The following is a 142,202-nucleotide window of genomic DNA, read 5'->3' as shown; positions in this document are numbered from 1 at the left end:
CAGCTCAGCTGAGGTGCTGAACGAAAAGAGGCCACTTCAAAATGCATCGTAAATTGTGGTCAGGGAGGGCGAAAAAGAGGAAGGAGGGAGGGTGAGAGGGAGGGAGGGAGAGAGAGAGAGAGAGAGAGAGAGAGAGAGAGAGAGAGAGAGAGAGAGAGAGAGAGAGAGAGAGAGCGCGAGCGAGCGAGCCCCCACTTCAAGGCCTGCTCCCTCCCTAGCAGGAGACCTGTGTATGTGAGGATGAAGGCAAACTGGCGACTGCCAAAGCTGGCCTTCTGATGGAGCGTGTGGTGCCCACTTTGAACGTGTGGCCTTTGTACCTGCCTATTCAGGGCGGCCTCAGGACGCTGGGGGGCAGGCACGCAGGGGAGGACAATGACGGGACTCGCTGCTTTGCGTTCTCTTTGAAGTGGTTCTACCCTGGCCCCCTGCGGGCTCCAAAAAGAATGCTTTTGTTGCCCGCTCCAAAGATGCCGTAAGATTCTGGGGAAAAGTAACCGGAGGGGATCTACCCGATTAAAACAAAATTAAAGATAAGAAACAAATCAAGCCGGCGGTGCGGGGGCTGGCGGCAGCTTTGAACAACCGGTAGAAGGGACACTCTGTGATCCAACCCTTTCTCTCCCTGGGGAAGTGACCGGCTTGGGGGAGGGGAGGCGAGGGGGCCGTCCTCAGTGGGAGCAGAAGCCTGGAAACCAGAAGGGGAATTCGGGGCCCGCTGGGGTCTCCTAGGAGGGACACCAAAGGGGGAGTGATGCCTAGGACTCTAAAATCAAAGTCCACTCCAGTGCTAGTGTTTAGGCAGAAAAATGCTGGAGGCGAAATCAAAATAGCTACTGTTTACAGAGTTAGGTGCCAGGGGTGGGGCCCAGTGCAGGCTCCAGAGGCTGAGTGAGGAGTTTAAAGTCTCACCACTGTGAAATGAATATGCGTGTTCAACCACCTTTACATGCCCCATTTTACTGCTGCGGAAGTTGAGGCTCAGAAAGGGGCACCACCTCCCAGACACCCACAGCTGGCAAGTGGTGAGTTCACATTCTGAAGTAATTTAGGGCCTCAGTTTTGAGAAGAAAAGGTGGCCATGAAGGCCCAGGCAGCCTTTTCGATCTAACCGAGTTCTCCTTACATGCTATACCCTGGACTGCCTGAGGGGGCGCTTTCTAGGCTGTTCTAAGAAGTGTGTGTGCCTGGGTGGTGGTCAAAGAGAAGGTTTTTAGATTGGCAGTGCGTTGGCAAGGCTACTCCTAGTCCAGACGCCTTCTCCCTCTTGTGTTTCCCTTTTTGAAAGATCTTTCTGCACATTCCAGGCTGGCCTCAAGTTGGTGATCCTCCCGCCTCGACCTCCACAGTGCTGGGATTGCAGGTGTGTGTGTGTGTGTGTGTGTGTGTGTGTGTGTGTGTGTGTGTGTTCGCAATGGATTCTCTCAGACCCTCTCATCAGTTCTGAACACCCAGTTCCACTTCCTGAGCTGCTAAGGGTCAGCACAGGCCAGCCATGGCTGGATTTCATGCAGCCCCACTTGTCCACACTGCAGTCTGAGGGCCTCTCTGAGACCAGCTCAACTCCCTTCCTTTATCCAGTATGGGGACAAGTGGCTCTCCAGAGAGCCTGAAGGGTCATCAGGTTCTGCCACACATCTTCCGTGTCTAGGCACATGCTAGAATGTTCCTGCCTTTCCCAGGATCTTCTCCATTTTCTAGTCAGTCTCTCCTGTGAGAACAAGTCAATGATGCCTCTGGGCTCTCACTTCAGCCTGTGTGCCTCGGGGCTCAGACCTAAGACAACTGCATTCAAATGAACATCCTGTGCTAAAGAGACTTGGCTCTATCTGGTGTGGCATTTGGCTCTCATGGCGGAGAACATTCGGAAAGCACTATTTTTACTCTGACTTCCATGGTCCCTCCCTGCTCTGTTCAGAGAGCCCTGCCATTGAGCTTTTGCTGGTAAGGGGCTCAGCCAGGAAGTACTGGAACCGAAATCAAGCATCTTCTCGCCTTCTACAACTCTCGCTACCCACAACCCATTTCCCAGCCCCTAATTTTCCAGGTTCCTTCCCACCATTCCACAGGTTGACCAAGGAACCAAGGGACACAGGCTAGCTATTACATCAGGGACTCTGTAAGCTGGCAGGAAGCAGTGGACAGACAGGAAATGAATAAGACCCTGCAAAGACTGTGGCTCCAGGGTCCTGTGTTTTGTCTGTCTGTCCGTCTGTCTGCCACACATGTGGGCAACTAGCCCTTTTCAGGTTCTGGTCACCTGTCATCTGCGCACCTCCCAGACAGAAGTCCTAGCATCACTCTCTATAGTTCCTTGGAGCTCCAGGGTTCTAAGAAGGTTTGGTAGGCTCTCAGGATTGAAGGTGTCATTGTTACCAGCCCTGGGCAGGTGGCCCAGCTCCTTACCCTTCATGTTGGGTAAAAAAGCTCTACCCTTAGGAATAGCCTTCATCTTGGGGTGTTACAGCTGGCATTTCACCAAGCCTGAGCTTGCTCTGGGTATACCATGGGCCAGCAGGTGTCCCTGGCTGTGAAGACAGGGTGTCACTGCAGGAAGAGGAAGAGTCCCACCTGGTTCTCTGCACCCAGAACAGGGGTTCAGGATGCAGTTGTGGCCTGCTGCTGCAGCTGGAAGCCCATAGTCAGCCTACTGAGTTGGGTGGAAACCAGCAGAAGGACGGAAGCCAAGAAGGCCAGCCCAGGCTAGGTGACGAAGCTTTGGCTCCTAATGGGAGAGGGCTCCACAAAGAACTGAGAGCCTGCAGATCCTGCTAGCTGTTAGTCTAGGCTGGGCTTTACATGCAACTCTTTAAAAATCATAAAAAAACAGTTTTGGATTTATTCAGTTAGTTTATGTATATGAATGTTTTACCAGCATGTATGTCTGTGCACCATGGGTGCCTGGTGCCTGCAGAGGTCAAAATAAGGTGTTAGATACCCTAGAATTGAAGTTACAGATGGTGGTGAGCTGTTATGTGGGTGCTGAGGCACAAACCCAAGTCTTTACAAGAGCAACAAGTGTTCTTAACTGCTGAGCCATCTGCCCAGCTCACAGTAGAATCTTAGACTCTTATTTTTCACAACCCAACAGGACAGATTTGATTTGATTTGTTTGTTTTTTTCTACAAAGGGTTTCACTGTCCTGGCTGTCCTGGAACTTCAGGACAGATTTCTGAGAGGAGAAAATGGAGGCTTACAGAGGTTTCAAGAGCTACCAGTCTGTGGGAGCTCAGAGACCTTGCAAAGTAATAAGTCGCTACCATTTAAAGTGGAATCTTTTGAGTGGGGAGTAGGAGTTTGTCCAGGGCGAAGGGAGGGCATTCAGGAAGAGAGAGGGCTGTCTTGGAGAGGAAAGGTAAGAGAGGAGCTTGTGAGGGGGTTACCATGACCGAGGAGGGGGAGTGAGAGAAATGAACTGGGGGACAGGATGCGGCTCAGAGTGGTTTATGGAGAAATGGATGTCTGGTGGGCCTTCTGGGGTTGGAGGGAGCGCGGGGACATAACAGGCAAAGGCTTATGAACAGAATGAACCAGGCTTCCCGAGCTTAGCAGAGCGCTCGGCACGCACCAGCACTGGGTACCAGCGTGAGCAGCTCTGGGCGCCTGGGCGAGCGAGAGGTCTGCAAGTGGAGTCGCCAGGGCACCGCGGTCCCGCCCACCGCCAGCGCACTAACGCGGAGCAGATGGCCGGCGGCCCGCTCGCCTCCCGCCGCAGCGCCCCGCTTTGAAGTGGCCGCTGCCGCCCTGGGCCGCCGGAGCCCCGCGGGCCCAGGCTGCGCGTGTTTACCCAGGTGCTCGGCTGGCCAGGGCCTCGGCCTGTCCGCGTAGGGCAGCTGGGATGCAGAGCCACCGTGCAAGCCACCGCTCCGCCGGCGCCACCAGGAGTCCTGCTGCAGCCACCGCGCAAACGCAGGCTTAGAAAGGCCAAGGCTTCTTCCAAGGCTCGCGGGCCACCTGGTCCCGAGACCCCTTTCCCGTCTGCCTTGTCCCCTCCTCCTGGGCGGATTTCCCTTGGAGCTGACAACCCCCCCCCCTCCGATTAAGGCGCCTGGCACTTCCCCCTGCGCCGCAGGACAAGGACGGTTCTTGTCGGCTTTTATTACATGCGGCTGTCACGGCCTGAGCAGTGCTCTGTGTGCACAGGGCCCTGCGCTATGGGTGTACCCATCGTTGTCCTCGCTTCAGAGAAGACAAGATGCTTGCCCAAGGTCATAGCTGGTAAAATGAGAGCCAGAGTTTGAAGCCAGGAGTAGTTGGGGCCAGAGTTTCCGCTGGGCAGACATGATTCTCTGCCCCACCCCTGCTGAAGAGCCCTCCATCTCCACCCCACCCCACCCCAAGCCTAGCTTTGGGCTTTCCCATGAGCAATACCAAGGAGCTCAGTGGTCTCCTTCATTTACACCCAGTTTTCCCCAGCATCTTGTTGGAAATGGACTTTCAGGCCTGTCTCCAGACTTGCAGGAGAGACCTGTTTTCCAAGAGCCCCAAGGCTTTGGAGGTCTGGAGAACCCTTAGCTAAAAGCCTATCCTTTGAAATTGCACCTCCCTCATCAGACTGGGAGCGTGTCAGGACTCAGACTTCTCTTCCCCATCAGAATAGTCTTGTGAAGGGCCATGCTTCCCACAAAAGCCTGGGATCCTCACAGGACCCCGCTGGGCCATAACAAACAGGGAATGTGGCAGGCAGACCCTATTTCAGAATAGGGGCTTGCCTCGAGTCTCCTTAGCGACAGGGCAGGGGAGGGGGGTGGAAGCCTGGATTACCAGCAGGGTGTCAACCTGGGTAATGCAAAAGCCAGGTTGAGGCTCCTTCTGGCCGCAGTGTGCTTATGAGGGCCCTACAGGTACGAGGATAGGGCAGACATTTGCTGTGCGTCGCTTGGACGCTGTGGCTATAAGATGTCCTGTGCGGAGCAGGAGGCAGGTGTCGGCGGGCTCTGACCCTCAGCCCCAGGCTGGGTCACGTTGTGGTTGTGTTAAGAGCGTGGTCCTGGCAGTCTCCCTCTGCCCAAAGACCAGGCAGGTTACTTGTCGCTATGCGTTCAGGCCAGGCGCCCCCGCCGCCGCTCCCCGCAGCCTGACCCCTCACATATCCGGCGGGGATGAATCAGCCGCGTCGCTGCCGCTGCCTGCACACTCTGATCCCGGTCACTTTGTTCTCGCTTTAAAGCCAGTGGGCCGGTGGGGGAGGGGCCGTCTCTCTTCTCTTCCCCTTCTCCCTCAGTCTCCTCCGTACTTGCAGGCCTGGGCTGTGATGGTACTTGAAAGGACCGCGACACTCAGTTATCTGGCCAGGGAAGTCCAGTCTGAGAGTTATCTGTGCTGACTGGTGGAGTGGACGGCTGTGCGCCTGTGTGAGCGTCCTGCACACGAGCCTCTGTGGAATTGGGGACGTGTGAGTATGGGTACCTTATAACTACTGTAGCTTTCAGATTTATTTTGATCCAACTACACAAGTATCCCCTGTTCCTGTTGAACAGTTTGGTTTTTTTTTTTGTTTTTTTTTTTTTTTTGAGGACCCAGAAGATTCATGGTTAGGAATATATATGCCCAATAAAATTTATGACTAAACATGGACCGAAGGGAAAATGCCAGAATGGTGCTGGTTAACATCTCCATGTTGGAGAGATCCTGTGCTTATAGCCAGGAAACAAGTGAATGCCAGAGGAGGTAGCTATGTGTACTGGTGTAGCACACTGCAGGGTGCATGGGGGCCATGAGCTACCAGGGCTTCAGGCACTAGTGTGGATGGGTTGAAAGTTTGAAGCTAGGCAGGAAAACATGCCTGCTGTAAGATTTCATTAAGAGAAAGTTCAAAACCAAGCGGTTTGACAATCAAGATGGAGGCTTGAGAGTGACCGATGTTAGCGAGAGAAGTGTTTACAGGGAATCAGAGAGCCATGGGGGCAGTGTTCTTGGTCTCCATCTCCCCCCCACCCCGAATATGCCCCCTTGTAAAGAGTATGTGTGCTGAGAGCGGCCCTGTGCATATCTTGTCCATGTACAATAAACTTATCTGAAAGTTCAACATCTTACATTTGGTTTCCTTGTGTTATAACCTCTGTAGGGAGCGCGCGTGCATGTGCGTGTGTGTGTGTGTGTGTGTGTGTGTGTGTGTGTGTGTGGTGTGTGTGCGTGCATGTGATAAGTTCTGTTAGGCTTTTTTTCTTTTGAAAAGCTCTAATTCTAATTCTTGTTTGGAATTCTGTAGTGTTATAGATTTATTTAGGAAGACATACCTGTTTTATAACATTAGTTATGTTTCCTCCATGGACATGGTATACCTCTGTTTATTCTGATCAACTTCTATATCTATCTATCTATCTATCTATCTATCTATCTTGCTTTTATTGAGACAGGGATTCTATATGTAGCTCTGGTTATACTGAAACTTGCTTTGTAGACTGACTTCAAACTCAGAATCTGCCTGCCTTTGCCTCCCAAGTCCTGAGATTAAAGGCATGACTAAAGTCATGGTGTCTTATAAAAGAAAACATTTATTTGGGACCAGCTTACAGTTTTAGAGGTTCAGTCCATTATCACCATGGTGGGGAGTACAGCATTGTGAGGAAGACTTGGTATTGAAGGAGGAGCTAAGAGTTCTATTCTACTTCTTGATCCCAAAGCAGCCAGGAGACTGGATGTGTTTCACACTGGGTGTAACTTGAGCATTTAAGACCTCAAAGCCCCACCTCCATGGTGAAACACTTCCTCTAATGAGGCCACACCTCCTCCAATAAGGTCACACCTCCTCCAATAAGGCCACATCTCCTAATAGTGCCACTCCCTATGGCCAAGCATCCAAACACATGAATCTATGAGGGTCATTCCTACTCAAACCATGACGAACCCTGAGTCTTGTGATTGCATTCTATTTTTTTCTAGTTGAGGTTACTCCAAGGTAGCTTGTAAGGTTTTTATTTGCTTGTTTGTTTTGTTTTGTTTCTGGTTTTTAATTGTGAAATAAAATATTATCTTATGCTTTCATTTCTAATTCTTTAAGTTGTGGTAAAACATTACATTGCATATGATTTACCAATTAAGCCGTTTTTAGGTCTACTTTCCAGTATATTAAATACAGTCACATTTTTGGGCAGCTGTCACCACATCAGTCTTTAGAACCTTTCGTTCACATCTGGAAATTAATGTCCATTTAAGTAACTGTCATGTCTCAGTTCCCTCAGCCAGGAAGCCAGTGATCTGATTTCCTCTCTAAGAAATGTGCAGACAAATGCTTATCTATGTCTTGTGACCAACCGATAATACTCAGTGTAATATCAGGGATCAGCCATGTTGTGGCAGCTATGTGAGGAGGCCTTAAGGCCAGGCGATCCTGTTGTTGGATATGCACAGATGTCTATCTGAGACTGGCTTAGTCCTTTGGATATACACCACAAAGGTTACTGGGCCATGTGGGAAATCTGTGCTTGAGTTTTCCCACAGTGGGGGTGTCATTTCGCATCTGGTTAGGTTTTTGAGAATGTCCTTTTCAAGTATGTGCCAGTCAGGGGGATGGGACATCAAGCTAACAATAGTGTAAGTTTTGGATCTCTCAGAGAGCTCTGTTTTGTGGTCCCACCTTAAACCATGAGGGGTTGTACATCTTGATACCCAAGGATGCATTTGGAGAGGGTTATGGGCATGCTAACCTGTCCCCAATGGCATCCTTGTCTTTGTCTCCTGCCCTCTGTCCTCTGGGATAGATGGCTTTGTGATGGTAACACTGGAGAGATGGCCACAGGCTTGTTCCATTGTGCCTAGAAGCTGAGATGAATCTCTATACCAGGCCTGGGTGGCTCCAAGATCCAGGGCAGGGCTTTGAGGCACCCCCGAGCATGTGCCGCTCAAAGGAAGATTCACTGGGGAAGAAAACGCCCTAAAGTCTTGTCTGTTACATATGGATATTAACCAACAGCTGCCTTTCCGTGTGGCGGGGCCTAGCCCAGAGTCTGATCATTCAGAACTAGTCACTTCCACAATCACAACGCAGCAGTCATAACTGCCCAGTCTCCTCCCAAATGTGACACTATTCAGCTCAGCGTGAGCTGCCCTTCTTCTACATATCATTTTATCTTCAGGATAACTTTTCATCAGAGCTCCTCAGTGTTTGTCCCTCATTGGCCAGAACTACACTCCCAGCCTTGCTGGCCCTGTGGAGTGTCAGCTCCCAACGGGGGTTACTCTCATCTAGAACAGGAGTGCTCTTCTGGGCTGTAGAGGGCTGGGTGCTAATGGAGATGTGGGAGCTGAGACCGAGTCAGACCTTCTGATCTTTGTCCAGCTCACAATGATATTTTAGAAAAGATTGTATGCCTGTGTTTGTATGCACACAACTGTGCATGTGTTGAGTGTGTGTGTGTGTGTGTGTGTGTGTGTGGTCAGGGAAGATGTATATAGGAGGCAGAAGTCATGCTGAATAAACAGAGAAAGAGGAGCATGTTCCAGGGATGGGGAGATAGCAGAGAGCAGAGCCAGGAGGAGCAGTGCCATACCTGGCATAGTATATTTAGTGGTACCTCCCTGGTCTTTTATCTGTACATTTTCTGAGTGAGCCCTGAGCTCGACCTGAATCACAGTCCTGTGCTGTTCCTGCATTTGTAGAGCAGAAGCATCCCGGGGCTCTCTCTAAGCCCAGCCCTCTAGCAGGACACAGCAGCAGCAGCAGACACAGCATCTGGTTTTGGAGGTCAGGGTCCCTGGATGCCCAGCTCAGATGGTAGGAGCCACTCTGACTCTGGGATCCACTGGGCCAGGGATTCTCAACCCGGAGGACTGGTGGCTGCTGGGTTAGAGTCTCTCTGTATCAGGCAAAGCTTCTGCTGCTGAGACAAAATACCTGACAGATCCAAGGGAGATAGGGGACTCACTGTGCTCATGGTTTCAGAGGGTTCAGCCCATCATGGTGCAGGGGATTGTGTGGTGGCTCACGTCCTTGCAGACAGGAAGCAGTAGGGCCTATGTCAGAGATAGCCCCAAGAACGTGCCCCAAGTGACATCTATTTTATTTAGGGTCTTATTGCTGTGAAGAGACACCGTGACCATAACAACTCTTATAAAGGAGACCATTTAATTGGGGCTTAAGTTTCAGAGGTTTAGTCCGTTATTGTCACGGCAAGAAGTGTGGGAACATACAGTCAGACACGGCGTTGGAACAGGAGCTGAGAGTTCTACATGTGGATCAGCACACCACAGGAAATAAATGTCACACTAGACCAGGCATGAGCATTTGAGATCCCAAAGCCTGCCTTCGGTGATGAGCTTCTGTGGGTATCCCTTCTCCTCAGGGATCATTGTCCGCTGGCCCACAAAGACAGAGGGAAAAGAAGTGGTGAGCAGGGTTTGGGCAGCAATGATGTGACAGAAGGACTTCCAAAAACAGCTTCAGTGAGACAGCTCTATTTTATTGTTCCAGGGGTAGGGTACATAAGAGCTTTTGGGGTTATGAGCTGAAGGGAGTGATTGGTCCTAACACTTATGTAATTATCATACGATGGGAAGGGCTGAGTCCTGCTTGCAGGGAGCTCTGTGCAGGGTCATCCTTCAGAAAAGTTCAGGCACCTGTGCTTAGAGACACTCTCAGTGGAGAAGGGGAAGCCCCATTGTGGAAGGGAGTCCTCCATTTTTGCACTGAGCTTAGAGAGTTTGGCAGTTTGAATATGCATGGCCCATAAGGAGCGGTACTGTTAGGAGGTGTGGCCTTGTTGGAGGAAGTGTGTCACCGTGGGCATGGACTTTGAAGCTCTACCCAGTGCAGAAGTGTCAATTTCTCCTGGCTGCAGTCATATCAAGATGCAGAATTCTCAGCTCCTCCCCATTATAGCAGACTGAACCTCTGATTATAGCAGACTGAACCTCTGAATCTATAAGCCAGCCCCAGGTAAGTATTGTCCTTTATAAGAGTTGTCTTGGTCAAGGTATCTCTTCACAGCAATGGAAACGTAAACTAAGATAGATGCTGGTATCAGGGACTGGGGTATTGCTGTGATAGGCCAGACTGTGCTTTTGTTTGGAGGAATGTGGATTTGGGGACTTTGGATTAGGAAAGTGCCGAATTGCTTTAAGAGGGGCCATCCTAGTAGCAATATGAAAGGCATTGGTGCTGACAGGTGATTTGAACTGTGCAGACCTGGCCCAAGAGGTTTCAGTGGAGATTTTTGGTATGTGGCCTAGAGACTGTTCTCGTGATATATTTTGTGGAAAAGTGGCTGCTTTTTGCCCTTGTCTAAAGAGTTTGCCTGCGGCTAAGGTAAAGAGAATCAGATTAATTTTATTGACAAAGGAAGCCACAGAGAAGCCCAGCATAGGCTTTGTCCTCTGGTTTACTTTCATAGAGAATGTTTTGATCAAGCATAGCAAGCTTAGAAAGGAAAAATAAAAAAATATATCGTTCAAGTAATAAGGGGGCATCAGGAAGTACAATGGAGTGGAATCCTGTGTTCAAGGAGATAAATAGGTTAAGGGAGTGATGATCTCAGGGTGAGATCCCACCCAGCTAAGCTTACTGTCTGTGTTTGCAGTTGAACAAGGAATAGTTATGTCACGTTAGGTGTTATTATTACCTGGTTATTGTTTTCATTTGGGCTTTTAATCTGAAATAAACACAATCCAGAAATGGAGGATATCGGCTTTTGATCTGGATCTTGAGGCATAGGGTCCATGAAAAGCTTAGGCCCAGGTATGGTGGCACACACCTTTAATCCCAGGAGACAGAGACGAGGAGATCTCTGGGTTCAAGGCCAACCTGGTAACAGAGACAGTTCCAGATAAAGAAAAACTTAGATCCAGGCATGGTAGTACATACTTTTAATCCCAGAACTCAGGAAATGGAGGCATGCAAATTTCTGAGTTCAAGGTCAGCCTGATCTAATAGACAAAGTTCCAGGACAGCCAAGTTTAGGAAGTGAAGGAGTTGTAAAACAGAAAGCTCATTATAAATGTAATAGAACAACAGGGTCATTTTCAAGCAGCAGAACTTGGCAGTTTAGGCCATGTGGCTCTGATTTTAGAGTGAAAAATAGAAGGGACGACTGGACAATTGATGCTGGTCAACTAGAGCTAAGAAGTTAGCAATGAGTAAGAAGAGACCAGCATCTCTGTGGTAAAATCTTCTGCGAAGTGTTTTCTGAGAGCACAAAGAAGCTGTATTCAAGAGGTAGCCAAGACTGTGTACCTCATGCTGGTAGTCAGATTTGGAAATGTGCAAGAATCACTCAGGTGGTACTGGCTTTGAAGGCATAAAGGGGTCATGGAGAGCAGCTGAGGCTTGGCACTGTGTGAGTCCAGGAAGACCATTAGTGAAGGTGCAGTCTCAGTTGCACTTGACAGCCCAGAACTGAATGGGTCATGCAAAGAAGTTGAGGCTTGGCACCACGCAGGGAGCCTATGAAAGGCTATTGGTGAAACCTAGCTGCAGTGGAAGATTACAGCAAATTGGAGATGCCAATACCGTGGGATGATCACCAAGGGCAGCTGCGGCAATGGGGTGGAACAACCAGAGCCTAGAGCGCTACAAAGGGCAGAGCTGGAGAAGCGGTCTAAGCCCTTTGGAGGAGCCCAGATGATCGTGTGTGGATCATAGACATCAAAACAAGGAGCCGTAGGTTGAAGTTGCCTTGGAGACCCCAAGATGTTCAAAATGTCAGGGCTGTGGGGTACCTGCTGAGGAAAGCTACTAACAGGGCGTGGAACCAACACAAGAGAATGAGGCTTGTTGCTGACGAACACCAGATCTACCAACAGAAGTCAACAAGGATGAAAGGAGTTGGAGATCTGAAGGGCGCTTTGACATCAGACATGGAGACATGGAGTTTGGAGTTTGACCGGCTGGTTTTTGGTCTTGCTTTAGTCCAGTGTTTCCTCACTATGATGTCTGGAATGGTAATGCATATCCTGTGATGTTGGAATTATGTGATCTGCTTTTTGATTTTGATTTTGTAGAAACTTTGGACTTTTAACATTGTTGAGACTGCTATAGACTCTGGGGACTTTAGCAGTTGGACTAAATAGCTTTTTTTATTATGCTGTGGTTAGGTATGGCCCCCATAGATTCACATGTTTGAACAGGCCTATGGGGGCCGGGCAGTGGAATGTGGTGGTTTGAATAGGCTTGGCTCACAGGGAGGTGACACTGTTAGGAGGTGTGGCCTTGTTGGAGAAAGTGTGTCAGTGTGGGGGTGGGCTTTGAAGTTCCACCTAGTGTGGGAGAGTCAAATTTCTCCTGGCTGCAGTCAGATCTAGAGGCAGAACTCTCAGCTCCTCCATGCCTGCCTGGATGCTGCCATGCTCCCACCTTGATGATAATAGACTGAATCTCTGAACTTGTAAGCCAGCCCCAGTTAAATGTTGTCCTTTATAAGTGTTACCTTGCTCATGGTGTAGCTTCACAACCTAAACTAAGACAGAGAACTATCCAGACGTAGTGGACTGCTACCTTAGTAGTAGGGTCTTCAACCTGCTTCCTCCAACTAAGCCCCACCTTTTCAAACAAGGCCCCACCTAAATGGGCCACTCCCTAAGAGCCTATAGGCACCTCAAATGCTGGGGGCATAAAGGCTAGAGCCCCTGGCTCCAGGAAAGGACTGGAATTTCTCATCCACTCCTGGTTCTTCAGGGCTGTATACCCCAGCTGCAGGGGAACAGAGGAAATGAATTTGCACTCAGGCTTTATTTCCTAGTGTATAAATTTCCTGTTAGTCCAGAACACTGACGGGTGTAGCTCTGCATCCTTCTAGTGAGTTAGATCTGTGTTCTATCCAGTCTTCTTCATGGCATACATGCATAACACGCTTAGTGCACATGCATCACATGTATGTGGGGCACAGCACATATGCATGTTAGTACCATCTTTTGATCATCATGGATTCTGCCCAAGTGGAATGCTCTGGGTGCTTCTCTCTAACCCCTTCCTCCCACACCTCTTGGCCCATCCTCTGTGCTGCTTGATGCGTGTTCTTGGGTGCCTTGGGCCTGTTTTGCCAGTCATTTCCTGTTGACAGATACCCACTCTACTCACTAATTAAGGCTGTGAGGAAGCCTTGAGATTGTAGCATAGGAAGGCTTGACAAGGTGTTTGCCTGCTCCTGTCCAGCATACTGAGTGGGGTCCTAGGCTTGATCCACTTTCCTTCATCTCCAAGTGTAGGGGCAGAGAGGTTAAAAAGTCCTGGGTGTCCTGGACACTTGTCACTTCTTCCTCAGCGCATCAGCCCAGTCTTGTGGTCCTTGTCAAACAACCAGGAAGCCTGGGTCTGCCACACTTCCTTGCAAACTTCTTGGTTTTGTCTTGATGAAAACCGAGACAATCAACCTCTTAACTCACTTGTCTTCAGAGTACAGTGGTTTAATTTCTGTCATACAGATTTTCAGGGCTGGATTTGATGGGTCCAAGAAAATATTTCAAATGAAATAAAATGCACTATGTTATATAATAGATTAAATTAAATTACATATATGCATGTGTGTGTGTGTGTATTCAGAGTTTTGTTATATTGCCCAGGCTGGCCTTGAACTTGCGATTCTCTGGTTCAGCCTACCAAGTATTAGACTTGCAACCATGTGACGTAATACCCACTTTGCAAAATTTTAAAAGCAAAACTTTAAATGCAAAAATTAAAGAAACTCTTTAACTAAAGTTGCCAGTTTGCTGTTCAGTCTGAAGGAACTTAACTTCAGTGGCAGTTCACTTGTTTGGTGCCCACCAGCCATCACGACTTTGTCCCTAAATGCCTTCCTCTGATGGCCCTGGCTGTTGCTAGGGCACCTTCCCTTTTGCCAGGGGCATTTAGCTTCTTGCTTTTATGTATCACCCCTTCATGTTCTTTGCCATAATTCCTATTGGGCGTTTGTCCTTTTCTTCCCAATTTGAAAGAGCCCTTTGTAGATTACAGGTCTTAACCCTTTGCTCTCTGAATAACAAAGATTTCCTCCCAGATTTACTGCTTGTCTGTAACCTTTTGCTTATGGTATCTGATGCTTTATACAAGACCAGAATTTTTGTGTGGTGCGAGTCTTTCTTATGGATATTCTGGATCTCTGCTCCTGGCATGGCATCTGATACCTGGGAAGTGGCTTTGAGCCACCTGTGTCACCTTGGCTGAGTCGTTTGTTCTCTTTGTCCTCAGCTGCCACATCAGAAGCAGGGGAGTTACTGGCCTTGCTACTTCTGGAGTGCTGGGAAACCCGGGAGCTTGTAGATGCTTCTGGTACTCTGGCACTAAAACCCTATACAAACATGGAGTCACAGTAACATCGTGGCAGCTCAACTTTTAGTCAATTAGCTGGTATGACTGTGGTGGCCCTGAGGGACTGGGTTGGAGTCACTCTGGGATATGGCTAGACTCCTGGTAGGTGGATGGCCTGATAACCATACAATGTGAGTTTTACAGGCTTGAAATCTCAAAGGATACTATGTCTACCTCCTCACAGCTCTAGTTCCTCTTCCTGGTTAACAATATCCCCCCAAAGTGGCTGTTTCAGACTTCTCTCACTGTCCAGAATTGCATCATAAGCTCTTTTTTTCCCAGAAAAAATGGCATTGCTATATACAATTGGTTTAGCTAGTCAGGATTGACTGGCGTGTCTGGGAGAAGCATATCTACCTGGAAGATACAGCCACTTGTACCTGGACGTACAGCCACTTGGTCTCCCACACAGGCATAAGACAGAGGATGGGAGAAGGCCAGATATGTGTGGTGTTTTGGATGAGAATGGCCCCTCCAAGGCTCATATATTTGAATGCTTGGTCCGCAGTTGGTGAAACTGTTTGGAAAGGATCGAGAGGTGTGGCATTGTTGGAGAAGATATGCTACTACTAGCAGTGGACTTTGCATTTTCAAATGCCCATACTGTTCCCAGTTCGCTCTCTGTCCCTCTGTCTCATGCTAGTAACATTATTAAGCTCTCAGCCACTTCTCCAGCCCCATTCCTGACTTCCTGCTGCCATGCTCCCCGTCACGATGGTCATAAACTCATGCTCCCTACTACGATGGCCATGCCCTCTAACCCCCTTGAACTACGAGCCCCAAATTAAATGCGTTCTTTTGTAAGTTGCCTCAGTCATTGTGGCCAACACAAGGTGCCTCCGAAAAGTAGCTGCTTCAGAAAAGTAGCTGATACAACGCACTTTGTTTAATACACTGTACAAAGTGACACTCTTGCCAGAACCCTTGGGAAGAAGCTCAGGAAAAGGCGGAAGATGGCCAATGCCTGAGTGGGGACCAAGAGAGAGTGGGAACCTAAAGAATGGGAGATGCAGGCAGTGGAGTGCATGTGCCCATCTGGGGCTTGCCATGCGGTGTGTGGTATTCCCCTTAAGCCATTAAGGCTGACCAAGGCTGATGTTCCCATGCTTTTCCTGAGGGATCGTGGTGGAGAGTGCTTAGCATGTGTGAGGTCCTAGATTCTGTTCTCAGCACTGAGGCAAGCAGAAGTCATGTGGTAAAACTCATTGCCAGTGTGCTGATAGGAGCCTGCAGACTGTGGGAGGTGGCATCAGTCGCTGGGCATGGAAGAAGCGGTGTTACTGAGAATGGGCTTGAGAGCTTTCACAGCATTTGTGCTGCTTAGTTTTCTGTCAACTTGACACACACTGGATTTATCTGGGAAGAGGAACCTAGATCGAGAAACCGTCTCCATCAGATTGGCTTGTAGGGAAGTCCAGCAGGGGCATTTTCTCTATTAATGATGGAAGTAAGAGAGGGTTCAGCTATTGTGGACAGGAAGTCCCGGGAGGTATAAGAAACGAAGCTGAGAGGTCACAGAGATGGTTTAGTGGTTAAGAGAACTGGCTGCTCTGCCAGAGGGAGTAAGTCTGATCTTCAGCAACCACATGGTGGCTCACAACTGTCTGTAACTCCAGTGCCAGGGGATCAGATGCCTTCTTCTGGCCCCCAGAGGCATCAGGCACACACATGTACACGACATTCATGTAGGCAGAACACTTATATACAGAAAGTAATAAAAGAAGTTTAAAAAAAAAGAAAAGAAAGGAAAAGAAGCTGAGTGTGAGCTGGAGGAGCAACCCAGTAAGCAGCATCCTTCCATGACTTCTGCTTCCGTTCCTGCCTCCGGGTTCCTGCCTCCGGGTTCCTGCCTTCGGGTTCCTGCCTCCGGGTTCCTGCCTCTGGGTTCCTGCCTCCAGGTTCCTGCCTCCGGGTTCCTGCCTCCGGGTTCCTGCCTCCGGGTTCCTGCCTCCGGGTTCCTGCCTCCGGGTTCCTGCCTTCGGGTTCCTGCCTCCGGGTTCCTGCCTCCGGGTTCCTGCCTTGGTTTCCTCGATGCACTGTGACTTGGAATAGGTAAATCAAACATTCCTTTCCTTCCTAAGTTGCTTCTGTACATGGTCCTTATTACACCGACAGAAACAAACCAAGACAACATTGCTTCCAGTAGCTTCTTTAACCTTCCAATCTGTAAGGACAGGAGGAGAATGTACTATCTGTGACCCAGGGTACGAGCCTCCCAGACAACCAACTTGTTAGTGTGCTGGTCTCAGTCTCCTCAGTCTCCAGAATGGTGAGAAATAAATTTCTGTGGTTTATAAGTCACCCAGCCTCCAGAATTATCTTATATTAGCCTGGACAGACTAAGGTAGTTACTAAAAAAAATTTTTTTGAGAGGAATAGGGCCTAGAGATGTCTAGTTTTAGTGAACTCTTGTCTAGTGAGACACCAGAGACTACTTCTGGAGATGCGGCTCAGTTGGGAGAGTGCTTGCTTAGCAGTCGTTGAGCCTTGGGTTTGACTTTCAACCCAGCATGGTGGTCCATGCTTGAAATCCCAGCTCTCAGGGGGAGAAGAAGGTAGGAGGATTAGAAGCTCATGGTCACCCTTAGCTATATAAAGAGTTTGAGGCCAGCCTGGGTTACATGAGACAGAGACAGAGGGGATGGGGGAAATGAGCTATAAGTTTTCATATATTAGTTTGCCGTGACTGGCCATTGAAATAACTGATAGGCTCCAATGTCAGCAAGCATGGACCGGAAGGTGACACTCTGCTCTGTTGGTGAACTGGCACTGTCATACTGAGGGCAGCTGGGGAATGTGGTTCAACATGAAAAATGTTCCTGCCCTCTGCCCTGCTGGCCCTTCTTCTGCACAGTGGAGACAATAAGAGCCCCTGCCTCAACATCTGAAAGGCTCGAGTGAGTGAATCTATAACAGCCACCAACCTCCGTGGCTGGCAGAAGGGTTAGAGACATCAGGATCGCTACTGCCACAGAACCAGCTACATGTCAAATGGCGAGCTGTAGGGAATGCTATCTGCAATAGCAGAAGTAGAGAGGCCAGGTGACTGCTCACCCAGAGCAAAGGAGGCTAATTCCTGGGACCCCATGTTTTCCTGCTAACATAGATCACCGTCACAGATATCTGAGGGCCTTTTAGTAGTGAGTACATCCTTTTCTTCCTTGTATATCTCTGCCTTAACTGTGTATCTTTCCAACCCTTCCTTGTTCCTTTTCATCTGTTTGCTTATTCAGTATTTGATCCAATTCAAAATAGTTTTTGAAATTCAAGGATGCTCACGTATATAGAATAGCACAGTGTGTGTGTGTGTGTGTGTGTGTGTGTGTGTGTGTGTGTGTGTGTGTGTAGGGGGTAGGTTGAACGCCTGCTCAGAGATCTGTCAAGTCAAGTCAAGGTGAGTCTTCTGGAAGTGAGAAGAGAGTCAGGGTTGAAACTACATTCACATCAGTATAGCAGTGAACCCTCAGATCCTAGCATTCCAGAAGCCCAGGCAGGAGGATTGCTGCAAACTCAAGTCCTGCCTGGGCTACCAAGTGTCACAAACAAAGAAACAAGAAGAAAATGCCACACCGTGCACAAAATTTGAAAGTCTCCTGAGGCTGAGGAGCAGTTTCAAAGGCCTTAGCAGAATCTTATTGCTTTGTCAGCCCTGTGACCCTGGCTAGACCAATCAATGAGTGTGCTAGCCCTTCCCTAGTGTACCATTAGGGCTGCCACTTGCTCCTCAGGGAAGGTAACAGAGAATAGAATAATGGAAAATGGAAGGTTCTACTGTCACAGATGTGTGCTGGGCCCAAGCTACTTTGTCTCCCGGGCTGGTGCCAGACCTTCAGATTTCCTTGATGTTGGAGACCAGGCAGAGCCGATAGCTCTCGGTACACAGTGGTCACCTTTCTGTTATTGATTTGTGTGTAACCTATATTTTTATTTTGAACTGACATCATCCTCATACATATTTACAGGGTGAGGTGACACTTTACGTATAGACAATGTGCAGTGTCTGGGCAACGTGCCTGAGTGTTACCTCAGCCACATTATCTCTGTGCTGGGGATGTGTTTCGCATTTCTTCACTGTCTGTTTTGAAACGTCCCGTGAGTCCTGGCCAGTCGTCAGTCTCCTCCCATGTCACTGTCCACTGTAGCTATCTTCCGTATGCTCACTAACCACCCCTCCCCACAGTCCCCACCCACAGCCACTGCTGACTGCTGTTCTGCCCTGCTTCTTCAGGGGTCACCTTTTTGTCTTCACACAAGAAGAGAGCATGGGTGTTTCACTTAACACACTCTGGTTCCATTCACATTGCTCAGAATTTCATTCCCTTTATAGATCCATAAGATATATACGGATCTGCTTAATCCCCCCGTAAATATGTGGGTTGGTTCCACATCTGGCTGTCATGGAGAGCACTTTAGCAAAGGCCTTTCCGACGTCCTGACTTCAGCTCTGGTGGGTCTATGTCCTATAGCAAGTTTGCTGGACCATGTGGTTGTTCTTCTATTCAAGCTGTTTGAGGAGGGTCCTTTCTGTTTTTCAGAAATGGCTGTACTACTCCTTTACGTTCTGACCAGAGGCGCACTCTTTTCTCTGCCTCAGAAGGCATTTTCCCCTCTGCCTTTTGGCAGCAGGCATTCTGTTTGGAGTTTGATACATAAAAGTTTCTGCCTCCGGTACCCTCCTCCCGATGATTGACAGTGTTGCCCCGCCCACGCCATACTCTCACTGACCATTTGTGTATCCTCTCTTTGAGAAGTGTCTGTTCAGGCACTTCCCTTTTATCTTTTTGCTATTAACTTTAATTTCTTACGGATTCTGGGGCCAACTTCCTTGTCACATGCTCAGCTGGCAACAACTGCGGGCCGTGTGCTGGCTGCGACTCCCACCCCTCCCTGCCGTGGATTTTTTTCCCTTTGCTGTGCAGAAGCGCGTTCATTGGAGGCCTCCCTGCCTCTTTGTCACGTCTTGATTTGTTGTCCGAGAGCTTCTCCAAAACTTTTTTCCCCCAGCCAATGTCCTGAAGTGCTTCTCCGATGTTTTCCTCTAATGGTTTCCTCTGGCAGGTCGGTGGCTCTGGCTTCTGAAGACCGGAGCGGAGGGGCAGCCCTCCTCCCACCAAAGCTTCTGAGGCCAAGTTCCGCTGGAGCCTCCTCTAGAAGGCTGCATCAGAAAACTCTGGAGCTGGGCGTGGGGCGGAAACACAGACACACAGTTAATTACGGCAGTACACTAGGCGCCATCCTAATTAAGGCTGGTCCCTGTAGAAGCCAAGATTTAAAGTTCTCTCTTTTATAGTGCTTGACAATGTCCCCTCCCTCTGCCGCATCTCCTTCAGTTTGGAGGGTGAATGGCGGGAAGCACTTGAGGAAGGCTGTCATTGTCCCGTTGGAGGAACGTATCCACCCTTCCAGCACTGGGAACTGGGGTCAGCCCTGGCCCTTCTTACTGGAAGTACTGGGCAAGGCAGTAGGGTCTCACTCTAAGACAAGGGTTAGGATTATCTTGGCTCCGGGACCTTCCAGAAATCAAGAAATGGCTCCCAGGGAGACACAAATGACTCAGCTGGCCTAATGTTCTGTGGGATGGGAGAACTCTGAATCCTCAGCCACATTCCAGTACCCTTGGAGCCCACAATACCTAGACCCAGGCAGACACAAATAAGATAAGGAGGACATGCTTACATCTGAAAAATATATTTAGCACCCAGAGAATTTCCCTTGAGATCAATGGTCTGCAATGTAGACTTGTTCATGTCCGTATCCTATAGCTCTGTTAAGGGTCCAGCAGATCAGAGCAGCAGGAACATAAAAATCATTTCGTATTACAGGTGAAAAAAACCGAGGCCAAGAGAAGAGAAATGTGTTTTTAAATATATATTTAAAAATTTTATTGATTCTTTGTGAGTTTCATATCATGTACCCCAGTCCTGCTATCTTCCTGTCCCCTCATATCTGCCCTTTGCCTTTGTGACCTCACCCCCCAAAATAAACTCACACATAAAACAACAAAACAACAACAACCTCTAACAACTACAACCACGAAGCATAGAAAACATCTCACGGTGAAAGTTGTAGTGTGTCACAGTGTGTCCCACAGTATAATCCCCTGTTTAAAATCTTCACTTGCAAAATGGTCATTGCAATGAGTCACTGGTTTGGTTCTGGCTTCTGTGACACTCCTCAGTTTTAGATCTATGTGTACTCCTCCTGGCTACCCTGTTGTTGCCCCATGTCGTAGAAATCTAACAGGTCTGGATCAGTAGCACTGGCTCTCAGGAATGTTCCAGCCAGTGAGGGGCAGGGTCAGCTCATGTGACCTCAGGGTCAGCTCTCCCAACTGCCTCAGGTGCTGAGGGGGTTAGGGGGAGGGGCAAGGAGGCTAAGGGCATCTCATCCCAAGGGAAGCCAGAAGCCGCCTTGAGGCAGATAGATGACTGGGCCAACTCTCCCTTATTCACACCTTCAGGCCAGCTCACCCGTGTTCCTGCCACCAGGATCAGCTCCACTCTGCTGTCCAGGCAAAGCACAGGACCTTGAGTTCTGCAGTCGGTGAGGGGCAAGGGCTAGCTCTCCTGACCATGTGACCTTGTGAGTAGCTTTCCTGACTGCTGGAGGTGTTAAGGGGGAGGGACTATCACCACTGCCTTGTGCTAGCCCATTGCAGATGAGTGCTGCACTCACACCCTTGGTGCTGACTCACCCATGCCCTCACCACAGGGCCAGCTCCACTGTGCTGCCTGGGCTGAATGAGGTCTTTATAGAGCTCAGCAGAGAGCAGGCATTCCGTGGATCAGCAATGTTTGCAAAGGTACCGGAGGGCACATGGTGGTACCTATGCCAAGACCTTGTCCCCCACAAAGAGATGCCAGAAGGGCCATTGGAAAGCAGGTTATGGGAGGTTTGGGATGGCTGAGGAAATGAAACTCAGAGGAAGCCTTTGGAGAGATGCAAGGAATCCGAGAGTTCCTCAGTGGACTATTGTTGGGTCCCTGCAGGGGGACAGACAGAATGGGTATTCCTCAGGGCTTTTATATTAAGCCTTTTTCTGATGCTACTAGAGACTGTTGCTTTTTCCCAACCCCGAGACTTCAGTACTGTGACTGATGGGCCTGGTGATGGATCCCAAGACCCTGGACAAAGCGGGGCATGTGAACAGAAAGAATGGCGTCTATCCCAGTGAGCCTGAGATGAAAGCTCACTGATCGGAGCCTGACTAGAAAGCTGTCTTATTCCCTTCCGGCCTCTGCGTGGTCTCAAAGACTATAAGCTTTCTCGATTAAACATTTGATCCCCCCCCCCTTTTTTTTTGCTTGCTTGTTTTTACAAATTGTGGTAAATTATGCTTTTCATAAGAATTAACATTTCAGGCAGGTGTGGTGGTACATTCTGTCAGCCCGGCACTCATGGGGCTGAGGCAGGAGAATCAGGAATCGAAGACTAGGCAGAGGTCTGTAGCAAAACCAAACATAAACATAATAATTTCAAATTTTCTCATTTAATCAAATTCTTTTCCAGAGATGCTCTGTACCCCAAGTCTACCTTCAACTCCCTATGTACCCAAGGGTGACCTTGAAGTTCATGCACGCTGGGCTCATGGGTTTGTACTCCTGATTTCTGTGGTGCTAGAGCTCCAACCTAGGTCGTGGGTATTGTAGACAACTACTGTATCACCTGAACCACAGTTCTGGCTTCTGTGTGGCCACTCAAAAGCTGGTCACTGTGCTATAAATGAGTTTGCTCTGTTGTGTGATTCCCCACTATCCAGTTCCAGAACTTTTCTTCAGTCCCAACAAACCCTTTGCTAGTCAACAACCACTCCAGCCTCTGATAACCATTGTTGTGATGCAAGTGGAGTGTTAGCCCCACTTGTGAGCTCTTCAAAGGGCCCCCCTAACATGACCACAGAAGCCACAGTCAGAGAGGCCTATGGTGATGAGTCCACTATACTCACAGGTCCTAGAGAGTGAGAGGTGGCCCTCCTATTGGAGGTCACACTGAAAGAGGTGACAAGGAATAGATTCAACTAAACAGGTTCGTGGAAGCCTGTAGGCATTGAGGGTGAGAGAGAGAGAGAGAGAGAGAGAGAGAGAGAGAGAGAGAGAGAGAGCGCTCCTGGGCAAGCACTTCATGAGGTTTGAGGAGAGGATATGGTCAAAAGACATGAGGATGCCTCTGTTGTATCTGAACGGCACTAGGTACCAGTCAGAAGAGGATAAGAAAGGGAACCACATAAACCGGGTCCAGCTTTACTGTGTACCTGGTCACCTTGGTGAGACGGTCACTTCCTGTAGTGGGGACATTGCTTATATAAAGGTTTATAATAGAGTCTTTTGACTTTCGATCACCGAGAATAGCCACTCTGGGTACTTCATGAAGGCGGACTCCTACGATGTTTGTCCCTCCATATCTGGCACATTTCACTCAGCGTTAACATTCTTAAAGTTCATCCAGTTGTAGCTTGTGTTGGGATTTCAAGACAAGGCCTCTAGCCCAGGCTAGCCTTTAACTCCCTACCTAGTGGAGAACGACATAGCACTTTCTCGTCCATGGTAGATGGGCCACAGCCACCTCTGCCCCGTGTCCCCTGTGGGTACCGGTGCTGTGAGCATGTTCATGTCCATATCCGATTCCGTCTCTGCTCTCGTTGCTTCAGATGTGTGTGTGCGCGAAGGTGGGATGGCTGCACCGTCTCATGGCTCTGTCTCATCTCAGATGTGTCTCTGTGGCATCATAGTCTGTAACTCCTGCCCAGCTGAGCAATGCTCATTCTCCTCTGTTCACCTGACAGTAGCCACTTGCATGGGGTGATGCAATCCTCACGCTGTATTTAGCTCATGATAGACAGTCACATCTTTCCCGGGGTCTGCTGAACATGTGGATGTTGACTGGAGTCCTTTGACCACTTTAAGGATCTCTTTTGTCTGTTCCTGGAGAGTTTTGTACTTGTATACAATGTGTCTTGTTTGTATCCACTCTGCTACCCCATTCCCCAGTCGATCGATCACCGGAGTAGCGGAGTAGCGCTTACCCATTCTCTTGGCTTGATCTGCAGCTGCCTGTATTCACTACATAAGAGCCATGGCTGTGTCATGTCCAGAAGACTTTTCATTTCATAGCAGCCTCCACTGTTGAGATGTTCCCGGACCCTTGGAATTGGGGGTGCTAAGATAAATGTCTTGTTTATGGCTCAGCTCTTAACAGCCAATCACTCTCATGAATTAGTCATGAATTTGTTGTGGGTCTTTGCACTAACTGCTGTCTGCTGCAGAAGAAGCTTCTCTGGTCAAGGCAAAGAATAGCATTCACGCATGGTCCAAACATAAATATTTAGAAGACGGTCTGACAACACAGCCATTTAGCATGACGGAAGTGTTAGCTTTCCATTTAGGGTTTATGACCTGCTGAGCTTTTGACCAAATATTAGCCATGAATTGCCTTCCACAGAGCAGACCTCAAAGCGTTAGAAAGTGATTGGGTACCCCCATAACTCTTAAGCCGCCATAATTGCACGGAGCGGGCCTGTCTCACCTGGCAAGCCAGAATTGTACAATGCAGAATTGTTCACTTCGGGATGAGATCACCATCATTTTTCTCTCCCAGACATCTGCATAGGACCTACTGGTGCTATGAGCTAGCAAGTGGCAGGATGTTTCCAGTTCAGTTACAGCTTGATTTCTCTGCATCCTGCATCTACAGTGTGTTGTGTTTCTAACAAAAGAGTTTTACATTTGTTTCTGGTGAGCAGCTGAGAGCTACATCAAGAGCTTGTATCATTTGGGAGGGGTCTGGGGTCTCTCTGACCATAGGGTGATATCCTAAACCGACACTGAGAGTTTGATTTAATAATACTGGTTTCGGGGACATTGATTACAAATTCAGGGTACCTGTGCTCAAACTCCTTTTTTTTTTTTTAGTTACTTTTTTTAAAAAAATGACTTTTATCTTAGTTTTTGTTGACCTGCCACCACCCCTTCCTCTTGCTGGTTTCCATGTCTGTCTCACCCTCACTTCAACTTTTTGTCTCTCATATCGCCCCTCCCCACTTTCATATCATGTATATTTTACTTTTCTGTCGCACTATTAAGACCTCTTCTACTCTCCATCTCATGGGCGGCTCTCTTCGCTTCTTAACCTCTACAGACATTCCAAATTAAATACGGAATCCTACAAGTCAAAGCTGGGGATACTCCAAATTAAATGCCAAATTCTAAAATTCCAATCTGGGAACACTCTCAAATGAAATACCAAACTGTAAACTGTAAAGCTGGGACCGATCTCTGAGCACAGGGTGCCTGTCTTGTGGGGTCTGGGTCACCTTCGTGTAACATTCTCTAGTTCTGACCATGGTCCTGTAAATGACTTCATTCCTTCTCCTTTACGGCTGGATAGACTCGCATTGTGTGTATACACTGCACTCTCACCATTCACTCTGTCACTGATGGACATCTAGACTGATGGCTGTTAGTAGCGACAGTGAGTAGACGGACAGTGAACCTAGAGAAACAGACGGTAGTGGGGTGTTGGATCCCTGCGTAGACGTCCAGGGCTAGCACAGTGAGGTCATACTGGTAGGTCTATATTGAACTTTTTGAGAATCTTCCACAGGGACTGCACCCACGTCCTCTAGCAACAGCGGGAAGTGTAAGTGTACCGGTCCTATGTTCTCAACAGTATGTGTCGTCATTGGTTCCCCGAGGAGAGCCGTGGTCACTGCAATGAGATGGAACCTCAAGTGTGTTTTAATTTGCATTTCTCTGACGGTTAATGGCGCTGAACACTTTTAAAACTTTTTTTTTTAAATGCTCATTACCTGACTTTCTTTCTTTGGAGAACTCGCGGGTTCAGCTACACAGCCTGTGGGTTTTTTGTTTGCCTGTTTTGGTTTTGCTCGTTTGTTTGCTCTATGTTTAATATCCCGAGTTCTTTGTATATTCTAGATACTCATCCTCTGTCAGACTCTTAGCTGAATAAGTCGTTCTCTCATTCTGTAGATTCCCTCTTCACTTGATTGAGCTTCCCTTGCTGGACAAACCATTTTCAATTTTAAGAAAACCCAGTTGTTGTTTATTGGCCTTATTTCCCGAGTTTTATTTAAAAAGTTCTTATGTGTCTCTTTAAAATATGTATTTATTTTTGAGGGGGTGCCTGCACTTGCACACAGAGGCCAGAAGGAGGCGCTGGAGTTCCAAGAGTTTGTGACTTCCCTGATGAAGGTGCTGGGGTCTAATTTCTGGTCCTCTGATAGAGCAGCATTGTTGTTAACCACTGAGCCATCTCTCCAGCCACATGGATACCTACATCTTGAAGTCTACTCCTACTTTTTCTCCAATGTGTATTTTTAGTATCTTTATCAAAATTCGGGTAGCTGCAATTGGACGTTTTGTACCTGGGTCCCCAGTTCTCTTCCACTGACTAATGTTTGTGTCTGCTTTTGTGACAGTTTGTGCTATGTTCATTATTGTGGTTCTGTGGTACAGTGTGAAATAGGTGTGCTGGCGCCTCAGCAAGTGTCCCTTTTGCTCAGGATTGGTTTGGCTCTCCGTGGTCTCTTGTGCTTCCCTGTTTTAAGTTTTTTTTTTCCTATTTCTTTTTTTTTTTTTGGTTCTTTTTTTTCGGAGCTGGGGACCGAACCCAGGGTCTTGCGCTTCCTAGGTAAGCGCTCTACCACTGAGCTAAATCCCCAGCCCCTTTTTTTCCTATTTCTGAAACACTAATATTTCTTTATAGAGATCTATAAATGATACACACAGACACATACATATAGGCAGACACACAGACATGCACATATAGAAACACAGAGAAATACACCTAGGCACACATACAGACACAAACATGTTGATACAGACACACGCACACACACACACACACACACAGACACAGAGACATATACAAACTCACAGACACACACAGACACAGATACACAAACTCATAGACATACAAACACACACAGAGACACACATACACAAACATACACAGAGACACACAAGCATACAGACACACATACAGGCACACACAGAGACATACCCCCAGGAACATACACATACAAACACACATACAGATACAGACACAGACATACAGAAACACACACATATATACATACATACATAAATACATACATGCACACATACAGACAGACAGACACAGACAGACAGAAATACACACATACATACATACATACATACATATACATATATACACACATGTATATATGCATACACACATATGCACACACACATACATACACAGACATACATACATACATGCATACATACATACATACCCTGTCCATTGAAATGAACCTAACCAAAAACCAAAAGTGAAAATTTTAAAACACTGAAAAACAGAGATTGAGGAAGACACTGGTTGGAAGACGGAAGACCTTCTGTGTACATGTGTAAGGTCACAAGCAGCCCTTCCAGAGTCTCCAGATTAAAGCATCTCTAAGCCAGCTCCATTCCGGCAGGAGATTTTTGTACCATGATATTATGCATGCCTGGCTAGAGTACGGTATAACTCCCTTTCATCGGACGACTCTTATTTTTTAATCTGAGACAGTATTCCACTATGCGTCCCAGGCTGACTTTAAAGTTGCCATACGTCTGTCTCAGCTACCCACGTGCTGGCTTTTCAGGTGTGCACTGCCATACCTGGTTAGGTGACTGCCTCTCGATTGTCCAGATTTCAGATGGGACAGACATTAACTATCTGAGCTTCCAGGACAGATTGTCACCTCTTCCTTCAGCAAGGAGTTAACCTTAGGACTGACCCTTCCAGTGTCACAGGGACTGCTGTTTGACGGACAACCATTAGGTACTCTATGGTTTATATGTTTCGCTTCCCTCCCTTTAAGTTGCCCGTCTCGGGTGGCTTGTCACAGTGGTGCCGAGCTGACTAACACTTTACTAGGTGTTTAATTTCTCTTTAAAATGGATGTAGAGTCAGACCTGCTTCATAAGGCTCCTTTGAGGTAAATGCCTGTTATCTACATTACCACGCATTACAGCGCCCAGCACTCAGGATCTGATGGGTAAGCTTGTCTGTTATTTAGCTCCCCTTTAAGAAATAGATCTTAGGGAAGCAGGATTGACTGAAATCTAAGCTCTGGTATATGAGACACTGCGGCCCCATTAGTTAAGATGGCAAGCACCTGTGAGGTGGTTGCTCCATTGCAGAAGTGTGTCAACAGTAAAGACTAACCTCCTGGCCAAGCCCTTCCTCTACGCCATCCTGTCTGTTTATCATTCCCATGTGTGGGCACGCATGCGGTCTTATCGGGCATAAATGTTCGTCTGAACCTCATACTGCTTTGTTTTCCCTGACCTTGAGCTTTATGAAAAGCACACTTGCTGTGAGGGCTTTCGGGAAGTTTCTTTGCGTGCACACGCTTTTCAGCCTCTCTGGTTCTCACACAGGAAGGTGGTGAGATCTCACAGTGTATTCTCAAATGCAGGAAGGGAGGTCGCTTTCGACAGATGAGAACTGCATGCTGGCGCTCTCTCCTTCTTGCTCAGTTCTGGCGTTCCCTTTGTGTAGTTGTCCTGCCTTTCTAACTGCTTCCAGAAACGTCTTCAGTTTGGATCACTGTGGAAGAGTGTCATGCCCTTTGGTTTGACTGCACAAGGTTCAGGTATGAGGGCCCAGGACACGGCTTAGAGCCTGGCCCTTGTGGAGAAGCTGCAGCCCCTGTGTGATTTTCCTGATGCTTTTGAATCCCCACTGGGAGGCATTTTTTCCTTTTCCATCCCAAATATGGGCTGGTGCTCAGAGTGGCATGGGAGAAGGAGCCTGCGGATAATGTAAACACTTCCGTGCCAGCAGAGCCCTGGCCAGCAGGAACCCCAAGCCATCTAAGAATTCTTCAACCTGGGTTTGGACTTTAGCTGGGCCATTCTGTGGTGCTACTTTTAGCTGGGAGCATTTTTCCCCCAGGGTGAAATCGGAGTCCCGTGCTGCCTAAGGGTTTGTATTGAACTGGTCTTGTGCCTGCTTCTCTTTTCTTTCTCCTGGGGTGCTAGAACCTGCCCACCTATAAAGACAGAGCTCCCGTTGACTTAGACTAATGGCCTAAGGATCTCTTCGGGAACATGGAGAAAATCGTCACACCCACCTCTTAGGTTACGGTGAGCTTTAAATGAGATACTGCACAAGAAAGTTCTTGTACAGTTGATACTCGTAATTGATCAAAGTGCTGAGAGTAAGTGGCTGGTGAAAGCCCGGCTGTTACTGTGACATCATTCCTCCAAGGCTCAGGGTAACATTACAAAATAAGGAGCAAGCGCTGGCTAGACAGCTCAATGGGGAAAGGAACTTACTGTCAAGCCTGGAGTCTCAGAGTTACTATTGCTATGATGAAATGTATGACCAAAAATTGAGTTGGGGAGGAAAGGGTTAACTTGGCTTTCACTGCCACACCAGTGTCCATCACTGAAGGAAGAAAAGGTGGGGACTTAAACAGGGCAGGAACCTGAGGCAGGAGCTGATGCAGAGGCCATGCAGGGGTGCTGCTCACTGGCTTGCTGCCCGTGGCATGCTCAACCTGCTTTTCATTTTTAAAATAGAATCCAAGAGTACCAGCATCACCCTGAAATGGCCTGGCCCTCCCCCATCAATCACTAATTAAGAAAATGTCCTATAGATCGCCCAGTCTTATGGAGGGATTTTGCATTCCTTCCTCTCAGATGACTCTATTTTGTGTCAAGTTGAATATATATATTTAGATATGATTATGTATACATTTTATTTATATAATTATATATATATATATAATTTAGCCAGTAGCCCTGAGTCTGATCCTAGGGACCCACCCTGACTCCTAAAAGTTGTCCACTCACCTCTACATGGATGGCAAGACCTGTACACACATGCTTATAAATATAAACAAACTTTTTTTTAAAAGTCTTGAAAGAGTGAGCGGAGGAAGTGGGGGAGTGGTGTGGAACACTGGTCATGACTCAGCTGCTATACTCTAGAACTCCCAGCAGTTGTGATGGCCAGCATGCAACTGATCCCCTTAACACTGTGTCCTGGAGGGAGGAGGAGCTCATGGGACCCCCTATCCCACTCTGAAGCACACACACACACACACACACACACACACGCACGCACGCACGCACGCACGCACGCATGCACATCACACACATCACACAGAAGGAGAGTTTCTTCAGTGGTTCAGCCACTAATAAAATGTTGCGCTCCAATCAACAAACCTTCACCAGGCTCATGCAAGCCACCCTAATGAAATTCACTGAACCACCAAAAACCAAACAAGCAAAAAAGTAGAAAAGGAAGGAAGGAAAGCAAAAGGGGAAAGAAAGCCATGAAAATAGGAGGAGGAAGGCTAATCAAAAAGAGATTAATGAAAGGGAGAGGGGACCCAAGATAGGGTAACCCGGATGAATGTGACCCAAATATACAGGACAAGGTCATAATAAACTTATTTCTATATATGACTAGTGTATGATCATGTTTAAAGGGGAAGATAAGAATGAACAGATTCAAGCAACCATAAGAAGCCTTATTTATAATAGCCAGAAGCTGGAAAGAACCCAGATGCCCTTCAACAGAGGAATGGATACAGAAAATGTGGTACATCTACACAATGGAATATTACTCAGCTATCAAAAACAATGACTTTATGAAATTCGTAGGCAAATGGTCAGAACTGGAAAATATCATCCTGAGTGAGGTAACCCAATCACAGAAAAACACACATGGTATGCACTCATTGATAAGTGGCTATTAGCCCAAATGCTTGAATTACCCTAGATGCCTAGAACAAATGAAACTCAAGACAGATGATCAAAATGTGAATGCTTCACTCCTTCTTTAAAAGGGGAACAAGAATACCCTTGGCAGGGAAGAGAGAGGCAAAGATTAAAACAGACACAGAAGGAACACTCATTCAGAGCCTGCCCCACATGTGGCCCATACATATACAGCCATCCAATAATGAAGCAAAGAAGTGCAGGCCTACAGGAGCCGGATGTAGATCGCTCCTGAGAGACACAGCCAGAATACAGCAAACACAGAGGCGAATGCCAGCAGCAAACCACTGAACTGAGAATAGGACCCCCGTTGAAGGAATCAGAGAAAGAACTGGAAGAGCTTGAAGGGGCTCGAGACCCCTTATGAACAACAATGCCAAGCAACCAGAGCTTCCAGGGACTAAGCCACTACCTAAAGACTATACATGGACTGACCCTGGACTCTGACCTCATAGGTAGCAATGAATATCCTAGTAAGAGCACCAGTGGAAGGGGAAGCCCTTGGTCCTGCTAAGACTGAACCCCCAGTGAACGTGATTGTTGGGGGGAGGGCGGCAATGGGGGAGGATGGGGAGGGGAACACCGATAAGAAAGGGGAGGGTGGAGGGGGATGTTTGCCCGGAAACCGGGAAAGGGAACAACATTCGAAATGTATATAAGAAATACTCAAGTTAATAAAATAAATAAATAAATAAATAAATAAATAAATAAATAAATAAATAAATAGAAGCGTTCTTGCTTAAGACAGTGTTTGTATCAGCCAGTTCAGATAAAGTTATGCACAGTAACAAACATCCCTTCATGTTTAACACAACAGGACTTTAAGTTTGCTCTAAATTTGCTGCTGTATGTCCAAATTCCTCCTCAGGCAGCTTTTCTTCACGAAAGACAGTGCTCCAGAGATTTGAATCCTGGCTTTCCCATTCCAACACAAACTGCCACACTTGGAAATCAAACAAATTTGCCAGAGCTCTTCAGAATACGTCTCTCAATAACTGACCAGACCAGATCCATGACTGTACTTAAGATAAAGAATGAGTCTCTATGTTCTGGAAGAAAAAAAAAAAGGTCCAGGTATTGCAATCTCTGTCACAATGTTCAAAACTGTCACTTTCTGCTTTTATTTATTGTCCTCAGAGAGCTAAGGAGCTATTCAAGGTGGCAGGACGTCTACAGATAAATGATCTGCTTATTTCTAACTCCTCGGAAGCAGGCATCCTTAGCACCCTGTAGAGGCTTTTTGGTCATGTTTCCAAGGCTCTCTGGCGAATGTTTCTCCTGTTTACACCCAGGATGTTAGTCAGGAATTCAGGGATGGGGCTGGCGGTCACCTGTAGGCACACGTGAACCTGCTGTCTCTGTAGAACTCTGTGCCCAGACTCTGAGGAGTGTGGGACTGACCCTTCGTAGACCTCTGGGGATAGACAGGGACAACATAGCCTCCTGTCTGTGGAGTGCTTCTTATGCAACAGGCCTTGGCTGAGTCCTTTGTGCTGTTAACTATGGAGCAATTACTAACACTGAACCTTACCGGTGAGGACACAGATTCAGAGTTGAGCCAACCCACTCAAGTGATGGGGAGCGATGGGGAGCGATGGGGAGAGGGGTTGAGCCATGTCCATCTCAAAGAGTGGACCAGGGATACTGGATCCTCCCACCACCTTTTGGCTCATGTTACAGCAGAAAAGGAAAATCCATGGTGCTTGTAGCAATTTCTCAAGAATGAAAATAATGGGAACAGCTGTCTTGTTTTTTGTTTTTTGTTTTTTTCCCACTGCTGCCCAGCTGCAAGTGGAGGCAGGGACAAGCTCCTAACTCTGATGCTCACACTGACGGTGGCACAGGCAGGGCGCTGTGGGGTGTTTCACTATGCTCAATCTCCTTGCTCCTCTAGAACCTGCTCCGTGATCAGACTCGCTGAGTCTGACATCTGCATCCTTGGTTCCCATGACCTCCCTCTTCTGCTTGGGTTTGATCAGTAGGGAGCACCAATGGAAGGCCAGACAGTAGAAGACAAGGGCCATCTCGGACCATAACTGACCGCTGAATCCCCCATACCTCCAAGTCTCTGCTCTCCAAAGACTGCTTTTAGTCCAGGTACCTTCTTGGCTCTGCCTCCCGTCTCCCAGGCCTTGGGGTGCCTTTCTTGTGTTCTCTGTCTTGGGAATAGCCTGCCATTAACTTCTCCTCGGTCACCTTTGAGACCTTCTGTTTTTTGCCTGGCTGAATTCCTTGAAAAAGGGAGAGCTGGGACATTGGCTTCCTGGATCTAGCATTTCCAAGGTGCCAGGATTCTGGGATCTCTGCGGACACCTGACTATCCTGGTGCTAGATGCCCAGCCTGCGTCAAGCTCCCACAAGCCCTATTTGTTTATTGAACGACAAGCAAGCACAGTTTCCCTTTGTGCTTAATGTGTCAGCGCTTCACTGGATTCGGACTTCAAGGCTTGGATTTTGTTGACAATAATGAGATCACCCAGACAATTATCGTTTGATTTTTCAGTTTGCTGGAAGATTAAAGAAAGTTAAGAAGCTCTGGCTGTTTCCTGTTATCCATTTGCTGGGGGGGCAGGGACAGGGTGGAACAGAAGATCTCACTGTGTCAACTGTCCACTTCAGGAGCTGTTTATACAGCGCAGGCAGCTTCCTGTGCACCGAAAGGTCCCTATGTCTGTAGAGGACCCTCAGGCACCTCAAAGATCCAGATGGGTGTATCTTCCACCCAAGGCTTCAGCTGACATCGTGGAGGAAGAGATGGTAAATGAAACCCAACACTGCAATCAATAGGGTCATTGCTGTTTTCACCCAGCCATGGATGTGCTGACGTGGGGAGGCAGCTTCCTCAGTTTCCCCATCTGCAAAGTGAGGGGTGGTTGAGTCAGGTGATCCAACTGCTCTTGGTCCTGACTTCTGGGTCCCTTGTAACTTGCAGGGGTGGATTTCTGAGGTGAGGTGGGGGTTCAGACTAGGTGAATCTCAAAGGCTGCTGAGGGGAAGAGACGCTAAAGGCAAAAGCAGGTGCCAGGTCTGCCGCAGATACAACAGGACAGATCAGTTTTAGGGGGAGTAGACAAGTCCTAGGGTCCCTGAGGTCCCCAGGGAAGAAGCACAATCACAACAGGGAGAAGGATGTGGCAGGACTCTGGTTCTCTTCTCCTTCTGTCTGGGTCTCTCAGCTGCAAAGTCCTGAGAACCAACCCCAATGACTTACAGGATATTATGTTTATACCCAGAAGTACCATCCAGAAAACACATGGCCTTTGGAATGTGTCCTTGCCAACCACTTCCTACCTTGCTCTCTTTCTGGGTAGCACAAGAGTCTTCCTCAGCCAGGAACAGCTTCTGACCTCTCCTCTTTGCTTAGACTTGCCTGCCCTTCTCCCACCCTCACTCCCCTGCTTCTCCTAGGTTGCCACTGTGTTCTCCGCCTGTGTCGATGCTGTCCAAAAAGCCTGCTGGGTACAAACGTGCAACGTGACTGTGTAGACAAAGTTGCTTGTTATCGAGGAAAAGTGATAGAGGGTGAAAGTCGCTCAGAAATATCAAGCAAGGGACAGCTAGACAGATGAGGAAAGGGAGGGGCTGGGAAGAGGACTCAGTCAGAAATCCCAGTGCTGGGAAGCAGAGACAGCTGGATTTGTGGAGCCTGCTGGCAAGCCAGCCTGGCCGAGTGAACTGCTGACCCTGAGGAAGATCCTGTCTCAAAACGAAGATAAAGGGTGACTAAGAGAGACACCCAACCCCTCTGGCCTCCACACACGCACATGCACACGCGTTCCTACACGTGCACATACACAGACACATATACATTCCTGTATGTACATGTTTACATATGCAGACATGTATACACATATACAACATACTCAGAAAGGAAGCTGGCCCAGGGAGAAGAGAGACCTCCTAGCCTGTCTTGAGCTGCATGCCACCTCAAACCTTCAGCTTCTGCAGAAGAATGTGTTTGAATGCAGAGGGCTGAGGTTTGCCTCACGTTTTTATTCCATGAGGCAGACATCTCTATTCTGGCTTCTCAGATGTCCGTGCTTCTGTGAAATCATAAAAGCTGATAATTACCAACTCCCTTTTAAAATGGCTTGGCTTGGCATAAAACACCTATTTTTTAAATTGTCAATGTCATGTTGATAAACCAAATATGGGAGGTTTGGCCATCCCACGTGGAAACCTCTGCTTCCAGGTGATTTGAAGCCTGGCCCAGCCCTGGCCATATCTCACGGGGATCCCAGGCTGCTTGGGAAGCCATCCTGGTGAGCAATGGTCAGGCAGGCCCTCACTCGTGGCTCCCACAGTGGTGGAAGAGGTGCTTCTGAAAGTTCCCGAGTTTCTTTCCATTTTTCATCACCTCAGCTCAGGACGAGAGCAAGCACCTTCCCACACCAGACCTGTGACTAAGGGTGGATTTGCACCTTCTCTTCTATTTTTTTTCCTATTTCCCAGTTTCTGTTGTTTTCCAGACAGGGTCTCACCAACTAGACCTGTTTGTCTCAGAACTTGCCCTATAAACTAGGTTGGCCTTGAACTCATAGAGATCCTCCTCCTGCTGCCTCCTGGGTACTGGAATTAAAGGTGTGTGCAACCACACTTGGCTATTTTCTTTTTATAGAAGAATAACTTCTTACAACTTCCTCCAATAAATCATCTCCATAGCAAACAAAGGACCAGCTTGAGGACCACTGCCTTTTAATTGTCAAAGGAGCAATTGCTCATCAGGCAAAGAGGGAAAGCCCAGGAGAGAACAAGGTGCCTCTGTATGTCTAGTTTCACGTCAACTTGACACAAGCTCGAATCCTTGGGGAAGAGGGTCTCGCAATTGAGAAGATGTCTGCCTAAGGCTAGCCCGTAGGCAAGCTTGTCAGGCATATTCTTAATTAATGATTGATGTGGGATGACCCAGCTCCCTCTGGGCAGTGCCACCACTGGTTAAGTGGCCCTGGATCATTATCAGAAAGCAGACTGAGGGGGTTGGGGATTTAGCTCAGCGGTAGAGTGCTTGCACAAGGCCCTGGGTTCGGTCCCCAGCTCCGGGGGGGGGGGGGGGGGAAGCAGACTGAGAAAGTCATGGGAGGAAGCAAGCCAGTAAGCAGCACCCCTCTAAGGCCTCTGCTTCAGTTCTTACTCTAGGTTCCTGCCCGGACTTTCCTCCGTGATGAGAGTTGTAAGCTGAAATAAATCCTTTCTTCCCAGGTTGATGTTGGCCTTGGTGCTTTATCACAGCAAGGGAAACTCAAAACAGCCTCCTTTCCAGAAGGAAAAGATGGGCCTTTCCCTTTCATATTGCGGTTACTCTGAGGTACAGTGGCTATGATAAAGACAGGCTTTTTATGTCACTGATGTCAGATGCTGTGCTTTGAGAAAGCAGTCCCTCCATTAAAGGCTAAATCTGCATTGTCAGGGTTCCCCCCTCTCCTCCCAATGGTCTCCCATGCCTTCACCAACCTTCCTCAACACTGCTATGAGCCCAGTAGCAGTTTCCTGCATGAATTTTGGTCGAGTGAAGGGCTACAGACTGGAGAGCCGGGCCCTTCAGCCAAGAGGTGAGCACTAAGCCTGAAGGACACTGCAGAGACCCAGCACACCCTGGCCTTCTTTCTTTCTGCAGTTTGGCTCTAAACAGGGATGAGACTCCTCTCTGTCTCCAATGACCTGAAATGGTTTCCTAAGCAACCTGGGCAGCCCCTGGGGTCCGAAGGGCATTCAGGGGAGCTGGGCCTCTGGGGCTGGAGGCCTGCCTGCCTTGCCCTGGCTGTCACAGATTCCAGAAGGGCAGCAGATGCCTGGTGCTGGGAGCTGAAGGAGTCAGTGTGTATCAGGGTGGGGGAGGGCTGGGCAGGAAGCAAGGGGCCCTCCTGGCCCCGGGGTATTGTCTGTAGGGGCAGGGAGGAGGAAAAGACCTCTGTAGCTCTGGGCAGCAGTGAGCAGACAGAATGGGGTTATTCTTCCAGAAAGCTTAGTGCTTAGATCTGGGGTACCTCCCTGGGGCTGGTGGCCTGGGGACAGAGCCAGAGAATAGCTGAGGGTTCCTTTCAGAGCAGAAGGGAAGCTTGTGCTGGACAACCTTGAAGTTCTAGGGTATGGAACTTTAAGACCTGGGAGAGACTGACCAGTGATCACCAAGATGGGGAATCTGTGGGCCAGAGAGGACCATGTACTTTTCTTCAGTGAGTCAGCGGCCAAGCTGGGACCTTAATGAGGGTACCTGTAGAGACCCGAGGACAAGGTTTGAGTCTGAGTTAGTCACTTGGTAGGAGTCTTTGAGAACACAGCTTCTCTAAGCTGAAAAACAAACCAAGAACACAGGGTGAATTTGTCGCTGTTTTGCTGTTAAACTGAGAGGCCAGAGCCCGGCCATTTCATTAGAAGTGAAGCTTCCTTAGCACACAGTTTCAGAGGCTGGGAGGCTGTTCCTGGTGAGGTTCCCTTTGTCTGAGTGGCACGGTGGCAGGAGCATGTGCTTGCTTCTCCCTGGGTGGTGTCTCTTCCTCTCCTTTTGAAGGCACCCAGGTTCAATCATTGGTCTCTCCCCTAGTGGCCTAAACTAATCTGACCACTCTGTAAAGCCCATCTCTAAACATGGGGATGACGTTTCTACCCTCTTAATCCATTAAGATAAAACTTCGGGGATTAAACTTTGGCATTTTCTTGGCTGAATTATTCATCTTTGAAGCTGTTTAGTGTTACCTTACCATTCCCATTTGCTTGTCTGTGATGGTTGGTTAGACTGAGTGTTACTACTCCATGGTTACTCACACTGTGTGTCTTTCTCCGTGTTCCTATAATCTGTGTTCCCCTCCTCAGTATTATTTCTTAGTTTGTTGGTGTGCATGACAATTGGTTCTGCATCTTGGCTGAAAGTTGCATCAAGGAACACAGCAGTAGAGAGATCTCTGTAAGATATCGATTTATTCCTTTATATGCAGAGCTGGAAGGACTAGAGCCCAGGCAACTCCTATTTAGGCTTTCACCATAGTTTCTGTGTTCTCTGTGCTCGCTCAGCCAAACCAAATCTATTCAGATTTGTTAGTGGTTCCTGTCTCTGATAAGCTTGGCTGTAGTTTCTTCTTTTAATTGTTCCTTACCATGCAAAGTTAGGTTGAGGTCTTTCCTTTCTCTTAATGGAAGCATTTGTCTTTGCAAATGCCCCTCATTTGAATTTTCCCTGCATTCTGTAGGATACATAGTGTTTATATTTTCATTTATCTACACACACACACACACACACACACACACACACACACACACACACACACAGGTTTGGAGGGAGAGGGAGAGTGGAGAATGCCTGTGCCTCCTTTTTCCTTTTTATTCTGTGTGGGACTCTGGATTGTTGCAGTTCTTAATTAACCCAATCTAGAAACTCTTGAGACATAGCCTGAACACAGCAAGGAAATATCAGCTCTAAAAATGGAGCCTAGGCTTGGGGTAGCATGACTAGGTAACACGAACAGGTCCAAGCCAGCCTCATCCTAGTGTCTTCTGTGTTCCACTTAAATCCTGTAATCTGTCACCTGTGTTCCTCAGTCCCAGTGAAGGCCCAGTATGTAGGGACTGTTGTTGACACTGTGTTCCTCTGTGTGTGTGTGTGTGTGTGTGTGTGTGTGTGTTGAAACTCCTCTCATCTTGTTGATAAAACTACAATGACTTGAATAAAAATCTCTTCCCAGTGCACACTCAGGCAAGACATTTGACCTTTGTTTCTCCTGTGTCCAAAGCAAGAATATAAAATCCTACCCCAGGCTGGAGAGATGGCTCAGAGGTTAAGAGCACTAACTGCTCTTCCAGAGGTCCTGAGTTCAATTCCCAGCAACCACATGGTGGCTCACAACCATCTGTAATCAGGTCTGGTGCCCTCTTCTGGCCTGCAGGCACATACATGCAGGCAGAAAGCTGTATGATGTATATATACATAATAAATAAATATATGTTTATAAAATCCTACCCCACAGGCCTTTCGGGAAATCCAGAATATGTGACTAACTAAAGACTCTTTGCCGGGGTGTCAAAGTCCTGCCTGCTCTAGCGGGTTTCAGATGTGAGCAACTCTATGTTCACAGTTGCAGAAGTCTGACCAACGCTAAGAACAGTCTGCTTAGGTTCAGAAATGGATAGGAGACTCAGACGTTGACAGCTGGTGTGTGGAAATCTCCCTCCCTTTCTCTCTCTCTCTCTCTCTCTCTCTCTCTCTCTCTCTCTCTCTCTTTCTCTCTCTCTCTCTCCCTCTCTCTCCCTCTCTCTCTCTTTGAGTGCTTTGCCTGCACGCATGTATATTCATCACCTGGGTGTCTGGTACCTGAGGTGGTCAGAAGAGGGAATTGGTCAGATCCCCTGGAACTAGAGTTAGGGTGGTTGTAAGTCACTGTGTGGATTATGGCTCTGAGCAACAAGTGTTCCTAATCACTGAACCATCTCCCCAGGCTCCATTAAAGCTTTTCATTGACAAACTGAGGTTAAATGACTTAGCTAGAAGTTCATTGCAAGGACAATATCAGCCTCTGACCCCAAGTCTGTCTGGTGTCTTCACACGGAGCCTAATGCAATGCCAGGAGCTCAAGGTGTTTCAAACCACCACACATTGGCAGTACAGCGGTGTCCTAGTCAGTGTTCAGTTGCTGTGAGGAGACACCACAACCATGGCGTCTCCTATAAAGGAAAGTTTTTAAGTGAGGCTGGCTTATAGCTTCTGCTGTTGTCATGACAAGAGGCTTGGCAGCACACAGGCAGCTGAGGGTTCTACATCTGGATCCACAGGCAGCAGGAAGAGAAAGATACTGGGCTTGGCTTGAGCTTCTGAAACCTCAAAGCCCGCCCTCCAGTGACACACTTCCTGCATCAAGACCACACCTTCTCCAACAAGGCCACACCTCTTGATCCCTACCAAGTAGTGCCACTCCCTAATGACCAATCATTCAAATATTTGTACCTCCGGGGTCATTCCTCTTCAAACCACCACCGCAGAGGGTGTCAAGGGTAAGGGTTAGAAGTGGCGCTGGGGGGTTGGGGATTTAGCTCAGTGGTAGAGCGCTTGCCTAGGAAGCGCAAGGCCCTGGGTTCGGTCCCCAGCTCCGAAAAAAAAGAACCAAAAAAAAAAAAAAAAAGAAGTGGCGCTGGTCTTCATTATGCAATCGCGAGTCTTGATCAGGTTCATTTTCTCTGTCAGTTAAAGAATTAAAAGGCAGCAAAAGTCTGGGACACAACAGGGAAACAAAGAAGTCTCAAGCACCTCAGACAGAACCAGCAGCTGAAGAAAGGTGTTTACTGGGCTCAAGGAAACACACACAGGCTGCAGACACACAGAGAAAAAGACTCTTGGCAAAGCAGAGGTGGGACTTGGGGCTGAAAAATCCAGTCTCTTCTTAGGGTCTGAGGCTTTTAAAGCACCTCAAGATTCCTCCTTCCCTACTTTAAGGTTGGTCAGTTTGAAGACATATAGGATGGTTGGTTGATCCACAACTGTTGTGTGTCTTGGTCTGGCTTGAACTTAATGAGCCAATCCATCAGCAGGGAGACAAGAGCTTGTCTCTAGTCAAGAGATAAGGAAGCAACTGGCCATCTTGAAAATTCACCATATTTATTACTTGGCCATGACTCTCTCCCTAGCTGTTTGCCCAACAGGGAGTCTGACTAGGAGAGCGGAAACCTCTGTTCTTGACAGCCCCAGAACCCAGATTTCTCTCTACATCACATTCATCCACGGTGGTTTGATTATCCCATTTGCCTGGGGCAGGTCTGTTCAGCCTGCTGTGGTTTTTACACCAAACTCCAGAGGAAGAAGGACTGGTCAAGCTTGACTTGCATGTCTACCACTGGTCCAAGTGGTAGGAGGAGGGATGGCGCATGAGGTTGAGAGGCTGGTTCACCACAGGCTTTAAGAAGTCTTCCATGGGAGATTCGCTCAGCTCTCCATGGACCCAGTAAGAGCTGCTAGGGAGGGGTTGGGGCCAAATAGAGTTGCCTCACTGTGGAACCTCATGTCAGTCCTTCAGGCTCTACAGCCTTGAGTGTCTCTTGTATAACGTAAGTCAAGAGGTGACATCTATCCAGCCCCTCACATTTAGTATCTTCAGTTTGAACATCAAGGTTCCTGAGGTCACAGAAACAATATTGTGCCTTTCTCTTCCAAGCTAGTGCGATTGACTTTTTTTTTTTTTATCAAACTACAAAAGGCAAACAAGTCCTAATGGTTTATGTCTTGCACTTCTTGTTCAGAGTCCATCATTACCCTCTGTGTGATCTAAGGTCAATCGTCTGAATGTCGCAGAGCTTCCTCTGTGCACAAGGGCCCACTCATGGTTGCCATAGAGCAAAGTTAGGGTAAGAGGCTGCGGGGCCCGGGGTGGGGGGGAGGCGACAAAAGGAAGACCTTCCAGAGAATGAATAACTTACAGTTACGTCAAAAACAAGCAAACAAGCCCCCTTCCATGTTAAAGTTAAATGCCCCAGGGACCAAGAAAAGGCCTCCGAAAACTGGTCCCTCATTCTGTCTGGGCAGGTCTAGTATTGCAGATAGGTTCTATTTCTTTAAGAAGCAGTCAGGGATATGACACATTTTTCTCATTGTTTAAAAAAGAGTTTTAATTCTGAATGAGTGTTTAAATAAAAATGTATCGTGGGGTCAAATGAGATGTACCCTGGGCTCCCAGGATCAGACCTGTCCCCAGATGCATGGGCGATATTAAGGACTTCCCTCTGAAAGCTGTCCCCACTCTCAGTCTGGTCCAAGCCTCAGACTGGGCCACAGAATTCCTGTCCCCGCACCCTCCACCCCTGTTTGGTGCCAGGGATGACTTCAGCTGGGAGACAAAGGGGCCTTCATGTTCAAAGGCCAGCAAGACGTTCATCCTCCATTCTCCACAAACAAACAGGGCGGCTTTGATCTGAGTGGGGGTGGAGGCAGTTGTTCCAATTAGGAGATTGGCCCGTGACTGGGCTAAAGAATGTTTGCAATAAAATAAAAGATCTAAGTGGTGGTAATGAAGGGTAATAGAAAAACAGTGTCATTCTGGGTTCCCTCTGAGTGGCCCTATTTGAAGTGGATTAACCAATTGTTGTGGGAGAAGGGACAGGGCCAGTATCCAGACCCCTCTGGGTTCCTCCGGTCTAGGGTGAGATGCCCCTGGGTGCACACAGAGGAGCCACCGGAAAAGACAGTGGTGCCATTTGCTACAGCATGACCCATGCTTTTGCAGATGTAGCCACCTGTGCCAGAGGGGCCCTCCTTCATCTGGTGCAGTGCAAGGTTGTCCCCAAAGTCCTTCTTCTGTAAGATGTCTCTGCTTTTCTCTGCCTTTGGATTCCTAGCCTTTCTGCAATCTAGTGAAGTCCAGGACTGCAGAATAGAAGACCTGCTTGCTTCCTGCTAGAACTGTTGAAGGAAGCACAAAGGGGATCTTCCAGCGATAGGCTGGCTGTTTTACCGTCTTCTTCAGGCTGCTCTGACTATGTGTTGCATAACCACAGGAAAAGTTCTAGACAGCCAGGGGACGATTCTTTCCCTCATACTTTCATTTTTCTTCATGACTTTAAGACTATATAAGAGCCGTTTTGGTTTCCCAATGAGAAAACTGAGGCTTTAGGAGGGTTAGATGACATCACCCAAACAAGCTGCTTGCACTGGGGAATGGAGCTGCCTGGGGCCTTCCCTCTGTGTCACCAGCTCAGGATACAGCATTGCAGGGTATGGTACTGCCAAGGTGTTCAGTAGCAAGGGAGGATCCAGCAGACACCTCCGGCTTTGCGTGTCTCTCCGTCCATTCTCTGCCAATCCTGTCGCCACAGGTAGCATCCACCTGCTTGTTGTCAATGAGGCCCAGGCATACTTGGGAAGCAGGGCTGTGCAGATCTGAGCTTGAGTAGCTGGACCCCCAAAGTCCACAGTGTGGACCATGTTTCCATCACCATCTCCCAGTTCACTTCCACTATCTGGGCTGATAGGCTTTTTACCGTTTGTTTGTTTGTTTGTTTATATACATAAAATCTTTTTTAATTTTACTTTATTTATATGAATACACTGTAGCTGTCTTCAGACATACCAGAAGAGGGTATCAGATCTCATTATGGATGGTTGTGAGCCATCATATGGATGCTGGGAATTGAACTCGGGACCTCTGGAAGAACAGCCAGTGATCTTAATTGCTGAGCCATTTCTCCAGCCCTGGCTTTTACCCTTTATAAACAGGTGACTCCATTTAATTGAAAAAAAAAAACTGCAAAGACTGTTTATTCTGCCCCAGGCCACATCAGATTCATCTAGATGGACAAAGATCTCTTAGGAACTTGTTGGGACAGTGGGTCCTTCCTTCTGATAGAACAATTGGCTCGCACATCTCTCCCTATAGACAACTGCTCTGTGTGTGTGTGTGTATGTGTGTGTATTTGTGTGTATATGTGTGTATGTGTGTTTTTGTGTGTATATGTGTGTGTATGTGTGTGTTTGTGTGTGTATGTGTGTGTATGTGTGTATATGTGTGTGTATGTGTGTGTTTGTGTATGTGTGTATATGTGTGTGTATGTGTGTATATGTGTGTGTATGTGTGTGTTTGTGTGTATATGTGTGTGTATGTGTGTGTGTTTGTTTGTGTGTGTATGTGTGTATGTGTGTGTGTTTGTGTGTGTATATGTGTGTGTGTTTGTGTGTGTATATGTATGTGTGTGTTTGTGTGTGTGTATATGTGTGTATGTGTGTGTATGTGTGTATATGTGTGTGTATGTGTGTGTGTTTGTATGTGTGTGTGTTTGTTTGTATATGTGTGTATGTGTGTGTATGTGTGTTTGTTTGTGTGTGTATATGTATGTGTGTTTGTTTGTGTATGTGTGTATGTGTGTGTATGTGTGTTTGTTTGTGTGTGTATGTGTGTGTGTTTGTTTGTGTGTGTATGTGTGTATATGTGTGTGTGTTTGTGTACGTGTGTATGTGTGTATACGTGTGTATGTGGGTGTACGTGTATATATGTGTGTATGTGTATATATGTGTTTATGTGTGTTTGTGTGTGTATGTGTGTATGTGTGTGTGTTTGTATGTGTGTGTGTTTGTGTGTGTATATATGTGTATATGTGTGTATGTGTGTGTGTTTGCATGTGTGTGTGTGTGTGTGTACGCGCATGCACCAGGAATAGCATGTACTTACTCTTCTGCTTTCTCTTTGTTCCTTCAAGGGATTCTGCTTCTGAGGGAACCTTCCCATGTGTGTCCTCCATGTACTGGTCACATAGGAAACAGGGCTGCTCTTTCTTTGGGGCAGGATCCTTTAATCTGGGTTTTTCTAAGGATGAGTTTCTACCTATTTCATATGCTTCCCCATCTGTTGCTTCTGATTTGTGCTGACCAGAACTATCTGAGGCACTCACCCTGTTTCTATGTGTGCCATACCATGAGAAATAACTTTTGTTCTTTGAGACAGTCTTACCTGGTTCATCCTGACTGGCCTTGAACTCCTGATCCTCTGTTGCCACCTCCTAAGTGCAATGATTACATGAATGTGCCACCACAGTCACTCGAGAAATAACTTCTATTTTTAAGAAAGAAGCATACCCAACAAACATTGTCTCAGTTAGGGTTTCTTCTGCTGTGTGCAACGCCAAGTTTAGGGAGGAAAGGGTTACTTTGATTTACTCTTCCACATCATAGCCCAATTCCCAAAGGAAGGCAGGATAGGAACTGAAGCAGAGCAGGATCCTGGAGGTAGGAGCTGATGCAGAGGCCATTGAAGGGAGCTGCTTACTGGCTTGCTCAGCCTACTTTCTTATGGAACCCAGGACCACATGTCTAGGGGATGGTGCCACCCACAATGGGCTGTGCTCTCCCCCATTGATAACTAATTAAGAAAATTCCTATTGGACACTGGTAGCATATGCCTTTAATCCCAGCACTGGGAAGACAGAGGCAGGCAGATCTCTGTGAGTTTGAGACCAGCCTGGTCTACAGAGTGAATTCCAGGACAACCAGGGCTATACAGTGAAACTCTGTCTCGAATAGACAAAACAAGAAAAGAAAAGAAAATGTCTTATATTTAGATCTTCTGGAGGCATTTTCTTAAATTGAGGTCCCTTCCTCTCAGGTGATTCTAGTTTGTGTCAACTTGACGTAAAACTAGACAGTACAACCATGCAGCACCCTCTGAACATCTGGAGAAGGTGAGGTCTGTGGGAGGCAGTTCTGACACCAGGACTCTCATTCAGCCCTTTTACCAAGTACTAATCACAGACACTGGGAGACCAAAAATATTTTTTTTCTGAGAAAAGACATGTGGGAATACGTGCACACACACACACACACACACACACACACACACACACACACACACACACACGCAAGAGTGCGAGAGCCATTTTCTTTTTTTTCCCCTCAGAATTTGGTGTTTATGACTGTCCCTAAGGACAGTGAATGTGGCCGGGGTAAGCAGAGGGCTGGGGAAGGCAAGCAGTGTGAGGGGATAGTGTGTGAGTGGGACATTTGGGTGCGTGGTCCCTCGAGTGCGACTCAGGCCACAGAGTCTGCATTGGGCGGAGGCAGAACTGTGTGGTGGTTAATGAATGAACCTGGTCCAGGCTCCTGAGGGGCCCCACCCACTCTAATCTTAGCCTATTCTTTGCAAATCTCACACTGGAGCAGGTGGATCTGCTCCATCATTCCTGGGAGATGGGGGACGGGTGTCCAAGCTTTCCTGGGGGTCACTCCCCTGGCATGAGGTGCCATCTGAGTCCTTTCCAGCTGTGGGTCCTGCTGGTACCCTCCTATGCACAGGCACAAGGGGAAGCATGCCAGGGCAGCTGAAGGCCGTTTCCAAATACTGCCCTTCCATGCCAACATCTGCCCCTGGCCTTGGCAAACCAGAAGCCCGAGGACAATGTGGAGTTGTTTCTGACACTAAATGAGCTTATGTTAAAGGCCGTCCTTTCTTCTGGGATGACGTCCCTCCTCTTTTTGATATTCAAATACCACTTTAAGAATTAAATGGGTGAGGTTCCGTGGGCGCATGTGTGCGTGTGCATGCGCATGTGTGCTGGTGACAAAGGACAGTGCAGGGACTGCAAATGCTCACTGAAACGTGGCTGTGGGACCCAAAGCCCTTTCAGGGGATTGCTAAGGTCAAAGTCTTTTCCTACAGCAGTTAGGGGTTGCTTGTCCTCCTCAGCAGTTGACATTTGCAGGGATGGGGCATGAACAAAGGCAGGCACACCTGCCGGTGTTGTGTGTGGTGCATGTCAGGCAGAGATGTGGCTTCGGTCATACAAAAACCAGTTTAGGAGACAGACTCGCTTAGCAGTGTCCCCAAAGCTGGACAACTTGTTAATTTGTTCTTTTCTCTTCGTTTGAGGACAGTCTATCCTACCATTCAGTATAACCAAGCGGAAGTGAACGCTCGGTGTTCTTCCTGCAGCCGACGTTGAAGCGTTACTAGCAAATCATTTGTGTAGCTGGGATGGGAGCTGAGGTCTCCCGGCTGTGTTTTACCTGAGGTGATGGGGAAGGGCTGACAGAAATCGGTTTTAGACCGGAGCAGAAGTCTTCTCAAAAATGAACATAGTGTCTACCACTATGGTGGCCATGCTGTGTCTAATGATGACATGATAGCTTTTAAGATAACGGTGCTAATGACTGGAATGGAGACAGGCATCCGCCAAGTACTGTCTTTCGAGGTCCTCCCCTTCCTTCCCCATTGTCTGCTTGATGCAGGTTGGCACTTTGGCTTGGTAGGTAAGACGTTTGAGAACTGGGCCTGAGATGCAGAAGAAGCAGTTGCTAGAGACGGGTGAGTCACTGTGAGGAAAGATCCCTGCACGTGACTTAGACAAAAGAAGAGGTCCTTTTTCTCTTGTACAAAGTTCCAAATGAGGACCCAAGAGGATGATGGGAGTCCACACCGTGGGCCAAAGACCTAAGAGCTCCCACACTGTTCTCTGCCTTGCCCAAAATTGGAGCTGAGGTTGATTCTGTTCAGTACCTTGAAAGGAATGGAAGGCTAGCATAACCCACACTGTGGTGGTTTGAAGAAGCTTGGCCCAGGGAGTGGCACTGTTAGGAGGTATGGCCTCGTTGAAGGAAGTGTGTCACTGTGTGTGGGGGCCTATAAGAGTTGCCTTGGTCACGGTGTCTCTTCACAGCCACAGTAAAACCCAAACTATAGGCATATACTGTTCGGGTCTCATTTGCACCGTGTATTGGTTATTTTCCTGTGGCTGTGCCAAAATACCACGTCCAAGACAAGTTATAGAAGGACGTGTTTATTTGGACTTACAGTTCCACAGGATTCGAGTCTGCAATGGTGGGAACAGTATGGTAGCAGGCAGTGGGCAAGAAGTTGAGAGCTAACATCGTGAACCACAAGCATAAAGCAGAGATATCCAAGTGTACGTGGCAGGAGGATTTTAGCTCTGAAAGCCCACCTCCAGTGACACACTTTCTTTAGCAAAGCTGTACCTTCTAAACCTCCCCCAAACAGTCCCGCCAACTAGGGACCAGATACTCAAATACGGGAGCCTATAAGGGACATTCTTATTCACTCATCACTGCTAGAGAAACCAAAAAGTATGATCTCATCACGGGAACGACCATTACTAAGAAAGAGCAAGGGAAGACTGGATGTTGACAGATACCCTCCTCCTAGGACGGGAGATGCAGGATCCTAAGAAAGAACTGGAAGAACAGGAACATGGCACCCATGAACTCTCAAGTCTCAACCGTGTCCCCAGGCTGGTGGCCACTTGGGGTCTTCCCTTCCAGACAGTGTGGAGTGATCTAGGCCAGGCAGGCATCCTCAGGTTTTTGAAACACCAAACCCATGTTGTCTAGAACCTTAGAGAATCTATCTCATCCAATGGCCTCAGTAAAATCAGTCAGGGCCATAGCTAGAGCGGTGTCTCCCTCCTTACCTCAGTTGTCTCTTTGATGATGTATCAGGCCAGTTCCTACCAGAATGGGGTAACACCGACCCGAGCTGGGGTGCTCACCTTGGCCGGTGCCAGCACGCTTTAAACAGCAAAGGCCATGCTTGCATTGTGTGAAGCAGCAGAGAACCGTGGCTTCCAGCAGGTTACCCAGTCCTCTCTCTATCCATATGCCACCTATGAATCTTTGGTCACTCCTGGTGCCAGATCCTCTGCCACTGGTGGTGTCTTGTCAACAGCAGCCATGCAGGCTGAGGAAAATCGGAGCCCTTTGGGCTTTCGTTGGAACGAATACAAGAATGAAGGGAAGGGCTGAGGAGGCAGATCTGGGGCTTCATGCCAGAGGATGCCAAGGCCAGAGCCAAGGCCTGCCACCTCCCACTCTGATGATCCCAGAGAAGCTACTTTAGGTCTCCAAGTCTCTGCACCAGATTGGGTATGGGGAAAACTGTATGCTTATCCTATGGATAAGCTTGGAGTGGGTGGGGGCACCAGGGGAATGGACTGCACCAAGTGAACTCAATCCCCATACCTGGGATCCCAACGATATTATTATTCAGGTCTGCTTAGTAGATTAGGTTTGTGTTGTCTTCTTATCAGCTGCACTGGGGACTGAACCCAGGGTGTTGTACATGCTAACCAAGTATTCCACCACGAAGCTCCACGCCCATAGACGGAATTTTGCTTACTTGTTTGTTTGATGTACTTGTGCCTATGTGTGGGTTTATGTGCCGTGGCTCAAGAGTAGAGGTCAGAGGACATCTTTAGGAAGTTGGTTCTCTCCTTCTACCTTTACATGGGTTCCAAGGCTCGAACTCACATGGTCCAGCGCCCCAACAAGCGCTGAGCCATCTTGCTGGCCCTTGATTGTAGTTTTATCCCAAGTGTTAACTCAGAAAAAAAATGTGTGTGGGCCTTATTGGTGACATGTCGTTAGTGGGAGGTAATGCATAAGCCTCACCCATGAGCTAGATTGCATCGGGCAAGCTACTTAGCTTCTCGGAGATTCCATTTTCTCACCTTTAAAGTGGGGATCGTGACTTTTTAGAGGGTGGGTGAGCCAATTAAAGCAGCAAGTCAGTGAAGGGTCTAGGGGCTGGACGAGCACAGCAGCAGGCACGGGATTTCTAAGCGTCTGAGTGTTCTTCCCTTTCCCTCTCTTAGGTTACGTTTCAGAGAGGAGGAGGAGACATGCAGTGAGTGACAAAGTGTGGCAGGGAGAGGCCAACAGAGTCCCACAGAGGGTAGGAGTCACTGTTTGGTGTTGCATGGTCAGGAACAAGGGACCTGGGGTACTGATAGCTCTACTGTGCTAGCCTTTGGTTGAGGTCCCCGAGAATAGGAGACAGAGGACAGCAAGGTCAGGGAAAGGCACCCTGGAAACAGTGGCTGCAGCACCAGACTGCTCTCAGCTCTGCACACTGGAAGAGAAGGAAAAGGCTTTCATGAGGGAATTTGGGCTAAGTAAGTACAACAGCCTTGCCCCTGTGGCCAGAGCTCACATGTGTGGGCTCCAGGGTACCCTCCCGGGAGTGGCTAATTTGCAAAGCACTTCGGAATGGGAGGGCTGGAAACCTAGGTGCTCTAGGCTCAGCTCAAAACCAGGGATGTGTGTTGAAATCCAGCCCAAATCTGGCATGGTGGTCCATGCCTGTCATTTCAGCACTGAGAAGATGAGGCAGGGGGTGGTGATGTTATGAGTTCCAGGCTACCCTGGGCTCCATAGCGATGCTTTTAAAAGAAAGGATAACCAAGTGGGGGCCTTTTCCCTGGGCAAAATATTTCTCTATTATTAGCATTCCTTCGTTCCCTGTTGCTCTGTCTGGGGTGTAGGCCCCCTGAATTCTCTCCCTTCCATGTTAGCATGTCTGCTGACATCACCCTTGTTCAGGTCTTGTTTATGCAGACATGTTCTTGAGACTTTATGGGTGTGGTATCTGCGACATTCCCAGGAGACACAATCCCATCGCAAACTTCCTGTTTCTCTGGCTTTTAAAATCTTCCTGTCCCCACTTCTGCTATGATCACTGTCTTAGTTTGGGTCTTGTTGCTGTGAACAGACACCACGACTACTGCAACTCTTACGGAGGAAATCATTTAACTGGGGCTGGCTTACAGTTTAAAGAGTTAGTCCATTATCGTCATGGCTGGAAACATGGAGGCATGCGGGCAGACATGGCTCTGGAGAAGGAGCTGGAAGTTCTACATCTTGATGCTCAGGTATCAGGAAGTGAAGGAGAAGTGAGCCACAAGGGCTCGTCGAGCATCTGAGACCTCAAAGCTCATCCCCAGTGACACACTTCCTCCAACAAAGCCACGCCCACTCCGGTAAGGCCACACCTCCGAGTAATGCCATTTCCTGTGAGCCTATGAGGCCATTTTCATTCAAACCACCACAATCCCTGAGCCTTAGGTGTAGGAGACCTACTGTAGACGTATCAGCCTGGCAGTGCAGCACAAGGTCACTTGTTCTGTGTCCTATGACCTGTTATGGTTTTCTGCAGTGGTCTCCATGTGTAGCCAAGTAACATTTCCTAGATGAGAGAAGAGAACTATACTTATCAGTGGCTTTAAGGACAAATATTTAAAAATATTAGAAAACAAAGGGGAGAGGTACACATTTAGCCCTGCCCAGGATCTCAGTGTTTTATTAATCCATTGTCACTTTCATTTGTGAAGCTTTATTCCAGAGCGTTCTTCTGCGTATGTACAAATTGAGTTCTCACCTGAATACAGTGTGAATGAGGGACACTTATGGGGATTTTGTCTGCCCAGCATGTGCCTCTGTCTTCACTGGGAGTCCTACATATGTTCTCTTAACTCATAAAGCTAGCGTGTAGTAGCTTCTCCACTTGGGAAGTGTGCTGGATAGTTTTACGTCGAGCTAAAGTCATCTGAGAGGAGGGACCCTCAATTAAGAAAATGCCTGCCCCAAATCCATAAGACTGAGGGTTGTAGGCAGGCCTGTAAGGCATCGTCTTAATTAGTTAGTGATGGGGAGGGCCGAGCTCACTGTGGGCGGGGCCACCACCAGGCTGGTGGTCCTGGGTTCTATAAGAAAGCCATCTGAGCAAGCCAGGGGGAGCAAGCCAGTAAGCAGCACCACTCCATGGCCTCTGCACACCAGGTCCTGGCTGCAGGTTCCTGCCCTGCTTGAGTCCCTGTCCTGGCTTCCTTCAATGATGGGCTACAGTGTGGAAGTGAAGCCTTTTCCTCTCCAACTTGCTTTCACTGCTGCAATAGAAACCTTGACTAAGACAGGAAGGAAGAGACACATGGGAGGAGGTGGTGGTGATCCTGGTACACAGAAGCTTCAGGATCCAGTCTCCAGGTCTGAAGGTCCCCAGCGTGAGGCCCTACATTAGACTACACATCTGTAGCTCTGGCCCCTAACATTTTTGGGTTTTGTCTTGGGTTTTATTTTTTTTTCCGGTCTGATGTCATAGCTACTTCTGGATCCTTTTTTGGTAGGGTTAATGATTGAATTTGGCATCAGAACCACAGCTGATTCAGAAGGGCTGGGGGAGCTGGAAGAGGAAGCTAGAAGAGCATAGGAGGTAGACAGAGGAACGGATAGGATGCTCTTTTTCAGTATGCAGGGCTTTTTAGGTCTAATGGTTCTTAATCAAGGATGCACTCCAGGATCACCTATTGTACCAGCCAGCACTTCCTGTAGCAAGCTTCATGACGAGGGAGTCTTCTCAGGACATACAATGGAGAGCTTCTTAGAATTTTTCTCTTGACAGAACTTGACTAGAACTTAGTGTCTCACAGGTCTAGGTTAGGGGCTGGGTCTGGAACTGCTCTGTATAGTTTCATATTTAGACCCAGGCTGCCTGAGCAAAGCCTTTCATGTAAATAGCAAGAAAGGAAGAGGAAGGTACAGAAGTGGGCATTGCCTCTCAAGCCCTTGACTTGGAACTAGTACCCTGCCATTACTGCATGTATTCTTTTAAATAATTGAATCACATGATTGAGTCAAACACACCGGTAGAACAGTCCCTCTACTCAGGGGGAGCCATGATACAGGGAGAGGAGGGAGTATGGTGTTTACTGCAGTGTGGTCCCAGGTTCCGAGCGAGGTTCTGAGCAGCTACCCTCATTCTGCAAGCTGCCCTAGTGGTTTTGCCCTGTGTTCCCGCACACAAAAAGGCTGTGCTGGGGACTCTGAGGGATCATGGGAAGCTTCCAGCTGAAGAATGATGTGACCCATACTGGGAAGCACATGGCTGTGGAGGCTGGGAACTTGAACCTGGTGTTCTTTAACTCAGGCTGTGTGACCAACAGCCACAAAATTTGGTGGCTTAAGACACCAACTGACTTTCCCTGCCGACTTTGGGCACAGGGTCATTCAGCGGGGGTAGCAGTGTACCCTGTGATGTACTCTCAGACACAGTCACCTGGAGATTTGCTGGCGCTCGGAATTTAAGGTGACACATGCCCGTGGTGAGCAGATGTTGCTGACTGGCAGCGGGAGCTCAACCGAAGCTAGTGGATGACACTCGTACATGAGCTTCCCGCTTAGCTCGGACTTGCGACATGGCAGCTGGGTTCTCAGAGAGGATGTCCCTCGAGTGAGCGTTCACAGGACGAGAACAAAAGTCAGGCATCTGCCAGCAGGCTGGACCCAGGCTTTTGCCCGGTCTCGTCCCTACCAGCTCTCTCTCAGCAACTTCCCTGGTCAGAAGCAAGGGCGTAGGGAACCTCAACTTTATCCACTTCCGCCTCATTATGCTTGCTTAGGTAGACACCCATCCAACTCAGCCACTGCTTCAGCCTCAACCCCAACTTTGCCTAATCAGCAATAAAAGTACTAACTTTTCTTTTTTTCATCTGTCTGTCCATCCATTGGTCTGTGTGTCTGTTGACCCATCCATCCATCCATCCATCCATCCATACATCCATCCATCCATCCATCCATCCATCCATCCATCCACCCATCTGTCCATCCATCCGTCTGTCCATCTGTCTGTCCATCCATCCATTGGTCTGTGTGTCTGTTGACCCATCCACCCACCCACCCATCCATCCGTCTGTCCGTCCATCTGTCTGTTCATCCATCCATCTGTCCATCCATCCATTGGTCTGTGTGTCTGTTGATCCATCCACCCACCCACCCATCCATCTGTCTGTCCGTCCACCTGTCTGTTCGTCCATCCATCTGTCTGCCCATCCATCTGTCCATTTCTGAGATACACTAGGATATTCATCCTACTCCTAAGACATCCATCGTCCCCTGGGTCTTTCTTACTTCCTGGTCCCTGTGCTTACAGGACCAGCACTGACCCCAAGGCTTCCTGGGTAATTTCCTTTAGCTGTTTTAATCAGCCACAGCTGCTGGGCAGTGTGGGGCAGAAGAAGCGGCTGCAGCCTCATGGGAGATTTAGTCAGACTGGACATTATTATACCTGGATCATAAATGTCTCTCTGGAGCGGTGGTTCTCAACCCTCCTAAAGTTCTGACCCTTTAATACAGTTCCTCATGTGGTGGTGACCTCCCCGCCCCGCCCCACCACACACACCATCAAATTATTTTGTTGCTACTTCATAACTATAACTTTGCTACTGTTAAGAATTTTAATGCAAATGTATGATAGGCAGAATATCTGGTAAGAGACTCACGAGGGAGTCCAGACACGCAGGTTGAGGCCCATTGCCCTAGAGCTTATGTGTTGAAGGCTGAGTTCCTGGGAGGCAGTGAATCTTCAGAAGCTGCTTCCTACTTGGAGGGACCGAGCCATAAGCTGTGTCCTTCCCAGGTGAGCCCCAGTTTCTTCTTCCACCTCGGGCCCTGTCTCTGGAGCATCCCCAGAAGGGAATGTCGGGATACCAGGCCCTCCTTTGTCTTAGCTTGCTGGCCACTGTGAGGTAAGCAAACAGGTTCCTTCACCTCTGGTTTCTGTCGGGAATCTCTGCTTCATCGTAGGCCCGAGGGCAGCAGAGCCAAGTGACCACTACCTGGAGCCCCTGGAACCATGAGCCCCAATACATCTTTGCCTTCGCCAAGTTGATTTTCTCAGGTACCAAGGGAGAAAGCTAGCTGCTTTATGCAACCGTGCAAGGCATCAGTGGGGTTGCCCAAGAGTCTTACTCTGACATTTTCCAGGACAGACACTTCAGTGAATTAGCAGCAGAGCTCTAGCATTTGATGTTGGCCCCTCAGTTTGGTGTTCTGTGCGCCCTTGGAGGGAAAGGTGCTCACAGCCACTCCAGGTGTGGGGCCGGGGGACTGTGGAACCGGGAGGAGAAGGTTTGGAGTAGGAGAGGGGTCAGGTTGTGCTAACTCCTGAAGTATCATCTGGAGAGTGGTAGGAGTGGGGCCACTCCCTCCCCTGCCCTGGACTTGCGTGTCTTGGCTCACATAGTTCTGTGCCCACACTACAAGAGGTCTGGTAGTTGCAGCCAGGTTAAACTTTCCTTTTCTTATGAGGTCATGTCCAGCAGTGCCTGCAATTCCTCCTTAAGCAAATGAGATGCCCCAGCACCCTGGCCCCAACCAATGGTGTATACCCACCCCAGTAGCCTCTACTCAGCCCCAAAGGTTTAAAAAGCCTTTGCTCCCCCTAATTAAAGAAGTGGTCTTTCTGAAGCTGCCTCCCATGAGTCTGTTTCTCTCTGTGCTCACCACCCCCAGAGGTCTCATCGCCCCCAGCCATAAACCCCTCTCTCTTTCTCAGGCCACTGATTCTGCCATTATGGGTTGTGGAGTGGAGTGGGAAGGACATGTGGGTTCATCGGCTCACCAGAGGAGCTGTGTTCCTCCTTCAACAGTCGTGAAGAGGACAAAGGACGGGAAATGTTGGTGACAGGGATGCAGAAGAGGAAGCTCCTGATACTCTTAGAGAAGCAGTCTGCAGGAGTCAGAATGAGATGGGGTGTGGGCAGTTGGGGGATGGGTAAGGTGAGCTCTCATGATACCCATACCCCAATGCTATCAAAGCCTGAGTCTCTCTGGGACAGTGGTTTCTATCTAGGTTTCTGTCAAGGTTCCCCTTGGTTCTGAGAGACCTCTGGTTGTGATGAGTTCGCATGGTTCTGTTCATAGGGAAAAACCTCTAAAGTCACTTTGCTGAGGTCCACTGCGACCTGGCTATGGAGGGCAGTCACAGTGTGATAATCTGGTCCCACCATTGGGGTTGTAGCTGCTTTACAAAGCCTTCGAGTCCCAGATCTGTTGTGACCCAGGGTCACTAAAGGCTGGTGTACAGGGCAGGGACTGGCAGAGGCAGGCAGTGGTGCGAAGGGAAAGTCAGAAGAGCAGCCTGGGGAATAGGTGGAAGCTGACACATCTAGACCGAGTTCCAAGGTCACCATTGTGTCACATGATCATGGACGAGCTACTCCACAGCTTTGAGACTCACTTTCTCAACCTGTAAAATGGGCTGAGTTGTAATGATGTCCCACCACACTCCTTTTCCCATTCCTTCTCTTAGGCCACTTTCTCCTTCCCATCTCGAATTTGGCTGAGATGTGGCTGCCCGTCACTCTGGTCAAAGGGCTGGGCATCTGGCTCAAGATGGAATGATTAAACTCGTATTGTAATTGGTTCAGGAATGAGCATACCATTCAAGCTAGGCCAGTCACAGTTCTTTCCCAGGGTTGTTCTTACAGAGGCTGGTGAAGGATAGTTCTCTTACGCTTTTTGTGGTGGTGCACACCTGTAATCCCAACTCTCAGGAGACAGAGGCAGGGGAATTTGTAACTTAAGGCTAGCCTGGGCTACATGAGACCCCAAAGTTCTCTTTTCACACTCTGTTCATTACGTGACTCCCAGCACCTGAGTTCCTTTAGACTTTTGCTTGTCTCAGCTCACGCACATCACCTCACCTTACAAACAAAAAGTCTCAAAGAAAAATTATTTTTTGATGCTAAATATGATAATAGAAGATGGAGAAGAGTTATTCTTACTGCACTTCTGCTGTTTACCTGTCTCTGTGCCAAGCATTGGCAGACACCAGCTCCTGATATCCATCCGTCTTTCATGTGTGTGCACGGTGGCACTCCTCCTGCACCCGATTTCCTTGAGGCTAGATTTGTCTCGGCATTGTTTGGTGAACCTTTGGGTACCTTCATGGAAGCCTAATGACAGCCCCTCAATAAGTCACCTTAGAGTGAAGAGTGTGACATCCATTGTGAATTGGGAGGGGTGTCAGTGCAGTTGCAGCCCTATCCCTTCCACTTCTTGTCCTCCTCCATTTCCTTCTTCTCTTCTTCCTCCTCATCTTTTCCTTCTCTTTTTCCCTTCCTTCTCCCCTTCTTTGTCCTCTTCCTCCTCTTCCTCCCCTCCTCCTCTTCCTTCTCCTTTTTCCTTCTTCTCTTCTTCCTTCTCATCCCCTTCCTCAACTTTCTCTTCCTCCTCTTCTTCCCTTCCTTCTCCCCTTCCTTGTCCTCTCCCTTTTCCTTCTCTTTTTCCTCCTCTTCCTCTTCCTCTTCCTCTTCCTCTTCCTCCTCCTCCTCCTCCTCCTCCTCCTCCTCCTCCTCCTCCTCCTCCTCCTCCTCCTCCTCCTCCTCCTCCTCTTCTTCTTCTTCTTCTTCTTCTTCTTCTTCTTCTTCTTCTTCTTCCCTTTCCTCCCCCTTCTCCTCTTCCTCCTCCTTCTTGTTTTTTTTTTTGAGACAGGGTTTCTCTGTGTAGCTCTGACTGTCTTGGAACTTGCTCTGTAGATCAGGCTGGCTTCAGACTCAGAGATCTGCCTGCCTCCCTCCTCCCGACGGCCGGAATCAAAAGCATAAACACCACCACCACTGCCTGACTCATCTTTAATTTCTGAAACATTTTAGTTATGGGTATGAATGTTTTGTCCGCCCGTATGTAACACACGACATGTATGCAGTGCTTGTAGAGACAAGAGAGGAAGTGGGAGCTCCCGGAAGCAGAATTACAGAGAGCTATGAGCTACCATTCGAATGGTGGGACTTGAATTTGGATCTTCTGGAAGAACAGCCCATGCGCTTAACAGCAGAACCACCTTTCTAGCCTCTAATATTAATCTTAGCTTTTATATCACATTTTTATTTGTCATGATGGGGGGTGTGGAGATCAGAGGTCAACTTTTGGGAATCACTTTTCTTTTGCTATCATGTAGGTCCTGCTGATTGCTTTCAGATGATGAGGTTTTGCTAAGCACCTTTACCCACCGAGCCATCTCCCCATACCTGCTATTAGTCATATAGATCTGAGTCCCAGGGGACAGTGGATGCCCCAAGGGAAGTAGGCAGAAGATTCTAGCTCATCTCAAAAGCAAGCAAGCAAACAAAGAGAGGGAAAACAGAAAAACAAGTATACTTTTATTTGCGATTAGGCTAAGTTGGGATTGAGGGCCTGAGGACGCCGCTGAGTTGGATGAGGCCTGTGTAAGCAAACACAATGCTGGGGAAATGGATTAAGCATGAAGTCGAGACTCCTTCACCTACCGCCTGGTTTCTGACCAGGGAAGTTGTTGAGGAAAAGGTGCCTCGTCATACACATCATTCAAGGTTCTCAGGTTGACCTCTTGGACTGGCCTCAGAAAGAAGGAAGAAGAGAGATGGCGTAGGGGTTAGGTCGGGACCTCCTGCTACCCACCCTCAACCCCTCAGCCTGGTCAAAGATGCTACTGGCTGCTCTAGAATCACAGATGTTCCGTGACATGTGAGAACAGCCAAGCTCAGCAAAGGTCCATGGCCTCACCGATCACCTAGAGGGCCTCAGAAAGACGATTCCTGGGAAGGGATCCATACCACAGAGAGCTGCAGTCCGGCCATCTCCGTGCATTCAGCTCAGAACCTTGCTTGCTTGTTCGTTGACACCCAGGGTAACCTTAAACTTACTATGTAGGTGGAGATGACCTTTGACCCAAGTCTCCCTGCACCCACTTCCCAAAGGCTGTGTTATAGGCATACATCACTGCACTCAGTTTCTGTGGTGCTGACTCTTGAATGATGGCATGTGAAGAGGGCACTTCTCCCTCAGCAACTTCCCTGGTCAGAACCCAAGCATTAGGCGGAGGAGCCTCGGCTTTACCCTTAAACTGCTTCCACCTGCCCACGGCCTAGCAACTGGATGGCAACAGGCAGTGTGAGTTTGTCTCCTGTCATTTGGTATGGGAATCTGCCATCTTGCTAGGTCACAAATGCTACCAGAAAGGTTGGCTCTGCTGCCCGTGAGCTCTGGAAGGAACTGGGCTGATCCCTGAAGAAAGAGGGAGCCATGGAGGGTTGTAGGTAGGAGCTGGGCTTAGGTGCATTGCAAATTGTGAGATTATAATGGTGGACCAACAGTCACGATAGCCGGCTCCTGCTGTGTGGCCTGCCGTGCAGGGCACCGATGATGCCTCAGTGAGTGAGGTAAATAGTTGTCCACGCACAGCTGGAGGGTGAGGACACGCAGCGGCCCCTCAGCAGCCTGGAATCACTCTTCAGTAGTTCCGGGGATGCTTGGTTCATATCCTAGCAGCAAGTCTGTGATGCTGACTGAAGATTTACAGAGGAGAAGACTGAGAACTGCAAGAGCTATCATCCATCGTTCCTCCCCTTCTCTGCTTCTAACAGCCACTGCAGGCAGAAGGTCTGGGCAATTGAGGAATTTCTCCTTGGAAGCAGATCTGCACAAGAAAGAGGGATGGGGGTGGGGCACCTCCCCTACCTGGGTTAAACCAGGTACATACCTAGATGAATGCTTAACTTGTTGTCATCTGTCTGTCCTGCCACAGGGTTGGCAACTATAATGTAGAGCGTAGGCCTAGGAGCGATGTGTGTTAACTAGCCATACTTGAGAAATAAGAATTGAGACCGGAGATGTAGTTGACTCACAGTTCAAAAGGCTTGGATCTATGATGACTTGACTGCTGTCTTTGAGCCTGCTGTGAAACAGAGAGTGTGGAAGAAAAGAGGAACTCCCATCCTGATGGCCAGGAAGGGTGCATGGTAGGAAGGCAAGAGAGACCCCCAAGAATACACCTTTGGTGACCTACTTCCCTCCAGCAGCTGGGATCTTGGCCTTCAACATCTAAGCCTTGCAGGGAGCGCTTCATATGCTAATCAGACACTGGGCACCTGGCCTTGTAGCCTAGGGCAGTGGACAGTGGCAACCAACCATAGGCTTGGCCAACTAACAGTGGAGTTGAAGTCTGTTCTTGGCTACTTTGCTCAGAGGTCCTATCGTTTACCCCCTCACCCCCCCCCCCAAACTTACTTCCTCATCCACAAAGCAGAGGGTGGTGACTGCCACTCCCATCTCTCCTGGGATTTCCCTGGTCACAATCCATATACAGACCCTTGCACAGAACCTCCGTGCATGGGGAAGTCAGCACCCATACTTCCACCTCCATATCGAATACATTACTCTGTGTCCAGTTCTGCCTGGTGTATAGGACCAGGTGCTACCTGCCAAGGGCCCAGTAGGGTCACCCTGAGGACAGCAAGGACTCCTAGGAGATGGGTAGCAGCCTATTGCTTCCTCTGTGGCCTTCTGCCTTGATTCCCCCTATGCTTTCTCTCTAGGATGATTTCAGGGAGGAGCTGATGATCATGGACCATCAAGGGGACCCATAGAGATCTTTGTCTCTCACTGCTCCTGCCTCCCCCACCCCACGGTTTCTCTGTGTAGCCCTGGCTGTCCTGAGACTCACTTTGTAGACCAGGCTAGCCTTGAACTCAGAGATCTACCTGTCCCTGCCTCCTGAGTGCTGGGTTTAAAGGTGTGTGCCACCATGCTTGGCCTCTTTCCTTTTCTTTCAAGACAGTGTTTCGTTCTATAGTCCAGATTGGCTTTGAACTTATGATCCCCCTAATTTAGCCTCCCAAGTGCTGAATTACATGCACTAGTGCACCTGCCCACATATTTTAAAACATAGTTGCCCCTTCCCCAATTGAATTTGCAGATCGCTCTTGGAAAGTGTGGCAGTGTCATCCCCTTATGCTGGGCATGCCACTTAGTTGCCCCCAATTCTACATGGCCCCTACCCAGGGATGAATCTGGAACTCAGGATAGGCCTTCAAACAGCTGCAATACTGTCTGGGTGGTTTATGGTTGTGTCAGCTGTTGCCTCTGCAACGGGCATCCCTCACCAATCTGCAGAGTGCCCTCCATGTGCACACTGGGATACCATCTCCAGACTTTCTCTTCCCTGCCTCCCTGAGCCAGTCAGGCTGCTGCCTTGCTTTGGGACGCAAACACACACGTTATTAGAAGCCCAGATCAAAGGCAGCACCCCACTGCCTGCCTCTCAATGGACCCTTTGTGCAGAAGGAAGCCAGCGAGAGTTAGGATCCAAGGAGACAGGGAGGGGTGGAGGGGCTCTGCACAAAGATACTTGTCACTCGGAGAAGCCTTCGGAAGATGGTGTTAAAAAGGCGCCAGGTGGAGGCCGGGCGGCTTGCTGCTGGGATGCAGATGGACGGTCCTTGCCTCTGGTCCCTTTGGGTTTCCCAGGCGAGAGACGACAGTGGTTTGGGGCATCCGCCTCCATCTGCTCTAAGCCCTCGTTGAGGTGCTGTGATGTCAGCACTGGCTACGTGGGAGTCCTAGGATAGTACAGTCAGATGAAGCAAAGTGGGGAAGCCTGAAGCAGGGCCTGGAGATGCCGAGGGCAGGGACACATGGTGTCACCTCTGCCTGGGTGACTTGCCTTTCTGCCATTACCCCATGAAAAGGCTACCATGTGCCAGGCCAACCACAGTGTGAGGCAGGCTTGGAGGGCATGGAGTTGGTCAGGACCCCAGTGACGGCAGGATGCTGGGCATCACACCGAGCTGCCATCCTCCCTCTCCGTCTGCCCCTTGCCAGATGTGGAGGTCACACACAGGTTCTTATCTGTCTCCAGAGAGGACAGAACAAAGCACTGCTTTGAGAGCTCAGCTCTCCTTAGAACTTGCCTGACAAAGGCGCTGAAGAGGAGGGGTGAAGGGCAGGTACGGAAAGGGTCACCAGGAATGGACTCCATAAGGACTGAACGAGGTTCTAGAAGCTTCTGTGGTGCAGTGAGGCTAGGAAACAGGAGGAATTAACTAGAGGATGGGCAGCGACTGGCAGCCCCAGGCTCTGTCCCTGCGTGTCTTCTCTCTGTCCCTGCCCACGCCTCAGGAATCTCTCCAAGTTGGGTCTTGCTTCAGAGCTCCTGCGGATAGCATGTAGGGTGGCTTGCTTTGGACCTCTGTGGTTCCAACTCTCTACCTGCAGACCCCTGCACTCAGATACCTCCTAGTGATCTCAGAATAGCTTGCTTCGAATAGCCCCTTCCTCAGTCTGAGACTTCCGTCAGTCACACTGTGTATGTCCCATACACAGCCACTGGCAGTTGCTGTCTCCAACCTCCGAACCTTACTTCAGGCTTTTCCCCCTCCTTCTTTCTCTCCAGGTCCTTTATGTCAGCTAATCTTGTGACCCCTAACTTCCTAGAGCTTTTAGCATGCCACCCCTCCATCTCTACTGCTGTCACTCTAGTCTAAGTGACTGCCATCTTGGGGCCCTAACCTCTTACTGTCACCCCTCAGTCTACTTGTCTTGCTTGAGTGAAGCTAAAGCCCTCTCCATGGTCTATAAAGGACTCATGCTCACCCCTTGTCATGGTCCCTGTTACACAACCTATGCCATCTTTGTTACAAGTGTTCAGGACTTGTGACCACAGGTCCTTTGTACGTGCCGAGATCTGCTTTCTCAACATTTTGTCCTCCTCTTGGGCATACAATTAGAAGAAACAGATTGATGTATCTATAGGAAGGGCTTAGCTTAAGCCAGGAGGTGCTGAGTAGGTAGCAGATGGTATTGCCTTTGAGTGTTTTGAAGTTTTAAAACTTTATCAATTTATTCTTCCTCTACGGGACCAGCAGACTTGTGTGACCAGTGTTTTGCCCACTTTGTCTCGCCCGTGGTGTGTCCTCTTGTACCTTCCTCCTGCTTCTCACCTGATGTTATTTTTACCATCAATTTCACTGGTTCACCTGACCCTGATGCTGTCCTTATCAGCCAGTGAACGTCACGACAGGAGACATTTTTACTCGAGTTGTGCACATGCAAGTCTGGTATAAGTGAGACATCTAGTCATCTTCATTGCACAACAGAGCTAAGGCAAGAGAAGCTCATGTGTCTCTTGGTCCCTTGCTGCCTTCGTTTGCAGCCCTGCCTGCCTGCCCTGTTTCCTTCCGCTCACTTAGAGCTGGTCTGTGGTCCAGGTTCAGCACTCTAGAGCCTCACAGTCATCCAAGACCTGTCAGAAGTACAATCTTCAGGCCACTCAGGTATTGCATCTTAACAAGGCCTTGGGGACTGGTATACATGTTCCATTCACAAGGCTTCAGTGATTGACATCAGCCCAACCAAGAAAAACTGCTGGGCTTTTAGGGTTCTAAGATCAGAACACAGGCATGATCAGGGACCGTGAGAGTCATCTATCGATGTGCCTGCCTCTAGGTTTCCACTTACGTTAGCTGACCTTTTGTCACTACGACAAAATATTGAGCATAAGCAATTTAAATGAGAAAAGATGGCTGGGCAGTGGTGGCACACGCCTTTAATGCCAGTATTGGGGAGGCAGAGGCAGGTGGATCTCTGACTTCCGGACCAGCCTGGTTTACAGAGTGAGTTCTAGGGCTACCAGAGAAACCCTGTCTGGATAAACCAACCACTCCCCCTCCCAAAAAAAGGAAAGACTTATTTTAGCTCATTGTTTCTGAATTTATTTCATGGCCCTGTGACAGAGGGCATGGGAGGAGAAGCTGCTTGCCTTGTGGCATCCAGGAAGCAGAAAGAAGGAGCTGATTCCTTCTGAGGCACGCCAGCAGTGAATCCCCATCACCTCCCCAAAGGCTTTCAACAGCCTGTTCAGCTAAGAATGCATCACATATCACCACCAGCTAGAGACAATTCATATCCAAACCCCAGTATCACCTCTGTTCCCATCCCTGCTTCCTCTCCATACTTTTTTTCCCATCAGCCCACATGGTACTCAGCGGCCACTGCCCCTTCAAATGCTGCAAAAAGAGTTCCATTGGTCAGAACTCATCGCTGAGGCTTCCAATCAGCTGCGTCCATAGAAAGGAGTGTTAGATGTCCTTTTTTGTGGGACAGAAGGAGGAAGAAACTGAGCCAGGAGAGAGGGCTGGTGGCTCAGGCCACTGTTGGTGATCTTTGCAGTGAGAACTTCCTATTCAACTCCTGTGATATTTGAATGAGAATATTCCCTTCCCCTGTGGGCTCATAAGTTTAAATACCTGGTCCCAAGTTGGTAGAACTGTTTGAGAAGGATTAGGGGTGTGGCTTTGTTGGAGGAAGTGTGTCACTGGGGGGTGAGCTCTGGGCTTCAAAGGCCTCCCACCATTTCTGGTATGCTTTCTCTGCCTCCTGCTTGGGGATCAAGATGGGAGCTTTCAGCTGCTATTCCAGGACCATGCCTGCCTGGTGCCATGTTCCCCACCATGACAGTTATGAACTCCTATCCCTCTGAAATTGTAAGCCCCCCAAACTTCCTTTTGTAAGTTGTCTTGGTCATGGTATTTTATCACAGCAATGCACACAAAACAAAACAAACCAGTACACTCTCCAAGCAGAGCCCTTAAGATGCCCATGTTCCAACACAAAGTTTCAGACAGAGGGTTTCTGAGGCTGTAAGTGATCAAGGATGTCCCAAGGAAACGATGACTAGACATGGATGGATTCTCTACCCCAGGAACCCTTTCTATGCTGGCTCTGTCCCCAGCAATATTATGCTGCACACGCAAACATACACACACACACACACACACACACACACACACACACACACACAGAGACACACACACACCCCTCTCAGTTTAGCCTGGGATGTGGAACCTGGAAGGAGATCTAGAACTTGTCTCCTCCAGCCTGGTTCAGGAATACTTGTTTATACCAATATTTCTTAAAGGGTTCCTCCGTCTGGCAAGTGCAAGATACTCTGTTTCTTTTGCTTTCTCTTGGGGAATTGCAAAACTTGGCGTCTTGTTGAGGGTCACCCTGACAAGTCCTGCAGATAAAGAACATGTGGAGGGAGCTGGGGAAGATAGCTCAACTGGTAACTAACACTTCATGTCTCAGTTGGTAAAGTGCTTCCTGTGGAAGCATGAGGACTCACTTTATCCCAGCAACTATGTGGTTTATTTTTTAAGGTGCAAAGGTACGCACAGCTGTAATCCCAACACTGAGGGAGAGACAAGTAGGTGCCTGGAGCTTGCCCATATGATAGTCTCTCAGAATTGGTGAGCTCCAGGTTCTCTGAGGGATCCTGTCTCAAAATACAGTGGAGAGTGATTGGGGGAAAACGCCTACACTGATCACTGCCCCACCATCCCTTTTGTGTACACACACACACACACACACACACCCTTTGCCATACACGCATGCCACGCTTACATAAATACACACAAAAAGAACTTTAGATCTTTCCTGTTCGTCCCTCAGGTTATGGACAGGGAGACTGTGTGTGTGTGGGTCAAGTCTGTGTTTCTTGCATTTAATAGAAAATGAACAAACCCCAAAGGCTTTCTCTCTCTTGTGAGATAATGTTTGGAGAGCTTCTCAGAGGGGCCGGGGAGGCCTGTGCTCTGAGCTTGGGACAACATTCCAGGCCAGGAAGAGTTCCTGCCACAAATGTTCAACTCAGCCAGCATTTGGAGCTGTGTCTCTGCCTTCTGGCCTCTTTAAGGTCCAAATAGAGAGGGGACCCCATGCTTGTTCTGGGCAGCCCGTTTTCTCTCATTGCATTTCCAGGAGTCAATGCTGGGGTCATGTAGCTCCTGGCAACCTCTCTCCCAATCCTTCCTTTAGCCAACTGGCTCTCTGAACGATACCTGTGGTTAGTGCCCCAGGGGTGAGCTCTGTCACTGCCTCAGGGATGTGGTGAGCAGTGTAGAGAGGTACAACATGGGTCCAACCAAGCAGCAGCAGTTGCTCCCTTGTTTCTGTGCATATACCCCCTTTCCACCTCCAATGAGCACTCTTGTTTCACCGTCTGCTGAACTTGAGACCTCCATTCTTCCTCCCAGGTTACCTCTCTCATCCACACCAACCCCCAAACAGGTCCCCAGGCCCCAGCAGTCCTAGGTTCCCAGAGGAACATGGGTATGCAGCAAAGGCAGGGGACTGCAATGATCCAAAGGGAACTGGTATCATTCCCCTGACCACAGTCTCATTTGGTAGCCCAGGCTGTTTCCCCCAACTCACAATGCCTCTGTCTTAACTTCCTGAGTGCTGGGATGCAAACCCAAGCCAGTACGCCTGTCTCCAGGTTCTATTTCTACGTCTTATGAATGACAGGTCCCCACCCCCACCCCCCGCCGTCCTGGACTTGGGCTCCTTGTTGTGCATGGAGTTGTGCTGCTAGGAACTATACTAGGATGTGTACGGCAATGAGAGTCCTGCCCTCAAGGAGACTCAGAAGGAAAGGCAGCTCCTTATTAAAAATGAAGGAGTACCAACTGGATGCACAGGGTAGGCACCTTGATGTTTAGAGAGCGTGCCTTGTGTATGGAAGGCCAAGGAGGGTTTCTAACCTAGGAAGTGGTGTTTAACAGGAGCCAGATCAGATAGCTTAACGTGGGATATGGGCAGCTAACCAGGGTGATGGGGCTTTTGAAAAAAAAAAATCTCCTAGCCTTTCATCTGACAGATTTCCCCAAATCAGTCTTCGGAAATCTGCAGCCCCATGCAGGCGGTGGGTCTAACCTCTTTCTCTTATCTCTTCCTGGCCTTCCTCTCCTTTTCTCCTCCCCCAAAGGATGGGAAATCTTCAAAGAAAGTGATGTGTCACTGTAAGTATACAGCCCAAGAAAATGGGCCAGATAAATTATTAAAACAGAAAAAGACAGCAAGTGATGGGGCGGGGAGCCCACAGAGGGCAAAGAGCCACTCTAGGTGGATGGTGCCCTGGTGGCTGTTAGAGAGTTCATCCTCTGAGTCCTGGACAGGTGGTCTGGTCCCCACCCAGCCCAGTTTCTGGCTTCTCATGCCAGGGTCAGAGGTGTATGTTTGTAGAAGCCGTGAGCGTCCGACAGAGGCAAAGTCCCAGGCGCCTGGTGGGGCCTCTGTGTCTGGCCAGACGCTTGGGATTTACTTCCCCTAAGACTCAAGCTGGTAACTACAGAGTTTTAGTCCTTGCTTTTATCTCTTTTTGAACTGCAAAGAGACATTCCCAAGGGGCAGAGGGGGATACTGTTTTCTCATGAAAGAAGAAAGTCATGACAGGTTTAAGGAAGTAACCAGCGTTCTAAGCTCTGTGAGAAAGGGTTTTGCTTTGATTTCGAAGCCCCTGGCACTGGTGTGGGTGTGGGTGAGAAAGACAAGCAGGGACCCCACAGGAACTCCACTTCTGTAGCAGACGCTTTGCAGGATGTTCCCTGTCAGCTCAGAACCTGTGACCTGGGCCACTCTCCTCTAGTCCCTGGGTCTTCTCTTCCACTCTTCCGTTTCCACACAGCTCAGGCGCTCCATACTGCACTCTAGACATCTGGACCAGGTGATTCTGGGGGTGTCCTGGGTATGGGAGGTGTTTAGCAGCTTGCCTGGACAATATTGACTCTTTCCTGGGTGTAAGCTGCCTTCCGTCCGCCACCCTATGCTCCATCGTGGATACTGCTTTTTTCTGTCTCTCTCTCTTCCATCCAGGACATTTGGGAGCAGGCTTGTGTATGTGGTACTACTCCTCTTGTTCAGATACAAGTCTGAAGTGCTAGAACACAATGCCTACTGCACAGCTGGCACTTACGCTCTCTTTCCAGATGTTATGCTTGGGATGTGCTGGAAACCTGGGGTAGCAAAAATGCGTGCCAGCAAGGGATCAGTTTGAGGTTGGATCCTAACTAGATCACACACTATGATCCTAACTAGATCACTAGCTGTATGATGGGTGACCCCCCCCCCCACTCTTCTGAGCCTCCCTAACAGGATCTGTCCTTTCTAAAAGTACAAAAGTCTTCGTTAAGAGTTTTCGTGAGAGGGGTTGGGGATTTAGCTCAGTGGTAGAGCGCTTGCCTAGGAAGCGCAAGGCCCTGGGTTCGGTCCCCAGCTCAAAGAGAGAGAGAGAGAGAGAGAGAGAGAGAGAGAGAGAGAGAGAGAGAGAGAGTTTTCGTGAGGGTGACGGGCACAGAGAACAGGCCAGGGGTGGTGGCTCACACGTACAATCCCAGTATGCAGGTGACTAAAGCAAGATCTGTGGTTCCAAGATCGGCCTGGGCTATGTTGTGAGTTCCAGGCTAACCTGGTATGAACCCTTGACTCAAAACAAACAAAACCACCAAAACCTCAACGGTTACTATTTCGCTGTTTTGTGAGGTCCCAGCCATGCTTGCATAAGTGCATGCTGCATGGGATTTAGGGGTGCACTTATATCAGCTTTATTTCCTCCACACAGCGTATGAAAAGAAGAGGGATGAAGAACTTTGGAGGGTCACAGAGCTCTGGGTTCCCTTGTCCTTTGAGACAGGTAGATGCTCAGTGCTATACTTCACAACAGAGTAGCCGCCAGCTCCAAGCCAAGGTTTCTTGCAGGGTGGCTCTTCTGTTTGAGACGTTCTTCAAGTGTAAAACGCACACCAGACTTTAAAGACGGCGGGAAAACAAAGAATGTGACAACTGATGTTATTTTGGCTGTCTTGGGTCAAACCAACTTCACCCTTTATCTTTAATTTTAAGTTTACATGTATTTATTTAGTGTGTGGATATGTTGTATGTGGGCACATGGGTGTGGAGGTGTGTGTGTAAGGGGTAATTTTGCAGCAGATGGCCTCTCCTTTCACCAAGTGGTCTCTGGGGATGGAGCTCAGATCCTCAGGGTAGGTGGCAAGCAACTTTACCAGTTCAGCCATCTGGGTGACACACCTGCTTAAGTTTAAAAAAAAAAAAACCCGCAGTGCCTAGGGCTGAGGACATAGCTCAGTTAACAGTATTTGCTTGCCTCGAACTGGCTTGTTAAACCAGTGCTTTGGGATTGATTCCCAGATCTCTTCCCACAAAGTGCTTACTTGAAGTCTAAAACGACCAACCAATATAGCCCACCTGTTTCTGTTCAGTAGCGTCGCACAGGGGAGCAGGTTAAAAGAAGTGGGGAGAAATAAGTCTCCACTCTACAGATCGTAAAACTGAGGCTCGAAGCAGCGTTTAGCTGTAAGAGCAGAACTGGTTCTTTCCCACGCCCAGGCTGCCAGATACTAGGATAAGCTTAGCGCCGGGCCAGCAGAAATGTTGTTCTGGGGACCACAAAGGTGTGGTGGAAGCCTTTAAGTCGCCCTCCCCTTTGCAGAGACCTCCCCAGACAAAACAAACAGGCCCTTGGGGTCTGCAGAACTGCAGGGGGGAAGGGGAAAACGGAAACTAAGAAAGATCAAAGATCCGGCGGTTCACCGCTCCCGGCCTCACAGTTTGGCAGCTCGCCCCGACCCCAGTTGGGCACTCAGGAGCCCATGGGCGAAGAAAGGTTGCGAGGGACTGGGGGGGGGGGCAGCTCGGGGCTAATGGACACTTGTCGTTAACAGGAGTGGGCCGAACTCGCCCTAGCTAGCGAGGCGCCCGGTTGATTTCTACGGGACTCCCAAATGGATGGAAAAACAAAAACAAAAACAAAAACAAAAACAAAAACAAAAAACCTCAAACAAACGCAAAACCCAGAGGAATCAAAGAAAAGGGCAGGCAGCTGAAAACAGGGACCACTTTTTGTAGAAGACTAGGCTCTGTAAGTCTGGGAAGGGACAGCATCATGGGAGAGCAGTAGACGCGTGCGCTAGGGCATCTGAGGTTGCCAGTTGTGACCTCAGTTTCCCCACCTGTGAACTCGAGTCATTCAGTCCCACTCTGGCAGCTCCAGAGGACATGCAGAGAAGAGGGAAGTCTCAGTGTCACCAGCGAGGGCAGCGCTGCTCCACCACCCAGCGGCCAGAGCCTCCACCCGGTCCCCACTCCCGCCCCGAGGTTCACACAGGGGGTTTAGGGCCCAGCACACCCAAAGCCCCTCCCCATCGAGGGTCCACCCCTATCCCCGCCCACAGACCACGCCCTCCGTGGGCCCGCCCCTTGGCCAGCCCCTACCCGCAGGCCCCGCCTCTACCCGCCCCGCCGCGTCCGCCTCGCCTTTGATGGGCCGCTGCCGGCCAATGGGCGCTTGGGGAGGCGCGGGGCCGTGGCGGCGGGCAGGGGGCTCGGCGCGCCCGGGCGTCAGTCCGGCCGCGGCGACCGCTGTAGGAGCGCGTCCCGGCGCCGCCTAGGGCTGCGCTCCGCGCGCGGACTGTGAGGAGGAGGCGAGCAAGGCTGGCGCGGGGTCGGCGGCCGGACGCATGGCTTAGGACGCCCGGCTGCCGCGCCCCAGCATGGGGAAACTTCACTCGAAGCCGGGTCAGTGTCCTCGCCCGCGCGCCTGCCGCGGCCCCGCGTCCTCCCGCCGGTGCTAACTCTCCCTCTCCTTTCTTTCCGGCTCCCGCCGCCGCCGCCGCCGCCGCGCGCGATGTGCCCACAGCCGCCGTGTGCAAGCGCAGGGAGAGCCCGGAAGGTAGGCGCGCGGGCCACTGGCCCGGGGGGCGCGAGGGAGGCGGCGCGAACCGCCTTGCCGCTGGATCTCATTACCAGGGCTGCCTCAGCCCCCAGCCCCGCCCCGGGAGCGCTCTTTGGGGCCCCTCTGCCCCTCCTACCCGTTCCCCACAGCCCGGTGCTCCCACTGCTGACCCTAACCCCCTCCACTTTGGCGGTGGGGTCTTCCCTTAAAATCCCCAAGATCTTGCGCCTTCCTCTAGCCAGCCCCTTCTCAGGAGAACTTGGTCTCTGCTCCCAGGGCACCTTCTCTGCTGACCCTCAGCTTTCTCCTCCGCAGTCCCTGCCTCCCACGCTCCTTCTGGTCCCTGAACTCCTTCAGTCAGGGTACTGCCTACTCCCTTTCACCTTCTGAATCTTCCTTGCACTTAGGATCTCGCCGAGCCCCCTTTCTTGACTATTTCCCTCTTTTGGATTCTGCTCTGTCCGGCGCTTGATCCTTTTGCCAAGTCTTTACTCACCCGGCTGTGCCGCCTGTCTCCTTCCCTTCACTCTCAGGTAACTTTTGCTAGCTGGGGGGCCCAGACTCAATGTCTTCCCGTTCTTCCCGCCTCAGGTGACAGCTTTGCAGTAAGCGCTGCTTGGGCAAGGAAAGGCATCGAGGAGTGGATCGGGAGGCAGCGCTGTCCAGGCAGCGTCTCAGGACCCCGACAGCTGAGATTGGCAGGCACTGTTGGTCGAGGCGCCCGGGTATGGCCCCCACTCTGTTATACCCTTTCACCCCTTTCAGCCTCGGGGAGCGGCTGAGGATCTCCAACTTTTAGCATCCCGTTTGCACATTGTCTTAAGTCCCCAAATCCCTTCTCAGCCACTGTGTGCCCTACTAGCCCTACTTGTGCCCCTTGCTTTGGAGGACCCTTGTCGATCAAGTGGGCGCCAGTCTCCTGCCCAGCTGGGCACGGAGGGTTGCTTGGGGAGGGAATGCCACGGAGGAGGTGATACAAGTCCAGTGGGGTGGGGAGGCTGTACCGTGTGTGTGTGTGTGTGTGTGTGTGTGTGTGTGTGTGTGTGTGTGTGTGTTGGGGTTTGGGGCTCCTCTGCTTTGCTTTTGTGGCCAGCTTTTCCACGGGGAGGGGTTAAGACTAAAGGGAGACAGGAGTGTCTGGGTAGAGGGCAGGGCTCTGCTGGCCCAGGATCTGTGGCTACCTCCAACTGTGTCTGTGGCATTCATCAGTGCCATCTGCCATCTGAGTGTAGGTAGAGTTTGGAGGCACTGAGACCTGGCTGTCCCCCTTAGTGTGGCCGAAAGGGAGGGGGCGTCTCTGTAGAGTGGTCTGGGTACACCCTTTCTTCACCCAAGGGGTTCTCCAGGCTGGAGTTGTTCTGCAAGAGCAAGTGGGCTGGGGGAGTGAGTGACTCCAGCCCCTGTGTTCGGCCTGGGACTGGTGTTCACAGATGTCCTGTGAGCTGCAGAACTCTGCACGGGGCTTTCAGATGGTCTGCGTGGAACTCTTGCAAGCCAAGGATCAAAGGATGAATCAACTTTTTGATGTGACATTTAATTTTTTTTTTTTTAACTTGGAGGGGGGAAAAGACTGAGCCTCAGGTCTGGCTAGTTCTTTGGTCTTGTTCTTTGGGTGAGGGTGATAGAGGCTTCAGATGGTGTGTGTGTGTGTGTGTGTGTGTGTGTGTGTGTGTGTGTGTTGCACCTGGCAGCACCATTGCAGCAGGGAGGTGGCATGAGTATGTGTGTGAGTGGTGTGGTGTGTGTGTGTGTGTGTGTGTGTGTGTGTGCATGTGTGTTAAATGCCCTCTCTCTGGGATAAGCTACCTCTCTCCTTCCACTCCATGGCTCAGGCTTTCTCTTCCTGGCCTTCCAGTTTGCTGCTGGCTAGGACTGAAGCTGCTATCCTAGTAGAAAGGTCAAAACTGGTCTGAGGTGGGGGTTGGGGGGACTGCAGTTAGAGCCTTTCAACAGAACCACAAACTTTTGCTTCCCCCACCATTTGCAGGTTTTGATGTACTTATTTATTTAAGGACCAATGAAAACAATCCAATTTAGACATATGAACAGATGCGTTTGCAGCTCAGTACAGGCTAACAGAGAGGATTTCCATTAATCAAGTTTTAGTTTTTTCAGCCTGTTTATTTTCATAAACTAGTCCTACAGAATGACATTTATTTAGGCTCTGTCTCTCTCCTCTCTCTCTCTCTCTCTCTCTCTCTCTCTCTCTCTCTCTCTTCTCTCTTCTCTGCCTCCCCCCCCCCCCCCCCCCGTAAACTGCCAGGCAGCCTTACTTCATGCTAGAGGGGAAACTTGAAACACAGCGAGGGCTTGCTTCCATTGACTTTTATCTTCAAAGCCATAACAAATGTTACCCGCATGTTTTTGGTGGGTCTCCTTGGCATCCAGGCTGGGAGGATGGGAGGGAGCGGGGAGAAGGAGAGGAAAACAAAAGTCTGTCGTTTTTAATTAAATAGTAGTGTTCCCAGCAAGAGGAATGCAAGCCAGTAAAAGTTGCCATTGGGGGAAATGAAGCAGGGGGAGGGGGCCCCTGCTTAAGCCTGTGGCTTTGCTGAAGTCACGGAATTTTGTTGCCTGGTTTCTTCCCCCAGCTGAGGACAGCATGGGATAGATGGTGCTTGCTTGCCTTCCTGCCTCACCCCCCCTCTCAGAAAAGGAGGGGTCATTAATATTTGTTCAAAGTCCTTTTGAAGATGTGAGGCATAGAGCCATCAGTGTGACATGTGCTGGGTAGTTAGAGGGTGGGCCCAGCCATCAAAGATGTTGAGTGGGGGGAGGGAGGTCTCCGTTTCCTTGAGAGTGGATCTTAATAGCAGTCCTGGATCCCTGGCTTCCAGCCTGTGGTGGCCACAGTAGTGGGGTCACGCATCGACCCTAGAGAAGGACCAGGCTGAGCCAAAGTGTGGGGCCGCACAGGTGGTGTCCTGTGAAGCAATTCAGGTGGTCTTTAGGGGGGAATATCTTTAATCTTTCTAGATACTTATCTTTTTTAATCAGTGAAAAATAACTAGGACATCAAACGCATGATTTCATGGATGATATATCACTTAGGATGAATCAAAGTTGAAAGAGGTAGGTGAGTTCAAAGTCAATACAGGGGGATGCTGAGTTCAAGGGGTCCTAGTTGGGACTGTAAGAAGGAATGCTCACACGGCGGGGGCACCCAGAGTAGCGGATAGGCTGTGGTGTGACGAGCACATTGAAGTCCTGCTAATTCCATGAATCTCACTGGCATGGGAGGGGTGGCTGGCAGGGTCCTTCTATGATATCATCAGGATGTCGATGGGTGTGGACTCTAGCAGTCTGCTAGCTTCCAGGGTTGGCAGTTTCCTGTAGCCTGTACCAGGGCTGTCTTAGGAAATCTGTATCTACTTCTTCACCTGTCCTGTCACCAAAGTGGCTGAGGACACCTCATTCACTGCCTTATCAAACTGACGACACTATTGTTGCCAGCCATGAGAACCACTGTTGCCTGAGTGCCCGCATGTGCCAAGCACATTGCTTCTGTGAACTTGATCTCCCCATAAACCTCGAGTTGCCGTCACTGGTGTAGACTGAGTCGCGTGAAGCCAAGCCTTGCCTTGTTTCCAGTCAGGGGCTCACAGACAGTTGCCACCATGTTCATATGAGTTGGTTGCAGGGTAGGAAAAAGCAAGAGGGGTCCTCCCTTTCCTGTGTCTGTGGCAGGAGCCATAAAGTGTGAGGGCAGCCACACAGGCACAGGACTCAGCCTTATCCCCATCCCCCACATACAGAAGTGAATGAGGTCAGGCTCCTACACAGGGCATTGTCACCTCGTGCAAGTCACAGGAGTGTTTCGTGTCTTCATGAGCACATCTGTAAAATGGGCACAGTAATGTTACCATCCACAGCAGAGCTGCTGCAGATAAGCCTTGATAAGAATAGGACCTGGGTTGAGAGTTGGTCTTTACGTAGGGATCCTGATGTGTGTGCTCTTTTCTCCCTTGGACCCTTTTACTGTAGGCACCTCTGGTGGGAACCCAGGCTAAGGTCTGGAATTTTGCTTTTCGGGGATGCTTGATGAGGCACAGGGAGTCTATATCTCAAAGGTGAAAAGTCATGAATGACTGGAGACGGAAAAAGCACGCGGACGAAGGACAGTAGACTGAGCCAAGTACGTGGCGGAGACGAATGAACTCAGTAGTATGAGAGGGTAGACAGTGTCTCTGAGAGCCGCTAGGAAGAAAGCATCAGGTAGCCAGAGAAGGCACAGTGGACGAGCTAGGTGAGCAGAGGCATTGTGGTGAAGCTCTCGCATCGTAGGTGCCGCAGTAGACTCAGGCATGAAGGCGGACACCTTGCCTATGTCCACGCCATGAGAGCGGGCACACGTGTATATAGGGATGTGCGTAACCAGGCTCCAACAACCTTCAGTCCTCGCACTATGATCCTTTTGTTCTTTTATAGCAAGACTGTAGAAATAGGCTGGGGCCGGGCGGGGAGGGGGCAGGCAAGGCCCCTGTAGATCAAAGGCGGCTGCCAGGCACTTTGGTAATTTGATTAGGGGGCACCTAGCACATTTTGATATTTGGGGGAGATTAGGAGGGTGCAGGCAGGCTGCATGGGGCCAGGTGGGGCTGTGTGATGAGATTGGGGGCTGGCCCAGCTGCTGCCTGAATCCTGGATTCCAGGGGAATTACCCTTGAATGATACCAGTTGGCACAATTAAAAGGCCCCACGTCTTCACCATATGGAAAGTGTTAGGCCTCCTTACGTGGTTTCAAAGCTATGTGTTGGGAGGTGGACTTGACATTTGAGGTAGAGCATAAATTAAATACTCAGTGCTTAAGAATTGAAAGGTGATTTGCTTTGAGGATGGTGGGGCTTCAGGGAATCTTTGAGTAGTCTAGGGAGGGTCTCCCTGGCTGGTGGCACTCGGGGACAGCTTCACAGACCTGTACATGGGAGCCAGCAAGGAGTGGCCTGGGAGTCTGTGCTGTGCCCGGTGCCAGACATCACAGCAGTTTGCTCCTGGTCTGTGTCTTTTCAAGTGGGTGTCATCACCTGTTGGCTGTGGTCCATCTGTGTCATGGGACTTCCTGGAGGCACTTTAAGTTGTAGTTCCTTTCCCCCTCTGAAACTTCTTTAAGAAGGACGTTGGGTCTTCTTGAGCCAGCCCGCATGTGCTGCCTGTACCCTACAAGCCACGGGCCGGTGCGTCTCTCTTCATTCACAATCCAGGCAGCATCTCCTACAAGTGGCTGAGAGTAGAGTTGGGGGCTGTTAACTTCCTTGCCTTGTGTTGGAAGGAGAGGGAACAGGATGGCGGAGAGCGTCCTTGTTTGTACCAGGAAGCCTACTTCCCCACCTCCCACACCCCCATCAGCAACCACCTGCTTCCTTGGACACTTAAAGTGGTCAGAGTTGAACTGCCATTAACAAAAGAGCCAGCCACCAAATGCAATCTCTTTTCTGAAGTACGTTAACAGGCACTTGCTGTGTATGAATGAAGAAAGGAAAATTTGGTCACTATCCTTGCTGCCTCCTTCCCTTTTTTTTTTCGGAGCTGGGGACCGAACCCAGAGCCTTGCGCTTGCTAGGCAAGCGCTCTACCACTGAGCTAAATCCCCAACCCCTAGCCAGCTTTTTTAAACCCTTTATTCCTGAGGCTAGGTTTTATCTTTCCCGAGTCCACCATCCTTAGTGAAATTGTAGAAGCAAGCCTTAAACCAAGACTGGAGCTTGGTGGCTCATGGAGAGTGGAAGTGTCCCTGGAGCTTGGTCTTGGAAAGCCCTATGGGTAAGCAGCTCTTGGGACGCTCGAGCTACCTCTCCAGGGACAGGCATGTGAGGCTGCCTGCTTACTCCTTGGAATTTGCTAACCTGTAGTTTAAGGATGGGATTCTACCCAGCTGTCGGTTGGGTTGGTGGCTTCTGGAAACAGGTTGTAGGTGGAAGTCAGCTTGAGAGTCGGAAGCTCAGCTGTGTGGGTAGAGATGGGATGACACTGCTGCGGAAGGACAGAGAAGGCCACTTCAAGGGCTTGGGAGAAAGAGGCTGCTGACATCCATCCCCGAGAGTTCACTGTGTCACAGAGCACAAGAAGGCTGAGCTGAAGGAAGAGCTCCCTTGCTCGGGCCTCCCAGGTGGAGGCCACAGTGGGGGCCATCATGTTGATGTGTCAGGTGCCCAGAGCTGTGAATTTACACTCTGCTTAGCTAGACAAACTTTGAGATCTTTTTGGCTGCTTGTTGGGTCCAGGTACTTCCCCTGCGGCAGCCTCTGGGCTTCCCTCTCTTGCTGGTTCCCGTTTCTCTTGCCACTCCTTGCTCACAGAAGGATTCCCCTCTTGCTTTCTTCTGCTGGCTTCTTCCCTAGCCCTCTCTTCCTGAGAAAGGAAGGAATCTAGTTGCTCACAAACCAAATATCTGCCCTCCTGTCAGAGAGGAGTGAGGAAGGAGCTCAGAACACCCTGGACGAAAGGCCCAGAGAAAGCTGAAGGCTTTGCTTGTTGGATCTGGAAACTGGGCTTTGATGTCACCCTGCTCCGTTTATCCTGGGAAGCTGCCTCAGCCTCTCTGCATGGACGGGGCAGGCTCTCAGGCTGGATCAGAGGAGAGGCATACCCACTCCATGAAGGGCAGTCCTCTATAAAGGGTAGCCCGAGAGTCCGGCCAGGCCGCACCCTGCCAAGCCCAGGTGGGTGGGGAGCCTTTTCTAAACACGCACTTCCAGAGGCATAAGTAATTCTTTGATAGATGCCCGGGCAAGCTGAGAGGGATGTTTATACATGTGGGCACCAGCCACAAGGCTCAGGAGGAAAGCCGTAGGTCCTTCTGCTGAAGTCACCCTCAGCTTCAGCAGGATACGCAGGAACCTTGGCCAGCCAGTGTGGCTCTGTCCAAGGGGCCTGTCCAGGGCCATGTTTGCTTAGCAGCCCCGAGGAATTAGTTTGGGCGTCATCGTTCTGGCTTGCTGAGCCACATTGACTGTGGCATGTGGCCCTGTGTGTGGCTGATGGTTATTAGAGGGCCCCAGGGTAAGGTGGGCTTTGCTGCATCCCATGACATCAACTAAAGGGCCTTTCCCTCCTCTGAACTTTGGCCTCTCCATCTGAGAAGCGGGATGATGTCATTCTAGTTTAGTATGTTAGGACACCTCCTGCCCCACTATTTGTGTGTCTGCCATAGACGGGGAGTATGCATTTCTACATGAAAACCGACCACAAGCCATTCCTGTGAGGCTTAGAGCCTGGTAGAAGACAAATGTTTTACAATGCAGATAATAAAATATAAGTTGGTTAGACACTTCAGTCAGGTTCAGAGTTCTCTGAGGCTCAGAGCTGGTCTGGGTGGTTCATTTTACAAGATGGCAGGTCCTTCTGCTCATGCCCCTGCCCTCGCCTTGGTACTAAGTAAGAATGTTCCCTAAGTTCTGTTTAATAACGGTGAGAGGTCATGTGTACTATTTCTTTAGCTAGAATAACTTGCCTTGACTTCCCAACTCTCTAAGATTTATTAAATTAGGAATAGTCATTCAGTTTTATCCAATGTTTTTTTGGCATATGGATGAGCCGCGTCACTCTGCTGGCATGGTGTATGATTTAGGTTTCTGGTGTTATTCCGTGACAGGATCTTGCTGTGTAGACGAGACTGGCCTGGAACTCACCATCCTTCTGCCTCAACTTCTTGATTGCTGAGATTACAGTGAGTGCCACCATACCTAATGTAATCCACATCACTGAGGTTCCTGGTGTTCAACTTCTTTGCACTCCTGAAGTAAATCCATGGATTGTGATACATTATGGAGTCAGCTGTCCAGAGTGGACCCTGCATCAACTGAAAATATTTGGAAAAAAAAAAAGCATCTAAGTTGATCAGGCTTTTCCCCTCATTGTTTTTTTTTTTTTTTCCTAAACAAGACATCCCGATGACGAGATAGCATTTTATTATGATGTGGTAAGATGCTGTGACCAAAGCAACTTGTAATTGGGCTTATGGTTTTGGAGGATTGGAGTCCGCGATAGAGGAATGAGGGTATGGCGGCAGGAACAGCTGCGAGCTCACGTCTTGGTCCACAAGTAGAGAGTGCTAACTCAAAATGGCAGGAGTCTCTTGAAATCTCAAAGCCCGCCCCCAGTGACACACCTCCTCCAACAAGGCCACGCCTCCTCCAACAAGGCCACACCTCTTAATCCTTTTCAAACAGCTCCACCGACTGGGGATCAAACATTCAAACATATGAGCCTGTGGGGGTCATTCTCATTCAAACCACCTCATTAGGTATTATAAGCAATGTGGACTTGATGTAAGTATACAGGAGAGGGTACACAGGTTATATACGTGTATGGCCCCTAGTTATATAGGGGACTTGGGCAGTAAATTTCAGTATTCAGGAGTGAGGACAAGGGAGTGCTCAATACTGGTGCCTTATAGCTGCCAAAGGATATATACATATACATATGCATATGTGTGTATATATATAATATATATTAATATATACATATATTATATAGTATATATAGTATATATAATATATATACCATATATATTAATTATATGCATGTATTAATTAACATATATGTATATATTAACATGTGGTATTAATATATGGTATATATTAATATACTGGTATATATTAATATATACATATTATATATATGTGTGTATATATATAATGCAGCTGTGCTTGCTATGCAGATGCTGTGCTGTGGGCTTTGAAGAACGCAGCTGTATTTTCAATGCAGATACTATACCCTGGGTCTTTGTAGGTGTTTCTGAGTTAGGTTGGCCCACACTTGGAAGGTATGTGTTGAACAGTGAAGATATTAAAGGGAGGTTAGGGGACACTCTGGGGACTTTGGATCTAGAACAGGAGCTGCTGGGGTCAGAGGTATCTGTCCTCAGAGGAAACCTGGTTTGAGCTAAACTCCACAGGCAGGAGCATAGGGGGAACGTCAAAGTGGTTGTATGTTGGATAAGCGTCAGGGAGAAAGCCACAGAGCATAGTTTGTGGGAGATATTGGTGGACGTCGTGGCTGGCCTGGTTACCTTCTGTGTATCCTGGATTGGCCTCCAACTCACAGATGTCTGTCTGCTGAGTGCTGGGATTTAAAGGTACCATACCCAGCCCCTGGCCACCTTCCCACTGTGTTATGGGCTCAGGTCTCTGTCCAGAGGGAAAACCTGAAGTGTCCTTGTGTGAGGTCGGCGTGATGAAAGAAGCCTGTGATCTCTTCCGTGGAGGGGGAAGAGGGCTCGTGAAGTACTTTGGAAGATGAAGCGGTGGTAGAAGGTTTCATGGTCTCCATGAAGATCACAGGTCTGCACTGGGGTGAGCACAGCTCTGGGTTCTCTGGGGACCATACAGGGGCCCTTGGGGAGACTGCAGTCAGGCAAGAAGCTAGGAGAAAAAGAGCAAGATCAAGATGAACAGGGGCTGTGGATGACCACAGCCTGGGCTCTGATTCTGCCTGCACGCTTTCTCATTGAGACTTCAGGCACTAAGCCAGGTCTCTGTGCCAACCTGTGGATGCGGTGGGAAACAGATACATTGTTGATAACTTAAATGAGAAGATACCTGAGGTCCTAAAGTTGCAAGCAACGTTGGGAGAAACCTGCTGGGTATTGAAACAACTGTGGTCTGGCACCAGTCAGTGCTAAGGCCCAGGTGATTAACTGAGGTCAGAGCCATAGTCTGTGTGTGTGTGTTTGTGTGTGGCGGGGGGTCGGGGGGGGGGGAGAGTGGAAGGAACCATTTCACTTTCTACCTTCTAGGTCATGCTTTTAGCTGAATTCAGAAGTCAGCATGCAAGGAGTTCCTAGGGGACTGGTACCCAGGGGTCAGCTTCTCTAGGGTACATGCTGTAGTAGGTAGAATGAACATGGCTGCCTCAATGTTCACAACTGGGAACTGGTAGTAGCATTCACTTCCTAGCATGGTTTGGAAGAATCCCACAGGGGGTTCTTAAAATCGTAACCCACAGACAAGGGTGGGATTGTGGGGGTGAGATTAGAGATGGAGGTTCATGGAGGAAGCTTCGTGGGATGCTAATACTGACCTTAGTAACCTGCAGAGCCAAAGAAGTCGCACTGGTAGTGCAGCAGGCTGGGCAGAAGGCATCTGAACACACACCCTGCCTCAAGAGGGCAGTGCCATTTAGGACCAGCCAACACTTAGCCGCTGGGGAACATGGCCTTGGCATTGTCATCCGGTGGTTTAGAGAATCCAGATGTCTGAATTTAAAACACTGCATACATGAATGTTGGCATGCCTCTGTGATCCCAGTGCTCAGGGGGCTGAGGCAGGAGTGTTAGGGATCACTTCCTATGGATGAGCAGATAGCTGGGTGTGGCCTGCGCTCTGTGCTTGTGACTGCTTTCAACTCGGCCCTGTGGGCGCAGGGACTTAGTGATAAGACATGCATGCATAGCGGACGAAGCCTGGAACCGAATCGCCTGCATCTCCCTGTGAGATCTTTGTATCCGCCTCTTGAGGACACTTTCATCATGTGGGCAAAGCAGCTACTCCTCTAAGCTAAAACTGTTGTCCTGACAGGAAAAGCTGGCTGTGGCTGCAAACAGAACAGAGCGGGTAGCCCTCTGAGCTGGGAAGCCACAGTTTGTTTCCATGGCAGGCAGGACAACAGGAGGATCAGTGCTGTTGCTGAGGACCAGCTGTGTGGGCTGCTGGTCTATAGGTGTGACAGCTTTGTAGAGGCTGACATCAGACCTGCGTCCGGCCTGGGCTTCCTGATGCATGGCCTGGGGCCAGCAATGGCTCAGGTCCTCCATCTTCACATCTGTAAAGGAACTGTTCCCACCGCAGGGAGTTCTCTGGGGAGGGGGGTGGGGGGGTGGTGTGCGTGTGTGTGTGTGAAATAGGTTTATGTCAGCAAGTTGGAAAATGGAGCAGACGCTCGGCCTCTTAGAGCTTTCTAGTGTGTCCACTCATGACCAAACAAATGGTCAGAGTGGGCGTCTGAGTATGCTTCCGAACAGGGGCATGAAGGAGAGTGAGGGCTTAAGGTTAGGTTAGGGAGTGATGCTGGGGTACTGAGCCCCAAGGAGCACGTAGGAGATGTGCTTTCCAGGCACAGGGTAGGTGGTAAACAAAGGCAGAGAGGCTGTATGAACAGCACAGAGCCCTTGGCCTCCTCCTGGAGTCTGACTCTAGTCTTCTAGACTGGCAGAGGGTGAGCCGTGCCTGCCAGAGTGGACGGTGATATGTGCCACATCCTGTGGGAGGATCAGGTGTCTCCGGCAAGCCTTCCCAACTCTCTGAGCACCTAGTTCGGACTATGGAGCAGGTTAGGCACAGCGGAGCCCGTCTGCTCTAGGGCTGGGGAGAGACCCACAGCCATTCAGGGGGGCTTCTCCTTTACCTAGCTTCAGAAGCTTGGGCAGGGAGCCCCACTCAGAGGCCTTTCCTGTAGGTGTTGGTTATGGATCCATACCTGCCACACCTGGCTTCTCTAGGGTGTCATGAGACAGGGCTGGTTTTGACCTTGAATTTTTCTTGTAGCACCCTTTCTCCCAGTGGCTTAGACAGATTGCAGGAGTCAAAAGAGGACTCAAGGAAACTTGGGTTACTTGGGAACACAGTTGCCTTCTCTGTGGGTACTGGGGGCCTCTATTCCTGCCCCTGCCTGTGGGAGTATATGTCTGGGGTAGCCCTGGGCACACACGCTCCATAGCTGCAGCCCGTGTGCACAGCTCCGTGTAAGCATGGGTGCCCAGCAAGATGAGGTGATTGTTGCGTAGGAAGCCATGCCGTCCTTGTCCTCACTGCTTGCTTCTGTCAGCATCCTGATGAGGTAGGCACTGATATTTTTCCCTGATGTTAATCAGTTTTCCTGTTACTTTAATGGCAAAACGCAGAGGAAAATAACAGGGGAGGAAGGATTATTTTGCTTATAGTTTCAGAAGGTGTAGGCCCTCAGAGCTGGGGGTGGGTGGAGGAGCATAGTAGGACAGAAGGCAGAGGCAGGAGTCAGAGACAGTACATCCCTAAGGACCTTCTCCTTCAGGACCTACGTCTCCTAGCTATACTCTACTCCCTCAAGGCTTTGGTGCCATTACCTAGAGATCAAGACTTGAGTACTTGAGCTTTTGGGGAGAACATTTCCTATCTGAACAGGGCAGTCCCTCTTCCTCTAGCACAGTGGTTCTTAACCTGGGCCATGGCTCCTTTGGATATCAGCTATTTACATTATGACTCATAAGAGTAGCAAAATTACAGTAGCAATGAACCTAATTTTATGGTTGGGGGATCAGCAAGCTGTGAGGAACTGTAGTAAAGGGTGGTAGCATTGGGAAGATTGAGAGCCACCAACCTGGTGGCGAGACTAATGCTGCCACCCAGCTAACGTGCTGAGGCTCACCTGACATGAAGGTAGGACCTCCTTAGAGCAAGACTCAAATCAGGCTGGAAAACTGTACAGCTGGCTTAGAGCCATGCCAGCGGGTTCAAAATTATGTGTTAAACAGCTCCATTCCCAAAATCAACTGGTGGCCAGAAAAATTAAATAGAAAATTAGAAAAATTAAGACCAACTATCACTTACAGCAAGGCTACCCGTTTTGTATTACATTTTGTATTGGTTTAAAAAAAGTCTGTATACCCATGTTTGTGTATGTATAACAGAAGCCCATTATAATGTCATTCTTATGGTAGATAGAGCGCGACCAGTGTTAGAAAAACACTGGTGTTTGGCCACTGCTCTAGATTTGGGACGTGGATACCTGGGTTCAAGCCCCAGCTCAGCTCTTACAAGCTGTTAGATGTGGCCAAGCTTTCTGACCTCTGTGCCTCACTCTGGTTTCTTGCTTCCGAGCTTTGACTTCATTTTTAACCCCAAGGCAGGACTCCTAGGGATTGGGTGAATGCTTTCGTACTGAGCCTGCTCCCTTCTCAATGGGAATGGAGAGGAAGAGGAAGGCAGGGGCCTTGTACTGAGGTCATCATCTGAGTCTGAAGGCCAGAAGCTCCATCTCAGAGGGCACATGGCTGAGCAGCCATGATGGATGCTGCTTGAGGAACCTCGGGTATCCATTGGCTATTATTTGGCTTCTCCAAGTGCCCGGCCAGTACTCTTACGGTCAGGGCTAGAACTGGTGGTCCCAAATCCCCTTTGGTACAACATGGATTTAAGGGAAGGGACCACAGATATCTAAGTACTGGACACGTGATCTCTGTCATTTTGTAGCCTGCCATAGAGAGCGTGTGAAGAGAAAGCAACTGATAGGCAACCTTTTTAAAGAGGGGAGGTGGGCAGTATCCACAAGATACAGACATGGTGGGATTGTTGGGATGGTTGTCACAGTTGGGTTTTATGGGTGCTGACTTGGTGAAGAGAGGTCAGGGGTCAGAGAGGCACAGCAGAACTGAGGTGTACCTGAACAGGCGTGTTCAGAAATATGCATAGAGGGAGAAAACTGGACTCACCCATCCATTACCAGGTCCGTCTGTGGCAGTGTGGCCATTTCACTGACTTCTGCTCAGGTGACAGCAGGGAGAGTGAGTCATTGTGAAGAAGGGCCTGGGTGTTGACAAGTTTTGGTGTCCATGGCCGGGGAGCCCTAAAGCCAGTCTCTGGGGATCTTGGGGGACAGCTATGCACACGTGTCTGCCCAGGGCTGTTTCTGAGTGTAGTTAGATGTGTAAAGATCTGGAAGGATCAGAGAATTTTACTTTCACACTGCACACTTCCTTATTTGGCATTTTAGGTGAATGAGTGTGCAGGGCTCACACTTCTCAGAACAACCGTACATTTAATGAGGGGAGGGGAGGACGAGGCACCCTGGGGAGCTTCTCAGGAAGGGTTGGGGTGAGTCACTGCTTCTGACCTCCTGGGTACTGATTCAAGAGCAGAGTCCAGCTGGTATAGTACACATTTGTGTACTTGGTAAGCTGAGGCAGGAGGATTGTGTGAGTTCAGAGCTGGCTTGGGTAAGAGAGAGAGTGGCAGGTACTGGGTGTAGGGGACCCAAGAGGGCCTTGTGTGACTCTGACTGGTGTCAGACTCTGAGTCAATGAGTCTGTCTCCCTCTTCCTACTCCTGTGGCTGGAGCTAAGCTCCCATGAGAGCTTAGACTTCCACAGACAGGTTTGATATGGGGCTACTCTCAACTGGAGGGCTGAAGGGGATGTGAAAAGGAAGAGTGGGCAGTGTAGCTCAATCTGATGGTTTTTCTTGTGATTACAGTGCTCTGGGCTACTGTGTGTGCTGTATGGGAGCGTGGTCCAGCTACGGAGCTCTAATGAGATAAGCTTGGTTTGAGTGGGTTGACGTGTAAATTTAAAAGACCTCCAGAATGTGGCCACTGCCTACTTCTTGACCAGGTCTGGTCTGAGGAGGAAGACAGGCTGTGCAGCTGGCTAAACCTCACCTTCTCACCCCTATCTCCAGCCCCTGCCCCTCCCTCTGTGTGTGTGTGTGTGTGTGTGTGTGTGTGTGTGTGTGTGTGTGTGTGTGTATGTGAAGTATATTTGCAGCAGGAGGTGGCAAAAGAACGTTCTCTACACTTTTGAAAGGAAGCTCTGGTCCACCCTCTCCTGTAGACCATCAGAGGCGTTAGAGGCACAGAAATGCTGTGGCAGGAGAAGCCAGTCCCACTGGCCACTGACAACCCCCCTCCCCCCTCCCAGTTGTGGTTTTCAGTGATCCTAGACTTCCTTCTAGAAGAGTGGGAGGGAGAACTTGAGCCCTATATTACAAATACTTAATTCTGGAGCTCCTGTGTGGCTATTTCTTGTGCAGCTCCAGGGTGAGGCTTTTTCAGTATGGACTGGGGTGGGCACCTGCCACAGATTTTGCTGTAGGGTACTGGAAGGTTGCTATAGGGTACTGGAAGGTTGCTATAGGGTACTGGAAGGTTGCTATAGGGTACTGGAAGGTTGCTATAGGGTACTGGAAGGTTTGCTATAGGGTACTGGAAGGTTTGCTGTAGGGTACTGGAAGGTTGCTATAGGGTACTGGAAGGTTGCTATAGGGTACTGGAAGGTTGCTGTAGGGTACTGGAAGGTTTGCTATAGGGTACTGGAAGGTTGCTGTAGTGTACTGGAAGGTTGCTGTAGGGTACTGGAAGGTTGCTGTAGGGTACTGGAAGGTTGCTATAGGGTACTGGAAGGTTTGCTATAGGGTACTGGAAGGTTTGCTGTAGGGTACTGGAAGGTTGCTGTAGGGTACTGGAAGGTTGCTATACGGTACTGGAAGGTTTGCTGTAGGGTACTGGAAGGTTGCTATAGGGTACTGGAAGGTTGCTATAGGGTACTGGAAGGTTTGCTGTAGGGTACTGGAAGGTTGCTGTAGGGTACTGGAAGGTTGCTATAGGGTACTGGAAGGTTTGCTATAGGGTACTGGAAGGTTTGCTGTAGGGTACTGGAAGGTTGTTGTAGGGTACTGGAAGGTTGCTATAGGGTACTGGAAGGTTTGCTGTAGGGTACTGGAAGGTTGCTATAGGGTACTGGAAGGTTGCTATAGGGTACTGAAAGGTTTGCTGTAGGGTACTGGAAGGTTGCTATAGGGTACTGGAAGGTTTGCTATAGGGTACTGGAAGGTTTGCTGTAGGGTACTGGAAGGTTGCTATAGGGTACTGGAAGGTTTGCTGTAGGGTACTGGAAGGTTGCTATAGGGTACTGGAAGGTTGCTATAGGGTACTGGAAGGTTTGCTATAGGTACTGGAAGGTTGCTATAGGGTACTGGAAGGTTGCTGTAGGGTACTGGAAGGTTTGCTGTAGGGTACTGGAAGGTTTGCTATAGGGTACTGGAAGGTTTGCTGTAGGGTACTGGAAGGTTGCTGTAGGGTACTGGAAGGTTGCTATAGGGTACTGGAAGGTTGCTATAGGGTACTGGAAGGCAGACCTCTGTGCTAGAGCAGCTGCCCCCCCAACTGGGGTTAAGCAGAGGCTTTCTGGCTCCCAAAGCCTTGTTCGCTGTAATACATTAATTGGCCAGGATTCTTTGCTTGGGGAAACTGAGCTTGTACTTCAGATTCTGCAGAGCGGTCCTCTATGGGCTGGGCCCCGCTTGGCAGGCAGAAGACACTCAGAATATCTGAGGTTTGGAGGCTCCCGGTAGCGTGAAGAGAAGGTCACACACAAGTGTGCAGGGGTTTCTGTTCTGGGTCTTTGCAGAGGGTTCCAGGTTGCTTCTCCCTCGCCGTGTGAGCACGGCCTCACCTTTCTCCTAAATCATGTCTGTGGCGTCCCACCTAGCTTGGTTTCCCGAATGCTGAGATTAAGGGCATGCGCTCCCATGCCTGGCTCAAACATTTCAAACGTCACAGTTAAAATCATCTGTTGCTTGGGGTTGTTGTTGGGTCTGGAGCTCAGAGCACCTGTCCCAGAGCAGGATGGTGGTGTCTGTCTCTGTCCACTTGACGTTGGCTTCATTCAGAGGCCGTCTCTTTAGTCAGTGTGAGCCCTTCCCAGTAGTTCAAGCTTCTGCGTCACCTGCACGTTCTAGAAAATTCCAGGCTATCTCTCCATCGTTTTGACCTGGGCCATATACTCTCCTGCAGAGTTGGGTCGCCCTGACCCTCAGTCTCACGCTGAGTCCCTTGGGAATGTCTGTAAGAGATCCTTGGGAATTCACGGGAAGGCTACACATGCTGATGAGTGGGGAGAGCTAGAGTGTGCGTGCCCAGCTCCCTGAGCCGAAGACTCACCAAAGGATGGCTAGCAGTTGGGACAGGGCCACCAGATAAAGTAGTCAAACTTTGGGGAGAAATATGGCGGGGGAGGGCATTGGGTTTCAGAAAGACTGGGTGGTTTGTCTTTCCCCCATGCAGCCCACAGGAGCTCTTTCCTTCTCAGTTCCCAACCTCTGCATGGGGAGACCAGGGAATCCTTCCCAGCCTGGTGTGATAGCAGCCCTTGGAAGCCCATGTATTCTCCACCTTGGATGCGTGCCCTTCTTCCTTACTGTAGGGCTAGTGTAGCTAGAGTTCCCAGGTCAGAAACTCTTCCCTTGATTTGTGTGGAATAGAAGAGGCAGCTGCTAGTCCTGGATTTGGTTCCCAGCACTGCAAACAACGCACCCAAATAGCAGATGATCTTAATCGTGGGGTTTTCACACAGGTGTAGTTTTATTCCCAGCACTTGGAAAGCCGAGCGAGGTGGGTCTATGAGTGGAGGCCAGTCTGGTGTTCAGAGCAAGTTCAGGCCAGCTGAAGTTACAGTGAGACCCTCTTTAAACAAATGAACAAACAAATAAAACGGTAATATAAAATAACGTTTTGATCATTCTCTTTACTCTCTCCCTTTCTCTCTACACACACACACACACACACACACACACACACACACACACACACACTTCATTTCATCTTGCCTTCCTATGTGTGAATCTGCCAACGGTAGGGGACCCAGAGCTTGGGGTGCAGCTTTGGACTGGAATTTACATTGTTTCTCCTGTGTAGTGTGGGGGACAGCCTCCACCTTGTTCTTAGGATTCCGTGAGGTAATAACCTGTGCTGGTAGCTGCCATCTGTACACCCATCTCTATCTCTTTGGGCCTAGAACAGCATTTGCTAGGGCCTCAACTACTGTGTGGTGGTCGCAGAGGCTCAGAGGGACCTGTCCCCTGCGCTCCTGATTCTCCAGAGTGAGCTTCCCCCGTTGACAGATGAGAAGATTGAGGTCTGTACAAGCCCTGTGCCTTTCTTAGTGCCCTGGAGTGACTTGGGTTAAGTGCTTGTACACTCACTTAAGCACCCCTAACTTTTTAAAACAATTTTTATTAATTATTTTATTTATTAACATCCCAAATGTTGCCCCGCCTCCTGGTCCCTCCTCCAGAGTTCTCCCCCTCCCCTGCCCCCTCTCCCTTTCCCTTCTGAGAGGGTGCTCCCAGTATCTCCCTTCCCTGGGGCATCAAGTCTCCCACTGAGGCCAGACATGGCAGTCCTCTGGTATGTACAGAGGCCCTGGGGCCTCGGAGTAGCCTGTGTATGCTCTTTGGTCAGTGGCTTAGCCTCTGGGAGCTCCTAGGGGTCCAGGTCAGTTGACTGTGTTGGTCTTCCTATGGGGTTGTCATCTCCTTCAGTTCCTTCAACCCTTCCCCTAACTTTTCCATAGGGGTCCTCAGTTTCCGTCCAATACCCCTAACTTAAAATGCTCACTGCCTCCGTGAGCAAGCAAGTCCAAGCCACAGAGGGCGACTCACCTGTGTATCATGGCCAACTTGGGGATTCTCAGCTCTCCGGAATCCATCCAGGCCCCTGGGCCCAGACGTGGCTCTGCTGCCCACTTGGCTGCCCCCTGAGCCAGGGGTGGTGGGTATTGTTCAGCAGAAATGTGAACTGGTGTTTTTGCTTTGAGTGTATTAAGACACAAAGTCCCTGTGGTTAACAGCAAATTAATCACCGTGCCCGGGAGGACTGCCTGGGGTAGACATGACTTCATGAGCTTGTCATAACGTCTGCCTTGGCCGTATTTCATTCTCCAAGGTTTTTTGACGTTCAGAAAAGGAGCTGCAGATAGAGTTACCAAGTTTTACAGAAATATTTTTACTGGGCTGAGGTTGCTTTATGGTGAGAGCCAGTTATTTCAAGAGACAAGCAAAGAGCCCTTTATTCTCACGTTCTGTGGGAGGAAAATATTATGTCGGAAAGCTTGCTTCTTGGATGGGCCCCTGGGGAGGCCAGGCTGCGTTTCTAGAGTGGGAGTGGGTGCCAGGAGATGGCACGGGCTGGGGAGGGGGGAAGGGTGAACATGCAACTGTGTTCGCCTCTCCTTTCTGGGGGGGGGGGGGATTTAGGGCTATGCAGCGTAAGGGTGTCGGGCAGGGATAGAGACAGGCTGAGCTGGAAGACGGAGCCAGAAACTGGGGGAGGGGACACCAGATTGAGATCTGGAGGTCTGGTCAGATCTGGTGCTGTCTTTACTGGTCCTGGGACTCTGGCTTATCTGTCATCTGGAGACAGCAGCCGTACCTGCCTCTCAGTGTGTCCTCAGGAGTGAGGGTTGTTGTCCTATGGTTGCTATCTCCTTTATCCCATCCCTGATGCTGAGGGCAACGGTGTGGAGGCCGGGAACAACCTCCTCTCCCCACACTACTCCTCACCCCTCCTCTTTCTATTACCAGGGCCCGAGCAGTGAGAGATTTGAACTCCGGGTTAGCTACCCTTGGGACCTGGAGGTTCACAGGCCTCATTCTGTTGCTCAAGCTACATCTGGTGTCCTGGTTCCCAGAAGGGGCCCTTCTTTTTCAGAAGTTTAGGGGAAGATCAGCCTGCGTGTACTCAGGGCGGCTTTGAGCCTGTGCATGAGCACTGCTTGCTCCCCTCCGATGAGGAAGAAGGATGCCTGCCAAAAGTTTTGTTTGTGTCTGGAGCGGCCTTGTGCCCGATAAGGACACAGCAGCTTTGCTCCCTCCTTGCTCTGGATCATAATCCCTTTTAAGTTGGGCAGTGGGAAGGGTTGATTTATTTCCTTCTCCTCCCCACCCCCCTCTCGTTATTTAGAATGTGAGGGAAAGTTTATCTGGTTTTCCGGGAGATCTGTCTCTTCAGCCCTGGAATCGCATCCAAGTTTACAGAACGGAGTCTGTGCCCAGATCCTTCTGGTAAATATTTTGGGGAGTTGGAGTCAACTTGGCATTATGTCCAGGAGTGGGTAGTGGGTGCTCTTCAGAACTAGGTGGTTGGATCTGGACCCTTCTCACACAGTGCCTGTGAATAGGCTGCTGGTAAGGAATTCTGTCAGCACCAGAATTCCTGCTTCCACCTGGCTCTGAGGATCCTGTGTCTGTATGGGGCATGCTTGACTCCTGAGCCTGTGTGCCCTGCCTTATCCTGGGACCTGCTTCCTTCTTCCTGACCAGGACACTGGGATACCATGGCCCTCGCTCTTCTGGAAACACTTTCCCTCAGCTGACCCAACCCCACAGGGAGCTTTCACACTGCTTTGCTGATGTGTTCTCTGGTTGTCCAAGTCAGAGCGGTATGGGTGACATACATGTCCTTGGTTTCCCATCAGTAAAATGAAACAGTCAATAAGAACTCCTCTAATAACGAGAGTTAAAACAGGGCAGCAGGGAGCCTCAGGGCCTGGTGATGAGTAGCTTTTGGTAAACATAGCCTTCCTGTGACATTAGTCCCTGGGTGTCTCCTCAAGTCCCTTATACAAAATGACAAGATGTGCGTGTAGCTTAGACACGCCCTCCTATTCTTTAGCCAGTGCTGAAGAATCGTGACGAAGGAAATGCCTGAAGCGTTTGTCACACTGTGTTTAGGGACTAGCGGTAAAAACCATGTGAGCATGCCCTCAGAGAAGCCACTTCCCCAGGGTCTTCCGGGGTTGGTCTCTGGATGCACTGCAGTCCATCTCTTCCCTGCAGAGGGACACTGTGCAGAGCAGAGGTGTCCTGCATGCCTTGTGTCTCCCCAAGAGCTGGTCCTCATGTTGTCTTGCCCACAGTGGGTGCTAAGGACTAGAGTGGAACCTGCCAGCTGGGGTTGATAGAGACTCTATCCAGGTTCTTAGGTGTCAAAGGTCTCTTAGAGCTTGACTGTAGAGAGTTTTAGGGATGATGCACAGCCTAGCTTCAGCAGAGTGGCCAGAGTCTGTGGGCCCTGCCAACTGTGAAGGCCTCCTCTGTCTCCTGGGGTGCTGACAGGCAAGGAAATAACGGCTGGCAGAGGTGCAGAGGCACAGGGCTTCCCAAAGCTATTGTGTGGGAAGGAAAGATGAGAGTTCCTAGTAACAAGTTTAAAAAGATTTATTTTTGCTGTTTTTCCAAACTTTTTTATTGATTTTTTTTTGTGAGTTTCACATCGCGCACCCCAGCCCTTCTCATCTCCCCATCCCTCCATGTAGACCCTTGCAACCCCTCAAAATAAAGCACAGCCGCAAACAACAAAACAAACAAAGCACGGAAAACCGTGGAAGCTGTAGTGGGTCACAGTGTGTCACACAGTGCATCCCTCTGTCCACACATCTTCACTTGCAAATGTTAGTTGCAGTGAGTCATTGGTCTGGTTCAAGATCTCTGGCTTTCGTGGTACAGACAACATTAGATCTTCACTGGGACTCCTCCTGGCTATCCTGTTGTCCTGCGCCATGGAGATCTTGTAGGATCAGCAGGACCGGCCCTTTCACATTTCCCAGTGATTCCAGATGATACAGATTTGGGGTGAGCTGATTCAGAGCCCTGGATCTGGGCCTGAGTGGCAGCTGAGCTGGTCAGCGGCTGGCTCTCTCTTATCCACACCACCAGGGTGAGCTCTCCAGCACTGCTCGGGCCAGACCACCCAGTGCTGCCTTCACTGGTAGAGGACAAGGTCAACCCACCTGCTCTTACGCCCTTGGGTTGCCTCACCTGCACCCACTCGTCCAGAGCAAGCTCCATTGTGATACCCAGTCAAGATGCTGGCCTACTCTCCCAAGTGCGAGGCTAGGCTAGCTCTCCCAGTCTCATACCCTGGGGCTGGCTTACCCATGCCTTAGCCATCAGGGCCAGCTCACTTATGTTCCCGGGCGAGGTTCAGGGCCCACCCTTCGGAGTGCTACAGCTGATGAGGTGCCAAGTCAGCTCTCCTGTCCTCATGACCCCAAGGCCAGCGCTCCCAGCCACTGCAGGGAGCCAGCTCTCCCAGCCACCCATCCCACCCCAGACTAGCTCTTCTGTGCCGCCCAGACGAGGTACAGAGCCAGATCTCCTGAGTGCTGCAGTTGGTGAGGGGAAGGTCGAGCTCTAGCTCTCCTGAGCGCATGACTCTGGGCAGCTTTCCTAACTGCTGGAGGTGGTGAGGGGTAGGAAGATGGGGGGCATCACCTGTGCATGATCTACCCCATGCCAGATGAGTAGCAGAGTCAGCTCATACACCCTGAGGGCCGGCTGACTCACACCCCTGCCACCAGGGTCAGCCCCACTGTGCTGCGGGTGTGAGGCACAGGTCCCACTCTTCCAGTGCTGTGGGGGTGAGAGATGGGCCAAGCTTTCCAAGAGTGCTGCATCCAGTGAGGGGCAGGGCCAGTTATGCACAGCCTCTGGACATCCACCGGCCCTGGAGGCTGCCCCAACCATGTTCTCTAGTGGTAATGCGAATATGGACATCAACACCAACCCTTGTTATTGTATAGCCTCAGACTCAGACATGACCCTCAGCGGCCTTGGGCTGGGACCTTACTTACCATGGCTTCAGGTGGTGGGGCTCGCCCGTCACAGCTGGCTCCTCCTCTCGCCCTCGAGTCTCCAGTCCCATCTCTCTTCAGAGCGCTCAAGCTGCTCCACTTCTCTTTCTCTCCCATCTGACCACCACAGACTCGCACATCGTGGTCGCCCCACTGCAGGCTGGCCATGGCTGACAGATCCCCTGGGTGACATCCTCCATTCAGGCTGCACGTGTGGTGGCAAACAGGTGTTATGTCCGCCTGCGCTATGCACCAGAGGTCATGTCGAAGGCTGGCATGGTGGTCCACAGGCCTCTGTCTGTCTTCCTCTTCCCATGCTGCGCTGCCTGGACTTGATTTTTACTTTGACGAGTCCTAGGCGTAAGCCAGCTTTGGCCACCAAGCCAGACATCAAGTTACCATGCACAAAGGACTGCCACCTGCTCTGCCCTTAACTGATGTAAGAGCACCACAAGGCATCCCTTTGCCCATTGCCCGGGACATTGTTTTTACTACTTTCCACTGTATGCATATTCATAGGAAGGCAGGTGCTCCCGAAGACCAGTAGCTTCAGTTGATGCTAAGAACCGAACCCAGGTCCTCTGCAAGAGATGTATGTGCCCTCAAGGACTGAGCCATCTCCCTACCCCCTAGCCCTTCCCCTGTAGTAACATTTTTAAAAAATATTTTTTATATATAGTGACGCTTTTGAAATGTAAACATTTGGATACACTGACTTTAACAACATCAGAATTAAGTTCACTCAAGACATGTAGCATCTAGGAATTTGAACTTCCGTCTCTTGTATTCTCTCAGACAGCACTGCTCTTCACTCACTACCGTTCTCTAAGGCTAGCTACTGTCCCAAGGCAGTGAGGTTTAGTTCTTTAGACTTTAAAAGTCTTATTCTCTTACACTGTAAGGGACAGTCACACATGCCATTAGTGAACAAATGCTCTGTCACCCATGGCATTATATTTTGTGGAGGGCAAGGATGTGAAGGGGCCCTGTCCTGGGGAGGGGGGGACAACAAGAAGCAGAGCTCCCACAGGCAGGCCTGATGCTGATGCCACCCCCTACGACTCACGGGTTCTGTGAGGTTGGGCGAATGAATGCCCTCTCATCTCTACACAGCTGTGCTTATCTGGACCCTGAAGTGAGCCCAGAGCTCTGGTGTCCCTCGGAAAGACGGCATCTCCAGGCAGTTACTCACAATGTACATTAAGGTCTGAAGGGAGGACTTTGCTTCCCGAATGACCACAGCTGTTAGCCTCTGTGTCCCCATGTGGGAAATGGGTTGCTGAGAGCATTTGTGGGAAATTACTGCACATTACTGGGATGTTTCTAGAGATTTCCACACTCAGCTCAAACAGGACCTCCTGGCTATGTTCCTTTTAACTCTCTGGGCCAGGAGATGCTGACAATTCTCCCCAGGGCTACCTTCAATGGGAGGGCTTTGCAGAAGGGGACCACTGATTGTTGACTGTTCTGTCCAGAAGTTGGACTTATGGTCCTTATCAAGGCTTTGAGAATTGGTGGTGACTTGGACCCTGTCTTGGAGACGCAGAGGCAGCCTCACAGTATAAACTGGCCATATGCTGCCATCACCTGTGAGAGGCCAAGGGTGTGCCTCCTATCGACATGTGATCTGGAGATATGTGATCACAGCACATCTAGGAGGAACACAATCTGCTGTTCACAGCCTGGTAGAAGCAGGACACATGCGTGTGTCGGGCTTGGAGGTTGGGGGAGGGGTTTAGCTCCAGTGTCTGCAGGATTCCTCCCTTCACACATAGGAACCCAGCCTGTCCATACCCCTCTGTCTGAGAGGCCTGTGTGGCCTCACTCCATAGACCAGGTTGGCTTTGGCTTGAACTCAGAGATCCTCCTGCCTTTGCCTCCCAAGTGCTGGAGTTAAAGGAGTGTGCACCACACCCAGCGTTGCCTTCAACTGTAAGTGTGGCCTGGCTGGAATGCACATGGGGACAGACGAACCGTCCCTTCATGGCTCATATGCTGCTGGTGGCTGACACTAGTCTGGGAACAGTGATGCCAGTGGACAAGGTGGCCATCTGTCGCTCAACCAGAAGTCGTGCCAGGTCTGAGCCCTCATCTTAGTAAGTGCAGTTCCCTCTCTGTGCTCCTGACTAAAATTTGGCAGTAGTAGATTTTGGTATTTCTGTGGAATGTCCCCAGAGCTTTCAGCTCAATGGCAAATGGCTCACCACCCCCCCATCCTTTGCGCTCTAGATGAGTAGAAGGTGTGTGTCAAAGGTCAGTCTGTTGAACCAGGGAAACAGAGAAATTTGGAAGGCACCAGTGAGCCCAAAGCCCATGGCTCTTTACCAGCATGGGTTTATTAAAACCAGGCTTTGGAGGACTGGGGGAGAAGTGAGAAGGATTCTGACCTCCACACACAGAGAAGCAGAAAGACTTTATACTTGTATATATCTAAATCCAGAGCTTGCTACCTATTAATGCAAGCTTAGGCAGCTTTCCTCTCTTGAGGTCTCAATTTTCCCATCTGTAAAATGGGACTGTCAGTGGAACTCCTCTCCTTGGGCAGTGGTGTACATAAGGTTACTCAGGAGCCATGTAAACCCCAGGTGCTCAACAAAGCTGTCCTGTGATCACATGTTATTTCCTTCTATGTTACACCCACCCCTCCCCTTTAGCACACTGGATCCCTGACCTCCTGGTCTCCCTCTGGTCATCAGGTAACTCATTAGAGACTCAAGGTAGAGGGCGGCTGTAGAGCCTCCTTGTGCTAAAGTTGCTTTATGGACAAGTATATGTTACTTTTAAAGAAGAAAGATTTATCAAAATAAAACATGTTTTATTGGGGTGTGTGTGTGTGTGTGTGTGTGTGTGTGTGTGTGTGTGTGCGTGCGTGCGCGCGCGCTCGCAGGCCAGGCCATAGCATCCATGTGGACGTCAAAGGATAACTTTGGAGTTGGTCTCTTCTCCCATTGTGAGATGTGGGGATTGAACTCAGATTGCGAGGTTTGGATAGCAAGCACCTTTACCCTCTAAACCTCCTCGTTGACACAGAAAGCAAGATGCCCGTGCGTTGTAGGATCACACCTGAACTCTGCTGGTCTCTGCCCCTGAGCCCTCCCTAGCAGCTCTACAGGGATCCAGGAGTGTTAGGTTCCACCCTGAGGGGCTTTACTTGTGGGCTGTATCCTGGTGTTCACGGCGGAATTCAGTTCACGGTGGTTGGAGTGTGTGGAGGAGATCATTCACATCAGCACAGAGTGGGAGGGGGATAGCTAGGAACCAGAGCAGGTATAGTCTTCAAAGGCCTGGCCCAGTGCCCTACGTCCCCTGTTCAGGCTCCACCTCCTCGAGGTTCCACAGCCTCCTCAAAAGTGCCAGCAGCTGAGGCCTGTGTGTAACTTGAGCCTGTAGGGACATTTCAAAGTCAAGACATGACACCCCTCCAGGAGGCTGGGGATGCGAGGCTAGGGGTTTCTGGGTCCTTCCTATTCTCTGCTGCTCTCTGGAGGTTTGCAAGAAAGACCACCCCCAAAGGAGCAGCAGGGCACTGTTGTCACCAAGCAGGAGACAGGCTGAGTGGCCAGCGGCCGCATATGGTATGTACCTGGAGGGGACCTGGGGACAGCCTTACAATACAGAGACACACAGTTGCACAAACACATGCATAAAAAGCGTGCCTATGGCTGGGGAGATGGTGTGGTGAGGATGGTGCTTGCTGAGCAAGGGCGAAGACCTGATTGTGGGTTCCCCAGCACCCCTATAAAGCTTGGCCTATAAACCTAGCTCTGGAAGGGCAGAGGAAGGAGGCTCCCAGAACTCTCGAAGAATCTTGGTGAATTGGTGAGGCCTCTCTTAGAAATCAGGTGAGAAGCATTAGAAGAAGACACATGCACACGTACATGTGTGCCTTCCCCTCAGCAAGCATACATACACAGCACACACACAGACAAAAGGCACACGTGTACACATACGTCCTAACATGTTGTAGCTTTTAATACTGTTCCCAAGTGGGCATTCTCGATCACACTTCACAGACCGAAAAACTGAGGCACTGGCTAGCTGAGCGCCTTCTCCCTGGATCAGTCAGTGTAGACCCTGACTGGGTATGAACCTGCCTCACTACTGCTACTTAGGGGTCTCAGTTTTCTCAGCTAGCAAATGGGTAGATAGCACCTGGAGAATGAAGGAGCGGGGAGGCTAGGAAAGTGGTTGTGAGTCACCCACGAGTTGAGGCTAAGGCTGAAGTGCCCTGGGAGCTGGTTTAGCTCCGTTGACTTCTGGGCCTCTCTGGCTGGGCACACGCAGCCGTCTTTCCCCGAAGACTAAATTTAGGATTCCTTGGGGCCAGGCAGGCCTTGTCTTGTTTTTAGAAAGGCTCCATTTTGTTCCTCCTCTTGCTGCTGGTGGCCACAGTGATAGCCTTACCTGATCTCTGCTCCCCAGAACTGGCCTCAGTTGATCTTGTCAGAGCTAATTAGTAGCTGGCCTCACAGGCCTGGCCTTCCGTGGACAGGAGGAGCTATAAGAGGTTGCCAGGAGCCCCCCAAGTCCTGCCTCACTGCTCCTCAGGCAGAGGCCCTTGGAGGGAGCCGCTAGGGTTTTCTTTGGCACTTGGTGAGCAAATGGCTCCGTCTCTCTTTTCTTCTGAGCCCTGTAAAAATAAAAAGTTAAAAGACCTAAAGTTTGAACAGTAAAACCAAGTACATGAAACCAAGCTGTTTCCATGCGGGAGCCACGGACTGCGAACACCCAAGTTTGAAACTTCCTCTCCTCGGGATTTATGGATGCCTCGGAAACTTTTCCCTTTTTTCCTTTAAACATCAGATCGGCTCAGGGTGCGCTTGAAAAGCACAGCCTGGCGTCCCTCACAGCTTGATTTAATGCAGCTGGGTACTGCAAGGGCTTCTGAGGGCCACGCTTCAGAGGCCTGCAAAGTTGTTTCAACACTCAGTAAGTGGTGTGTGTGTGTGTGTGTGTGTGTGTGTGTGTGTGTGTGTGTGTGTGTGTGTGTGTGTGTGTGTGTGTTTCTAAGCCAAGAAGTATAGTCTGAGATTTATTAGGCTCTTCTACCTCCCCACTAGTAACCCAGATTCTGGCTCTTCAGCTTGGAGAGCGGGAGGGACAATGAGAGAGAGAGAATGAGAGAGAGAGAGAGAGAGAGAGAGAGAGAGAGAGAGAGAGAGAGAGAGCGCCTTCCTGAAGGAGGTCTGTCCACACTAAAATGTCCATGTACTTATTGGCCAGTGTCAGCTGCTCCAGAGACTGTCGCTGGCCCAGGCCTGCTGCAGGACATCAGCATAGGTGGGCGAGGTGGGGGAGAAGGCAGGACAGAGAGGTGTCACCCATCCAGGGAGTTGGCTTTGGACTTCTGGGCCTGGGCTCCGGGGAAATAGTGTAAGACAGGGGGTTGGCAAGTGAGGTGAGAGTGGTATCTCCAGAAGTGGATGGCCTCCTCACCTGCCTGTCTTCTCCCCAGGCAACGGCTCACAGTGTGGCCTTTCAGGAACTCGAAGTTGGGAGTGGACACTGCTTTCTTTCCCTTGTGGAGCCAGCAGAGAGCTGGTGGAGGTGGCAACTAGTGTCACGCCTGTGTGTTTTATGGCTCTGGCTGCAGAAAACAATTTAATTGGGTTTGGAGTGTAACACACTCTGTGGGAAAGGTGTTGGTCTAGTGTGTGAGGACCTGTATTCTATCCCCAGCATGAAAAAAAAGTGAATTAGCTACCCAAATTTAACAAGTGGAGGGGAGCCGGCAGGTTTAGGTTTTGGCATCAGTCTTTGTGTTCACTGTAGCAGGCTCACCAGGAGAGCATGAGCCATTGGCAAGCGCTCTCTGTCTCGCCTGGGCGGAATGCCCTGGATATAGTTGGCAGAGGGGAAGGGGCTCTCCAGTATCCTACAATGCCAGGATAGCCATCTATGACAGAATGCTTTGGTGCCTAATTTCAAAAGGGCCAAGGTTGAGAAGCCTATTCTGGGGTACACCTGGCCTCCACTTGGCCACAGAGCCCACCATGTCCATCTCCCTCCCCAGGCTTCAGAGTTTTCTCAATACTTGGAACCCCAGTGATTGGTTGCTAGCCTGGCGATCTCTAGCCGCCTTTTGTTCAAAATTGGGATTATATATTAATTTGGCCCCACTCTTCCCTGCCTCTCAGAGTCCTACCCTTACCTTGAACAAGTTGTGGGTTCTAGGTAACTGGTAGTGGTGTGTATTGCACAAGTGAGCCCATGTTAGAGCCTGGAGGAGCCGCTCTCTGTGGCTAAGTTCAGTGACATAAAGGCTTTTGGTCACTTCTCCCCCAGGTAACAAAGGAGATGAAAGACTCCAGACAGGAGAATCACTGGCTTTAACACTCGCTGGGCACTAGTGAGATGTAGAGTCCTTGCCAAAGTGCTTCGATCAGGAGGGGAGTGTGTCTGTCTGTCCTAACATTTCAGGGCTAGATTTGGGGTGTGGGCCCCAATGTAGCCAAGAGACACCCACATTGGCCCACCATCAAGATCTGGATGGTGCATTAGGGCAGAAAGCTTAGGAAATTTTAAGGTTTTGATACCATATTGCTAGCTTTTGTTAGCTTTGCAACACTATTCTATACAATTTTGATACAATGTTGTTACAGAGTAATAGATTTCTCCCTCATCCTGGCCCTTCCTCTGGCAGCCACAGTTCTCATTTCAGCCTCTTGTGGGCTTAGTGTTTGTCTCAGGAGAGACTACCTCACCATTTCTCTGTAAGTTGCTCGTGTTAGGGCGTTAGGGAGCATGTGTATGCTGAAGTCAGAGATCAACCTCAGGTATCATTCCTCAGGTGCAGTCTACCTTGTTTTGTTTTTCGTTTGTTTTCTTTTAAAGAAAAAATATCTCTCCTTTCCCCTCTCCTCTCTCCCCCTTCTCCTCTCCTCTCTCTCCACCTCCTTTCCCCTTTCCTCTCTTCACTTCCCTTCCCCCTCCCCCTCCCTCCCCTCTCCTTCCCCTACTCTTTCCCCATCCACTTCCTCCTCCCTTCCCCTTCCCCCCTTTTCTCTCCCGGAACTGGGGCCAGCAAGACCTAGGAATCCACCTGTCCATGCTTCACTAGAACCAGGATTACATGCCTGTGCCCGCCATGCTAACCTTTTACATGACTTGCTTGGGGTTGAATTCAGTCTTTTTGCTTGTGCAGCAAAGGCTTTACCAACTGAGCCATCTCCCTGTCCCTGGAAGTAACTTTTGATCAAGGCAGAACTGAACCTCTCTAGCAGATTTTTTCTTTGCTGCTTTTTGTCTTGAGCTCTTCTCTCCTACTAAGGATTTGTCTCTCCACCCCTAATATCTTTCTTTCTTTTTGCTCCGGTTTTAGATGAACCAACACTAGCATAAACGAACCTTGGTACTGCAGTGGCCCGGTGCATTAGAATTTTATCATGCACCAGCCCCAAGAAGCAAGTGTGTGGATCAGGAGGGGGCTTTTGGCCTCAAAGTGATTTGGTGGCCTAGGTGACTTTAATCTTGCGGCTCATTCTGCTCGCTTCCAGTTGACAGATCTCTTCATCTGCTTGGATTCATGACCACCAGGCACAGGTCCCCTTTCTGCCCAGATTCCCTGAGTGGAAATTAATCCTAGCTCCACTTAGATGCAAGATGGGCTGGGAGAATGTCCATCTGAGCCGGCATCTTATGTGAGGGAGCAGGGATCATAGGGCCGCAGTTACTTCTCCTCAAGACCCTGCTCGGTACTTTTCCCTTTGCAGATGTCTGGGCCTCCTGTGGCTTTCTCGTCTGGTGGTGTCTATCTCAACACCGTAGAAGGCTCTGCCTCTTCTACCTCAAACAGTAGGCACCACTGCTGAGGCCGGGACTCGCTCCCCACACTCTGGACACCCCCCATGGGCACACCATTGCTACCGTGTGTCAGAGCTGGCTAACAGGGTGCTATGTAGGGCATCACTGTTAGTTTGGGTCACTACTCTGGTAATAATGCCTCATCTCGGAGGAACCCTGTTCCTCTCTGGAAATGCAGATACCATTGGGACTCCCTAGAAAATTGCTTTCTATCTATGACCTCAGACTTAAGCTTTAAGGCAGCACACGCCCAGCAGTAGGAAGGCTGAGGCAGGAGGATGGAGAGTTTGAGATCAACCTGGACAGCATGGTGAGAGCCTGTCCCAGAATGGGGTGTGATGGAGTAGAGTATCCAAAGCTCTGGCCATGCATTGCACTGATGTCCCCTGTGCACTGTCCAACCACCTGACCAAGGATACTGTGTGTGTGTGTGTGTGTGTGTGTGTGTGTGTGTGTGTGTGTGTGTGTGTATTGTGTTGGGGGAGGGGGTAACTACCACTGGTGATCTCAGGATTTTTTGTCTTTGTTAGTTTGAGTTTGAGTTAGTTTCTGAAAAGTACCTCAGGAGCGTCGCTCTGGCACCATGATGGCCCCGTGATAGACTGGCCATCTGTGTGCTGCTGTCCTGGCTTGCCCCTTCCCATGTGTGTCAGGAGACAGCATGGTATTTGGGATCCCCTCCTTAGAGACGGAGCTGTGTCTGTGGGAGGCAGTCATGGATGTGTCATCAAAGAAGGGTAGCTGTGCACGGGCACCTTATAGCAGCTGAGGGCAGCTCTAGCATGCCCTGGCCCAACAGCACCGTTCCCCAGGGGGGTCCTCTGGAGGCAAACCTGACAGCAGCACCAATCGAGAGCACCACTGTGCCCTGCTTGGCACAGTTTGCAGCCCAGTGGGTGTTACTGTCCCCTGAAGGTTTCATTTGACCCACATGTTAGATTCACTTATTGTATTGTATGTGTAAGTGTTCTGCACTTGTGTATGTCTGTACTTTATGCTCATTCCTGGTACCCATAGAAGAAGGCACTGGTTCCCCCAGGAACAAGAGTTGTGGATGGTTGTTAGTTAGGATGTGGGTGACGGAAACCATAACACGGTCCTCTGCAAGAAGAGCAAATGCTCTTAATCCCCGAGCCACCTCTCTAGCTCCTCGGCCCACATTTTAAAATGCTGGATTTACACAGAAGTCGAGATTTTGGACTTTTGGATAAAGACAGGAAAGCCACTGTCTCTAGCCTTAACGACAACTTCTCTTTTGTGCCAGCCACCGTGTGTGTGGAACACAGAGCTGTCATGGAGCTGTACCCCGAGCTTTAAATGTCTCACTGTGTAGCCCAGGTTGGCCTTGAATGAATGCTCTTCTATCCCAACCTGCTGAGCCCTGAGGTTGTACCACATACCCCCATTTCCAAGCCTGGTTAGATGGAACTGGAGTTGGGACAGCCATGCCTGGCAGGCCTGTGTCTCCCAGAGGCCCATGGTGTACTCAGGGGTATTATTGCTTGTTTCTCTCTCTCTTTCTCTGTTCTCTTATTTTCTTGCCTTGTTTTTTAGAAATTATTTATTTATTAATTCTTTATTAAAATTAAATTAAACATAACTCATCCTTTATTTATTAATAATAAGAACCATACTGGTTCTTTATTTTCAGAGGGGATGATATCGTCTTCCTTCAATGGAGCTGAAGAATGCTCTTACGTGCTTCCTGAGCAAATATTTAAAGTCCCGCTCTCCGTGTTTGAGTAACGTGGCTCCTGTAGGATTGAAGTGTGACTTGCCACTTCTGCCCTACCTCCTAGGCAGTCTTCCCCCAATATGTGATCCCACTAGATTCTGGGGGAAAAGCAGACTCTGTGTGAAAATAAGTTTGGGAAACAGCAGATGCAGCAGTCAATTAAATACTTCCTGCAGGACTTCTCAGAGCCTTTATCGTGTCTGCGTGTGTGCTGTGAATATCATATGGGAGCTTTACCTCAACTCAGTGTTGCCCCCAGTTAAGTGATTCGTTTTCCAAGCTTGTCTGACCTGATGACCCCTGAAACAGTACCATAGGGTCAAAGTGTTCTCCTCAGATACTCTATTCACTTCGTGTGTGCTGTTCTCCGAGCTGGGGCTCCGGTTGCACTGAGGACTTTGCAGAGGCCCAGATTCTTCTCTGTGGAGCCTCTGCCTTCTGTCACCTTACAGCTGAGGTTTCCAGTTCTTCTCACTTTATGGGGGGGATTTCTACTGGCAGCTCAGAGCAGTTGGATCGAGAGAACGAGTCAAGCAGCACGTCCCCGCTCTCTGAGTTTGTGACTCTGTGCTAGTGGGCTACACAGAGCTGACCAGTCTTTCCTGTTTTTTTTTTAAAGGCTTATTTATTTTATGTGTATGAATGCCTGACTGGATGTATATGTACCATGGGCCCATGGAAATCAGGAGAAGGCGTTGACTCCCCTGGAACTGGAGTTACAGATGGTTGTGAGCCACTGTGTGATTAGGAATCTCAGGTCCTCTGAAAGTAATCAGTGCTCTTAACTGCTAATCCATATGCCAGTCCAATGATTCATTTTCTGCTTCCTGACAGCGTAATAACTCTTAGTGGCTGGGAGCTAATTGGGACCTGGGAAGACAATGGTTGTGTATAGGTGTGAGTCCCTTATCCTGACTGGTACTAATTTGGAGAGGGCTAGGTAAAGCAGGAGGCAGGAGACCCCTCACTGCCCAGCACTCCGATGCTGCGGGATGCTCAGGATGGCAGTGGGAGCAGCCATGGCAAGGTTGCCTGGTGATCACACCAGAGAGTACGCATCTGCCCAGCCGTAGGAAGGTGCCTCATGACTGAATGCTAGCCTTGATGTGCATATCTCCCTGATGTTTCTGGAAGGCCAGAGTACATTCCCTGCCCAAGGATATCTCAGCTAATTAGTCCATTAGAACCAAGCCAGCCTTAGATCTCACACTTGGAGCCGATCGCTAATTATCCCTTGATTGTCGTAGTTAACTGATGGTAAGCTCTCCCAGGCTGCTCATGGTGGGCATTCTCAGCCAGGTCCAGAGTCAAGCCAGTAGGAGAGTCATTTTAGTCCTGAGAGAGAGAGCCCTACTCTAGGTCCCCAAGGAGTCTAGATCTTGTTGAACCCATTTCCAAATGGAGGTCTTGGCAAAGAGCACAGTGGTACATTGTCTGTAGACACCTGTGTGTTGGGAGGGGGTTCACTGTTCCTCAGTGGTCCTTGTGTGAGTTCATTCTGGAGGGTTCCGGCAGCTAGCTTGTTCAGAGGGGTGGAGGCCATTGCCTCCATCCTGGGTCAGATGGAAATGTACCAATCACTCACTAAATTGCATATGCTTTGCACTCCATGCAAGCTTCTGCCTGGTAGGGTTGTGGGAACAAAAGGTACTGCTGCTGTGCCTTAGGACCCAGGCCGCAAAGACGCGAGGCTAGACTACATGCAGGAGGTCAAAAGCTGTGGCCAGTGTTGGAAGGATGTTCCTCTTACCTGGCACTATTTTAACCAATAGGAGGAGGCCGTGGAAATGGAGGCCCGGGGAGGCTTGGGAGGATTCTCCTTTGTGCTCAAGCTGTCCACAGTGGCCAATGGAGACGATGAGCCATCTTGCTGGAAAAGCAGTGTGGAGGGGCTCCAAGGCCCAACAGAGCAGAGAGAAGCCCAATTATCTTGGCTTTTTAGCTGTTCCAGTAGTGCGCCAGAAACAGAGTGGACCACTTCAGGGTGCCAGTCAGGCCAGGCTCCCAGTGACGCAGCTGTTTCTCAGCTAAGCCCAGTATCCAAAGCATCCAGAGATGGCTACAGGGTTGGGGGAAGCCTCTGGGTTCGAAGGTTATTGTGTGACAGATCCAAAAACCTATGGCTTCCTGTCAGTAGGATATGGAAGGAGTGTGTCCTGTCACCTATCCTGTGGTGCAGCATTGCCTCATGAGTAACTGAGAGGGCAAGAGTAGCCCATGCTTCTACTTCAGGGCTGTGCATATGTGTGGCAGACAAACAGACGTGTGCCAGGGTTGAAGATCACCACTGCTTGTAACATATGTATAGCCAGGACACAAAGCCCTCTGCAATTTAATGAGTTTATCCTTCAAGAGGATCTAGAGTCCCAAGTGGTTTTAAGCTGCTCAGTGTAGATGCTAGAAACCAGACTCTGGTGATCCAAAAGAGAGACAACAGCAGCCTTAACTGCTGGGCCGTCTCCCCAGCTCTAAGAGGCATCTTTGTCTTTTATTCCTTCATTTTGGAATATTTACATCCATGTAGGTAGATATTCTGTGTAAACAGGACAGAGTTCATTTGTCTCATACAAATAGAGGGAGTCCAGTTCTGTATTCTTAGGGTGCTTGCTGTGCTTGGAGTACAACCTGCCCACGGTGAGAAACCTCCCCACTCGGGCACCATGCTGATGCTCAGAACGTTTCAGGGATAAGGAGAAAGCTCAGGCTGTAAATTATTTCCCCACAAAGATGAAAACCTAAGTTCAACCCCCTTAAAAAAACCCACATAAAACGTCCAGGAATGGTGGTTCACACATGTAGTCCAGTTTTGGAAGAGGAGAGCTTATTGCTGGCCCGCTTGGTCAGCTCCAGCCAATGAAAGACCCTGCCTTAAAAACACACAAACAAACAAACAAACAAACACATAAGTAAATACATACATACATACATACATACATACATACATACATACATACATACATACATAGTAAATAGGCCTGTACAGTTCTCAAGGACTAGAGCTTGAAGTTCTAACCTTTGGCCTACATGCTCTCATTCTCCCCACCCACCCCCATGTCTGTCTGTGTCCCTTTCTGTCTGTCTGTCTAGACTCTGTCTCTCCCCACCAAATCCTCAGAAACACACACACACACTTAAAAATTGTTAAAAATATTTAAAGAATAAAACAAAAGAAACAATTTGGTGGTTCCACTCATTTAAAGCCAGGGTCGTTCTATCCGTAGTGACTGCTTGCTCTGTGGCTTTCAGGGAAGTTTCCCCATTGCTTCTTGGCCTTTGGCTAAGATCGACTGAAAGAGATTTTTCTCCTCCTATGTCAGAGGAGGATGGTCATTACGGTTTGTTTAGTTCTTAATCATTGCTATGTAATAAATTATGCCAACATTTAGTGTTTTAAAACAACCATTTGTTCTCCTTCTCATGAGCAAACTGACTGGGATCAGTGTCATTGGTCTAGGTGAAGTGCTGTGGGCTGGTCTGGGTTGGGAAGCTGACACTGGGCTCATCAGGGTTGGCCGGTCTGAGTGGGGCACGTCTGATGGGGCTGAGATGAGCTGGTTTAGATTGGTCCAGATTGAACTGGGCTTATCTGGATTGGGCTAAGATGATTTGGGTTGACTGGGCTGAGCTAGCCTGGGATGTACAGACTGAGCTGAGCTGGGTTGACTGAGCTGGCCTGATTGGGGTAGAGTTGGGCTGATCTGGACTGAACTAGACTGGACTTACAGCCATCTGAGGACAGGTGATATGTTGACTGGCCCCCTGGGATAGAATAGATTGACTGAGACCAGTGGCCTCGTCATGTGTGTCTCACAGATGCTTCTCATCCCAGTGACAGGCCTTAGACAAAGGTAAGGCCCCTGTTCCTTGTCAGGTTTCGTATTACTTTTGTCCCTGTCCTGCTGGCTGGTCATGTAGCTAAGCAAAGACCCAGCTGTGAGGCTGTTGTGAAGAAAGTGGAGTGGAGATGTGAACGGATGCGGCCCCTGACCTGGGGGTCAGCCCCAGCTGGAAGGAGAGGCCCTTCACTGCTCACAGGCTCTGGAGTTGGGCAGAGTGTTGGCAACTTTCTGAGTGCGGCTTTGGCCATTATTTATCGGGGGGTCTCCGTTTTCTCTCTTTGAAACTTGTATAGTCGATGTTGAGAGATGGCTCTGTGGTTAAGAGCACATGTCGCTCTTCCAAAGGACCAGAAGTTCCATTCTCAGCACCCACATAGAAGTTTGCAACCCTCTGTAGCTCCCGGTTCCAAGGGATCTGATGCCCTCTTGTGGCCTCCATGAACACCAGGCCTGCAGTCGGTGCACAGATACATGCAAAGCGAAACACTCATATGCATACAATTTAAAACAAAACAGAACAAACAAACAAAACCTCCAAACTGGTATAGTCATAGAGGCTGGGATGTTGCAAGGATTTCAAAAGAAGGCAAGGGTAAGGCATTCAGCAGTGTCTGGCCAGATGTGCATGTGGCAGAGGGGGACAGTTATTCATAGACCAGCCATCAGAGGAGCCACTGTAGGTCACAGGCACATGGACATTAGGTCTGCAGGGCATGCTCTGTTTCTTTTCTTTGGCCTTCATGGAAAACCAATGGCCTGTACCATCTTGGGTGGCTCTACTGAGTCCCCTGTGACTGGACAGCAAGGGCTATCAGTACCTTCTCTTTCAAACACATCCTATCACACCTGACTATCTCGGGGGCCATTGACAATGTGCTCAGCTGGTACTGAGCCCCAAATGTCTCAGGACCTCAGACCTCCCTTCATGGGATTCCTTTTCAGGCCTTGGAGAGAGTCCCAGTGGGTAGATGGTACAACCATCCATCATTCTGATTCTGACCTGTGACATTAAGGACCAATAAGAGTCGCCAAAGCCCAAGTGTTGGTACGGAATATTGGTCAGGGTTGAGCCCGCCTTTCCAGAGTGTCTGCTTAGGAGTTCTGTGAGGGTAGGAGGAGAAAGGAGTGGTACCCAGCAGCTGGGGTCTGTCAGCGTGGATAGCTGGCCAAAGAATTCTGGCCTGTGCCTGAGAGGAGGCTGCCTTGGAAGTGTATCCAGGCCTGGAAGGAGCTGAGAGCTCTGGCCAGCAGGCCTGCCCAGGACTTGGGTCTGGAATGCTGGGAATGGAAAAGCTGGCCTGACTTCTAACACTGCTGAGCTGGCTCTCCAGAGGCCTTCCTGCCTCCAGGATCCAGCAGCCAAACGTTTACACAGCCAGGCCTGCCCCTTGCCCTCAAGAGTATACCCTGGGCTCTGTGCTGGACTGGATCTGTGCTCTACTGGACCCAGACACTGAGCTCTGTGGTTCAGGCCAGTCTTGATGCTGGACCCCAGGCCTGGGTGTTTGTCTCCACAGCTCTGCCTGGCCAGGATGCTGGGGTCTGCAGCTCTGGAAGTGTTTTGGAGTTGTGTGTGTGTGTGTGTGTGTGTGTGTGTGTGTGTGTGTGTGTGTGTGTGTATGTATTTGAGACAGTGTCACTACACAGTCCAGGCTGACCTAGAGTCCCCACATGCTGAGATTCCAGGCATGTGCCACCATGCTGGCCTGGCAGCACTGCCTCCTCTCCAGTTAGAGCTGGCAGTGACAGGGAGGTGGCAGCTGCCATCAAGGACAGGCTTGCTTATGCAGCAAACACAAGCTTAATCATCTACATCTTCATCGGAGCAGACACGTGTTCAAAGCTGCCCTCTGGCCCCTTCCAGCTTGACAGGGGTGGCCTTCTTCAGACCAACATATCCCTACAGGGATGAGAGTCACCTTTAGTGGAACAGAGACTGAGGCCAACACACTACTCTGTGGGGCTGGGCTCATCTGTGGCTGGCCCTGGCCCAGCCCTGCTATTTCCATGCACAACTCGCACACCTGTGTAGCATCCTCCTGCCTTTGACCTCTTGGAAGACAGGTAAGGTCCCTGCTGGAGTACCAGAATGGCACTGTATTACTGAAGATGCCAGCAAGTGGCGTCTGCTCAGCCTTGGCCATTCAGTTTAAGAACAGGAGGCATGCGAACAGGGCTGCAGGTCTGCTGAGGGCCATCAGTGCCCCATGTCAGGGATCTGGATGGTGTTTGGTTGGGTTGAAGTGTTAAAGACCGTCTGCTGAGGCTTCTAAGGCCTTGGATGCTCTCGAGGTCTTTTGAAGCTTGTAGCATCTTTTAATCTTCTTTGTGTTGCCTCTGGCCTCATCTCAGTGGCACAGAAAGAATTGTCCTGGCTTTGGTTTGGAGAAGAAAGCCCAACCCATTAAGATCTACTCCTTGACAAGCTAGGAATTGCTTCCCATGTATCCTAAACAGAAGGCCTTCTGCCTTTGCTTGGATGCCTCTTACGACAGAGAGCTTACTTTTTGACCAGTCCCTTCCTTGTTGGACTGTTGGAGCTTAGAATAGAAAATTGGGGTCCTCCCTCCCACTAATCTTGCTTTGCTTCAAGAGACATTGAATTGGCCTGCTTCCTCTTTAGAAGGGTCCTTCCTCACCGTGGGGAAGCAGGTTACTGACTGTTTCTACTCTTGGGTCATCCGGTTGTCCAGCTGCTCCTTAATCCCTGTCTGCCAGCTCTGTGTCCTAGAGGGAGTTACCCAGCCTCTCTGAGTGTGGGCTTCTTCATCTATGGGATAGGGATGGCGGCTGGGCATGATGACATAGACATGTAATCTCAGGATTGGAGAAAGAAAGGACAATCTGCAGTTTGAGGCCAGCCTGGACTACATGAAACACTGTTTCAGACAAGAATGAATGAATGAATAAATGAATGAATGAATGAATGAACGAACGAATGAACAAACGAATGAAATGGAAATAGCTATAGTCGTTTCGTGTAGCTTTATGCTACTGCCTTTGCTCTGGGATCAGCCACACTACCAGCCCCTTCCCAGATTCCTTTTTGTACAAACCCACCTCCGGGAAGTGGACAGCACTACCAGCCCCCACCTCGCTTCCTTGGAATCCTCCGACAAAACACATACACACACACAGAGAGAGAGAGAGAGAGAGAGAGAGAGAGAGAGAGAGGGAGGGAGGGAGGGAGGGAGGGAGAGAGAGAGAGAGAGAGAGAGAGAGAGAGAGAGAGAGAGAGAGAGAGAGAGAATTTGTTCCTTTACAACTTGCCTGCTGGGCACTGATATCCCCTGCCTAGGAAAGTGTGCCCTTACCAATATACCTTATCTCTGTCTCTCTACCTACCTTAAACTTCAGTGGCTAGCCCCACCTAGCCCCTGTCAAACGTCCCTGGCTACCCGCCTATAGTAGTGGCCACAGGCCCCAGCTTCCTGCTCTGAGACCGCACATGATTACCACGTTCTTCTCCCTCCAAAGCATGGCAGAAGCTCCTCTCTCCTTCCCTGCGTCGGCCTTTCCCTCCTGGCACCCAGAAGTCCTGCCTGTGCCTTCCACCCCAATTGGCCCCTGGCTTTCTGTACTGACAAATCAAGTACCAATTGGGGAACAGGACCTTAGCATCAGCACCACCCCCTTCAGTAGTTCCAACCGTAGATTTTCCATGACTATCGAATGGGCTAAGGCATGTAAAGTACTTTCGTGTATTAAGTTGGCATCGGCACATGGTCAGGGTAAGTAGACCAGCTCTTCACTAGACCAGGGCTTCCCCAACTACAGTGTGCATGAGTTGCAGGAGTAATTCATAGCTTGCACAAGGATAGGTGGAAACCTGACAGATTCCTTGACTGTGTGGAGAATGTTAGGCCTCAGCTCAGGCTTTGAAGAGGAAAACAGTATGTCTTTGTTTGCTATGAAATTTTATTTTCCGGCTGAGGCCTCTAATCCTCAGTGGTAGAGTTGTCTTCTCGCATAGTAGGGCTCTTGTACTTTGTGTGCATGCATTGGGGGTACTCACGCACGAGTGTATGCACCATCACATGCATGTGGAAGCCCCAGGTCGACACTAGATGTCCGTCCAAATTGCTACCCACCTTATTTATAGAGGATCTCTCTGAGCCCAGAGCTTACCACAGAGCTTAGAGTGTACTGTTCAGAAGACTAATTATTGATAGTAAGGTAATTGTTATCCCTTTTCTGAGACAGAAGTAGCCACTATAGGCAAGTCGTTCTGCAGTTTTGTGTGTCTTGATGGATCTGAGAGTCTCTCTAGGGAAAGAGCTTACAGCTTTTCCTGGGCAATCTTAGCTGTCAACTCGTTGTCTGAGAGGGGGAGTCTCAGTAGAGGAATCCCCCTACCCTACATGCACTATGGGGGATTTCTTGATTGTTAAATAATGTGGGAGGGCCCAGCCCACTGTAGGCAGCACCATTCCTGGGGCAAGTGGTCGTGGGCTACCTAAAAACCAAACGCTAGTTAAGCCTAAGCCAGAGAGGAAGCCAGCATCAGCTCTTCTCCATGGTTTCTGTCCTGACTTTCATCAGTGAGGTGTGGTAACCCGGAAGTGTGAGCCAAATAAACCTTTCCTTCCTGACTTGCTTTTAGTCATGGAGTTTCATCACAGCAACAGACTCAAACTAGCACACCATTTACTTCCTTCTGTAGGACCTGGGATGAACCAAGTGACAAGCCAGAGCAGACGGGGCCCCAGGGTTCTGAAGGGTGGTACACCTTCTCAGGGATGGTCTGTCCGAGTGGCCAGCGGGTGAACCAGCCTTTGACAGCTAGACCGTGGGGGTTCTGGTATCCCACGAGGCCCTGCAGCGTGCTTGCTTGGGAAGGAAAACATTTGCGGAATGGGAATTCCTGTGGATGGAGAGGCTGAGGACTCCAGCCCGGTTTGGGACAGGGACCCAACAGCAGGGTCTCTGCTGTCAGCTTGTCATAGCTCCAGGTTGCCCTGTCCCAGTGCAGGCCCCAGCTTCTGCATTGTTCCTGGGGCCACAGGGCTGCTGCAGCTGCTCTGTCTCTCAGTTCCAAAGGCAGCTAAATCCCAGCCTCAGGAGAAGATGGAGGCTTGGTCCGGCCCAGCCTGCTGCCCCTTCTGAGCCACTTGCTGGAGGGTTTCTTTTCTTTTGGTTTGAGCTGCTCTCTGTCTCAGTTTTCTCAGGTGGCAGTGTCCACTTCTGATATCCAGGACAGGGTTAAACACAGATCCCACTCATGCACTACATTTGAGCTCTTCCTCATGGGCTGTGTGACTTCTCTGCTGAAAAGAAATCTAAAACTAGGTGTTATGTGAAGGCTCATCATCAAGCCACTCAGGAGGCCAAGACAGAAGAACCATGAGCTCGGGGCCAGCCTGGGAAACTGACCGCAAGCATTTTGGAAGCAAGATTCTCAGCCATGTCCGCTCTAAACTTCAGTCTGGAAAGCAGTGGAGGGGTCCTGCCGATGCAGAGATCACCCGCCTGACCTTGGCTATGAGGAAGCAGCTGGCCTCAAGCTACCTGCCAAACTAGAAACAGGTGGAGGGCAGCCACAAATGGCCACTTGAAGAACCAGGCCCTAGAGATAACTAGCCAACCACTTGCCTGGGAGTGGAATCTAGGCTTGGGGTGTTTGTCCCCGTATGGGTGTTGGCCTCCATGAGTGGTCTTCTGTCTTGTTTGCATTCTTGGGCAGCAACTTGGCTGCTGCAGAGAACCGAGCTGCTGGAGGCTGGCCACATCGCCAGCAACACTAGCCTGTGTTTTGAATGGGAGCCAGAGCTAGATGCCGGCAGAGGCCAGCTGGTTTCTGTTCCTGGCCTCACGTTAGTGAAAACTGTAGGAGGCCCATGCTTTGCCTCCGCTGCCCTCCCTGACTCCGGATGCCCGGTCCACAGTCTCTGCCTCTGTCTAGCATCTCGCTGATGATGGTTTCCTCAACGCACAGAGAAAATTCGGTCTGCCTGAAGGAGGGAGAGGCTGTTGTCTCCACTGCCAGCTGTGTGTGCGTGTGCGTGTGTGTGCATGTGAGTCTGAAGGGCTTCGGGCATAGGGAGAGAGTGCAGCAGGAGATGGAACATTCCAGAGCAGAGGGCTGCAGCAGGGACCAGGCCATATCTCAAGATGGCTTCTCTGGAAGTCTGCAGTAAGGTAGCGAAGGTGGCAGGAGGAGGAAGGAAGCATGTGCACTGAGGGCGGTAAGGTAAGGAAGATGGGTGGACAAGGTGGAGATGACAGCTCAGGAAAGGGACAGAAAGCAGCGAGCAGTGCGTCCCCAGCTCAGTTACCCTAGACAGTGCCAGTCGCCCTTGTGTGCCTTGCCTTGGTCATAACACTTTTCTCTCTTGACGGTGTTCCCCTTAAGACACTATCATCATAGGGACACTGTCACGGCTGGGGTGAGTGTAAAGGCTCCCATGTTGAAGACTTGGTCCCCAGGGTAGCCTAGCCAGGATTCACTGGCGGAGTCTGAGCCTCACCACAGCCTGGACTCTCTAGCAGATGTGTCCTACCTACATGATGTCTGTCATTCACAAAGTTCATGCTCAAGAACGGCTCAATCAAGTACTGCCCCCCCAAATAATCACAGAAGATTAATGTTTGAAGAAGGTTTATGAGATGCATTTGCGGCTACCCTTGGTGGAACGTGGTCGGTGGGCAGCAAGCTGGATACACTTACAAGTCATGAGCCTAAATACAGTTCTTCCCTTTGTGCTGGTTATGGGGTATTTGTGACAGTAATGGGAGGTGGCGTGTGTGTGTGTGTGTGTGTGCGCGTGTGTGTGTGTGTGACTGAGGCTTCAGGCCCCGAAGTGAGGGTGGGTGAGCTGAGCCCTCCTGTCACCTGTGCTTTCCTGTCACGGGGAAGGGTAACTGTGGGAGTTCTGGGAACACACATTCTGGGCCTGGCAGAATGCACCGGTGGTGAGAGGAAGGTATGTTAAGTAGGACTCGGCGGCCATGCTGGAAAACAAGCTCACACTGGTGTGCGTAGGAAGGAGATTTGGCAGTTCGCACCACTGGAGTGTCTAAGGGGACCCAGCTTCAGCCACGGTTCGATCTAGGGGCCCAAATGGTGGTGTAACCTGTTTTTTTCTTGCTTCACCGAACCATGGTTTCCTGGGTTTACTTCTTACCCGGCTAGGATCTTCCCGTAAGGAAGTAAATGTTTCCAGCAGTTGCAGATTCCAAGCCTCATTATCGCAGATGTCCTGAGAATGCACCGTGTCTCTTTGGCCTGGCTTGGGACACTGCACAGTTCCCATTGGTTAGGTCACCTCTTGTGCCTGTCATCATGGTTAGGGGGAGAAAGTCATCCCTGACCTACAGGTGGAGGAGAGTAAGGAGAGCCAGGATTTCCCTCTTCCATGAGAACTCCAGAGAGAATACAAAGACGTTTTGTTTAACTCTCTTCAAAGCTTGCACAGGGAGAGCCTCACCCGAAACAGTAATGTGTCGTATGTAAGATGCCCAGCACACCTGGGGGGTAGTCTGACAGCTCGGGATAGACATCCAAAGGTGATCAGTAACTCTGGAGGGGGATAGGTGGGGACACTGGGAGGGGCTGGACAGGAGCTTCTTACTCACAGATTCTATAGCACATACAGTCAAAAGGAGGGGCAGAGATACCCTTCAGTCTCGGACCCCCCCATAGAATGGTCTGAAGTTCACCCTAGAGTTGTAATGGCTGCTCTGAGAGAGGAGCTCTGGGAATGACATACGCAGGAAGGCCTGGGTGTGTTTGAACAACACCCCCTAAACATGAAGGGTAGAAATGTTCCTTTTCTCGTCAGCAGAGACTGAGCCCTGGTGTAAGATCCTGCCCTTCACTGGCCCGTGACTTCTGGGTCTGGACCCATGCTCTGTCTGGTTTACTCACGACTGAGCAGCTGGCTTCCTGTTCACTGTCTGGGACATCACCACGTGGGGTCGGAGCACCCCAACTGCAGATAATTCAGTGGGAACCCATCTTAGATCGTGGTACCCCAGAAGCAGAACTTAAGATGAGGATGTCCCGAGATGGTCAAAAGAAGGAACTAAGAGGCAAAGGCTCCATTCGTGGGCTCTGGGTTCTAGCTTGGTCCTGTGAGGACCTCTATAGATTATGACTTCTCTCGAGTTTATCCAGACTCAACATGGACTTTAGCTTCCTCTGCTCTTCTTGGGGCCACACGGTTCCAAGCCTTCAGATCAGGGTAAGTTTTGAGGAAGTTTCACAGGAGTGGCTGCTGGGAGGCCTCAAGGAGCCCCCATGTGCTTACTTCAGGGTGTGGGCTAGTCACCTTACCATAGGCTCTCAAGTGCTAACACATACATCAGGAAAGTGCGTGAGACTCTCCACGTAGGAGACCCCTGGATACTTTTTGTGATCTTTCTGACTGTCAGGCTGAGCCGGCTTCGTGCAGAACCTGCTCCTGGCTGTGAATGGATTGGGGGAGCTCCTGAGCTGATCTCTGGTTCCTACTTTGGGTCTTTGGGGTACTGATGTGGCTCTGCTGCTACTGGGCTCTGTAGTCCTGGCAAGTTCTGTCTCTCTTTGTGGCCTCTTTCCCACTTATACTCAGGTTCTCATAAAAGTCTACAAACAGAAGACTGGTAGTGGGAAGTTCACCAAACCTATGTACTCAGTGTGCCTTTTCCAGGGCATCCTTAGTGGGTCTCTGGTCCTGCCTGGTCTGATGCCAGCCCATAATGAGAGGCTGTGTGGGCCTCTGCTGTAGTCCCCCCTACATCCCTGTGGTCTTCAGGGGCCTGAACTGCACGGGAGGGCGTAGTCCTTTCCAGCCGCATCTTTCTCGATTCCTCTTACAGATACTCAGTTCCTAACCTGTAATCGGGAGTGGGTGATTGCCCACTGGTCTCTCCGAGTTACTTGGAGAGGATAGACAAGGCCTCAGCCATGGATACCTTCCATCCCTGAACCTGAGCCGTCTCCTTCCTTCCTTCTCTGCTTGCCACACAGCCTCTGTCAAACCCTCACAGTCCTCCATAGGCCACCAGTGTCACACATGCAAGGGCAAACAATGACTTCCCGAACCCAGGCTATTCTTCTGGATTCTGGGTTTCCTGGAGTGTAGCAGTAAAGCCTGGTATGTGGTGGTGGCTGTGCCCTCCTCTCTGCTGACATGCTCCATTGGTCTCCTGACACCAGGATTCCAAGTCCTCAGTCTCTGACAGACCAGCAGCTAGTCCCTAGCTTCCTAAGCGTGTGCAGCCAAGAGCAAGGAGCAGATGGGGTCTTCAGGACCCTCAGGTGGCTGAAGCCATGGAAAAGTTCTACACGTGTGGTGGCTAACGGTCCTGTCACCTTGAGCTTAGCACCCTTCCACCCGACTTCCATAAACCCTCCCTACCACATAGGTGCTGTTCCTTGCCTGTTCTCTGCCTGCTGGCCATGAACATCAGGCAACCCTCATGCCAGCTGTCACAGCCTCAGAGAGCATTTTTTGGTGGCATCTCTGTAACCTTGATGTATGGGAACACGTGGATAATTTTAGACAATCACGCTCTTTGGGCTCTTGGGCCAGCGCTTTCTTCTTGGGAGAAAATGCAGGGAATGTTTTCTTAGTCTGTAAATAGAGAGCTGCCTCGGTTGCACGGCACGTGCCTGCTGCATGCCTCCTGTCAGGCATGGTATAGTATTACAGATGTCGGGGAGCCCCAGAGAAGGCTAAGGAAAGGAGTGGGCGTTTGTCGTGGGGAAGGGGAGTGCAGCTTTAAATAGATTTAATAGTAAAACCTTGAGGGAGAGAGGGGCTCTCTGGAGAAAGAACAACCCAGGCAGAGGGTACTGTAGGTTTGGTTACCAGAGTAAGCAGTGCACCAAACACCAGAAATAGCAAGGAGGAGTCTGACGTGACTGCAGGAGACAGTGAATGGGAAGCAGTGAGGTGGGGGTGCACATCATAACGTACTGGTGAGGAGCACAGTGCAGAAAACGAGCATTTGTCCTGGTGCCAAGTCAGTGCTGGAACACATTGGGGACAGGGAGGAGATGAGAGTGCACAGTGTCAGCCCATGGCTTGAGGGTGGAGCCAACAGTATATGCTGATGGATAGAAGGAAAGGCTGCAGAGGCATTGGCTTGCTCCTATGGTCTGGCCCGAGCAGCAGTGGAGAACTGGCAGATACACACACACACACACACACACACACACACACACACACACACACACACACAGGAAGGGAAGACTCAGGGAAGATGGACTTGGAGAAGCTATGGCTTGGTTTAATTTATGTGAATCTGACAGAAGCTACATCTTTGTGTTTGTTTGGTTTTTTTTTTAAACAACTTTTAAAATTTAATATTTTAGTGCATGTTCAGAGAGTGGGGAGAGAGTGTACCAACTCTCACAGTACAGAACGTGGAGACCGCTGGAGGGGCACCGGGTGCTTGGTCTGCTGGGCTCACATGGGCACTTCTAAGCAGCCCACTCATCCCTTAGCAGGAAGGGCTCCAGACCGAGGCTCATTTGTGCTCCCCAGGAGCCAGGCTTTCGTGTTCGCCTCTGTGTGACCCCAGTGCACCTGTGTGTGAGATTCAGTCAGCTCCAAGACTCAGTCCTCAGGGAGCCCAGGGCTGAAACTCTTGACTCCACCCAAATGGGTATCTAGGAAAGTAACATGAATGCCCTCTGCTCGTGTAGGGAGCCATGAGACGGCCCTCATGAAGGGCAGAGGCTCCAAAAAGCATAACCCAGGTGGGCTGTACACGCTGGCCTGTGGGAGGGTGACAAGAAGCCTGCCTTTCCTTCTTTTTTTGTTTGTTTTTGTTTTTTGTTTGTTTTTGTATTTGTTTTCCTTTTGGAGACATAATCTCTCTACACAGGCCTGGCTCTCCTGGAACTCACTCTGTAGAACAGGCCAGCATCAAACTCATCTGCCTGCTTCTGCCTCCTGAGTGCTGAGATAAAGGTGGGCACCACCACACTCTGCCTGACAAGCTTTTCAGTGCAGACCAGGGTGCATTGTGGGGAGGCTGGAAAGGGAGGCCTAGGGGTGTTGGAAGCAAGATCAGCAGGAAGTAGCCTCTGCAGGCTCAATCCCAAAGCCCTGTCAAGCTGGACAGTCTCTCTCTCTCTCTCTCTCTCTCTCTCTCTCTCTCTCTCTCTCTCTCTCTCTCTCTCTCTCTCTCTCTCTCTCTCTCTCTCCAGGTAAGAATATTCCAGAGTTTGCTTGTCATCTCCAGATCACTTGGCAAGGGCAGAAAGAAAACTTCTTGCTCAATGTGTGCATTTGTCTAACAGAGCTGGAAGCCTAGTGCCTCACTTCTGAGGCTGAGTGAGGAACCCTGGCTTCCAATCTCCCCTCTCCCAGCTCCTGGCCTCACTACCTACTGTCTGAGGCCAGAGCACACCTCCCTCCCCTCAGCATGGTGACTTGAGGGCTGCAGATGCACGGTTGTCAGGGTAACGGATGATAGTGCCGCCTGCCACGAGTGACCTGGCTCTCACAGGGCACAGGGCCGTATGCTGGCAGCAGGCTGGAGTTCACTGGAGAAGTCGTTACAGCTGCTGGGTGGTCAGAGGTGTTCATGAGCTCTTAGTTGCTTCTGTTATCTGGTCTCAGCTATGTAGTAACAGGCCAGTGGCTGGGCCTGTGACAGGCAGTGGCCTGGCAGGGAAATAACAGCATGGCTATCGGATCCCCAAAGACCTCACATAGGAGCATGCAGTGGGGTGACAGCAAAGGCCCCAGGCCAGGCAGCTGAAGGTTACAGCCACTGTTCCAGATGTGGGCTCACTGCTTTGTGTACAAGTCATTCCCCTGTTACAGCAGCCAGGGACACCGGTGAGCAGGCAGATGGGATTGCTTGCATGAAGTCTCCTAGCACACAGAGGTGACTTCAGAGTGTCATGCTGGGACAGCAACAAGCCTCAAACCCTGTGCTGTGGAGGGCTTGGTGAAGACACCAGACTCACATAGCAGTAGGCAACTGTCACACTCAGTAAATGTCCATTGCTATTGTCCTCGGTCCTTAGTCTTTATGGCCTTTGGACCCCCGCTCTCCAATAAGCTCCTGGGTGCTGAACTTTGGCTAGGTCTTTGTCCTGGTCGTTCTGGACAGCCTCTCCTGCCCCAGGACTTCTGCTTCCAACTCTGACTTTCACCATAAAAAAGCAGACAAAGTGTACCGCCTTTTGGGTTGGGCTTATTTTCCCCCTCAGCCTTCTTTTCTCCATCCACAGACGTCACATTACAGATGTAGTAGCTGTTGTCCTGTGGGAAGAGCCTGGGCATCGGTCGGTGTCTTGCTCTGAGCTTCTCCTCTCCCTCTCCTCCTGTTAGAGCCAGCCTTGCCATAGGGGCACCGCGGGGCACGTCACATCTCATCATTCTCAAAGCCTGGGCATCACTCTTCTGGGGGGCATGACTTGGGATGGTAAGGAGTGGACACCTGGCATCTTAATAACTGTACTTGTTCATGTGCAGTGTGCTTCAAGGGCCTTGGCTATAGCAAGGACTCGTAAACATGTGCTTACTGTTCTTCATGCAAGGGGGGGGGGAGAGAGAGAGAGAGAGAGAGAGAGAGAGAGAGAGAGAGAGAGAAGGGAGGAGAGAATGTGAACATTTAACATACTTAGAGAAGTTTGAGTATTAGCCAGCTGCATATCTGTGATTCCCAGTTCCTCGATAGCCAAGACAGGAGGAATGTAAGTTTAATTGCCTGGCAATTGAAAGTCTATCTCAAAATAAAAAGTGTAAACATAAGAAGAAGGCTGGGGTCCAGTGGTTAGAGTGCCTAGCATGTAGAGACCCTGGGTTCTATCCCTCAGTCCTCCAGGGAGGAGGAGGAGAAAAGGAGATGATCAAATCGCGTAGGTAGGGACTGTCTTGAAGGAAGCCGTAGTGAGGGTGGCAGGTAGATGCCATGCAGATGTCCGCAGCTTGCAGAGTGACAGCCTGGGCAGTATACTTTGTTAATCTGTGGCTGGCTGATGCCTGAAGTTGGCAAGGCCACCATCCTTGAGGGTCTCTGTGTCCGTGGGATCCTCCCAGATGTCTGATGTCCATCTCCCTAGCAGAAGACTAGGTGTTTGGGCTGCATGCTTAGCTGTGGGGGGCTGGCCAGGGGCACCTCATGGAGCACTCTGATTACATTCTAGGCAGATTAAAAATAGGAGCAGAGAGAGGAGCCTTAATCACCACTCTGTGTCTTTGGAGCCACAGAGGCTGCTCCTTGTGAGCCCAGGCAGAAAGCTAGACCTGCCATGCCTTAAGATCAGTCTCTCTCTGGGCAGCACAGTTGAATCAGCTGGGGAGACAAGAGTGGCTATGGAAAAGGGTGGCATAAGCCTCTCATAGCTCCGGAGCATGGAAGAGGTCCTGAATTCCCTTTGTAGTAGGCAGTGACTTGGTCCTGGGTCTGTAAGTGGCAGGATTTTTACAGCAAGAGACGAGTTTAGCCTGAATGATTGTTGCAAGTAAAGAGGTTAAATGAGTTGGTAATTGTCACCATCCCAGGCTGCAATACCTGAAAGATGGGCAGTGACAATGTTCCCAGAGCCACGATCCACTGGAAACACGTTTATCACATTCGTCCAGCATCTAGCAGATGTGTCCAACCCATGGCCCACAGGTCGCTTGCACTCCCAGGGAGCTACGTATGCAGCTTAACACGAAATGGCAAAACTTAGCTGGGACAAACACAGAAGTGTTTTTATCGACATCGTGTTGAAATGGTCAAAGGTTGGACACATACATAATGACTGTCAGGTACAGTTTCAGAACAAAACCAGCCAGGCCCTCTCTTGCAGAGCCTACTTTCAGCTATGGTGGTTCATAGCCTTTTCTTCATGGGCCTCTCTCCCTGACCTCCTTCTGGGCAGAAATGGTAGGCCTTAGGAGATGGAGGTGAGGTAAGATGCAGCCAAGGAGGCAGGTGTCTTTGTCAGCTCCAAGGAAACTCAAGATCCAGTGCTGGGACCTGAGGCTGGTGGACTACTGGAGGGGGTGCGGGCTCTGCCTCATGGTCTTGTGTACTTGAGGAGAGATGCTGCCTGGCTCTGGAAGCAGCCAGTTGAGATCTTGGTTCTGATACTCTTTTGGGGTAGAATGAACTTGGGCTCCTCTTGTCCCTAGGGGAGGGATTCTCCAACTTCCTGTCACAGAATCCAGTGCTACTGGGAGCCTTGCCTATCTCCTTGTCCTCAGCCCTTGGATGGTGACTGGCTTTGTGTCCTGGGCCTGAATGTCGCTCATTGTTAGCCTGAGTAGGCAGTCCCCAGCACCTGTGGCCTATGGTGCTCATGAGTGGACTCTGAGGGTAGAGAAGCCTGAGGGAGAAGCTAGAGAGTAGAGAGCCAGATTCATGGTTTACGTAAACAGAGCAAGAGGGCCAGATGGGGAGCAACCTTGGTCCTCCCATCTCTGTAGGCTGTGCCACAGAAAAACTACCAGCTGCTGGTGCTGTTGGGGGCTGGATTCCCCAGATTTTCTGGAACTAGGAGAGCGTAGTTTCACCTGGGCCTTCTCTGTCACCCTCTCTGACCTGTTCAACCCTTCTTTCCATCTTTCTGCGCTCCAGGTCCCCGTTCTGTGATGTGGATAATCACTCGAGGTCTTGTTAAGCTGGGATTTCATTACCCAGGTGACACACATGGATGTGCAGCTGGCCCTCTGTTTCTGTGGGTTCCACACCCACCCATTCATCCTGTAGAAGATACACATGGAAAAACAGCCTTTGTATTGAACAAGTACAGGCTCTCTTCTTGGCTGTTACTCTCTAAACAGAGCAGAGTGACAGCTGCTTACACAGCTGCACTTGTCAGAGCTACGAGTCATCTCGATGGCTTCAAGTCTCGGAGGGAGGTGTCTAGACTCTGTACAGATACCGTGCTGTTTTTTTCTAAGGGGTTTCAGAGTCCTAGGAGTTGGGTGTCTTGGGAATCAGCACCCAGGGAGCCTAGGGGACCACTATCCTCATCCTTGAGTACTAGAAGGACTCTGATAAGGCTGGGTTTTTGACTGAGGCTGTCTCCTTCCCCTTCCAGTGAGTGACCAGGGCATCTGTTCCATATACTCCCTGGCCTGTTGGGTGCCTTGTCGTCCTTATGCAGTCACTGTTTCCTAGGTGGATAGTGGTGGCATCAGGTCCCCTGCATTGTTCCCTCAGTCCTCTCAGGGGAGGTACTCCATGTGGCAGGCAGAGAATTCCACTGCCTCACTATGAAGAATCATACCATATCTTTTGATGGCCTTTGGGGGATCTCTTAGCCCCACATACTGCTGAACTTGCACGGGCTCTCAGAAGAGGTGGAGTTGCTGGGCACTAGCCGATTGGTTATCAAATCAGCTAGTTTGGTTATGAAAGGCCATGAGAACATTCGAGAGCCCCTGTGAGAGGAGGCTATAGCAGAAGAATGGGAGAAACTGGCATTTAGGCTCTTGACAAGATTTCACATCACTGGACATGTTAACCCCCACCTTTTCCCTGGCTCCTCTTCGACATGAAAATCTCCATTTCACAGAGTAGGAAAATAAAGGCAGACAAGTTTAGTGACACTTAGTGCCACTCGGCTGTGGAGAGGGACTGGAGCTGGTGCTGGGCCCACCTGGGCATTGGACTGGCTTTGTCCCATCTCTGACAACAGAAGGTGGAGCTTGCTCTTAGTGGGGCTGGGCTGAGTCTGCAGAGTTCACGGAAGACAGAGCCTGCCGTGCATTGATTTCAGGGGCTAACCGAGACAGGCTGCTTGGATCTAAGGGTTCTGGGGTGGCCTGGGCTGTACCGTACCCCCTCTTCCTAGAATGTCTCAGTCCTGTGCATTCCTGAAGTCTGTACAGCACTGTATTCTGTGGGCACCAAGAGTTTGCTTGGAAAGTGCGTGGCACCCACATCTGTTACCTCTTAGGGAACAGAAAGATTGACAGAGACCTGCTGGGGCCTTGCGTGGGGGAGACTGAGTTCAGGAGTATGAAGGCCCAGTGACAAAGAGGAAAATCCCTAGCCCGCGCCAGCGCTCCCCAAGGCCCCACTTTGATGTGGTTTTCCGTCCCCGAGGCCTTATAAGGCAGCGAGCCTGTGCTGCTTAACTCAGGGCTGGGCCGGCTGCACACCAGTGACCGGAGAAGTTGCTCTTCCTGGGGCCCAGTGAGGGGTAGAGGCTGGGCTCCCAGGAGCAGCAGAGGGACAGTGCTGGAACTTTAGAGGCACATGTGGGCCATATGTCCTGACAGACTACCGAGCCAGGCCTCTGGTCTTAGAACTTGGAGTAAGTCTGAGGCCCACAGTCTTAGAAGCCAGAGGAGAGAGGCCTAGACCCTGGATCCCATGAATCAGATAGTTCTCTGTCTAAGCACCATACTCTTAAGGAGGTGCAGTGGTAAGGGTTGAACTCTCTAGTATGTAAAAACCATAGCATTGGCAAGTCACAGGACTGCTCTGACTTAGTTTTCTCATCCATAAAGTGGGTTTAATAGCAGCATACCACACAGTGGTTGTCACGGGAGAGCAGCTAGGGCTGGTCAGTTCTAGCATTTCAGGCATTTGCCCATAGCTGTTTGATGGTAAGCACAAAGGATTCAATGAGCAGTGACTGCTGATTGATCTTCTAGCACAGAGGGAGAGTGCTCCCTTGCTCCCCTGGAGTCACCCTGAGACAGTGTGCTGCGGGCCCTGACTGTGGAGTGAACCAAGACACCTTGGGAGGTAGAGCTGAGCCTCCGAGGCTTAGCTAGGTCTGTGAGCTGTGCTTGCACCGCCCGTGCCCTCCTGATCCGACTTCCATGCCCTCTGCTGCAACCCTATGGGGCTCATCACGGTGCTGATTCAGAGGGCACAGTTCTGGCAGCACCCATGTTCCTGCAGGAAGATGCTTCAGGTCTGTGGCTGTGTGGACTGGGCTTACAGCCAGGCTAGAGCCTGGACCAACCCTTACCACAGAGAGCAAGGAGCTGTGCTGTCCTGAGTCCCACTGGGTAGACCCGGTCCTGTGCCATGCATTTGTTTGTTTGTTTGTTTGTTTGTTTGAGATAAGGTGTAGCCCAGGCTGGTCTCAGGCATACAGTAGAGAGGGCTCCGTTCCCCTGCGCTCTCCTTGCCATCCAATCCCTTCCCTTCTTGCAGGGCTGTGAGTGAGATCCCAGGCCTTGCACACACTGGGCGTTCTGCACACGTACTCTGCCACAGACAGCAGCCGCTGTCACTTGGGCTGCTGTCAGCATCCTTGTTTGTCATGTGATGCCAGTGCTCACACGTGCTCCATGATATAGCAGGACTGTTGGGGTGGCCAGAGGGGGTTATATAACACTTGCCCACACTGCCTGCTGTGTGTCCAGTGCTAGCTGCCATACCATAGTGTGGTTTATACTGGGGCCATTGTACAGATAAGTCCACCAGAGTCCAAATGCTGGGAGAGCCCAGAAGCCAGGGCATGACCCTGGGTTGGTTCACTGTGCTACATTTCCCTGGGTCTAAAGACCACCAACACTGTATCCTAAGACCCTGGAGAGGCCCAGGGAAGCACCACAGTGTGTAAGGAGCATAGACCTTGTGTGAGCTCAGTCCTCTGCAGGTTCGCTGGATCTGTCGTTCATGGTCATGCTGGTAGGGGTGCAGCATCAGTTGGGGTGATATGGTGGTAGCACCAGTAGATAACACAGACCTCAAAGGTTCATCATTGCCAGCATCCTTGCTACGGTGCTGTCAGGGCTGCTGAGGTCACTGCTGAGCCCACTCTCTCCTATAGGACCCAGCATGAAGGGCCTTTGTCCCCTTAAAGCCTGCCGCCTGCTCCTGTCACAAGCACGGCCTGCCAGCAGTTTGGGGCTGAAGAGATGGCAGCAGTCTCTATGGCATGAAAGTTGGACTTTAATTGGCTGCTGGGGCATCCCTGCCATCTGACGATGTCTCTTTCCTGTCACTGTCTGCAGATTCCCTGTCAACGCTGGCTCTGTTAACTCAAACAGCCAGGTTTACAAGCTGGGGAAATGTTCAGCGATTATGATCATTGGCAAGAAGGGGTTGTGAAGGAAGTCACCCGGGCTTTAGTAAATGGGGTACCAGGGCAGGAGCAGCCGTGTTTCAGCCATCTGGAAGGAGTGCAGTGCCTAGACTGGTCTAGAAAGCTACATGCAGACAGAGAGATCTCTGTCTCTAAAACCAAAGTGGAGGCTCGAAGCCACCTCCGGGGCACTAACCATTGAACCACCTGCTCCCTGCGGCATCCCTTTCTGTGCCTCGCCAGGGCAAGCCTGGACGTTCTTTAAGCATCTGAAGTCCAGAGCTTGGGTGGTTTGTATTCTGTGAACGCTTTGCCAAAGCACAGGTTTTTGTTGTCCCAACGAGACTTTGTAACAGCTGCTGCATTTGGACTTCCTAGTGCTTAAGGTTTGCTGGGATTTAGGAGTGCCATCACACCAACCACATGAGGAAACAGAATATGGTGGTGCCCATCCCTGATCTCTTCGTTTTCCAAGAGAGGAGGGTTTTCCTAATGCCGTCGCTGTGGTCCTTGAGATGTGAGCCCCACACTGCAATATACAGCAGTGGAAACCTACGTGGTGCTGACCACGGGAAGACTGGGAAATCTTATATTATAAAGGTCTTATTTAACCTCATCTAAGTAATCTTAGGTTTGAAAATTCTTGGCTGAGTACCAAAAAAAAAAAATAGACATTTTTGTAAGCTACAGTCTAATTCTTTCTGAATCTCTACTTAGCTGGGGTGAGTTGGGATACTTAGAGCTTTAGTCCCTTGATATCTCAGACCTTTCCTCGCTTGTAGGGCACAGCGTTCCCTTTGCCAATATGACAGCATCTGAATGGCAGCTTGAAAAGGCTGCTGGGAAGGACCCCCGCCATGTTGGTTCCAAAGTCACCAGCTCATCGAGGGGACAGACTAGGCATATGCCAAGATCAGAGTAAAGTCTGGGAAGATGGGGTGTGGACAAGATATGGAGGCCCTAGGAAGGTCACTGGGGCCACAGCACACAGGCCCAGGCCTCGGCTTCTTGGCCTAGAGGATGTTCAGAGAGGAGAGCGCAGAGGACCCAACCTTGTTTGGAGGAAGAATCTAGGCTGAGGTCTCTCTGATACCTTTCTGAGTCTGTGGCTGTGAAGTTGGATGGACAGGAGGGACAAGGGACACTGATCTTACCTGGTCATAGACTTGGCCTCTAGGAGTTGTAGGCCTTGGGCAGTTTTTCCCCAGGTGCTGTGCCCTGAGAAGCCACTTACATTATCATATGACCAGGTCCCGTCCCATCTGCCTGTTTCTATGTCCACACTGCCACCTGTCCAGTCTATTCAGGTAGGTTCCTCCTGGGCCACCCGCTATCTTATAACCTGCTGCTCTGTCTTCCCCAGGAACTCGTGGGTGACACTTCTAGAGAGGCTCTCGGTGAGGGGGACGAGGACGACTTCCCCCTAGAAGGTATGTGGGTTTCAGTAGCTCTGCCTGTGGCACTAGGGTGGGGGGGGGGGAAAGGCCCATAGAGCCCAGAAGGTGTAGGCAGGGGATGTGAAACCCTTCTCAGCACTCTGGGTTACATCCATACCTGTGCTCAGGAGCTGTCAGGCTTCAAGCAGGCCCTCACAGGACTAACGCCCTATGGTGCTGCCGATGATAATGAGTGAGTGTCCACCACTGGCCTCTGCCCTTTCTCCTCTGGTCCCTTATGCAAAAGCCCTCCTTTCTCCAGAGGCTGTAGAGCTAAGGACAGTGGCATGGACCCAACCTCTCGCCTGCTGGTTTGTTGCCGGCAATGCCTGTGCCCTCATCCATAGATGCTTTGCAGCTACCCACGTGGCTAAGCTGACTTCCCACAACTATGCCCTAAGTAGGGGAGAGGGCTTCATCTGCCCGTTACTCACAATGGGAGGAGAGCCTCGCCAATGTTGAGCAGCCTGGGAGAGCAAGGACCCTGCCTGTTCTTTGAGACCCTTGGAAGGACCCTGGACCCAGTGCCCACTTGGGGTTCCCTTGCCATTCCCCGTGCCATGGCTGAAGCCTCCCCACACTAGAGAAGGTTGTGTGTGGCTGCACACGGCAGGCTGAGGCCTCTGAGCCCTGGCCATACACCTGCTGGACCTAGGCTGTGGCATCCCTCCGTTCCTGACAAACCAGGAGAGGAAACCAGGAGAATCTTTGTCTTTCTGTGGCCAGTCTCATTGCCTCTTGGCTGCTTGAGGGCTGTTGAAGGGAGGGAAGGGGTCTTGTGAGGCGTGAAGATGAAAAGGAGTCTCTGGCCATCCCAGGAGAGGAGGGCTTTGGCTCCTGGGTTGTTCTGTAAAGCTGCCCCTAATCCCGAGTCTTAGCCGCCTTAACTGGCCAGCTGGGAGCGAAGCAGGAGATTAAGGCTGGCTTGCTGTGCAGGGCTGTGAGCTCCTTTTGAACTTGGGAAAGAACAAAGTAAACATCAGAGGTTCCAAGCTGACCGCAGGCCTGTGTGGCGGGGTGTGGAAAGGAGAGAGACCCTCCTTCTGGGGATCCAGCAGGACAGGAGGGCCAGCCCCTTGCTCACTTCTGAGGCCTGTGCCCTGAGTGCAAGTCAGTCCTGCCTCGGTGGGCAGGCCCTTGATACATCCAAGGGAGCTCTGTCCATCATGGGCTCCCCTGACTTATGATGAGTGTCCCCTATCCCCAGGGTGTCCTTGTTGCCTCCCACTTGAAACTGCCCTACCGACCCTAGCTCCCACTTGGCATCTGCTGCAGAAACCTAGTTTTGCAGAACCTGGCAAGCCATAGTTGCTTTCCCATCTAGTGAAGCTGTCAAGGCCACCAAAGTATATGACCCCTCTCAGTGGGCCAGGTCCCCTCCAGGCCTTGAAGACAAAACCCACGGGAGCGTGGTGTCTGGCTAAAGGCAAAGAGAAGCCTGAGTGAAAGGAAGAAACTGTGGGTGCAGGGCATTTGGTTGGGCGGGGGGGGGGCACTGAGGTGCTCGAGCCACCTGGCTGTTGGGGACTGGAGTGAAGGGACAGCATACTGGAGCAGGAGGGCAAGGGCTTCTAAGAAATGGCTTCAGCTAGTTCCATTCACTCCCCCTGGGCAGGTCTGTTGGCAAGGCTAGCTGGCAGTGCCTGAAGCCTGAGGAGGTCTCTGGGGAGCAGCAGACAGCTGCTCTGGCTTCCCTCCCTGCTTGAGCTCCCCTGTAAGCTCAGCAATCACACCCCAGTCCCCAGCACCTCTAAGCCATTTCCACAGAGTGAACCTGACTCAGTGTCTTCCCATTTGCCTGCTGTGGAAGTGTAACATAGGCAGTGGAAGTCGTGGCTCTACTGTGCCAGGGAGGTTTAGCTGTGTCTCTGATGGCCAGGTTCAAAAGCTAATCTCCTTCATGGCCTTTCCCATTAGCAGGATGGATGGACCATACGGGCCCACTCTTCTCTCTCTTTGTCCAGGGTTGCTGCCTTCACTCACAGTGTCCCTCACTTCTCTTCAGGCCCCAGAGTATGAGGACCAGACACTTTTTGTAGACAGTTGCCTCCTTTCTCTGTTTCCCCTTTACCTCTTCCCTCTCAGACACAAGTGTCTCTAAAGCAGAATCCTGGGATGTGAGCCCGGCGATGGCATGTGGGAGGGCAGTGTGCACATTTGGAGGCAAGCCGGGGAATGCTTGGGGGCTCTGCTAGCCAGATCACTGCTGCTGGGTGGTTCCCTGAAAAGCAGAGGCTCACAGCAGATACTCCTTAATTCAGGACACTGGGCTCTTTCGGATGTTCACTCAAACTTGTTTGAACTTGAGGCTCTTGAAATTGAAAATTCCCCGATAGGATTGCCTAAAAAGGCCTGGTTGGGCCTAGGAAAGTAGCTGGCCACACCAGTACGAGCAGATGCATACAAACACACACGCACACGCATGCCCACATGCAATTTTCCCTCACCCTCTCCATCTCTTTCTGCCCTTTGTCCTTGAAAGTTTTGGGGAGCATGAGGAACATCTATCCTTGCAAAGGTACATTAGCGACACCCCTGGCTTCTTTCCTGTCAGTGAGGATCACTTGGCCCAACTTCCCTCTTATCTAGATTTGAGCAATGACATAAAACTCCAGCCTAAGCTCTCCACCCTTTGGTGCTGTCTCAAGCAAGGCATGACTTCTGGGTCATGGGAGTCTGTGCAGAAATTCTACTCTCACGTTTATAACCAGAAAACCTCCAGGCTTTCGAGATCTGACTGTGGTGCAATGGTGGGGGTAGGGAGAGGCCACGAAAAATACATTCTTTTTCCTGTTCTCTTTCTTTTCTTTTCTTTCTATTTTTTTTAAATACAGAGTCTTGGTGCCATAGCCTGGCAGGGTCAGGGTGGAGGGCTCAAAGCCACAGTCCTGCCGTAGCCTCCCTCCTAAGTGCTGGCATGACAGGAGCATGCCACCTTGCCCGGATTTCCATTTTGCTGTCTAAGCGTCGTTCCCAATGTTGTGAAATGCAAATGCTGACACCCGTACACTGTGTTAGTAAGGACTTAATGAGACAACATGTGTACCTGCCAACTTGACCGGCAGTGCCAGGCTGGCACATCTGCTCATCTCTGGAGCCTTTTCCCTCCTGAGGCCCGTGCCAATCATGCAAGAAACCATTTGGCCTGGAATGCACACACGGTCTTTCTCCTCGAGGCCGCAGATTTACCCTCCTAATTATTTTTGGCATAGGCTAATATTAAAATCCATCTGCATTCCCCCTGACAGCTGCTTGCTGGAGGCTTGGAGGCCCAGAAACATCCTGGCAAGCCACCCTCAGACCAGAATATTTGTCACAGATATCTTTGTGTGGACAGTTGGAGGGGATCAGGAGCATGATAGGGCGTGTGTCCAAATGTCAGCACGGAAACCCCGGTTTGTACTCAGTCCTGTATCGTGTCTGCTTGAAAATTTGCTGACTATCCAGGTAGAAAGACACGTGTCAGACCCTTGACGGTCATTTCTGCACATTGCCTGGTTCTTCCCTGCTTTGGCCATAACCTGGTTTTCAACTTCTTGCTTTTATCCAAGCTTGCTGTTAACTAGGCTCTTGTGGGTTGGATTAAAATAAGCTACCATTGACTGCTGTCACCTGAGTTTGAGTTTCAATGGTGTCCTTCTATACTAGATCCCCAAGTTGCTCAAGTCAGGATTGACAGCATCTGTCTGTCTTAGCTTATCTATACCTGTGTGGAGGACATGGCACAGCTGGGTTCATACTTATGAAAACCCTCCTCTGTATGGATGAGTAGATGCACCAGCCCCTGGGAGCAATATAATACAGGGGTAGCAGCTAGCAGGGACCAGCCTCCGGAAAGTTAAGAGTTCTGTCTGTGCAGACATGGAGCCTGCTGGGAGGTCATCACAGGACCCCATATGGGACTGTACAGAATGAACTGCCAGATTGAATGGAGGTAGACCCTGCCCTGCCAGCTCAGATGCGTTTGTACCAATTAAGAGACACTGCTCAGTACTCCGCCTTCCACACCTGCCTGTCATCCGCTTGAGAAATGTCAGGAGTAATACACCACCCAGCTCTCTGGTGCCACGTGCATGACACTTCTCAAAGCCTCTCTCCCAGCATCTTCAGATGACCCCCCACGTGGCCCTAGTCACAGGATAAAAGCCCTAGGTGAGGCATGGACCCATACAGCTTAGGAAGGAGCTGCTGTGCACTGGGCTTCCCAGCCCTCTTCTGCCCCTGCTGTTTGGGTGGCGCCAGCTGTAGGTGCTCAGGCTGGGTGGGCTGTGCCAGGCTGCTCTCTAGGTTACTGCTGTTTGCCAGGGTAAACAGTCCCCAGAAAGTGATGAGGACCTCTCCCAGCATGTGATCCCAGAGGTGCCTCCTATTGGTCCCTGGGATGGTTCGGGAATCCAGGCTCTAATCACAGTTGCCACCTTTCCCTGGTTCCCAAGTCTCTTCCCTTTCTCTTCTTCCTCCTCTCCGTCCTCCTCCTCCTCCTTCCCTTTTTTAAACTGGGGGAGGGGAGAGGGAAAGAGGCTGTCTTTGATCTCAGTGGAGGAAAGAAGTCTGTTCTGTTCAGGCTTTTGGCTAACACAACAAACAGTGTTTAAAATTTAACTTTGCTTAATTAATTAGTAATTCTGTTTAATGCTGTCTGATCTCCCTCCAAAAGGTATTTTGAAGCTCGAGAAGGGAACTTCAAAGGGAGCCGGGTGAAGACGGTCAAGTAACGCATTTAATCTGGCAGTGGCTGGGGGTGGAGTGCGGCCAGGCTGGAGCTGACGCTTAGAGAGAATCTTCTGCTAAATCAGCCAGCCAGCTCTGGTGGCCGTGGCCTCAGTGTGGGACGGATAGAGAACAGCTTCCAAAGAGAAGAATGCCCACAACACAGCCCCCTCTCGCTGTCTTCTGGGCTAAGAAGTGCTTTTAAGTAGAAATGGCATTTCCTCTCTTCTGTGGCCTCCGCGAATGGTCGAGCAGGTTAGGTACTCCACAGTTAGCTGAGCAGTGAGTCGCAGGTAACTTCCAGGCTGTGTCCTATTGAGCTACGTGTGCCTAGGAAGGAGGGGAGGGCTGCCTTCACCTAAGCAGTACACAGAGGGAATCAGGCCCTAGCTGTGAAGACTTGATTCAGCTCTCTCCCGTGTACAGCAGAAGCAGCCAGGGACTAGTACATGTGACATGGCTCGTTAAACTTCACTTGGAAAGCCAGGCTGCGGGCCCAGGGCTCACAAGGCATACTTGGCACCCTGTTCTTTATCCCTCTAACATGCTTCTTGGGCACTGGAACATCTTACTGGGTTCCTCCCTCAGCTCCCTTTCCTGTGCTTCCCTTTCTCCCGTCTCTGGCAATGTGCCATGCTATGGCAATCCCTGGCAGTTGGAGTATGCTTGGAGCGCCTTTGAAAGATGTCTCAGACTGGCAGCTGGTTAAGCAGGGACAAGAAGCAGAGTGAGGATTTGGCCACTGGAGTCCTTCCTGGCAGCGTGGTTATCCTCCTGACCCCTGGGAATATGATGTGGGTGGCCTGCAGTGAGCAGCATTTGCTGCCTGGCCCTGATGCCAGTGGCCATAGCCAGGTAGAGATGTTCTACTCAGCCGCCAGGCTACAATGCGGTTTGCCTTGCTTTGGTTTCGAGACCAAACCCCCATGCCAGCTGCCAGAATCCTAGCCCTTGCCTCTGACCCTGGGCCTACATGACTTTCTGTGGGTTCCCTGCCACCTACTCCTGCACTTGGTCAGGGGACAGACAATAGGGGTGAAAGGACTGTGGTAAGGCACAGGGTGTCAAGGAGTCTTACCCTGGCAGCATGTTTCCCAGGCCCACTGTGCAGCTCTGCCCCGTCTAGCTGGGATGATCTGAATGTTCACTGATATGGCCACCCAGGGGGATCCTGGAGGCTTGATGAGCTAGGACATCATGACAGATGAGCTGGGGAAGAGAGGACAGTCTAAGGCACTCCGTTCTCTAGAGAGGAAACATGAGGATAGAAAGGGGGGTGCTTTCCATCTCAGGTGAGGAGAAAGGAAGGGGCAGGGGAGGATCCGAAGGAAGCCGTGCTCTCTACCATGGAAGCAAGACTGCTCCAGAGGAGAGAACGGAACAGCGGTTCCTTGTCTTTGGGGCTTATCAAGTGGAACATGAAAGGCAACATTGAACCTGGAGGTGCTTGTCTGATAACTTCCCTTTGAACTTGAAGTCAGGTTTCGATAAGCCTGGCCAGCTCGCATCAGCAGGACCTCTGCAGAGCCAGGCCGAGGCTTTGAAGATGGAGCGAGGCTTTGTTTTGCTTTCTGCTTCCTCTTCTCTCTCTGGGAGGGGGAAGGGGGGAGTCTGCAGGCCATGACATCTCTGTAGCTCCTACAGAGGGGGAGATGGGGCAAGGGAGATTGTTCACACCTGAGCTGCCAGCTGGGACTGGGGGACAGTCAGCACTTACTGAGCACTTGCTGAGTACCCCCCCCATAGTATCTGACCAGCAGTCTCCTCACAGCCCTCTCCTGGAACGTCCTTGAGGATGCTGTCCACTGAGAACCAATATCCCTGTGAGGGAGATACCACCCCTCCTCCACTGTACAGACTCTTAAAGCTGCCTGGGTTGGAAAAGTAGGAGTACCAAATGCCACTCTCTCCCATGAAACTCCTGTGCAGGCCAGCTCTGTGTGCTGGACATGCTGGTGGCAACTAAAGCCAGGGCCTCAGCACAGCTCCCTGGTTCATGGAGTAGCAGGAGGACCACCTCTCCCCAGGGCCTGAATGGCAATACCTCGCTCCCTGTCTAGACTCATGGTAGCATCTGTAGCCCAGTGGGCACTAAATAGATTTAGTAGTTGGTGATTGACTATTGACTGTCTCTGAGTCCCTAGCCAGTCACCAGCCCGGCATTTCTGGATTCAGTATCTGCTGGAGAAGAGTGTCTGACCAATAGGATCAGAGTGGACAGTTAGGGCGGAATACAAAGTACTTGAGGCTAGTGGCCTGCCTGAAGTAAGGGTGCCGGTCCCCAGGAGCCTTCTGAGGAGGTGGCCATCCTGGTTTTGTGATCCCCAACTTTACTTTGCAATAACGTACCATTCCACAGTCAGCACTCTCAATGGTGTTAGGGAGCTGTGGTCTCTCTGGCAGTCTGGGCTGGAGGCCCTTGTGGGTGCTGGCTGTGTTGAGGCAGGAAGAGAGAGAAGAAAGAGGCTTCCTGGGGAATGAACCACTGCCCCTGGCTGTAGCTGCTGAAGTCTCTGGAAACCCTGAGTATTCCTATGCCTTGGTTTTCCCATCTAGAAAATGGAGCTAATAATAGTAACTGCTTCAAAAGGTCCCAATGAAGACATAGTTCATGAGTAGTCAGTGCTGAGAGCTATGGGGCCCAGTACTATACGAGTCCGCTGCCCATGCTGTGAACACTGGTTCCAGGATACCGTATAGACTGCTGTAAATAGCTGCCAAGAGAATATGAACAAAGGAAGGTGGCGTATGTCCATCCCACCCTGAACTCCCCACCCCTATGCTCTTGTTGCTCTTGGGTGCTTATCCCAACACTGGGATATGTGGGTTGAGTGAGGTGGGGACAGAGCCCCACTGTCCTGGTGTGCCTCATTTCACCAGGATCCTGACATCCCAAGAAAGTTCAGTTGGAACTCCGTCTGGTCGAGCCATCTCAGGTCCCCTCACAGTCCTCCAGGCATCCCAGCCCTCTTAGATCAGGACCCTACTCCATTTGTTTCCCTACAGTAGAACAACAAAGTCTCCATCCAGGGCATTTGAGGAGGGAAGAGGTGGGAGCGTCTTCTAGAAAAGTACAGTGGAGCTTCTTTGTGTCACAGAAAGGGTCAAAGGATCCCTCTGGACATTCTGTTACATGGCGGAACCTGTCACCTGGGTTCTGGGTCTAGAATGATGGGTCTACCAGGCTGGCCCCTTTTAGACACAGGAAAAATGGTACCAGTCGGCCACACACTTCATGTTTCTGTTCTGCTCCTGAAAGACAGACACACAGATGACCATGTCCTTTGGCAGAGGGGAGAACCCCAGGTGAGTGGAGGTCAAGGGCAAGGGTCAGGGTGAGTGTAATCCCTGGAGAGGCCAGAGTCCTTCAGCAAAGCACACCAGCCCATCCTCAACCTCTTCCCTCAGTTCTCCCTCTGCTCTAAGTGCATCAGCATCTTTGAGGGGACCACAGGGTCGGCAGTATAGGAGGCAGTGACTGCAGAAGACTGTGGTCCCTGGACTCCCAAATACTACTCCATGCCCTACCCTGGCTGGATGTCTGTACAAGGCCCTGGGTCTGCCTATAGGCTGCTTATCCAGTCTGTAAAGCTGGGGCCCATCAGGAGTCTGAGAGGCTACTGAGAAACCTGAGTAACTGGTATGACTACACCACAAAGGCTTTCTCTGGGATGGCCTGTGGTATTACCAGGGCCAAGAATTGAAGGATGTGGAGCGCAGCCAATAGGGAGGGCAGGAGGGCCCAGCACTGAGGACACAGCACGGCCACCTGATCCTGACTTACTCTTCTCTCCCTGTGTCTCCCCACAGTGGCCCTTCCGCCTGAGAAGACCGACAGCCTGGTCAGCGGAGATGAGAAGAGAATGGAGAAACTGAGCGAACCGGGCCAGGCCTCCAAGAAGCAGCTCAAGTTTGAAGTGAGTTTCCTTCTGAGGACTGTGATTTTTACGGTGGTGCTCCTGAAAGGGGAAACCGAGGAGGAGCTCTCACCTCTTATGTGGATAATTGCTTCTGGGGCAGACCCTTCCTGCTGCCCCTGGGCCATGACACTTCGGCCACAGCCCTCTCCACATGAATGGTGACCAGTATACACCACCAGGACCCTACTGCAAGGTGTGAGCATACACGGGTTCTCCAGACCTTGGGCCTGTTGCCTTCTTCAGAGTCCTCAAGTTCTTCCCTTTCACCCAGAGGCTGACCTGGAACATATGGGGGTTTCTTATGGTATATAAGAAGCTAAGACAAGAGCCCTGGGCAGAGCCCCAGTCTCTCTGGGCCTCTGTTTCCAAACCGAATGATTAGCACAAGGAATAGACTCTCCCACAGCATATAACTCATCTTCCTGCTCTTCTCGGACACCAGCAGTGGAGCCCGGGCACCAGGCGCAGGGTGAGGGCTCAGACTGAGGTCTAGGTCAGTGGAGGATGCTGGCCTCTCTCACCCCCACTGCTTTACGCCTTCCCTGTCCCTTCCTTTCTGAGACCACAGGGCGCAGCTCTACTGTTGTCTCAAAGCTGTGAGTTCAGACCAAGTCCTTTCACGTTTCAGCCTTCTCTGGACTGTGGGTATCTGCTGGGGTCCCATTCTACAGTGTATAGTGGGTTGCCTTTGCTTGGTATAACTGGCACTTCTTTCTTTTCCCTTGAGTTTTAAGCAGTGTGGTCAAGGACAGACAAGTGACATAGCTAGCCAGCACAGCAGTGTGTGATGCATATGTGCAGGTGTGTGTGTGTGTGTGTGTGTGTGTGTGTGTGTGTGTGTGTGTGTATGATATCACATCAAATACTTCTCAGGAGGGGTGGGTACTTGGCAGGTGTCAGATTAGCATGTCACAGATCACAGATGAGGGAAGGCTGGCTTTGAACTCAGCATGGTCTACTTGAGAACAAGAGAGAGCCAGCTTCGGGCTGCAGCAGCTGCAAGCAGGAACACCTTGTCTGCCATGCACACTCCAGTCAGCAGCTATTTTCCCTCATGGTTCCGAGGCCTGTCTCCATGCTCTTTGAGCCAGGCTGTAGCTGTTCCATTACCCAGGTCACCCCTGGGTCTTTGATGTCTGGCCCTGTGGGGCTGCCCTTGGTGGAGAAGCAGGACACTTGAGGTGGGAGTTTGGGGAGAATATCCCCATAACTTCAGTCGACCTGGGAACTCTGAGCTGATGAAGGGCCATGTGGCAAAGGACTTAATTATTCTGATGACTTTATGAGACAGAGGATAGATAAGATCATTTTCTGTCACTTACATGAGAAGGAAAGGAAGCATCAGAAACACATCCAGGAGGAGTCCGGGCAGAGTCTGGAGTTTCTCCTCTTCATGTCCCGTCTGCTGTTGCCTAGTTCAGTTCCTGTCCTGAGATCTTGCCTGGCTTCCCAAATCATTGGTCCTGATGCCTTCCCAAAGTTTCTTGCCCTTGACTGAGGCTTGCCTTGTGAGGCAAGTCTCCTCTCTGAGTTCATATGTCTCCTTTGTCTTTGAACACTAGAGCTTATTGGAGCCCTGGGATCTGGATGCCCTACCCAGGCTCTGGCCTCTTTCCCTGGCTGATCATGTCTTAGTCACTGTCCTTGTCCCTTTGCCAGAGTTAGGGGTTAGCCAGGGGTGCCCATGGCTTTACCATCAGGCCCATGGTGATGCTTTAGTTGATAGTTAAACAAGCCACATGTCTGTCTGTCTGTCTGTCCAGGAACTGCAGTGTGATGTTTCTGTGGAGGAGGACAGCCGGCAAGAGTGGACTTTCACTCTGTATGACTTCGACAACAATGGCAAAGTCACCCGTGAGGTAAGTGTGCTTTCTGCTAGGTGGCAGCCCTCAGGCACAGGGCTTGGACTTGACTTGAGTCTGCTGCCCCTCCTCCTGCCTGGTGGGGGCAGGGCTAGGCAAGGACTTGTGGCAAAGGGTTGCTGGGAGTGTCCTGGCCCCTCAGTGAGTGCAGCAGAGGCAGAATGGGTAAGCTGGGCAGCTCGCACAGTCTGGGACTGGGGGTACCCCTCCGGGGAGAAGTGGGAGACAGTGGCAAAGTCCAAGCCTTCCCAGAGAGGAACCCTGGATTTCAGCAGTCTTTCCCTGCTGCCTTCTTCATGCAGTCCCTAAGCTCTAGCAGCCACCTTTGACTGGCTCCGTAAGCCCCCAAGGCCACACAGGACAGGAGCAAGCAGTGATTATGGCTGGTCCCAGGTCCCTCTTCCCATTCAGAGTCCACCTACGACCCCTCCAAGATCCTCTCACCCTCTCCATGCCTCTGCCTCTGCCTCTGCCCCTGCCCCTGCCCCTGCCCCTGCCCATTGAGCACCAACTGTGCACCAGGCTGAGCGCTCAGCAGGGAAGAGATGGTGTCAGTTCTCCATGTGTTGTTCTGCCATCCTGATGAGGCAGAAAACACCAATGGGACAGAAGTGAGCCCTGGCACAGGAAGCTGCTTCTTAGAGGGACAGTCCATGCCAAGCTGACCTTAGCCATGCTGCCCTGGGGAGGGTGCCTGCATAGCTGATCCCCACTGAATAACTGAAGGAGACTGGCCTGTGGCCCCTTTGCAGAATAGATAATAGTGGGTCCTTAAGGCCCTGCAAAATAACACAGATTCCATTCCAAGTGCCAGGAAAGCCTAGAAGGGCTCAGGCTCAGCTCCTTCCCTCTGCCTCTCCAGGAGGCCCGCATTATGAGGGGAAGCCTGTACAGGATGGTGTTTGGCACCTGTGTGGAGATAGAAGAACAGGCGTGTGGGCTTTGTGTCCTCTTGTGGCCCAGCATGTGGACCTGCCAGTGACTCCAGAGGTACTCCATCCAGGCTGGGACAAGGACTAGCTTTTCCACAGCATAGATAGGAAGTCACCTTTAAGTATGTTATGGGCTTCCTGTGTACATCCCATACTGCAGAGTCCTTGCAGGCAGAGGCACGAACAGACACTCATTTCTGGCTTGCCACTTGTGTCCTTGATGACGAGAGGAAGGAACCAAGGGAAGGCAAACTATCCACGAGAGGTGGGTCCGTGTGGCCCAAAGCAAACCTCTGCGTTGTGTTTTCTTTCTGAAGAGCTGAGATGCTGGTTGAGTTAAGGACCCTGCCTGGTGGGGATCACTCATCTCTGTCCACACATGCCTTTTTAAAACCCACCGTACCTACCACCTCTCCCTCTCTTCTTCGTAGTGTGGGTACATGTGTTTTGGTGTGCCCAGGCAAACAGGTTCTTACCTTACTGCCTCTTCTGCCTAGAGCCCATGTCTGGGTTAATCCTCCATGTCTGAACTTGTGAACCTGGGCTCTCAGTCACATAGGAAGCAGTTGCGGTCACCTCTGTCGCTCAGCTTTCTGTCACTGTAGCAAATACTGAGCCACTCAACTTGAGAGAGGACAGGCTCACTCCAGTTCATGGTCAGTGGGTTCTGTTGTTTCGGGCTCGTGGCAAGCCAGCGTAATCTGGCAGGTGTGCGTGTCAGCCAAGTTGCTCACCTCAGGGTCTGGAGACAAGGACAGAGAGAGGAGAAGACCAGGTCCCACAGTCCTGGGAACATGCCTCCAGTGACCCAAAGGCCCATCACAAGGGCCTTTAAAAGTGTCTTCCCGGGGTTGGGGACTTAGCTCAGTGGTAGAGTGCTTGCCTAGGAAGCGCAAGGCCCTGGGTTCGGTCCCCAGCTCCGAAAAAAAAAAGAAAAAAGGAAAAAAAAAATGTCTTCCCTGCAAGTGCCACCCCGAGACCACATCTTTATCACATCGGTTTAGAAACAAATAGTAGCAGGCCCCATCTCTGTGTACCAGACTCTTTTTTTTTTTTTTTTTTTTTTTTTGGTTCTTTTTTTCGGAGCTGGGGACCGAACCCAGGGCCTTGCACTTCCTAGGCAAGCACTCTACCACTGAGCTAAATCCCCAGCCCCCAGACTCTTTTTTAAGATGGCAGCAGAGCTGCTGGTTCAGCTTCTGAGCCATCCGACACTTGAAGGATGTTGGCAGGGGCCCTCGGCTTCCTTGTTTGTCACCTCCATCGTGGTGATGTCCCCATCATCTCCTGAAGAAGGTGCAGTTCTGAGAACGGGTGGTGTGGCTCTTCAGGGGACCGTGGGAAGGATAGGGAGGAAGGGAGCCCTGTTGTTTGCACCAAGAGGAATGGAGTCAGTGTGTGAGCAAGGGTGAGCAGCCGGAGGCTGGGCCTCAGACTGCTGCCTGTCCTCCACAGTCTGTCCTCCACGTCTTCCCATCGGGTCGTTCAGAAGCTTTGGCTAAACACTAAAGTAGTTGCCAGCATTGGTGATTTGGAATATCTCTCAGAAGACTCTGGCTTTCTGGGTACCCTGAGTAGCCTCATCCTGTAGAGTCAGCCTAGTGAAATGTCCACCATGTTTCACGGGTTCACCTATCCCCCTGCTGTAGATCCTGCATGCTCTTTACCCATCACACATCTGCCTGGCTATAGCATAGCTGGGGTCACCCCTGCCTCAGCTGAAGAAAGGTAGCGGAGGGGGCCAAGTATGTCAGAATTCATGAAGAATTGCTGGCCAGGGGAACTGTGAGTGTGCATAGGGATACGGTGTTTTTTAAAGGAAGCAGCTGCCCCCTCAGACAGCTGACCACAGATAAGACACCCAGAGCACAGGATTCCTAGTAAGGGGTTCTTATACCCTCTACCCACGTCGGAAGTCTCTGAGATGCCTCCTAGATCACTGCTGGAGTCTTCATTCCAGTTTAATAGGTAACTGGCCCAGAAATACTTGGTCAGGTTTCTCACAGACCACTTTGTCTTCAGTGACTCTGACTTCACGCTACCAAGGCAGGGTGGCTTCAGCAATAGAAAGTGATCTCCTCACATCCTCGAGTCTGGAGTTAGGGCTGAGGCATCAGCCTGCATGGTTCTGGTGAGAGCTCCCTTCCTAGTCTGTGGACAGCTGCCTTCTTAGAGGGAGAGAGCAGCTGAGCTCCACGAGCCACAGAATGGCAGCACACGTTCCCATACGCCCCTCTCTATCACCGTCAGCACCTACGTCACTCACTGGGTCCCGGTGTAGGGTCCATGGGGATGTCTGCAGAGGAATGGGCAGGGGCATGATCCAGTCAACTGTAAGGACATATTGTGTTTCTATTTATCTTTCAAAGAGCGCAAGTATGTAGCATGGCCAGGAGCCTCTCACCTAGGAGGGTTGAGAGCTCGTTTGTAAACTCTCCTACCCGATGAGGCTAATCAGAGAGGAGCCACACAGCCTGCCTATTAAGGGCCCAGGGGCTGGCAAGTCACCCTGAGTTCCTGAGTTTCCGCCCTTTGCCCCCTGTTCTTCATTCTCTCTTCCTGGGGCTTTTCCCCATGCCCCACTGTCTCACCTCCAGCTCTCTTTGAAGGAGCTGGGCCTTCACCCCAGCAGCAGTCATCAGCTCTCAGGTTGCTGGTGGCAGGGCATTGTGGCTAAAGTCTACAGGGGGTCTGCTTCTTTCCAAACAGGACATTACCAGCTTGCTGCACACCATCTACGAGGTGGTTGACTCCTCTGTGAACCATTCCCCCACATCAAGCAAGACACTGCGGGTGAAGCTCACTGTGGCCCCTGATGGGAGCCAGAGCAAGAGGAGTGTCCTTTTCAACCACACCGGTGAGACTGACAGGACGGTGCCCGCTATGGGAAAGATGGGGAGGACCCAAGTCAGCCTGGGAGGGTGGGGAAAGACCCAGATACCACGGGCAGCTGCTTGGTGTACTAAAGGGCCTCAGTGAAGGCCCTTGAAGGTATAGGCCTCTGGGGAAAGGGAAGGGAGGGAATCACAGATAGAAGGCCCAGTGTAAGCAAAGGCATAGATTTGAGACTGCGCTTAGTAAGATGCTACATGAACTCGCAGTGGAGAGAATGCAGACCAGGCCTTAGAGGGAAGCTCGTGACTCTGGAGGGGTGAGGGGGACAGGCAGCTAGTTTGGTCTTCCCTGAAGTCACAATGCCAGGAAGCCCCTGGCAGAGCTGGAGTAGGCATTGACGAGTCTTTCTTGGGCTTCTGGGACTCAGATCTGCAGAGCGCAAGGCCCCGAGCAGACACCAAGCCTGCCGAGGAGCTGCGTGGCTGGGAGAAGCAGCAGCGAGCCCCGCTCAGGTACGCCATGCCCCGTGCCCACGAACATGTACTGAGGGCCGGCCAGATACATACACCTGAAGGACTTTGAGTGCAGGCTCCATCCTGGATCCTCTGCAGGGGCTGTGGATTTATTTCAGAAAGCACAGATTTACAAATCAGACTCTAAATTTGCAAACAAAACATAGGAAAAAGCAAAACCCTGGATATAGTTCCTCAGTGTATTCCATATAAAAATTCTTGAGATTTTTCTCTCTGTGGTTTGGATTTAGTGTGTATTGGGTGTTCCCGATGTTCTGCCCACCATAGATTGGGTTAGGGTAGCACCTTGGGGGTCTGACACACTGGGGAATATGTGCCTTCCCTGCGGTGGGACAAAACCCCAAGTCTCCTATCCCTTAGGACACCTGGCCAACACTGCCATTTGCAGGCTTCTTGCTCTCAGAATTGTGAGGAAGGGTTATAAATCTGTCCTGTTGTCACTAGTCCTTCATGTGAACATGGAAGGCAGACCACACTAGGGCACTGCTAGCTGGGCAGTGGGCTGGATTGCAGGCTCCAGGCTCGCTGGAGATGGGTGGGACTGAGGGGCAGTGAACAGACCTTGTGGTGGTGAGGCAGATTGTGGTGGGCTTTGGGGAAATGAAGGCCCAGAGTGAGAGGTTTCAGCCTCGGACCCCCTTCTCCCAGGTCACAGAGGAGAAGAAGTGAGGAGCTGCCTGTTTGCTGATGGCTTCCCAGCAGACTTCAAGGGCTGCGCCTTCCTACATACTGTCCATTTTGTCACAGGTTCCAGGGTGACAGCCACCTGGAGCAGCCGGACTGTTACCACCATTGCGTGGATGAGAACATCGAGAGGAGAAACCACTACCTAGACCTGGCGGGAATAGAGAACTACACGTCTCAGTTTGGACCCGGTAAGGGGCATAGTCTGGACTCACAATGCTGGGTGGTGAGGACTGGGGGGATGAGTATAGCTTTTTACCGAACAGGTCAGAGACTCTTCTCAGAGGAGGTAACATTAAAGACATTTTCAAAATCAAAGTAATACTTAGACAAAGCTGGGCAAAATCAGAGAGAGAGAGAGAGAGAGAGAGAGAGAGAGAGAGAGAGAGAGAGAGAGAGAGAGAGCGCGCTGAGAATCCAGCAAAAGCCCTACTCAACCTCTCAGTCCTGGCGCCACATCAGCCATAGCTGTGGCAGTGGCTGCTTGATCCAGGAAAGTGCCATTCTACCAGCCTCTGCACCCCCTGACCTGTTCCAGCCCTGCTTCCTCTTTATGTTGAGTTCTGTCTGAGTTCACCCGGCATATCCCTTCATCCACTTAAAATGCTCTGCCCACCTCGCTTTAGTCCCGTCCTTCTCCCTCCTAACCTCTCAGCAGATGGGATCAGTTCTCTCCCTGCAGGGCTGCCAGAGGGCATTGGAGGGCTGGTAGTTCAGACAGAGAGGTGCTAGTACCTGGTAACCCAGGGTAGCCCAGTGCACACAATGGGTGCTCATAAAGTGTCTGTTGGATTGATTGGTTCCTAGGCTCCCCTTCAGTGGCCCAGAAGTCAGAGCTGCCCCCTCGAATCTCCAACCCCACTCGCTCTCGCTCCCACGAGCCAGAAGCCGCCCACATCCCACACCGGAGGCCCCAAGGTGTGGACCCGGGCTCCTTCCACCTTCTTGACACCCCATTTGTGAAGGCATCAGAACCCCAGCAACGGCTCCGGGGTACCCAGGATGGGAACAAGCAGTTTGTGAGGTCCCCCAAGGCCCAGGGCAAGAACATGGGTATGGGCCACGTGGCCAGAGGTACAAGAAGCAAGCCCCCACTGGTGCCCACCACCCACACCGTGTCCCCCTCTGCCCACCTGGCCACCGGCCCAGCCCTCCTCCCCACCCTGCCACCCCTGGGGCACAAGAAGCACAAGCATCGAGCCAAGGAGAGCCAGGCGAGCTGCCGGGGCCTGCAGGCCCCACTGGCTGCAGGAGGCTCCACCATCATGGGGCGGGAGCAGGTGAGGGAGCTGCCTGCTGTGGTGGTGTACGAGAGCCAGGCTGGGCAGTCCATCCAGAGACATGAGCACCATCACCACCATGAACATCACCACCATTACCACCACTTCTATCAGCCCTAAACCCCACCAGGCTGCCACAGGAAGGACCCACCCCACACCCTAAGGCATTATTATTCTATTAATTATTGTTATTATGGCAATTATTGTTATTAATAATTATTGTTACTCCACTAATATTTAGCCAGCCTTCATGTAGAAGACATATGGAAACACAGAAGTAAACTTTTATTTATATGTTGTGGGGATCATATAACTCACCCAAGGAGAGACTCTGGGTCTAGAAGGGTCCTTGGGCCACCCCAGCTGCAGGTCCACACAGATCTTCCCAAACCACAGGAGCCCTCGGCCCAGCTGCCCCACTCCAGCTCTTCCGGGAGAGCACCCTTGCCTGGCCCAGCTTCAGAGACCCTCAAGAGCTCCAGAGGACAACAGCTGCTACCTCTCAGTGTTATTCTGGTTCAACTTCACCCTTAATTGATTGTAACATGCCACAGGGAATTTCAGTGGGCTGCCATTGCGCCCTCTCTCCCCTGTGGTCTCACACCTCAACCTAGACACCTTAGCTGTGTTTCCCGGAGTTACTGCCTCCCCTTATCAAAGGGAACTAGCCCTTGGCCCAAGCCAGCCCTGTCCTTTCTCTTTTTTCCTTTGCCATGCACAATGTGGAAGCGTCCTCTCTTCCTGTGCCCCCCCCCCTCGGCTTTTGAAGGATGCACCTGTGTTTAAGGATTGTCCTTGTAGTCTCCTCAGTTTGGGAACTACTACAGAGAGAAGCAGCTGCATAAAGAATCGAGGTTTCCCCAAATGGCACCATTGTGTGACGGAGGGTGGGAAACCTGAGTTCACCATCAGCAAATAGTTTGCGGCTCTCTAGCAGCCTTTGTAGCTATAGGTAGATGCTGCCTGTCCGTGTCTCTGTATCTTTCTATAAATACACTCTCAGGTATCTTTGCTGGTATGCAGAAATCACTGTGCTGCTCTATGGAGGCTCCTGCAACCCAAATGTACCCCATGTGTTACCTGTAAAGGCTGCCTGTCCATCAGACGAAAGCAGCCACCACCGTCTCATTCCTTGGCTCCGTAGTCTATGGTTTTGGAGAGACCTGCTCGAGTATAGAAGCATAGAGTGGAGTGGGTGTGGCAGTTGAGACACCATGCGGCATCCTTGGCAGAACAGGATTTTATCTGACAAGGGTCCAGGGACCAGAAAAGGTTCGTTGTCAAGGAGCTGGGGCCCTTGCATAAATGAGATTACTTGCCCAGATTTAATAATTTGAGGAGAGCTGAACAAGGATGTCTGCCAACACTGAACTGAAGGCTGACAGACAGCAGGACCCAGACCAGCACTGAAGGGTGAGGATCAAGAGACGCCTAGAAACCATGACATTCATTCAGAGAATGTAGCAGGCTGTGTGAATGAATGAATGAATGAATGAATGAATGAATGAATGAATGAATGAATTTATCGGGAGGAAGCTGCCCATATTCCCCTCCCCTGCCTGTTTTACTTCCTTCTCCAGTAGCATCTGCTGAATGCCTTGAGAGGGGGTGGGGCTTTTATTCTTGAGGGTCCAGAAAGAGTCTGCCCCCAGAAGGAAATGCTGCTCGCCCGTCTCCTGAGGTTAGCATGGTTGGTAAGCATGTCCTTCTGAAGGTAGTGAGCATCTGTTGCTTTCATGGTGTTAATTTTCCTGGTTGCTGGTGTGCCTGGGTTTGTTGGTGTAATCCTCAGGGCATCACTGTGAGGAAGTCGGGAGTAGAAGTCCGTAGAAGTCCTGGGAATGTGTCTAAGGCTCGGAAAGGTCAAGAACCTGCTTGACACACATGGTAGGAGCAGTACCAGCCTTCAGGATCTCTTAACACCGAAGGAGATGAGCCCTGAGTTTTCCTCATGGGACGCTGTGAGGTTCTGTTTGGCTAGAATCCATCCAACTCAGAAGAGGTGACTGCAACCACACCAAGTGGGCAAGGCATTGTGGGAGCTAGCTTTGAGATGAAGGATCCAGTATGAATGAAACAGTTTTTGTCCCTGAGTCACCCTGTGTCAGTAGGCCCGAGCAACTGACATTCTGGGTCCAGGACCGGGAGGAAAGAATTTTCTGGGAGACAAAAGCTGGATGAGGGGATTGCGATCGACTGGGCTTGGGGAAGGTAGTCACCCCTGGACCAATTACATGGTCA

At 50.3% G+C, this 142,202-nt stretch overlaps 1 protein-coding gene and 1 long non-coding RNA gene across 2 annotated transcripts; one reads left to right on the top strand and one right to left on the bottom strand.

Annotated features, from left to right (window-relative positions):
• Positions 1-68,083: 68,083 nt before the first annotated feature.
• Nkd1 (NKD inhibitor of WNT signaling pathway 1) lies at positions 68,084-141,127 on the top strand. Its single transcript, NM_001271381.1, has 10 exons — positions 68,084-68,203; positions 68,325-68,357; positions 68,952-69,085; positions 123,133-123,199; positions 131,726-131,832; positions 133,599-133,694; positions 137,339-137,486; positions 137,892-137,976; positions 138,745-138,872; positions 139,489-141,127. The coding sequence occupies exons 1-10, from the start codon at positions 68,179-68,181 to the stop codon at positions 140,079-140,081; spliced, it is 1,416 nt and encodes a 471-aa protein (NP_001258310.1). The 5' UTR covers positions 68,084-68,178; the 3' UTR covers positions 140,082-141,127.
• LOC134483298 (uncharacterized) lies at positions 127,471-131,730 on the bottom strand. Its single transcript, XR_010060123.1, has 3 exons — positions 130,265-131,730; positions 128,994-129,553; positions 127,471-128,245 (listed from the first exon to the last, which is right to left on the bottom strand). It is a non-coding gene; the product is annotated as an uncharacterized LOC134483298 (long non-coding RNA).
• Positions 141,128-142,202: the final 1,075 nt, after the last annotated feature.

The sequence above is a fragment of the Rattus norvegicus genome, chromosome 19 (assembly GCF_036323735.1).
Source record: "Rattus norvegicus strain BN/NHsdMcwi chromosome 19, GRCr8, whole genome shotgun sequence".
NCBI classification, from domain to species: Eukaryota; Metazoa; Chordata; class Mammalia; order Rodentia; family Muridae; genus Rattus; species Rattus norvegicus.
The sequence above is the reverse complement of the archived record's forward strand: the minus strand, read 5'-3'. Positions and strand labels throughout refer to the sequence as shown.

Bases quoted from the DNA above. Each gene is read 5' to 3' on its own strand.
- Nkd1 (NM_001271381.1), top strand. From the start codon at position 68,179: ATGGGGAAACTTCACTCGAAGCCGG. The intron at 68,358-68,951 runs GTAGGCGCGCGG...TTCCCGCCTCAG, and splicing joins GCGCAGGGAGAGCCCGGAAG to GTGACAGCTTTGCAGTAAGC. The intron at 138,873-139,488 runs GTAAGGGGCATA...ATTGGTTCCTAG, and splicing joins CACGTCTCAGTTTGGACCCG to GCTCCCCTTCAGTGGCCCAG.